At 46.8% G+C, this 142,397-nt stretch overlaps 6 protein-coding genes, 2 non-coding genes and 2 pseudogenes across 8 annotated transcripts; 3 read left to right on the top strand and 7 right to left on the bottom strand.

Moving 5' to 3' along the window:
* LOC119951558 overlaps nt 1-13,326 on the bottom strand; it is a 66,350-nt pseudogene extending 53,024 nt beyond the window's left edge.
* An 8,526-nt stretch (nt 13,327-21,852) lies between these two features.
* LOC119951557 (gastrula zinc finger protein XlCGF8.2DB-like) lies at nt 21,853-22,949 on the bottom strand. The gene is made up of 2 exons (XM_038774747.1): nt 22,924-22,949; nt 21,853-22,844 (listed from the first exon to the last, which is right to left on the bottom strand). The coding sequence occupies exons 1-2, from the start codon at nt 22,947-22,949 to the stop codon at nt 22,142-22,144; spliced, it is 729 nt and encodes a 242-aa protein (XP_038630675.1). The 3' UTR covers nt 21,853-22,141.
* Nucleotides 22,950-27,067: 4,118 nt separating this feature from the next.
* LOC119951555 (zinc finger protein 664-like) lies at nt 27,068-30,378 on the top strand (the record flags this gene model as incomplete). Its single annotated transcript, XM_038774746.1, has 3 exons — nt 27,068-27,124; nt 29,809-29,940; nt 30,097-30,378. Coding segments are annotated over exons 1-3 (471 nt in total), but the record flags the coding sequence as incomplete, so codon positions are not given.
* A 15,338-nt stretch (nt 30,379-45,716) lies between these two features.
* Nucleotides 45,717-52,002, bottom strand: LOC119951355 (gastrula zinc finger protein XlCGF26.1-like). Its single transcript, XM_038774489.1, has 2 exons — nt 51,426-52,002; nt 45,717-48,345 (listed from the first exon to the last, which is right to left on the bottom strand). The coding sequence occupies exon 2, from the start codon at nt 47,988-47,990 to the stop codon at nt 46,380-46,382; it is 1,611 nt and encodes a 536-aa protein (XP_038630417.1). The 5' UTR covers nt 47,991-48,345; nt 51,426-52,002; the 3' UTR covers nt 45,717-46,379.
* Nucleotides 52,003-57,551: 5,549 nt separating this feature from the next.
* Nucleotides 57,552-59,242, top strand: LOC119951364 (zinc finger protein 112-like). Its single transcript, XM_038774507.1, has one exon. It carries the CDS (start codon nt 57,606-57,608, stop codon nt 58,572-58,574), a length of 969 nt encoding a protein of 322 aa, XP_038630435.1. The 5' UTR covers nt 57,552-57,605; the 3' UTR covers nt 58,575-59,242.
* A 16,568-nt stretch (nt 59,243-75,810) lies between these two features.
* LOC119951383 (zinc finger protein 214-like) lies at nt 75,811-77,390 on the bottom strand (the record flags this gene model as incomplete). The annotated part of the gene is made up of 1 exon (XM_038774528.1): nt 75,811-77,390. A coding segment is annotated over one exon (678 nt), but the record flags the coding sequence as incomplete, so codon positions are not given.
* Nucleotides 77,391-82,612: 5,222 nt separating this feature from the next.
* Nucleotides 82,613-82,684, bottom strand: trnae-uuc. Its single transcript has one exon. It is a non-coding gene; the product is annotated as a tRNA-Glu (tRNA).
* Nucleotides 82,685-83,874: 1,190 nt separating this feature from the next.
* trnae-uuc lies at nt 83,875-83,946 on the bottom strand. Its single transcript has one exon. It is a non-coding gene; the product is annotated as a tRNA-Glu (tRNA).
* Nucleotides 83,947-109,274: 25,328 nt separating this feature from the next.
* On the top strand, nt 109,275-121,043 carry LOC119951554 (gastrula zinc finger protein xLCGF3.1-like). Its single transcript, XM_038774745.1, has 3 exons — nt 109,275-109,365; nt 112,443-113,728; nt 120,968-121,043. Exons 2-3 carry the CDS (start codon nt 112,800-112,802, stop codon nt 121,041-121,043), a joined length of 1,005 nt encoding a protein of 334 aa, XP_038630673.1. The 5' UTR covers nt 109,275-109,365; nt 112,443-112,799.
* LOC119951379 lies at nt 119,672-124,879 on the bottom strand (annotated as a pseudogene).
* Between the last annotated feature and the right edge of the window lie 17,518 nt (nt 124,880-142,397).

The following is a 142,397-nucleotide window of genomic DNA, read 5'->3' as shown; positions in this document are numbered from 1 at the left end:
GTTTACGGGGAGAGGGTGGAGGTGTGGCCTTAAGTGGGGTGCTCTTTCCAGGAGCCGGTGCAGACTCGATGGGCCAAATGGTCTCCTTCTGCACTGTAAATTCTATGACTCACACATTATAAATTGCATGGAGATGCATTCCATAATCAGCCTATGCCAGTTTTGGATAGAGGGAGAACTGACTGGTCTGCTTCTGTATTGAGCCAGATGAATGTTGGCTCCATCCTAACCCAATCCCTTATGAACCAAAAATGAGAGGCCAATTGATGAAGCCTGATTTTTGGGAGACCCAACCCTCCCTTAGCTCCTGGTGATTGGAGCTTAACAAACTTGAGGTGAGGTTTCTTTTTGTTCCAGGTGGAGTTATAGATGTTTACAGCTTGGAACCAGGCCCTTCGGCCCAGCTTGTCCATGCCGCCCAGTTTCTATCACTAAGCTAGTCCCACTTGCCAGCATTTAGCCCATATCCCTCTATACCCACCCTGCCCATGTAACTGTCTAACTGCTTTTTAAAGGACAAAATTGTACCCGCCTCTACCACTGCCTCTGGCAGCCGTTCCAGATGTTCACCACCCTCTGTGTGAAGAAATTTCCCCTCTGGTCTCTTTTGTATCTCTCTTCTCTCACCTTAAACCTATGCCCTCTAGTTCTAGACTCCTCTACCTCAGGGAAAAGATGTTGACTATATACCTTATCTATGCTTCTCATTATTTTATAGACCTCTATAAGATCACACCGAAGCCTCCTACACTCCAGGGAAAAAGTCCCAGCCCACCCAGCCTCTCCTTATAACTCAGACCATCAAGTCCTGGCAGCACCATGGTAAATCTCTTCTGCACTCTTTCTAGTTTAACAATATCCTTCCCATAATCGGGTGACCAGAACTGAACACAGTATTCCATGTGCTGTCTTACCAATGTCTTGTACAACTTCAACAAGACATCCCGACTCCTGTATTCAATATTTATTTTTTTAATTTAGAGTACTCAATTATTTTTTTTTACAATTAAGGGGCAATTTAGCATGGCCAATCCACCTAACCTGCACATCTTTATGTTGCAGGGGTAAAACCCACGCAGACATGGGGAGAATGTGCAAACTCCACACTGTATTTTTATGCTCAACATTCATTGAGACTAAAGATATTAATCCTTTCTGAATTACTCTATCCTATAACTTCTGAACTAGTTGGCCACTCTAAGTTCTTCTATCCCTTAGACTCCATTGCTGATACCAGATGGGAACTAATCTATTTCAAACTATATTTCAAGTTATGATAGGATCCCAAATCTACAAGAAAGAATTCTAACTCACTTACCACTCAATGTCCTTTAAGGGTCTGGATCTGCTGAGGATGTATAGGTGAGTCTTCTGGGTAAACCACTATTTCAGGTTTAGATTTGAAATAAACCACTATTTCAGGTTTTAATTTATAATCACACTTACTTTTATTTGCTTTAACAAAATCTTAACAAATTACTTTGTATTTAAAAGTCTCTTTTACTTGATCAGACTTCAGGAGCTCTCTGAACGATTTTTCTTCTGTCTTGATAGCTTGTGGTTGTTCTTATTCTTCGGTCTTCCGATTCCCATGGAGCGATGAGCTGATTCGAATTGAATCGAAGAATACTCCCAGTACTGACATCATCTTACCAAGCTGGAAACAAATTAACTCTACAGGGAATCCCCTTCATCCAAACAACATTCCATTAGCCCACGCCTTTTATGATGCTTTAATTATACCTCTGGCTCTGAAACTTATTTGTCCTTCAAAATTTTTTTTAGAGTAACCAACTCTTTTTTTTCAATTAAGGGACAATTTAGTGTGGCCAATTCACCGACTCTGCACATCGTTTTACATTGTGGGGGTGAGACCCATGCTGGCACAGGGAGAATGTGCAGACTCGACATGGAGTGTGACCCGGGGCCAGGATTGAACCCAGGTCCTCGGTGCTAAGGGGCAGCAATGCTAACCACTGTGCTACCCTACTGCCCCCCAGCAACTAATTTAAAGTCAATGTGGTGAAGCTTTGGAATTCTCTACTCCAGAGGACTGTGGAGCCTCCGTCATCAAGTATTTTATGGCCAAGATTGATAGTTTCTCGATATTGAAGATATCGAAGGATATGGGGGAATAGTGTGGGAAAATGGTGCTGAGGTAGATCGGCCAATGATCTCATTGAATGGTCGAGTAGGCTTGATGGGCTGAATGGCCAACTGCAGCTCCTATTTGTTATGGTCTCTGTGATCAGGACAGGAAGCAGTGAGCATGGATCTGTCAATCAGCCTGAATCAGCACCTTCAGGAGAATTGGGAGGGTGAATATTAGATACAGCAGAGTGAGAATGCAGGGAGAGTGTGTGGGATGGAGATTTACAGATTTGGGGAATGAGAGAGGAAAGAATGTTCCTTAGATATTAAAATAATCTGTTCTGAATTTCTATCCTGTACTGACTGTGATGTCTTTTGTAAACCCCTTTTACAGGATGTTAAAAGGAGAGGATTTACAGACAGAAATCTCAAACATCACGTCTGGATCTGACAGAGTCACTCGGTTCATCGACCATTAAATCTATGAGAAATGTTTGCCCGACCTGTTGACTTCAACAAAGTTTAAACGTCAGTGTGACTGGAAAAGCACCGAGACACACACACCCGAGTGAGAGTGTTCCAGAGCACTGACTGTGGAAAGAGCTTTAACCAGTTACACAGCCTGAAAACACATCACACCATTCACAGCGGGGAGAGACCGTACACGTGTTCTGTGTGTGGACGAGGCTTCAACGGATTGTCTGACCTGGAGAGACACGAGGAGACACAAAATCTGGAGAAACGATGGAAATGTGGGGACTGTGGGAAGGGATACAGAGTCCCATCTGTGCTGGAAGTTCACCGACGCAGTCACACTGGGGAGAGGCCATTCACCTGCTCTCAGTGTGCGAAGGGATTCACTCGCTTATCCAGTCTGCAGACACACCGCCGCCTTCACACTGGGGAGAGGCCGTTCACCTGCTCTCAGTGTGGGAAGGGATTCACTGAGTTACCCGACCTCGGGAAACACCAGCGAATTCACACTGGGGAGAGGCCATTCACCTGCTCTCATTGTGGGATGGGATTCACTGAGTTATCCAATCTGAGGAAACACCAGCGAGTTCACACCGGTGAGAGGCCATTCATTTGCTCTCAGTGTGGAAAGGGATTCACTGCGTTATTCAGCCTGAAGTCACACCAGCGAATTCACACTGGAGAGAGACCGTTCACCTGCTCCCAGTGTGGGAAGGGATTCACTCAGTCTAGCAGCCTGCAGACACATCAGCGAGTTCACACTGGGGAGAGGCCATTCACCTGCTCTCAGTGTGGGAAGGGATTCTGTGTTTCCTCGTCCCTGCTGAGACACCAACAAGTTCACAATTGATCACAGTGATGGATTCTGCGGTTATTGTTTCTGCTTCAATTACATCCAGGGCTGCATTTCGTTCTCTCTTCTCTTTCTCTCTCAGGGAATCTGAGACAAGAAAAGTGATGCAACCGCGGCGAACAAGAAAAGATTCCATTAGATCAAAGGAAGAGGCTCATAAAGTGGCAAAAATAGTAGTGAGCCTGAGGACTGGGAACTTGTTTTAGAATTCAGCAAAGGAGGACCAATAAACTGATCAAGAGAAAATAGAATAGAGAGCAAACTGGCGAGAAACATAAAAACTGACTGGAAAAGCTTCTACAGGAATGTGAAAAGGAAAAGATTAGCAAAGGCCAATGTGGGTCCATTCCAGGCAGAGACAGGAGAGTTTATAATGGGGAATAAGGAAATGGCAGAGAAACTAACTGTCTTCACGGATGAAGATACAGAAATTGTCCAAAAACTACTCTAGAGAACGAAGGGTCCAGTGAGCACGAGGATTAGTATTAGTGAAAATGTAGTATCGGTTCAAAGTTAATAAATTCCCAAAAGCTAATGCTCTACATCCCAGAGTGTTGAAAGAGGCGGCTGTAGAGATTGTGGATACATTGGTGATCATCTTTCAAAATTCTATAGATTCTGGAATGGTTCCTGCAGATTGGAAGGTGGTAAATGTAACCCCACTATTTAGGGAGGGAGAGAGAAAACGGGGGACCACAGACCCATTAGCCTGACATCAGTAGGCGGGAAAATGCTACGATCTTTTATAAAGGATGTGATAACATACGAATTAGGAGCAGGGGTAGGCCACTCGGCCCCTCGAGCCTGCTCCACTATTCAATAAATTCACGGCTGATCTGACTTTAACCTCAACTCCACCCTCCCACTGATCCCCTGATAGCCTTTCACCTAAGGGGACATAAATTTAAGGTGAATGGTGGAAGATATAGGGGAGATGTCAGAGGTAGGTTCTTTACCCAGAGAATAGTGGGGGCATGGAATGGACTGCCTGTGGAAGTAGTTGAGTCGGAAACATTAGGGACCTTCAAGCTGCTATTGGATAGGTACATGGATTACGGTAGAATGATGGGGTGTAGATTAATTTGTTCTGAATCTAGGACAAAAGTTCGGCACAACATCGTGGGCCAAAGGGTCTGTTCTGTGCTGTATTTTTCTATGTTCTATGTTGTTACTTGGAAGAATTTATCCAGCACTACCTTAAAAATATTCAAAGTCTCTGCTTCCACTGCCCTTTGAGGAAGAGAGTTCCAAAGACTCTCAACCCTTGGAGAGAAAAAGTTCTCCTCTGCCTTAAATGGGCAAGTTATTACTTTTAAAGTGACTGCAATTTCTAGATTTTCCCACAAGAGGAAATATCCTTTCCACATCCACCCGGTCAAGGCCCCTCAGGATCAAGTCACCTAAATTGATTAAGCTTCAATCAAGTCACCTAAATTTCACCGGACACAAGTCCAGCCTTTAATGAGAGCAATACTGTACACAGTGCTCCAGATGTGGTCTCACCAATGTCCTGCATAACTGAAGCATAACCTCCCTACTTTTGTATTCAATTCCCCTCACAATAAACAATAACATTCTATTAGCTTTCCTAATTACTTGCTGTACTTGTATACTCGCCTTTTGTGATTCATGCTCTTGGACACCCAGATCCCTCTGAATCTCAGAGCTCTGCAATCTCTCACCATTTAGATAATAAGCTTTTTTATTCTTTTTGCCAAAATGGATAATGTTTTCCCAAATAATACTCGATTGGGGAGATCTTTTCACTATTCACTTAACCTATCTGTATCCCTTTGTAACCTCCTTATGTCCTCTTCACAATTTACTTTCCTACCTATCTTTGTATCATTGGAACATAGGAGCAGGAGTTGGCCATTCAGCCCGTCGAGCCTGCTCCACCATTCAATACGATCATGGCTGATCATCCACTTCAATGCCTTTTCCCCCACACTATCCCCATATCCCTGTGTTATTGGTAGTTAGAAACCTGTCAGTCTCTGCTTTAAACACACTCAATGACTGAGCTCCCACAGCCCTCTAGGGTAGAGAATTCCAAAGATTCACAACCCTCTGAGTAAAGAAATGTCTCCTCCGAGACCGGCCCTAAGTGGCTTCCCCCTTATTTTGAAATTGTGTCCCCTGGTTCCAGACTCTCCAACCAGGGGAAACATCTCACCTGCATCTGCCTGTCTATTCCTTTCAGTATCTTAGAAGTTTTGGTGAGATCACCTCTCATTCTTCAAAACTCTAGTGAATACAGGCCCAGTTTCCCTAATTTCTATTCATAGGACAGTCCTGCCATCCCCTGTGGTCTGTGGTTCCCTGTTTCCTCTCTCCCTCCTTAAATAGTGGGCTTACATTTACCACCTTGCAATCTATAGAATTGTGAAAGATGATCACCAATGTATCCACTATCTCTCCAGCCGCCTCTTTCAACACTCTGGGATGTAGAGCATCAGCTTTTGGAGATTTCTGAATTATTTCTTTATTGCCACTTTTACTGAGGTACAGTGAAAAGTATTGTTCTACGTACAGTCCAGACAGATCATTCCTTACATGGAAAAAATACCATTTATTAACTTTCAACCACACTAATTTCTCCAGTACTAGTTTTTCACGATTACCAATCTCTTTCAGTTCCTCATTCTCACCAGTCCCTTGGTGTTCTCATGTTTGGGGGAAATTTCTGTATCTTCCTCCGTGAAGACAGACACACATTGTTTAGTTTCTCTGCCATTTCCTTATTCCCCATTATAAACTCTCCTGTCTCTGCCTGGAATGGACCCACATTGGTCTTTGCTAATCTTTTCCTTTTCACATTCCTAGAGGAGCTTTTCCTGTCGGTTTTTATGTTTCTCGCCTGTTTGCTCACATATTCTATTTTCTCTTTCTTTATCAGTCTCTTGGTTTGGTTTTCAGCAAAGGAGGACCAAGTTCCCAATCCTCAGGCTTACTACGATTTTGGCCACTTTATGAACCTCTTCCTTTGATCTAATGCAATCTTTAACTTTGCTTATTAGCCACGGTTGCAAAACTTCTGTTGGATTTTTGTTTATTAAGGGAGTCTATATTTTATGTAAATATGTAACAATTCCTCAAATACTTGTGATTGCCTGTCTATCATCATAGCTTTTATTGTATTTTCCCAATCTAGCACAGACAACTGTGAATACAGGCCCAGTTTCCCCAATGTCTCACCATAGGATAGTCCTCTGGTAAAATGTGCAGTGGCCTGTATTTTAGGCTCGATAAAATCAGACACTTTAAATTAAAAATTGGCCATTTTAAATGGAGCCACAGCAGCTCCAGCAACCAGCCTGAATACACTGAACTCCGACAAGCTGCCAGCACATGTCTGGAGCTGCTCTGCTCTATCAATCACCAATCAAGAGATAATTGGCTCTATTCATCGATTGATTGTTTTGAATAGACAAAGTTACATAACAAACAATGCACCGGGAAATGGACTCCGGTGGACAGATTCCCGGTGTCCTGCTGAGTGGCCATTAGTAACTCCATTGGGTGGTGCCACACCCACCCTGTGACCTCATCGGCTGGGGTCAGAGAACATTCTGGAAGGACACAGAAAGGGTATAATGATCGAACCCTCGGACCGCCCAGCAGTGAAGACTCCACGCAGAGGTAATCGAGACGACTGACCAGAGACGGAAAGAAGCAGCGGCGAGACCCATCTTCTCGGAAGAGGACCCAGAGGAGATTGAGATACAGAATCGAACCCGCAGCTCGAATGAGTCCATCGGCTCGGGTACTATTGAGAATCTTGGGCCTGTAATTAGTGGGATAATTTAAGGGTAACTGTTTTACTGCTTGTGGAATAAAGTTATGTGATTTATACACTCGGTTGTCCTTTGTTTACCTAGAATTGTGGAAGATGATCACCAATGTATCCGCAATCTCTATAGCAACCTCTTTCAACTCTCTGGGATGTAGAATATCAAGCCCTGGGGACTTATCAATATTCAATCCCATTAATTTTTCCAATGCAGCATCTTCGTCATCCTTAATTCCTCATTCTCCCTTGGATCTCTAATTCTGGAGATTTCTTTGGCTGAATTCTCCATTCCTGAGACTAAGTGTTGATGCCGGGGCAGGATTTGCGAGTTCTATGATGACAAAACTGGCGCCGCACCTGGTCCGATTCAATGACTGGCACCGGCACCACATGGAACACAATCCATTCCAATGAGAAACGGTGCCGGATTTGCTGGATTCACGATTGATGCCCAGGAGGCTGACAAGCTGCAGAAACACACTTCACTCCACACCCACCATCCCAGCCAACTAGGTGGCAGTGAGGAGAGTGGCACCCCGCTTTACAGACACCGGGCTTCAGACCCTGCTGGACGCCGTGGAGGAGAGGTGGGCAACCCTGTACCGCGGCCCGGGAAGGAGGCTGCCAGCTGCCACCGTTCATTGTGCCTGGGTGCAGGTGGCAGAGGCTGTACCCTCCGTGCGCAACACCGTCCGGACAGGCCAACAGTGCTGTAAACAACTGTACAACCTCCTCAGGGTGGCCAGGGTAAATAGGCAGCTCTGTGCCTCTGGCACCAAACCCGTCCCATGCTGTTTCTTAGCTCCACCCAGATTCCACATTGTGTATTCCTGATCTGAGATCCTCCCTTATTAATGTACTGATGCCGTCCCTTATTATCAGTGCAACACCACCTCCTTTTCCTTTTTTGCCTGCATCATCAGCAAACTCAACAATCATACCTTCAGACCCATCATCCAAGTCATTGATATAAATTGTAAAAGATTGGCTCCCCAGCACTGATCCCTGTGACACACCATTTGTTACATCTTGCCAACCTGAAAATTACCTATTTATGCTAGTCTCAGATTTCTGCTCACTAGCCAATCTTTCACCGTGAAAGATAGTTCAACAGTTAACAGCTACCAAATTGGGAAAGGAAAAGAACTGAACCCTCGGGAATGAATAATCACTTTGCACTGATACTTTAAAGGTGTAGGTTTCCTACAAAAGTAATATTTAGTTAATGTTGCTTCTCGTTTGTTGCAGTAAAAGTTATAAAACCTTATGTCCTGTCATGTGATCCTTTAATTTGTTGACTGGGGATTTGATTTTTGTTTTGAAGTTACTGATCTTTACAGAGATCCCAATCCACATGTTTTGACTTCCATTTGAGCCTCGGGCACCTTTCTGTCTCGTTATTGATCGTGTCAATGACAGCGAGGCAACTGAGCTGAGGGCTGAATGTAGCTGAGAAGAACAGGGCCTGTGCCTCAGTTGGGAATCTGCCATGGGTGTCACACTAATAGAGGAATGACTGGGAAATCAATGGATGGTGATAATCAGCGCTGATGGTGTCTCGAACCCGGGGTTCAGTGCTCCTGTGTCCAAAGTGGGGAGTCACGGGAACAGGCTACAGAGGAACCAAAGAGAAACATTTGGGTCCCAAATATTGTGAACATCCTTTCATGGTTATTCTTATCCTCTGGTTGTCTTTGATCTGCAAGTAATGTTCCGATATTTTTAAATAAAACCATGTTCAATTTGATTAATAAACTTGTTTCATTGAAAATATTTGATTTTTGTTATTTTTCTGCTTAAATTCATTCACTTTGGGGAAAGTGGTGAAAGAGGTTCACAGGCTCATTAAGCAAAAGTGAGTCTCTTAAGCTAATTGGCAAAGGAGCCAGAGGGGCAGAGGAGATTTTAGTTTTCTTTTGGGACAATGTTTGAAAATCGGGATTGACTAATTTATTGAATCTTTTTCAGGAAGTCAATAAAGGGGAACCTGTAGATGTTGTTTATCTAGGTTTCCAGAAGGTATTCCCCAGGATGCCACATCAAAGGTTATTACACATAGTAAGAGCTCATGGTGGGAGGGGAGGGGGGGGGGGAGCAGCAACATTTCAGCATGGATAGAGGGTTGGTTAGCTAACAGGAAGCAGAGAAGGGGCCTAATTGGGTTCCGTTTGGGTTGGTAAGATGTGACAAGTTGAGTGTCACAAGGATCAGTGCTGGGCCCTCAACTATTTAAAATCTATATTAATGAGTTGGATGATGGGATTGAATGTATGGCAGTTAAATTTTCTGATGACACAAAGATCGTTCAGAAAGTAATTTGTGAAGGGGTCTGCAAAGGACAACAAACAGATTAAGTGAGTGGGAACACATTGACAGAGCATAACGTGGGAAAATGTGGATGTGCCCACTTTAGCAAAAAGGGTTAAATAAAACGGAACAAGGGCAGCACGGTGGCACAGTGGTTAGCATTGCTGCCTTCGGCGCTGAGGACCCGGGTTCGAATCCCGGCCCTGGGTCACTGTCTGTGTGGAGTTTGCACATTCTTCCCGTGTCTGCGTGGGTTTCACCCCCACAACCCAAAGATGTGCTAGATAGGTAGATTGGCCACTCTAAATTGCCCCTTAATTGGAAAAAATGAATTGGGTACTCTAAATTTAAAAATAAATAAATAAATAAAACGGAACATTATTTAATTGGAGAGAGATTGCCGAACTCCGAGGTGCAGAGGGATCTGGATGTCCTGATAGAGGAACCTCAAGAAGTTAGTTTGCAGGTACAGTAAGTGATCAGGAAGGATAATGGAATATTGTCATTTGTTGCAAAGGGACTGGAATATAAAAGTCGGGATGTTTTGCTGCAGTTGCACAGGGCCTTGGTAAGACCATATTTAGAGCACTGTGTACAGATTGGGTCTTCTGATTTCAGAAATGAGATAGTTGCATTAGAAGCAGTTCAGAGGAGGTTGACTCTCCGGATTCCTGGAATGAGGGGGTTATCCTCTGAGGAAAGGTTTGACAGGTTGGGACTATATCCATTGCAGTTTAGAACAATGAGAGATGATCTTATTGAAACACGTGAAATCCTGAGTGGAATTGACAGAGAGAATGCGGAGAGGATGTTTCCCCTTGTAGCAAAGACTCGAACTACATTTAAAAGGGGTTCCCATTGAAGACGCAGATGAGGATATTTCTTTCCCCTGAGGTCTATGGGTCTGTGAATCTCTCTTCCCCAGGGAGTGGTGGAGTCAGGGTCATTGATGGACCACCAGATGGACAACCAGCCTCACTGAAGTTCACAACATGAGAGTTTTAAATGGATTTATCCGGAACCCTCAGGAGGAGTCCAACAGGTGAGAGAAAACTCAGAGCTCTGGTTTCACAGTTGCCTCATCAGAACAGAGATGACAACTTGCCAACAGCTCCCAGGTTGTGCAGAAAGAGGAAGGTATTTGGTCACAAGCCCTCAGCTGAGAGAGAATCTGCTTTAGCTTCCAGTGGAACGTTCACAGGCTGGCTGGAAGCATTTTAAATCACCAGGCAGAGAGGTAATAGAGAGAGTCCAGACTTGCTGTGTGCTGCCTTCTAGGTCTAAATAGAAGTGAATTAAAATGGGAATTGCTTCTTCTCCCAACGTTCCCTTCAGAAGTTTCTGAACGGTTCCACCAATCAGAATGAAGAATGGGGTAAATCTCAGAATTTTAGAAGAGCTGATTGACTGCTAGCCAAGTCCATCAAAATTACATCACGGGACCCTACCATACAGCACAGAGGGGAATCCCTTTGGCCAGTTCAACTAACAGCTTGCAGCCGGGGGGTTGCCAAAGTCTGTTGTTCAAACCCAGAATCTGCAATGGTGCAGCATCCAGCAAGACAGTAATAGGGAGACGTGGATTAGACAAGGATTTAAAAAAGATTCCTTGCACATGGACCAATTACAAAGCCTGTCATTGAACCATCTGTACCCGCCCAAGCCACGTCAAACTCTCAAACAATTGTCTTCCCCATGCTCCGTCCCCGGTACAGGGAGTCAGCATTCCCATGCCAAGCAGTGAAAACATGGTGGCCTTGACACCCAGGTGTTGTCTAGCATTCCAGGCACTCTTGTTTTCTCTGTCCTCTGGGAGCTGTTTTTTCCCCTGTTCCCACACAGCAAGTGGTCTGTTCTCAGCTCTGCTCGATTTCTGCTGGAGTTTGGTCCCTTTTACACCTTTCAGGTCAATAAAACATTTGGTCAGTGAAGACCCAAACCACAATTTCCCATCCTGTCACCTGTCAACCATCCTTACCCAGAGCGTAATCACAACAGGAATAAAAACAGGAGAAGTGTAACAATCAAATTCAAAATAAATCCACAGCCAGTCATAGAATTTAATTTATGTTCGCTAATTAGCAAGAAAACCTGAAGTAGGGAGTCCCCAGGAATCTGACAGGTTTTGGGTAAGAGATGTGGGGGGAGACATGTGAGGGGGAATATTTTGATGCAGGTAATGATCTGGATCTCGCTGCCTGTGAGGTGGGTGGAAATGAAGACAATGGAGGATTTCAAACAGAAATTGGATTGACATTGAAGGAACTAAATTGCAGGGCTACAGGGATACAACAGGACACTGGGACTGACCGGTTTGTTCCAGAGCCAACAGGGAATTGATGGGCTGTATGGCCTCCTTCCAGAGCCAGGGTTAGACTACACTGGGAGCTCTGTCAACATTTGTCATCTCCGTTTAGAAAAAGGAAATAGAGGCACTGGAGAAGGTGCAACAAAGATTCACAAGATTAATCCCAGAAGTGTGAGAATTTCACCCTCAGAAAAGGTTGGGGTTGCATTTCTCCAGAAAAGAGAAGACTGAAGGGTGACCTGATGGACGTCTTTAAGATGATGAAGGAGTTCAATAATCCAATAGGAATTTAATGAGAAACCTCTTTGCCCAGCGAGTGGTGAGAATGTGGAACTCACTCCCACAGTGAGTGGTTGAGGTGAACAGCATGAATACATTGAAAGGGAAGCTAGATACATACATGAGGGAGAAAGGAATAGAAGGATATGCTGATGGGGTGAGATGAAGAGGGGTGGGTGGAGGCTCATGTGGAGCATAAATACTGACAGAGACCAATTGAGCCGACTGGCCTGGCCTTGTGCTGTAGACTCAATGGAACAGAGACAAATGTATTTATTTTCGATCTACTTGTAGTGGTAGGAAAAACATTATTTACTATCCAGGATAAAACAAAAGTCCTTCATCAGCTTTTGTGGATCATTTCAGTGGAAATGTGCTCTCCCAGGCTCAAAGAGCATCAGCCCACTGGAAGCAAAGTCATGGGCAGTCCAGCAGAAAGAAACCCTCTGACCCTCCCACTTCACCATGGATCAGAATCAACACGGTTCAGTACTGGATGTGATTAACAGCAGAATCTAACCCCCGTCATTACTTGTGAATTCGTTGGTGTCTCAGCAGGTTGCATGACTGAGTGAATCCTTTCCCACACTCAGAGCAGGTGAATTACCTCTTTCCAGTATGGACTCGCTGGTGTATTAACAGGGCAGATGAATCACTGAATCTCTTCCCACAGTCAAGACAGGTGAACGGCCTCTCCCCGGTGTGAACTCGCTCATGTCTCTGCAATGTGGATGATGTTCGAAAGCTCTTTGTGCAGTAAGAGCAGCCAAACGGTCTCTCCTCAGTGTGAATGCGCTGGTGGATCATTAGAGCCCGAGAGCTTTTGAAACCACTCCCACAGTCAGAGCATTTAAAGGGTCTCTCATTGGTGTGAGTGACATTGTGTTGCAGCAAGTGGGATAACCGAGTGAATCCCTTCCCACACTCAGAGCAGGTGAACGGCCTTTCCCCAGTGTGAACTCGCTGGTGTCTCATCAAGTCGGATGATGTTCTAAACCTCTTTGTGCAGTGAGGGCAGCTGAATGGTCTCTCCTCAGTGTGAATGCGCTGGTGGATCATCAGTACACGAGAGCTTTTGAAACTACTCCCGCAGTCAGAGCATTTAAAGGGTCTCTCACTGGTGTGAGTTACATGGTGTTGCAGCAGGTGAGATAACTGAGTGAATCCCATCCCACACTGAGAGCAGGTGAATGGCCTCTCCCTGGTGTGTACTCTCTGATGTGTCTGCAGGTGGGCTAACCGAGTGAATCCATCCCACACTCACAACAGATGAATGGCCTCTCTCCAGTGTGACTGAGTATGTGCCTTTCCAGCTCGTACAGCGCTGTGAATCCCTTTCCACAGTCCCCACATTTCCATGGTTTTTCCATGGTGCGGGTGTTCTTGTGTTTCTCCAGGTTTGACGATCATGTGCACACAGAATACTGGTACATTCTCTCCTCGCTGTAAATTATGCAACGTGTTTTCAGTCTGTGAAACCGGTTAAAGCTCTTTCCACAGTCCATGCACTGGAACACTCTCATTCGGGTATGTGTGTGTCTTGGTGCTTTTCCAGTCACACTGATTTTTAAAATCTTTTGAAGCAGACAAGATAGAGAAACATTTCTCCTTCTAGATTCAAAGGCCGATGATATTCAGGCCCCGATGAATTGAGAGACTCTTAAAGTGACGATTCATTTGAGATTTCTGTCTCCAAAACCTCCTCTTCTGATATCCTGTAAAATAAGTTTACAAAAGCTATCACTATCAATTGAGAATAGAAATTCAGAACAGACAATTCTAGTTTCCATGGAACATTCTTTCCTCTCTCATTCCCCAAAACACTAAATCTCCATCCCACACACTCTCCCTCCATTCTCACTCTGCTGTATCTAATATTCACCCTCCCAATTCTCCTGGAGGTGCTGATTCAGGCTGATTGACAGATCCCGGCTCACTGCTTCCTGTCCTGGACACAGAGACCTGAAAATCTTCATGCAGCTGCCAGACAGATATACATCTATCGTGTTTAATTTGTAGACTTCTGTTCTCTTCAGTTGCTGCAAGTCACCAATTGAAGATCAGAATGAGAAAAGAAATGGAAAGGGGGAGGAAAGAAAGTGTTTTACTCACAGATGTTGGAGACAGGAGGAAGATTTAGTTTATGTGAAGGTCAATCTTCAGTCGCATAAAGCCTGCTCTCTGATTGGAAGGCCAAAATCCTTCCGGTCTTGCAGGTGCTCCCGGATAGAACACCATCGGAACCGACCGCATCCACGGCGCCACCACCGGAGCGGCGAAAGTCAGCACGGACTATCAGACCACCACAAAGACTGAACTTATAATTTAAAAACACTTCATCCCCGACAGGACTATGTGTTTTTTTAAACAGGGGGTGAATGTGATGATCGGAATACCTTTCCCCTTTAAGAGGCTTGGAACCCTGGGAGACTCCGCCTCTGGCCACGCCCCCTGGGAAACAGTATTTAAGATGAGACTCCATTTTGCGAGCACACTTCTCTTGGATGCTGCCATTGTGCACTGCTTATTAAAGCCTTTGATTCCTGACATAACTTTGATTACTGACCTAACTTTCATGTCGTAATTGAGAGTGCCATTGGTCATCACCCCAGCAGGAAGGTCAGGGGGGGGCTTTGTAATGCACATGCGCAGTTTACCCTCTCCTTGGACATGCGCAGTCCCGGTCCACCCGCCCGTGCGGCGGATAGAGCGGTTTCCCCACCGCGGGGCGTTCTGGGTGCTCCAGCCGCCATTACTGATCTGGAGCCCAGTCTCCAAACTCCTGGTGAGTGGGATGAAAAGTGGGGTGGGGGCGCAGTGACTCCACCTGACACATAGTCACTGGCAAAACAGTTTTTTAACTTCAGGTGATATATTGGGGAGGGCAATAGGTGAGTGTGAAACTGAACCCGAGAATCAGCCCTTTCAGGGGAGGAGAACTGTGGGAAAAACAGGGGGAGGAATGTTAAAATCAATAGGGAGGAGGGACAGAGATTTATAGTTTGAGAGAGACAATGATTCTGCTGATGTTGTTGCTGTTCAGGACCAAACCATATTTATTCTGAAGATTGGGGCATATTGTCGCTGATGTTAGAGCCCCCTGTAACTGGGCTGGAATGTAATGTTCTGGATTTCGGTCAAATTAACCAGATTTGGATTGAACAACCTGTGTCGTGTCCTTGATATGGGATCAGTTGGGCTGCTGATTTGCTGGATGATTGGTGTATCTTTAAGAGCATTTTTTGTGATCTCTCCTCAGTCATTCAGGGTCTCGCAGCTGAAATTATTTTGCAATGAAATAGTTAATGTATCCTCGGTGAGTCTTCAGGGATAACGAGGTGCAAGTATTCTCTATACTATCAGACCGCTCCTTTTGTTCGAGGGCATCTCTCTGAAACAGACATGGATTCAGTCATGTTTGTGTCTTTGTGCAATGACCATGTCTCCATACAGGTTGAGTTTGTTGTACCTCAACATGACACATAATCTTATCAAAACTTCACAGGACTGTTGTCCCAAAAGCTTAGCTTATACTGTATCTCCCTTTATGCCCATGATATGTCAGGCAGCATCTCGGATTTTAAGCATGGGGCTGGATTCTCCACTGTCGGGATTCTCCGTTGCACCGGCAGTGCACTGATGCCTGGGAATTTCCCAACGGTAAGGGGGCTGCCCACAATGGGAAATCTCATTGGCCGGCTGGCAGGACGGAGAATCCTGCTGCCGGCGGGGGCGCCGCACCATAAAACTGGTGCAGCGGGACAGAGAATCCCACCCATGGTTTTCCTTTTAAGGTTTTAGAGGTAATTGATCAAAATATTACCAAGAAAAAGGCAACTTATTCATCTCATCTACACTTCCCTGAATCTCACTGGAATATCGGTGGACACCAGATTGATACATTCCAGTTAACTACACCCAAGGTGAGTTATTCTAATTCCTTTCTGTCCAGGACAATCAAACATTCCCCTCTGATCCCAGGTATTAAACAAACAGATTATGTTATTCTTTATTGTCGATGTCAGGCTGGGGTTGTTCACCTTGGAACAGAGGGGGATATGGGGAGATTTGATAGAGGTGGACAAGGTTATGATAGAGTTAGGTCAGGTGGATAAAGAAAAGCTGTTCCCATTAGCTGATGGAACAAGGATGAAGGGGACACAGATTTCAGGTTTTGGGTAAGTGTTTCAGGGGGGTGTGAGGGAGAACATTTTTACACAGTGAGTGGTAATGACCTGGAACTCACTATCCACAAGTCGGAGGAATTGGAGATAACGACCAATTTCAAAATGAAATTGATGGGCGCTGGAAGGAAACAAGCTTGCAAGGGAACAGGGACATTGCGGGGGAATGGGACTGACTGGATTGTTCTACAGAGTCAGCATGGACTCGAGTTACTGAATGGACCTTTTTGAAGGTAACATTGTGACATTGAACCCGAATCTGTGCAGCTGTTGATCAAAACAAACAACTTCTTCATCAAATATTTCTGACTCTTGACCAATGGGAAAAATGTTACCAGCTTCCCCACAACAAATTGAGCCAATCAACTTGGAGCCTCTTCGAACAATGAACTAAAACTTGTATCAAACAGGGTGTCCTGGAATAGCTGGTACTCTGACCCCTTCCTGACCTTAACACCAGGTTCTATTTATTCTTAAAGCTACATTACAATATTTGACACTTAAAGAGACATGCCACTGAAGGCATTTCATCACCGAGCTTACGTACAGGACAATTTATTAATTACACCAACGTGTTAATGAAGTGATAGCTAACTGATACTGATAAAGTGGCTGACTTCAAACTGTTCTAAATATAATCACTTCTCGTTTTAGTGACTACAATGTACTGACATCACCAAACCTAAACACGTAGAGCTTCCATAGTCATCGATCCCCAAACAGGCCGAATGTGCCCTACACCCAAAGTGGGGAGGAACAGGGTACAGAGGAGCCAAAGAGAAATCGTTTGGGTCCAGAACATTGTGAACATCCTTTTACTCTGATTGTCTTTGATCCTCAAGACATTTTTTGCTTTTTTTAAACCATGTTCTGTTTCATTAATAAACTTGTATCAGGAAACATATTTGATTTTTTTGGACTTTTCATGATTAGATTGATGCACTTCAGGGAAAGTGGGTGAGAGGGGTTGACAGGCTCTTTAACAGAAAGTAAGTCCCTCTGAGGTATTGGCACAGGAGCCAGAGGGGGAGATGAGATTTTATTTTATTTTTTGACACAGTGAGTTGTTCTGATCTGCCTGCAAGCAGATTCAATAGTATATTTCCAAAGGATAAACACTTGAAATGGAAGAATTTGCAGGGCTATGGGGAAAGAGCAGAGCAGTTGAATGAATCAGTGAGTCCTTTCAAAGGGATAGCAGGGGCACAATGGGCCAAATGGTCTCCTCCTGCAGCCTGTGAATCTGAGCCTCCTGCTTTTGTGCAGGTTAAAAGGGACAGATTTCCCAGTCAGTCCTCCAGCACCTTCCTGTCTCTCGATTAATGCGATGCCCATGGCAGTTTCCCAACTGGGGCACAGGCCCCATTATTCTCAGCTAAATTCAGCCCCCAGCTCTGTCTCCTGCCTGTCATTGACACGAACAACAGAGACAGAAAGGTCCCCGAGACTCAAACAGGGAGTCAAAACTTGTGGCTCCAAACATTAGTCAGTTAAATCCATGTTATTTATACTGGGGTTTTTATTATTAGATTTAGGCACTGGAGGCAAAGTGTGAGAGTTTTAAAGGTTAACTTTCCCTTTCGAACTTTGCATTGTCGATAGTGTCAGCCGTGGCTCAGTGGGCAGCTCTCTCATCTCTCGGTCAGAAGGTTGTGAATTCAAATCCCAATCCAGGGACCTGAGGACAAAAATCACATCCAACATTCCTGGTCCCAGCACTGAGGCAGTGCTGCACTGTCAGAACAGCCTTCTTTCAAATAAGATGTGAAACTGAGGCCCTGTCTGCCCCTCTCAGGTGGGTGTAAAAGTTCCCACAGCCACTATTTTGAAGAAGAGCAGGGGAGTTATCCTTGGTGTCCTGGTCAATATTTATTCCTCAATCAAAAAGACTAAAACAGATCATCTGCTCATTATCACATTGCTGTGTGTGGGATCTTGCTGTGTGTAAATTGGCTGCTGCGTTTCCTAAATTACAACAGTGACTACACTTCAAAAGTATTTCATTGGCTGTAAAGCACTTTGGAACGTCCTGTGGTTGCAAAAGGCGCAATACAAATGCAAGTTTTAAATCTGAAGATTTCTGTTATCTGATCTTGTTATCTGGAATTTAATTGATTTCAGCTACCCCCAACTTACCAATTAATAAATTCACTTTGGTTCAGACAAGACTTTAACCAATTTAGGCAAAGGCAGAATTCTCTGGATAGTAAATTTAAAAAGAAGTTAATTGAATGAAAAAGGTTTACTGAACTTTAAGACATTGACTTTTCCAACTTCATGCGGGTGATCAGTCTGTAGAAGCGTAACCCTCTGTGGCTCCTTCTTTGACAGTAATTCTTGTGGAATTCAGCCTTGGGAGTCTGGCACCTTCTTTGACTGTAATTTCCTTGGAACTCGGCCTCGGGAATCTTCAGTACTTGGCCAGCAAGGAAGAACTTCGGAAACTCTACTTTTATCCCCAAAGAGACCATTACCTCACTTGGGCCTGTTGTAACTTGACAATTGGTCAGTTTGGTCACTGGATTAATTTAATTGGATCCCAATTATGGACACCACCTTCTCTCATTATCTCAGACAGGAATACAATAGAACTGTATCATACTATCCCTTTATGAGCAGCATGGTAGCACAGTGTGTAGCACTGTTGCTTCACAGCTCCAGGGTCCCAGGTTTGATTCCCGGCTTGGGTCATTGTCTGTGTGGAGTCTGTACGTTCTCCCTGTGTCTGCGTGGGTTTCCTCCGGGTGCTCCGGTTTCCTCACACAAGTCCCGAAAGATTTGCTGTTAGATGAATTAGGCATTCTGAATTCTCCGTCTGTGTATCCGAACAGGCGCTAGAGTGTGGCAACTAGGGGCTTTCACAGTAACTTCATTGCAGTGTTAATGTATGCCTACTTGTGACAGTAAAGATTATTATTAAAGATTATTATTTGATTCTATACAATCCCGTATTCATACAGTTTCAAATGTTTAGGCTAATCAGAGCTTGAAGGTCTTTCTTGCCAGTACATTTATCCTCATTGTACTTTCTTTACACAGCAAATAAGCGTTTACATTTTTATAGCAAATGCAATTCAGTCTTTTACTATAACCAATGCATTATTGATTCATTAACTGTAACTCAATTAAGGTTCATTACTTATTCAGTCATCTATTATTGACAGGTCGCTAATACAGTAAATTTTTTATTAATATATTTGGTTAATACAAGATACACAGGTTCACAGAGACAGTGTTGTGGAAGAGAATCTCTTTGTTCAATCCAATCAAAGTTAGTAATAAACAATGAGTCTTAGACTTGGACCAGACTTTGGCAATAAATTATGCCCTGCAGTTTTACAAAATTCTGGAACAATTTGTTACTTTAAACAATCTCCGCTATTTCAGCAGTTTCTGGAAACGTCTTGGTTTATACAGTATTAATTTTTAAAATAAAGGTCCAGTCACATGTTAGAGTTTAACATGGCTTCTTTGATTTTGTTGGTTATAACAGTGAAGATGGACGAGTGATTGATTTAAAAGTAAATATTGTTATCATAGCATCCCTACAGTGCAGGCCATTCGGCCGATCAAGTCTGCATGAGCCTCCGAAAGAGCAACCTACCTGGGCCCACACCCGCACCCTTTCCCTGTAACACCACCAAACCTTTTGGACAATAAGGGGCAATTTAGTATAGCCAATCAACTGAATCTGTGCATCTTTGGACTGTGGGAGGAAACCAGAGCACCCGGAGGAAACCCACACAGACATGCGCAGAACAAAGACCACACCGTCAGTCATCTCAGGTCGAAATGAACCCAGGTCCTTGCCACTTGGAGGCAGTAGTGCTAACAACTATGCCACCTGAGGCATCACCTACTAAGGCATATCTACAGTGTCCAACATTACAACAGTGACGACTGTTCAAGAGTACAACATTGCCTGTAAAAAGCTTTAGGAGATCCTGTGGTCATGAAAGGTGCTATGGAAATTAGAAATAGTCCCTAAACGTGGATATATCACACTCAGCACACACGCGAAAATCATTAATAAAGACTGAGTCTTAATTTTGTGTAACAATCATGTCTTTCACTCCATGTTAAATACATTGTGAACATTCAAACAATATTTTGTGAAATTATTTGATTTAAAACAGAATGAGTTGTTGTTATTTGGGATTCACTGCCTGACAAAGGTGCAGGAAGTAAATTCAACTGTAACTGTCAAAAGGGAACTGGACAGATTCTGTCGGAAAAGAGCGAGCTAGGAACAATGGGTGGAATGGTCTCCTTCTATGCTCTTTGAGCCTCATTTGAGTTTGAAGGAAGTGGGGAATACCTGGATCCCACTTCCCATGAAGGGGGAGGCGGGGTAGAAGCAGAGATGATGGAATGGCTCCAAAGGAAAATTGGATGGACACGAGGGAAATAAACCAACAGGATATGGGGATAGAATGGGAAATGGTTTGATCTACAGAGGTCTGCACGTTCCGTATCTTTGGAATTCTCTACCCCAGAGGGCTGTGGGAGCTCAGTCATTGAGTGTGTTCAAAGCAGAGACTGACAGGTTTTTAAATCCCAATAACACAAAGGGATATGGGGATAGTGTGGGGAAAAAGACATTGAAGTGGATGATCAGCCATGATCGTACTGAATGGTGGAGCAGGCTCGACGGGCTGAATGGCCAACTCCTGCTCCTATGTTCCAATGATACAAAGATAGGTAGGAAAGTAAAATTCGAAGTGGCTATAAGGAGGTTACAAAGTGATATAGATAGGTGAAGTGAGTGGGAAAAGATCTGCCAAATGGAGAATAATGTGGAAAAATGTCAAATTGCCCATTTTGGCAGGAAGAATATAAAAGCTTATTATCGAAATGGTGAGAGATTGCAGAGCTCTGAGACTCAGAGGGATCTGGGTGCCCAAGAGCATGAATCACAAAAGGTGAGTATACAGGTACAGCAAGTAATTAGGAAAGCTAATAGAATGTTATTGTTTATTGTGAGGGGAATTGAATACAAAAGTAAGGAGGTTATACTTCATTTATACAGGACATTATTGATACTAGACCTGGAGTGCTGGTCCTCCTTAGCTGAATTCAAAAACAAGTTCCCAATCCTCAGGTTTACTACTATTTTGGTCACTTTATGAGCCTCTTCCTTTGATCAAATGGAATCTTCAACTTTTCTTGTTAGCCAGGGTTGGCTTTTCCTGTTGGATTTTTGTTTGGTAAAGGAGTCTTCATTTGATGTCGATATGTAATAATTCCTTAAAGGTTAGCGATTGCCTGTCTTTCGTAAATGTAAGTTCCCTATCTGCCATAGGTAGTTCCTGACAACCAGATAAATTAAACAAAAGAACTATATAACCACCACAGCTCATCTTCATGACAATGTGGCACGCTTTCGGAATTTCCAAACAGAAATAAGAACAAAATATCTTTTAACTTTCAAACTTCCTTTCACTCTGTGATCCTTGTGAAATTTGAAACCAGGTAATCACAACAAGGAACAAAGAGCATCTACCCACTGGAGGCAAAGTCATGAGACCGGCCTGTCCAGCAGAAAAAAACACTGATCATCCCCATTGATCAACTGTCAGAATGACCAAAATGCTGTCCTGGGTGTAATTGAAGCAGAAACAGTAACAGCTGAATCCATCACTGTAATCACCTGTGAACTTGTTGGAGTTTAAGCAGGTGCGATGAATCATGGATCCCCTTCCCACATTTGAGAGCAGGTGAACAGCCTCTCCCCAGTGTGAACTCACTGGTATCTGTGCAGGTGGGATAAATCACTGAATGCATTCCGCTACTCAGAGGTGGCGCATGGTGTGAACTCGTTGGTGTGTCCTCAGGTTGCCTAACCGAGTGAATCATTTCCCACACTCAGAGCAGGTGAATGGCCTCTCCCCAGTGTGAACTCGCTGGTGTGCCTGCAGGGTGGATGAATGTCTGAATCCCTTCTCACACTGAGAGCAGGTGAACGGCCTCTCCCCAGTGTGAATCTGCTGATGTCTCTGTAGGGTGGATGAATGTCTAAATCCTTTCCCACACTGAGAGCAGGTGAACGGTTTCACCCCAGTATGAATTCGTTGATGTGTCTGCAGGTTTGATAAATGAGTGAATCCCATCCTACACTGAGAGCAGGTGAATGGCCTCTCCCCAGTGTGAACTCGCTGATGTGCCTGCAAATGGGATAAATGAGTGAATCCCTTCTCACACTGAGAGCAAGTGAACGGTTTCGCCCCAGTGTGAATTCTCTGGTGTAACTTCAGGCTGGATAACTGAGTGAATCCCTTTCCACATTGAGAGCAGGTGAATGGTCTCTCTCCAGTGTGAACTCGCTGATGTGACTTAAGGCTGGATAACTGAATGAATCCTTTCCCACACTGAGGGCAGGTGAATGACCTCTCTCCACTGCGAATTCGCTGATGCGACTTCAGGCTAAATAATTCAGTGAATCCCTTCCCACACTGAGAGCAGGTAAACGGCCTCTCCCCATTGTGAACTCGCTGGTGTATCTGCAGGCTGGATAATTCAGTGAATCCCTTCTCACACAGAGCAGGTGAACGGCCTCTCCCCAGTATGAACGCGTCGATGAATTTCCAGCCTAGATGGGAATCTGTATCCCTTCCCACAGTCCCAACATTTCCACGGTTTCTCCATGTTTTGTGTCTCCATGTATATCTCCAGGTCAGACAATCCGTTGAAGCCTCGTCCACACACAGAACACGTGTACGGTCTCTCCCCGCTGTGAATGGTGTGATGTCTTTTTCAGGCTGTGTAACTGGTTAAAGCTCTTTCCACAGTCAGTGCTCTGGAACACTCTCACTCAGGTGTGTGTGTCTCAGCTTTTCCAGGCACACTGATGCTTCAAATATTCTGAAGTAGACAGAACAAACAAATATTTCTACTGATAGATTCAAAGAATCGTGATATTCAGATCCCAAGGAATTGAGTGACTATTAGATCGAGACGTGAAATTTGAGATTTCTGTCTGTAATTCCTCCTCTTCTAATATCCTGTAAAAGGAATGTGCAAAAATGATCACTGTCAGTACAGGACAAAATTAGGAATAGCCAATTCAAGCTTCTATGGAACATTCTTCCCTCTCTCATTAACCAAAAGCTGTCAATCTCCATCCATCCCACACCTTCTCTCCACTCTCTGCTGTATCTAATATTTACCCTCCCAATTATCTTGAAGGTGCTGATTCAGGCTGATTGACAGATCCATTCAGCCCATTGAGAATACTCAACTAAATATTCAATGGGATCATTGGCCGACCTACCTCAGCACTATTTCCCCACACTATCGCCCATGTCCCTTGATATCCTCAATATGTAGAAACCTATCAATGTTTGTCTTCAAATGGGCGGCATGGTGGCACAGCGGTTAGCACTGCTGCCTCAAGGCACTGAGGATCCGGGTTTGATCCCTGCTCCGGGTCATTATCCGTGTGGAGTTTGCATATTCTCCCCATGTCTGCGTGGGTCTCACCCCGACAACCCAAAGATGTGCAGCGTAGGTGGATTGGCCACGCTAAAGTGCCCCTCATTTGGAAAAACAAAAGAATTGGGTACTCTATATTTAAACAAAAGAGAAAACCAAAACCTGTCTTGAAAATACTTGATGAGTGAGGCTCCACAACCTCTGGGGTAAAGAATTCCAAAGCTTCACCACATCTTCGAGTGAACAAATCCCTCCACATCTCGGTTTTCTCTCCATTCTCTTGCCTGTTCCCAGAATCCTCGACTCCTTCGTCAATCAGAAATCTGTCTGGGAGCGGATTATGTGAAGCGGATACGGGAGTAACTACTTCCCCGCAGATTCTGGCACCACTCTCCTACAATCATTCATTGCAATCATTCACTTCCACAACTTGAAAGATCGGCAGAAATCCTGGAGACAGGTCAGGTGAGGTGAGACCTGGCTCCATGAGGGAGTGAGAATTGTCTTTATCCAGGACTTTTCTGCAGCCACGCAAATGATGCATCGAGACTTCGATGAAGTTGAAAGAGAACTCAAGGCTGCCAGAGTGAATTATGTCATGCTTTGATAATAATAATAATAATAATCTTTTATTGTCATAAGTAGGCTTATACATTAACACTGCAATTAAGTTATTGTTTAAAGCCCCTTATCATCGCATTCTGGCACCTGTTCGGGCACACAGAGGGAGAATTCAGAATGTCCAAATTACCCAATAGCACGTCTTTCGGGACTTGTGGGTGGAAACCGGAGCACTCGGAGGAAACCCACGCAGACATGGGGAGAACGTGCAGACTCCACACAGACAGTGACCCAAGCCAGGATTCGAACCTGGGACCCTGGCGCTGTGAAGCCATAGTGCTAACCACTATGCTACCGTGCTGCCCAATCCAGAAAACTGTATCCAACCAGTCTTTCGATAATCCAACTACTGCCATGGCCTTTGTTAAATCCATGAAGGGCAAGGATTTGGAGGGATGGTTTGCAGCTCGGACTAACTCAAGCTCTAATCCGGACTCTTTCCCTATCATGGCGTTGTTGTCTGAATTTGTTATCTTTTGTAATACAGTAATAATCCCTTACTGCCACAAGTAGGCTTCAATGAAGTGACTGAAAAGCCCCTAGTCTTTTATCCTGTTGAAGGGAGTTATTATTTTGTGATCGAATGTCTTCTTCTTCTCCTCATATTATCTTATTCCAGTTATGGTAAATGTGCTGTGTGCTGATTGGCCCTCATCTTTCTTCTATTATCCGTGTGTTAATCATGGCAGAACTGAGAGGCGCCATTGCCGAAGGGTGGGTGGTGGTGGATGCAGGTCTTCACAGGTGGGTCTAAAATGTGGGAGGGACATTCGATCCCCATTCCCTTGTTGGCCCTTCTTTTCTTCTTTCCATTTTGGAGAAGGTATCCTGAGGGTAATGACAGTCTGGCTGTGGGGTTAATCCTCCGGGTCCTCAGTCTTATTGAGGAATGTCCCCTTGGATCTCTTGTGGTCGTGATTATTTTGTATTTTTGTTATTATGGGATTTTTTCGGGCAGCACGGTGGCCTAGTGGTTAGCACAAACGCCTCACGGCGCTGAGGTCCCAGGTTCGATCCCGGCTCTGGGTCACTGTCCGTGTGGAGTTTGCATATTCTCCCCGTGTCTGTGTGGGTTTCGCCCCCACAACCCAAAAATGTGCAGAGTAGGTGGATTGGCCACGCTAAATTGCCCCTTAATTGGAAAAAATAATTGGGTAATCTAAATTTATAAAAAAAAAAAATTATGGGAGGGTTTCTGTGTTGTTGACTTTATCCTACTCTGGTACAGACGGGGCTTTTATCTGTGAAATTAGCAGTTTGGGGAAACTTTGGTGCCTCTGGTGTAAAGTGAGTTGTAGGAGGGGGTAATGACACAGCCCGATTGTGGCGTGAAAATCTGTTCCTGTTCTCTTTGTCGTCTAATTAATGGCGGCAGTAATCTTCACATTTTCTCAGGGAATGTACGGGGCATCTATCACCCCATCAGAAGAAAATATATCCTCTCCTTTCTTGAGAAAGTTGATAGGGCTTTATTGTTGGAAACTCATCTGGATGATGAGGAACACTTTAAATTGATGTTGGATTGGGTGGAGCCATTTTCTTCCCCTCCATTTCATTAAGTAGCAGGGGTGTTGTAATCCTTATCTATAAAATTATCCCTTTTAAGGTTGAAACTTCCTCCATGTTCAAAGGTGGTAGATATGTGATCATTTGAGGTTCGGTGCATGGAGATGTTGCAACAATGAATATTAATGGATTCCCAAATTACTCCCCAGAGTTCATTACAAAGGCTTTTGTGGATTTTGAGAGTTAGCTTTTGTGGTTGGTGACTTCAACTGCCACTTAAATCCTCCGGTACATAAGCTCCCGGTTACCAGGAACCACCACCCCACACCCCTTTCTCCTCCCCCTACCATATATTTGTCCGATATGAATTTACTTTCCCCTTAAATGTCAGCCATCTCCTGGGGAAAGCAGCCCTTTAATTGTGAACATTAGGAAATAGACCATCCTTTTAGCCAGACAAATAAATGTGTCAAGCTGGGGAGTAAAGGATGTCACTGTCTTTCAGACAGCCAGAAAGAGAGACCTGGGCCAACCTTTCCAGAGTCTGCACCCTCCCTGGATTCACTTCCTTTCCCTTCAGTTGCTGCAAGTGACCAATTGAAGGTAAGAATGAGAAAATAAATGGAAAGGGGGAGAAAAGTGTTTTACTCACAGATATTGGAGTCAGGAGGACGTTTCAGTCAGTGTGAAGCTCAATCTTCATTCACAAAGCCCGCGCTCTGATTGGCTGGAAGACCAATACCCTGTCTTGAACATGCGCAGTCCCAGACCGGGGGAGAGGCGGGGAACACCGAGCGGCTTCTCGGTCTGGTCGGAGCCGTCAGTCGGTTGCCGGGAATCCTTGTTTCGAGGAGGTGCAGGGCGAGGGGGTAAAAAGAGTGGGTGTGGAGTTCCCGATTCCGGACACCGGACCTGCGCACTGGAATCCAGTGACGTCACCGCGATTCCTCTTGGCTGTTTCAGGCCTTGCTACATTGTGACGTCACAGAGGCGGTCCCAGAACGGATGGTCTTTTTTGGGACACACTGCGGATTGGCCATCAGCTCAGTGCGTCCGGCGGTGAAACCCCGCCCACACCTACGTGAGCCTGGTTATCTCTCTCCACCCCCCCCCCCCCCCCCCAGTCCTATTAATGGCATTTGGACATTGACCAATGGGAACCTACGTAGGACCGGAGGTCATTTGGGCTTCCAGCAAACCAGGGTCCGGCCTTTGTGACAATGGCTGCCGGGAGCTTCCTCCACTGTCTGTCCAGCAAAGCTGCTGCTCCTCTGGCTGTGAGTGAAGATTGAACTTCACACAGACTGAAACTTCCTCTATCCTTTGTAAGCGAAACACTTTCTTTTCTCTCCATTAAAATTATGTGCTTATTCTGGCTTTCAATTTTTGACTTGTTTAAATCCTCAGGCCCAGATGAGATGTGGGCACCACGGTAGCACAAGTGGGTAGCACTGTGACTATCCAAAGACGTGCAGGTTCGGTGGATTGGACATGCTAAATTGTCCAAAAACGGTTAGGAGGGGTTATTGGGGTTCCAGGGATGGGGTGTAAATGGGGGCTTAAGTTGGTGCAGACTCGATAGACCAAATGGCCTCCTTTTGCACTGTATGTTCTATGTGTCCCAGGCTGCTGTGGGAAGCAAGAGAGGAGATTGCAGAGGCTCTGACAATAATTTTCAAATCTTCTTTGGTCACAGGAACGGTGCCAGAGGACTGGAGGACAGATAATGTGGTTCCATTGTTCAAGAAGGGAAGCAAGGGAAAACAACAGGAAATTACAGACTAGTTAATCTATCTTCAGTGGTTAGTCTGAGGATAAATCTCTTCATTTTTTTCAACGGATGCAGTGAGATCTTAAATTATCAGCTGAAGTCATTATCAGGAATGTCACATTGAATAACAAAGCAAGTGAGATTGTGAGGACCAAGCAGGCTCACCTGCCACATTAAAGGTCAGTGAAAATGGTGGGTCACAAAGGTCAGTCAGCGAAGATCACAAAGGTCGGCCGATATGGGGCGCAAAGGATGGCCGGTTGGTAAAAATGGGTCCTGGGCAAAAAGGTTTGAAAAACACTGCAATACCCTGTCCCTTCGAGTCCGTTCCTTGGAGACTAGGCCGCAAGCCCCCAAGGTAAGGTTTTATACTCACATCTCCGATACTCTGCCTCTTCAAGTCCGTTCCCTGGAGATCGGCTGCAAGCCCCCGATGTAAGGTTTTATGCTCACATCTCCGATACTCTAGCTCTTCAAGTCCGTTCCCTGGAGACTAGGGCCCAAGTCCCCGAGGTAAGGTTTTATACTCACATCTCCGATACTCTGCCTCTTCGAGTCCGTTCCCTGGAGATCGGCTGCAAGTCCCCGAGGTAAGGTTTTATACTCACATCTCTGATACTCTGCCTCTTCAAGTCCGTTCCCCGGAGATCGGCTGCAAGCCCCCGAGGTAAGGTTTTATACTCACATCTCCGATACTCTGCCTCTTCAAGTCCGTTCCCTGGAGATAGGCTGCAAGCCCCCCGAGGTAAGGTTTTATACTCACAATTCTGACATTTTGCTCATCCGAGTCCCCTTGGACACTAGGCTGCAAATCCCCGAGGGAAGGTTTTTATACTCACAGCTCCGATACTACACTCCTCCGTGTCTTCTCCCTGGAGACAGGCCCACAAATCCCCAAGGCAAGGAATAAATCTTCCGCCCTCGAAGTGAGGGCAGCACTGTAGCACAAGTGGATAGCACTGTGGCTTCACAGCGCCAGGGTCCCAGGTTCGATTCCCGGCTGGGTCACTGGCTGTGCGGAGTCTGTACATTCTCCCCATGTCTGTGTGGCTTTCCTCTGGGTGCTCCAGTTTCCTCCCACAATCCAAAGACGTGCAGGTTAGGTGGATTGGCCATGCTAAATTGCCCTTAGTGACCAAAAAATGTTAGGAGGGGTTATTGGGTTACAGGGATAGGGTGGAAGTGAGGGCTTAAGTGGGTCGGTGCAGACCCGATGGGCCGAATGGCCTCCTTCTGCACTGCATGTTCTATGTTCTAAGTCCACTCCCTGGTGAGCAGGCCGCGAATCCCCAGGGAAAAGATTTTTACTCGGCTCCAAAAATCCAGACCTCTCAGTTCTCACCCTGGAAACTAGGAAAGGTCTTTATATTTACTACTATGATGCTCCACCTCTTCAAATCCTCTCCCTGGAGACTAGGCCTCAAATCCCTGAGGTCAGGGTTTTGTACTTACTGCTCCAGCACTCCGCCCTCCAAGTCCACACCCTGGAGGCTAGGTATGGCGAAATAGGTATTAGAGACTAGGTATTGGGAAATGGGAGAAAAAAAAATGTTCTCTAGAAATGAGAATTCTCTGTTCTGAATTTCTATCCTGTACTGACTGTGAAGTCTTCTGTAAACTCCTTTTACAGGATATTAGCAGAGGAGGAATTACAGACAGAAATCTCAAATGTAATATCTCGATCTGACAGAGTCACCAGATTCCTTGGGATCTGAATATCAACGGCCTTTGAATCGAGAAGGGGAAGGAAAAATGTTTGTCCGATCTGTCGGCAACAAAAGATTTTAAATATAATTGTGACTGGAAAAGCACCAAGACACACACACCCGAGTGAGAGTGTTCCAGAGCACTGACTGTGGAAAGAGCTTTAACCAGTCACACAGCCTGAAAAAACATCACACCATTCACAGCGGGGAGAGACCGTACACGTGTACTGTGTATGGACGAGGCTTCAACTGATATTCTGACCTGAAGAGATTCGAGGAGACACATAACATGGAGAAACCGTGGATATGTGGGGATTGTGGGAAGGGATTCAGTGCCCCATCTCAACTGGAGATTCATCGACGCATTCACACAGGGGAGAGGCCGTTCACCTGCTCTGTATGTGAGAAGGGATTCACTCAGTTATCCCACCTACTTACACATCAGCGAGTTCACAGTGGGGAGAAGCCATTCACCTGCTCTCAGTGTGGGAAGGGATTCAGTGATCCATCCGGCCTGCGGTCACACCAGCGCGTTCACACTGGGGAGAGGCCATTCAGCTGCTTTCAGTGCGAGAAGAGATTCAGTGATTCATCCACCTTGCGGACACACCGCCGGGTTCACACAAGGGAGACGCCATTTAGCTGCTCTCAGTGTGGGAAGGGATTCACTCATTTATCCTATCTGAATGCACACCAGCTAGTTCACTCTGGGGTGAGGCCATTCACCTGCTCTCAGTGTCAGAAGGAATTCACTCAGTTATCCCACCTACAGACACACCAGCGGGTTCACACTGGGGAGAAGCCGTTCACCTGCTCTCAATGTGGGAAGGGATTCAGTCAATTATCCAGCCTGCAGACACACCAGAGGGTTCACACTGGGGAGAAGCCGTTCACCTGCTCTCAATGTGGCAAGGGATTCAGTCAGTTATCCAGCCTGCAGAGACACCAGCGAGTTCACACTGGGGAGAGGCCATTCACCTGCTCTCAGTGTGGAAACAAATTCACTGAGTTATCCAGCCTGCAGACACACCAGCGAGTTCACACTGGGGAGAGGCCGTTCACCTGCTCTCGATGTGGGAAGGGATTCACTACATTATCCAGCCTGCGGAGACACCAGCGAGTTCACACCGGGGAGAGTTAGCTCAGTTGGCTGGATAGCTGGTTTGTGATGCATAGCGACTCTGACATCAGGGGTTCAACTCCCGTACCGGCTGAGGTTATCCATGAAGGCCCCACCTTCTCAGCATTGCCCCTCGCCTGTGGTGTGGTGACCCTCAGATACAATCACCACCAGTCAGCTCACTCTCTCAAAGGGGAAAGCAGTCTCTGGGACTTTGGCGACTCTTATTTCACACAAATACAACAAACATAGATTCCTTTAAGGAGCAAAAATCCAACAGGAAAAGTGATACAACCGTGACTAACAAGAAAAGTTAAAAGTTCCATTCGATCAAAGGAAGGGCCTCATAAAGTGGCCAAAATAGTGTTAACCCTGAGGATTGGGAACGTGTTTTAGAATTCAGCAAAGAGGACCAAGAAACTGATCAAGAGAAAATAGAATATGAGAGCAAACTGGCGAGAAACATAAAAAATGACTGGAAAAGCTCCTATAGGAATGTGACAAGGAAAAGATTAGCAAAGACCAATGTGGGTCCATTCCAGGCAGAGACAGGAGAGTTTATAATGGGGAATAAGGAAATGGCAGAGAAACTAAACAATGTGTGTCTGTCTTCACAGACACTTTTTCAGATAAAAATATGAGAATTGCTGTACAGCAACTTAATATGTGTCAGAATCTAACACTGTTTCAAGAAAAGTTGCATAGAAGCCCTAATAATGAATAAACCATTGTTCTACAAATACATCTCGTAATGAAAAAGTATCGGAGCCTTAGCAACACAAACATTTACAAATAGTAGCAAAGCCTTAGCAACAAGCAAGGTTAATGCAGAACTCCTTATCTTCAGAGGATTGGTACATGTGGCGGGAGCATGCAGACATTTAATTAATTTGATAGACATGAATGAATCTTAAGTAATGACCAATGCCTGGATAACAAATCATGCTCCAAGTGACAGAGTTTTTTGAATAAATCAGGAAGCCTCAGCTGAGAATTTGAAACCAATCAGGGGTTAGACCATTGATAAGAATTTCTTTAAGAATAATGTTTCTTGATTAAAGTTTGTTCTGTATTCATGCTTTAAGAAATTCTGAACCATCTATTGATTTCCTAATATTGCCTTATATTTTTGTTTAACTCTCTTTATTATGTTTTGATGTATTATTTGATGTGAATTTTGATTTATTTCAATGTAAGAGAATCAAGGTGGATAATTAGCAATAAAGTTGTATTTTTAGACACCTCCAATCAACCAAATCTTGGGCTCATTTTTGAAGATAAAACAAGAAATCTTATCACTCATATCGTTGCCAAAATAAGTGGAACCCCGAGGTTTGGGAACTTGTTTTAGAAGAAACTCATGAAGAAAAATAGAATATGAGAGCAGACTGTCTAGAAACATAAAAAACGACTGATAAAGCTCCTATAGGAATGTGAAAAGGAAAAGATTAGCAAAGACCAATGTGGGTCCATTCCAGGCAGAGACAGGAGAGTTTATAATGGGGAATAAGGAAATGGCAGAGAAACTAAACAATGTGTGTCTGTCTTCACAGAGGAAGATACAGAAATTGTCCCAAAAACACGAGAGAACCACGAAGCTCAGAGTGCACAGGAGGCCATTCTGCCCAACCGGCTCATGCAGCTGCTACTTTTTATGGTCCCAGTGTCCTGCAGAAGAAGCGGCAACCCTGGATCTGTCAAATGGCCTGAATCAGCACCTTCAGGAGAATTGGGAGGGTGAATATTAGATACAGCAGAGTGAGAATGGAGGGAGAGTGTGTGGGATGGAGATTTACAGATTTTGGGGATGAGAGAGGAAAGAATGTTCCAGAGAAACTACAACTGTCTGTTCTGAGTTTCTATCCTGTACTGACAGTGATGTATTTTGTAAATACATCACACCATTGACAGCGAGGAGAGACCGTACATGTGTTCTCTGTGTGGGTAAGGCTTCAATTGTCTCATCTAGGGAGACACAAGGAGACCCAAAACATGGAGAAACAGTGGAAATGCCGGGACTGTGGGAAGGGATTCAAAGCCCCATCTGCACTGGAAGCTCATCGGCGCATTCACACTGGGAGAGGCCATTCAGCTGCTCTCAGTGTGGGAAAGGATTCAGTCAGTCATTCACTCTGCAAACACCAGAGGGTTCAGACTGGGGAGAGGCCATTGAACTGCTCTCAGTGTGGGAAGAGATTCAATCAATCAGCCAGCCTGACGTCCCACCAGCTACTTCACACAGAGGAGAAGCCGTTCACCTGCTCTTAGTGTGGGAAAGGATTCAGACATTTATCCACCCTGCGGAGACATCATCCAGTTCACCCTGGAGAGTGAGCATTCACCTGCTCTCAATGTGGGAAGTGATTGTCAGTCATTCACCCTGCAAACACACCAGAGGGTTCACACTGAGGAGAGGCCATTCAGCTGCACTCTGTGGGAAGAGATTCTGTGTTTCCTTCTACCTGCTGAGTCACCAACAAGGTCACAAGGGATTACAGGGGTTGGATTCTGCTGTTATTGTTTCTGCTCTCAATTACACCCGGAACAGCATTGTGTTCATTCTGTCAGTTGGTCAATGGGGAGGGTCGGAGGGTTTATTTCTGCTGGACTGGCCGGTCTCACGACTTTGCCTCCAGTGGCCTGATGCTCTTGAGCGTTGTGGCAAATACTTGGCTTCAAATTTCACAAGGATCACAGAGTGAAAGGGTGTTTGGCAGGTAGATGACGTATAGTTCCTGTTTCTGTTTGGAACCCCAAAGCATGCAGTTCAGATGAAGATAGGCTATGGTGGTTACATGGTTCTGTCTCAGAAGGAACCTGTCAAGCTATGAAGGGCAAGTTGATTGGGAACTTACAATAAAATGTGTAATGATACACAGGCAATCACATTTAAGGAATGATCACATATTTACATAAAATATAGATTCATTTAAGAAACAAAAATCCAACAGGAAAAGTGACGCAACCGTGGTGAACAAGAAAAATTAAAGATTCCATTAGGTCAAAGGAAGAGTCTCATTGATAGATTACAGATTTATTGCTTCACTAATTTATTGGTAACCTTTAAGAATTAATGCAGTATAATTCTTCAATTCAGTATACATACAGACAGAAAATGGAATATCCACAAGGCAAAGTCATTGTTTCAGATAAAAATATGAGAATTGCTGTACAGCAACTTAATATGTGTCAGAATCTAACACTGTTTCAAGAAAAGTTGCATAGAAGCCCTCATAATGAATAAACCATTGTTCTACAAATACATCTCGTAATGAAAAAGTATCGGAGCCTTAGCAACACAAACATTTACAAATAGTAGCAAAGCCTTAGCAACAAGCAAGGTTAATGCAGAACACCTTATCTTCAGAGGATTGGTGCACGTGGCGGGAGCATGTAGACATTTAATTAATTTGACAGACATGAATGAATCTTAAGTAATGACCAATGCCTGGATAACAAATCATGCTCCAAGTGACAGAGTTTTTTGAATAAATCAGGAAACCTCAGCTGAGAATTTGAAACCAATAAGGGGTTAGACCATTGATAAGAATTTCTTTAAGAATAAAGTTTCTTGATTAAAGTTTGTTCTGTATTCATGCTTTAAGACATTCTGAACCATCTATTGATTTCCTAATATTGCCTTATATTTTTGTTTAACTCTCTTTATTATATTTTGATGTATAATTTGATGTGAATTTTGATTTATTTTAATGTAAGAGAATCAAGGTGGATAATTAGCAATAAAGTTGTATTTTTAGACACCTCCAATCAACCAAATCTTGGGCTCATTTTTGAAGATAAAATAAGAGATCTTATCACTCATATCGTTGCCAAAATAAGTGGAACCCCGAGGTTTGGGAACTTGTTTTAGAAGAAACTCATGAAGAGAAAATAGAATATGAGAGCAGACTGTCTAGAAACATAAAAAACGACTGATAAAGCTCCTATAGGAATGTGAAAAGGAAAAGATTAGCAAAGACCAATGTGGGTCCATTCCAGGGAGAGACAGGAGAGTTTATAATGGGGAATAAGGAAATGGCAGAGAAACTAAACAATGTGTGTCTGTCTTCACAGAGGAAGATACAGAAATTGTCCTAAAAACACCAGAGAACCAAGGGACCAGTGAGCACGAGGAACTGAAAGAGATTCGTATTAGTGAAAAAGCAGTACTGGAGAAATTAATGTGATTGAAAGTTAATAAATCCCCAAAAGCTGATGCTCTACATCCCAGAGTGTTGAAAGAGGCGGCTGAAGAGATAGTGGATACATTGGTGATCATCTTTCAAAATTCTATAGATTCTGGAATGGCCATTCAGCCCGTCAAGCCTGCTCCACCATTTAATACGATCATGGCTGATCATCAACTTCAATGCCTTTTTCCCCACACTATCCCCATATCCCTTTGTGTTATTGGTATTTAGAAATCTGTCAGTCTCTGCTTTAAACACGCTCAATGACTGAGCTCCCACAGCCCTCTGTGGTACAGAATTCCAAAGATTCACAAACCTCTGAGTAAAGAAATGTCTCCTCCGAGACCCGTCCTAAGTGGCTTCACCCTTATTTTCAACTTGTGTCCCCTGGTTCCAGACTCCCCAACCCGGGGAAACATCTCACCTGCACCCAGCTGTCTATTCCTTTGTGGATTTTGTAAGTTTCAATGAAATCCCCTCTCATTCCTTGAAACTCCAGAGAAAAGAGGCCTAGTTTCCCCAATCTCTCTTCACAGGACATTCCTGTCAAACCCGGAACAAGTCTGGTGAAACTTTGTTGCTGTTCCTCTGTGGCAATACCTTTCCTGAGGTAAGGGGAGTAAAACTGCACACATTACTCCAGCTGTGGTCTGAGAATTTCATAATGATCAATGTCAAGGCCACTGGACGGTATTCATTGAGGCACGTTGCCTGGTTCTTCTTTGGCCCTGGTATGATGGTGGTCTTCTTGAAGCAGGTGGGAACCTCAGAACGGAGTAGGGAGAGGTTGAGGATGTCCGCGAACACACCAACCAATTGGTCAGCGCAGGATCTGGGTGCATGGCAGGGACTCCGTCAGGACCTGTCGCTTTCGAAGGGTTCACTTTCAAGAAGGCCAATCTGACTTTGGAGGCTGTGATGGTGGGTATGGGTGTGTCCAAGGCTCCGGGGCAGTTTGTTGGTTTCCTGCCCGAAATAAGCATAGAATGCATTGAGTTCGTTGGGGAGGGCTGCGCTATTGCTGAAGATTCTACTCGGCTTTACTTTGCACCCATTATGTTGTTTAAGCCTTGCCACAACCAACGAGAGTCCATGTCGTTCACCTGTGATTCCAGCTTAGTCTGGTATTGTCTCTTGTAGTCCGTGATGGCTTTGTGGAGGTCATACCTCGATCTTTTGATTAGGTCAGGGTCGCCTGTCTTGACCTCCTCAGACGTGGCCTTCTATAGGGAGTGAATTTCCCGATTAAACCATGGTTTCTGGTTGGGTAACGTACATACTACCTTTTTTGACATACAATCTTCTGCACATTTTTTGATGAAGTCTGTGATGGTGCTGGAAAAATTGTTTTGGTTGGCTGCTGAGTTCTTGAATACGGACCAGTCCACTGACTCCAAGCAGCCTCGGACCAGCATTACACAACCTTCTTAAACGGATTCTCTGCTTAAGTTTGTGCTTGTATGCCGAGAGAAGGAGCGCCATCTTGTGGTCCGAATTTCCAAAGTGCAGTCAGGAGATGGATTAGAAGCGTCCTTGATATTTGTGTAGCAGTGGTCAAGGATGTTGGGGCCCCTGTTTGGACAGGAGATGTGTTGGTGGAATTTTGGCTGTACACTCTGGAGGTTGGCCTGGTTAAAGTCCCCGGCCACGATGAACAAGGCCTCCGGGTATTCTGCTTCATTGTTATTTATAGCAGTTACAATTCATCAAGCGCCTTCTTCACTTCCGCCTGGGGTGGGATGTAGACCACTGTGATGATGGTAGAAGTGAACTCCGTCAAAGGTAGTTTGGAAGGTACTTTAGAGTCGGATATTCCAGGTCTGGGGAGCAGTAGTTCGCCAGGGTCATCACATCCGAGCACCAGGACGAGTTGATGTGAAGACAAATCCCTCCACCCACTCCAGGTTCAATCCTGGATGTGATTAACAGCAGGAATAGCAGCAGAGTGCAACATGTCCTCACTTGTGAACTCTGTGGTGTCTCAGCATGTTGGATGACTGAGTGAATCCCTTCCCGCAGTGAGAGCAGGTGACTGGCCTCTTTCCAGTGAGGACTCGCTGGTGTGTCAACAGGGCATAGAACATAGAACAGTACAGCACAGAACAGGCCCTTCGGCCCTCGATGTTGTGCCGAGCAATGATCACCCTACTCAAACCCACGTATCCACCCTGTACCCGTAACCCAACAACCTCCCCCTTAACCTTACTTTTTAGGACACTACGGGCAATTTAGCATGGCCAATCCACCTAACCCGCACATCTTTGGACTGTGGGAGGAAACCGGAGCACCCGGAGGAAACCCACGCACACACGGGGAGGACGTGCAGACTCCGCACAGACAGTGACCCAGCCGGGAATCGAACCTGGGACCCTGGAGCTGTGAAGCATTTATGCTAACCACCATGCTACCGTGCTGCCCGGGCAGATTGTTGTTGAAAACTCACCACTATTCTTAGAATTCCACCTATACCAAAAAGGGCCGACATTCTAAATGATGAACAGGGATTCTCACTCCCTGACTCTGATGTAGGCTTCGGTGGGTGCTATTTAGGTCAAACTATGTTTTCAAGTTATCCCCTGGTATACCCCATACCTTCACAGAAGATTTAATCTACTTACCACTTAGTAGCATCGATCTTGGGTCCCGCATTGCTAAGTAAGTAAAGTAGACTTAGGAATAACCACTGGTTTCAGGTTCAAACTTTAAAATTATTTTATTATTATATTTTTTCTTTTAAAAGATGCAATCACTGTCTTTACAGAAAAGTAAAAAGATCTTGCTTCTGGATCCTTCTGGTTGGTTCAAGGGACCTTCAGGCCCAACTTGACAATCAATCTTCTTTTTAAAATCTGGTCTTCTTTAGATGTATTCACTGTTCTGCTCGGTTGCTATGTTCTATCTTTCCCATGTACCGAGCCGTGAGAGCTGGCTCTGCTGGCTGTCTCTGAGCTGACTCTGCCTCCTCTTTAAATTCTGGTCTTCCTTGGATGTATTAGCTGTTTTAGCTCGGCTGCTTTGCTCTGTCCCATGACCGAGCTGACTGTAAGCTGACTCTGCTTCTCTTGTACCTTCTCTGCCTCTCTGCCCCTTTCTCAGGTTTATGTATGTTTCTGACAGTTATTAAGTTTTTATGACTTTATTGTAAAGTAACTTTTATTTCACTTGGATTGTAAAAGGTACCTTTAATCTGAATTTTTCTTTTTTTTAAAAATAATTTTAAATCAAATTTTCACACAAAAGAAAACAGTAACAGAAAATTCAAAGAACAAACCCCCCCCCCTCCCCCCATATATACAAAAATGAAATGAAATGAATGAAAATCGCTTATTGTCGCGAGTAGGCTTCAATGAAGTTACTGTGAAAAGCCCCTAGTCGCCACATTCCGACGCCTGTCCGGGGAGGCTGGTACGAGAAGCAATAAATAAACGCCCGACGTTGGCAAAGATTTAACCCAAAACAACCCCCCCCCCCCCGGGCCGGGTTGCTGCTGCTGCTGACCTTTTGTTTTTACCGTTCTGCCAGGAGATCTAGGAATGGTTGCCATCTCCTGAAAAACCCTGCACTGACCCCCTTAGGGCAAATTTCACCTTCTCCAATTTAATAAACCCCGCCATATCGTTGACCCAGGCCTCCACGCTTGGGGAGCGCACATCCTTCCACTGAAGAAGAATCCTCCGCCGGGCTACTAGGGACGCAAAGGCCGGAACACCGGCCTCTTTCGCCTCCTGCACTCCCGGCTCCACTGCAACCCCAAATATTGCGAGTCCCCAGCCTGGATTGACCCTGGATCCTACCACCCTCGATACCGTCCTTGCTACACCCTTCCAAAACTCCCCTTGCGCTGGGCATGCCCAGAACAGAAAGCCTTTGACAAGGTGCTACACAAAACGTTGCTGCATAAGATAAAGATGCATGGCATTAAGGGTAAAGTAGTAGCATGGATAGAGGATTGGTTAATTAATAGAAAGCAAAGAGTGGGGATTAATGGGTGTTTCTCTGGTTGGCAATCAGTAGCTAGTGGTGTCCCTCAGGGATCCGTGTTGGGCCGACAATTGTTCACAATTTACATAGATGATTTAGAGTTGGGGACCAAGGGCAATGTGTCCAAGTTTGCAGATTACACTAAAATGAGTGGTAAAGCGAAAAGTGCAGAGGATACTGGAAGTCTGCAGAGGGATTTGGATAGAACATAGAACATAGAACAGTACAGCACAGAACAGGCCCTTCGGCCCTCAATGTTGTGCCGAGCCATGATCACCCTATTCAAACCCACGTATCCACCCTATACCCGTAACCCAACAACCCCCCCTTAACCTTACTTTTTATTAGGACACTACGGGCAATTTAGCATGGCCAATCCACCTAACCCGCACATCTTTGGACTGTGGGAGGAAACCGGAGCACCCGGAGGAAACCCACGCACACAGGGGGAGGACGTGCAGACTCCACACAGACAGTGACCCAGCCGGGAATCGAACCTGGGACCCTGGAGCTGTGAAGCATTTATGCTAACCACCATGCTACCCTGCTGCCCATAGGTTAGGTGAATGGGCTAGGGTCTGGCAGATGGAATACAATGTTGACAAATGTGAGGTTATCCATTTTGGTAGGAATAACAGCAAACGGGATTATTATTTAAACGATAAAATATTAAAGCATGCCGCTGTGCAGAGAGACTTGGGTGTGCTAGTGCATGAGTCACAGAAGGTTGGTTTACACGTGCAACAGGTGATTAAGAAGGCAAATGGAATTTTGTTCTTCATTGCTAGAGGGATGGAGTTTAAGACTAGGGAGGTTATGTTGCAATTGTATAAGGTGTTAGTGAGGCCACACCTGAAGTATTGTGTTCAGCTTTGGGCTCCTTACTTGAGAAAGGACGTACTGGCACTGGAGGGTGTGCAGAGGAGATTCACTAGGTTAATCCCAGAGCTGAAGGGGTTGGATTATGAGGAGAGGTTGAGTAGACTGGGACTGTACTCATTGGAATTTAGAAGGATGAGGGGGGATCTTATAGAAACATTTAAAATTATGAAGGGAATAGATAGGATAGATGCGGGCAGGTTGTTTCCACTGGCGGGTGAAAGCAGAACTAGGGGACATAGCCTCAAAATAAGGGGAAGTAGATTTAGGAGCGAGTTTAGGAGGAACTTCTTCACCCAAAGGGTTGTGAATCTATGGAATTCCTTGCCCCGGTGAAGCAGTTGAGGCTCCTTCATTACATGTTTTTAAGGTAAAGATAGATAGTTTTTTGAAGAATAAAGGGATTAAGGGTTATGGTATTCGGGCCGGAAAGTGGAGCTGAGTCCACAAAAGATCAGCCATGATCTCATTGAATGGCGGAGCAGGCTCGAGGGGCCAGATGGCCTACTCCTGCTCCTAGTTCTTATGTTCTAACATGTGGACATGGTTTGCTGGGCCCCAGAGCACCTAACACACCTGTCCTCACTCCCAAAAAACTGACTCATCCTTGTCCCAGTCATATGAGTCCTATGCAGCACCTTAAACTGTATAAGGCTAAGCCTCGCACATGAAGAGGAGGAGTTCACCCTTTCCAGGGCATCCGCCCACTTCCCCTCCTCAATCTCCTCACCCAGCTCCTCCTCCCATTTACCTTTCAGCTCCTCCACCGAGGCCTCGTCTACCTCCTGCATCACCTGGTACGCTTCCGAGATCCTCCCCTCTCCATCCCATACCCCCGAGAGCACCCTGTCCTAGACCCCAGGCGGCGGCAGCAGGGGGAACCCCGCCACCTGACAAATGCCCTTACTTGCATGTACCTAATGGTGTTCCCCGGGGGGAGCCCAAACTTCCCTTCCAGCTCACCCAGGCTCGTAAACTTCCCATCTATTCCCGTACCAGCCTCCCCGGACAGGCGCCGGAATGTGGCGACTAGGGGCTTTTCACAGTAACTTCATTGAAGCCTACTCGTGACAATAAGCGATTTATTATTTATATGAACAGGTCCCCCAGCCTCCTGACACCTGCCCTGTGCCAACTCAGGAACCCGCCATCAATTCTCGCCAGAACAAACCGGTGGTTCCCCCATATCGGGGACCCCATCGAGGCCCCCACCTCCCCCCTGTGCAGCCTCCATTGCCCCCAAATTTTGAGGGTCGCTGCCATCACCGGGCTCGTGGTATACCTTGTTGGAGGGAGCGGCAGCGGCGCCGTTACCAGCGCTCCCAGGCTCGTGCCCACACAGGATGCCATCTCCATCCTCGTCCATGCTGCCCCCTCCCCGTCCATTACCCACTTACGCACCATCGCTGCGTTGGCAGCCCAATAATACCCACAGAGGCTGGGCAGCGCCAGCCCCCCCTATCACTGCCCCGCTCCAGAAACACCCTTCTCACCCTCGGGGTCCCGTGCGCCCACACAAATCCCGTAATGCTCCTGTTAACCCGCCTGAAAAAGGCCTTTGGGATAAGGATGGGAAGGCACTGGAACAGGAACAGAAACCTCGGGAGCACCGTCATCTTGACTGACTGCACCCTACCCGTCAGAGACAGCGGCAGCATGTCCCACCTCTTAAACTCCTCCTCCATTTGCTCCACCAGCCTTGTGAGGTTAAGCTTAAGCAAGGCCCCCCAGCTCCTGGCCACCTAAACCCCAAGTACCTGAAGCTCCTCTCCGTCCTTTTCAGTGGGAGCCTCCCAATCCCCCCCCCCCCCCCCCCCCCCACTCCCGGTCCCGCGAGTGTATCACAAACAGCTTGCTTTTCCCAAAGATAAGCTTATACCCTGAGAAATCCCCAAATTCCCGGAGAATCCCCATCACCACCGGCATTCCCCACACCGGGTTCGCCACACACAAGAGGTCGATCGTGTAGAGCGACTCTCGGTGCTCCTCCCCACCCCGGACCAGCCCCCTCCAATCCCCTGACTCCCTCAGCGCCATAGCCAGGGGTTCAATTGCCAGCGCAAAAAGTAGGGGGGACAGGGGACACCCCTGCCTCGTCCCTCGGTGTAGTCGAAAATACCCCGACCTCTTCTTATTCGTGGCCACACTCGCCATCGGGGCCTCATACAACAGCCTCACCCAACTGACAAACCCCTCCCCAAACCCGAACCTTTCCAGCGCCTCCCACAAGTACCTCCACTCGACCCGATCAAAGGCCTTCTCCGCATCTAGCACCACCACTATCTCTGCCTCCCCTTCCACCGCCGGCATCATTATAACGTTCAAGACCCTCCGTATATTAGTGTTCAGCTGCCTCCCCTTCACAAACCCCGTTTGATCCTCGTGGATAACCTGCGGCACACAATCCTCTATCCTCGCGGCTAAGATCTTTGCCAACAACTTGGCGTCTACATTTAAGAGTGAGATCGGCCTGTATGACCCACACTGCAGGAGATCCCTGTCTCGCTTAAGAATCAAGGAGATCAGCGCCCGAGACATCGTCAGGAGCAAAGACCCCCCACTCCCTTGCCTCGTTAAAAGTCCTAACCAACAGGGGGCCCAGCAGGTCTGCATACGTCTTGTAAAATTCAACCGGGAACCCATCCGGCCCCGGCTCCTTCCCCGACTGCATGTTCCCTATCCCTTTGACCAGCCCCTCAAGCTCAACTGGCGCCCCCAGACCCTCCACCCTCGGGAATCTCAGCCGGTCTAAAAAGCGCCCCATCCCCCCTTCTCCGCCGGAGGTTCAGACCGATATAGTCTCTCATAAAAGTCCTGAAGACCCCATTAATGTCTACCCCACTCCGCACCACATTTCCTCCCTGATCCTTAACAGCACCAATCTCCCTAGCTACATCCCGCTTACGGAGCTGGTGTGCCAGCATCCTACTCGCCTTCTCCCCATACTCGTACACCGCACCCTGAGCCTTTCTCCATTGAGCCTCCGCCTTTCTGGTGGTCAACAAGTCGAACTCAGCACGAAGGCTGCGCCGCTCCCTCAGCAATCCCTCCTCCGGGGCCTCCGCGTACCCCCTGTCCACCCTCACCATCTCCCCCACCAATCCCTCCCTTTCTCTCTGCTCCTCTCTCTCTCTGTGGGCCCGAATGGAGATCAACTCTCCCCGAACCACCACCTTCAGCGCCTCCCAGACCATCCCCACTCGGACCTCCCCATTATCGTTGGCCTCTAGATACCTCTCGATACATCCTCGAACCCGCCCCCTCACATCCTCGTCCGCCAGCAGCCCCACCTCCAAGCACCACAACGGGGGCTGGTCCCTCTCCTCCCCCAGCTCGAGGTCCACTCAATGCGGGGCATGGTCCGAAATGGCTATCGCAGAGTACTTAGCGTCTACTACCCCCGCAATCAGCGCCCTACTCAAAACGAAAAAAATGGATCCGGGAGTAGGCCTTATGCACATGGGAGAAGTATGAAAATTCACTGGCCCTTGGCCTCGCGAATCTCCATGGATCCACCCCTCCCATCTGGTCCATAAATCCCCTCAACACCTTAGCCGCCGCAGGCCTCCTACCCGTCCTGGAACTGGATCGATCCAGTGGCGGATCCAAACCGTGTTGAAATCCCCCCCATTACCAGGCCCCCGCCTCCAAATCTGGAATCCGGCCCAACATGCGCCACATGAAACCTGCATCATCCCAATTTGGGGCGTATACATTGACCAGCACCACCCGCTCCCCTTGCAGCTTGCCACTCACCATCACATACCTCCCACCACTATCTGCCACCACACTCGACGCCTCAAACGACACCCTCTTCCCCACCACCCTCCGGTTTTTTGCATCCAGCCCCGAATGAAACACTTGGCCCACCCACCCCTTCCTCAACCTGACCTGATCCGCCACCTTCAGGTGCGTCTCCTGTAGCATGGCCACGTCCGCCTTCAGCCCCCTCAAATGCACGAACACGCGGGACCGTTTAACCGGCCCATTCAGTCCCCTCACATTCCAGGTGATCAGCCGGATCGGAGGGCCACCTGCCCCCCTCCCCCGTCGACTAGCGATCACCCTTCCGTAATCCGCCACGTGCCCGCCCCCCCCACTCAGCCCGTTTCCCAGGGCGACAGACCCCCATCCCGACCCCCTCTACACACTCCAGCTCCTTCTTGGCCATTCCAGCAGCAACCCGGTATCCCCTCCCTCTTCCATCCCATCACCTCCCCACCGCCCCCCCCCCCCCCAAAGCTAGGGACCCCCTAGCTGCGTAACCCCAGTCATTGTACTTCCGTAAGTCAGCTGACTCCTGCTGACCCCGGCTATTCCCGCCAACCCAATTACTCTCCCCAGTGACACACACCCATTCCCCCAATGCCGACCCTGCCCCCTGCGTCTCCAGCGCAGGAGAAAAGCCCGCGCCCCCATCCCAAGCCCCGCCCCCGACCCAAAACGCGGGAAGACAGGCACATGACCCAACAGGGCCGCGAGCCCCACCCAAACCCGCAACCAGTGAAATAATAAAAGTCCCAACATGATATGATAAAACACCCAAGTAAACAGATAACAGTCCTGAAAAGCAGACAAGAAAAAACAGAACAGCAAAAAAAACATCGTCCAATAGAACCAAAAAGAAAAAAGCGAAAGGATATCAAGGAGGACAAAGCCTCCGGGCTGTGTACAATGTTCCCCAGCCCCCAGTTCAAGTCCAGCTTCTCTGCCTGGACAAATGTCCAGACCTCCTCCGGGGAGTCAAAGTAAAGTTGGCGGTCTTTATAGGTGACCCACAGGCGTGCCGGCTGCAACAGGCCAAACTTGACCCCCTTCTTGTGGAGCACTACCTTCGCCCGGTTAAACCCAGCTCTTTTCTTTGCCACCTCTGCACTCCAGTCCTGGTAGATCCTGATCTCCGTATTCTCCCACTTGCTGCTCCTCTCCCTCTTCGCCCAACGAAGCACACATTCACGGTCGACCAAGTGTTGAAAGCGGACCAGCACCGCCCTGGGCGGCTCGTTCGGCCTGGACTTCCGCAGCAGCACCCGATGGGCACCCTCCAGCTCCAGGGGTCCCCGGAACGACCCCGCACCCATCAGCGAGTTTAGTATCAGGACCACGTAGGCCCCCAAATCCGAACCTTCCAGCCCCTCCGGGAGGCCCAAAATCCGCAGATTCATCCAGCGGGAGCGGTTCTCTATCTCCTCCATCCTTGCCAACCATTTTTTTTGAAGCACCTCGTGCGACTCCACCTTCACCGCCAGGCCCATGAGTTCGTCCTCGTTCTCCGAAGCCTTCTGCTGCAGCTCCCGAATCTCCGCAGCCTGAGCCGTCTGAGTCGCCCCGAGCCTGTCCAGCGATGCCCTCAACGGCTCCAGGATCTCAGCCTTTAGTTCCAGGAAGGAGCGCAGCAGCAGCTCCTGCTGCTCCCTCACCCACTGCTGCCACGCTGCCGGTTCCCCACCCGCCGCCATCTTGTCCTTTCTGCCTCGCACCTTCTTCTGCTGCAAAGTTGATTTTCTGGTCGCTCCACTCTAGTCCAGCCCATCCACCGGCCGCTGAGCACAGTGGCTGCGTTCCCACCCGGGGAAAAGCCGAATCAGTGCCGTTGCGGGCCCTTAAAAGAGCCCGAAAGTCCAAAAATAGCGGGAGCTACCGAACGTGCGGCTTAGCTCCGCATCGCTGCAACCGGAGGTCTAATCTGAATTTTTCCAACATGACTTAGTATTCATTTTGGGCACGGCCTCAGCCCACAGATCTGATTACATTGTGTCCTTCGTGATGTTCAAAATGCTTTGAATATCAAGAGGGGTGTGAATTTTGGTTCCTGTCATTTCTATAGTTTTATTATCGAATTGTGTCCCCAGCACATAATTTTGACTTTGATTTGGGTCTAGTTTGTGTTCTTGTAGACAGGTTGTCTCCAGTTTTTTTAATTGACCTGATGTCAGCAGAGCTTCACATCGATATATTTGTCTCCCTAGTCATTCTTTTCTATCTGCTGATTTTACTTCAATGAAGGTGTGAATCATTGCTTTTAGCGTAATGCTAAAAATCTACTTGGTTATAACTTGAAAGGTTTACATTTATCACCTAACTCAACTGAAACCCTCATCCATGCTTTTCCAGATGCTTACTAAGATGGTTAATTTCAATGAAGGTGTGAGCCATTGTTTTTAGCTACATACAAAAATCCTGTTTGTTTGCTAAGCCTGCTTGGGAGAAGGAATCTGCATTTTATAATCATGCTCTTTGCAGCTGCTGTTAACCATTCATGGGATCTTTCCCTGTATCCTCTCATGTTTCTCTCAGACCAGATATTGCCAGACTTCCATGTTTCAAATGACACATCTTTCCTAATTTTCAATTACAAGATGAAACACGGAATCTCCTCACACAATCAGAGCAGGTGAATCAAGTGTGAATTCGCTGGTGTCTCCACAGTGTGGATGATGTTTGAAAAGTCTTTGTGCAGTGAGAGCAATTGAACAGTTTCTCCTCAGTGTGAATGCACTGGTGGGACATCATTACCTGAGAGCTTTTAAACCCACACCCACTGTCAGAGCATTTAAAGTGTCTCTCATTGGTGTGAGTGACATTGTGGCTCAGCAAGTGATGATCGAGTAAATCTTTTCCCAGTTGGAGAGGTGAATGGGCTCTCCCCGGTGTGACCTCGCTCGTGTTTCATCAGGTTGGATGAGGTTCTAAAGCTCTTTGTGCAGTGAGAGCAGCTGAACGGTCTCTCCTCAGAGTGAATGCGCTGGTGGGACATTAGTAGCTGAGAGCTTTTGAAACCCCTCCTGCAGTCAGAGCATTTAAAGGGCCTGCTCGCGGTGTGAGTGACATTGTGTTTCCGCAGGCTGGATAATTCAGTGAATCCCATATCACACACAGTGCAGATCAATGGTTCTCCCCGGTGTGAACTCGCTGGTGTGTCTGCAGGTGGTGTAGCTGAGTGAATCTCTTATCACACACAGTGCAGCTGAATGGCCTCTCCCCAGTGTGAACTCGTTCGTGTCTCCGCAGGTTGCCAATGTCAGTGAATCCCTTTTCACACTGAGAGCAGGTGAAAGGCCTCTCTCCAGTGTGAACTTGCTGGTGTCTCTGCAGTTTGGATAACCAAGTGAATCCCTTCCCACAGTCAGAGCAGGTGAACGGCCTCTCCCCAGTGTGAACTTGCTGGTGTCCCTGCAGGCTGGATAACTGAGTGAATCCCTTCCCACAGTCAGAGCAGATGAACGGCCTCTCCCCAGTGTGAACTCGTTCGTGTCTCCGCAGGTTGCCAATGTCAGTGAATCCCTTTTCACACTGAGAGCAGGTGAAAGGCCTCTTCCCAGTGTGAACTCGTTCGTGTTTCCGCAGGTTGCCAATCTCACTGAATCCCTTTTCACACTGAGAGCAGGTGAAAGGCCTCTCTCCAGTGTGAACTCTCTGGTGGCTCTGCAGTTTGGATAACCGAGTGAATCCCTTCCCACAGTCAGAGCAGGTGAACGGCCTCTCCCCAGTGTGAACTTGCTGGTGTCCCTGCAGGCTGGATAACTGAGTGAATCCCTTCCCACAATCAGAGCAGGTGAAAGGCCTCTCCCCAGTGTGAACTTGCTGGTGTCCCTGCAGGCTGGATAACTGAGTGAATCCCTTCCCACAGTCAGAGCAGGTGAAAGGCCTCTCCCCAGTGTGAACTCGTTCGTGTCTCCGCAGGCTGCCAATCTCACTGAATCCTTTTTCACACTGAGAGCAGGCGAATGGCCATTCTCCGGTGTGAACTCTCTGGTGGCTCTGCAGTTTGGATAACCGAGTGAATCCCTTCCCACAGTCAGAGCAGGTGAACGGCCTCTCCCCAGTGTGAACTCGTTCGTGTCTCCGCAAGTTGCCAATGTCAGTGAATCCCTTTTCACACTGAGAGCAGGTGAAAGGCCTCTCCCCAGTGTGAACTCTCTGGTGGCTCTGCAGTTTGGATAACCGAGTGAATCCCTTCCCACAGTCAGAGCAGGTGAACGGCCTCTCCCCAGTGTGAACTTGCTGGTGTCCCTGCAGGCTGGATAACTGAGTGAATCCCTTCCCACAGTCAGAGCAGATGAACGGCCTCTCCCCAGTGTGAACTCGTTCGTGTCTCCGCAGGTTGCCAATGTCAGTGAATCCCTTTTCACACTGAGAGCAGGTGAAAGGCCTCTCCCCAGTGTGAACTCTCTGGTGGCTCTGCAGTTTGGATAACCGAGTGAATCCCTTCCCACAGTCAGAGCAGATGAATGGCCTCTCTCCGGTGTGAAGTCGCTGGTGACCCTGCAGGCTGGATAACTGAGTGAATCCTTTCCCACAGTCAGAGCAGGTGAAAGGCCTCTCCCCAGTGTGAACACGTTCGTGTCTCCGCAGGCTGCCTATGTCAGTGAATCCCTTTTCACACTGAGAGCAGGTAAAAGGCCTCTCTCCAGTGTGACTGCGTTGATGCGTTTCCAGCAGGCATGGGAATGTGAATCCCTTCCCACAATCCTCACATTTCCATGGTTTCTCCATGGTCCGGGTGATTTTGTGTATCACCGCGTTGAACAGTCAGTTGAAGCCTCGTCCACACACAGAACACCTATACAGTCTCTCCCTGCTCTGAATGGTGTAGTATTTTTTCAGGCTGTGTCACTGGTTATAGCTCTTTCCACAGTCAGTGCTGTGTAACAGTCTCACACGGGTGTGTGTGTCTCAGTGCTATTCCAGACACACTGATGTTTAAAATCTCTTGAAGCAGACAGAATAGACAAACTTTTCTCCTTCTAGATTCAAAGGCCGATGATCCCAAGAATTGAATGACTCAGTCAGTTCTTGACGTGATATTTAGTTTGAGATATAGGCCTCAAACTCCTCTCGTTCGAACTTCCTGCAAACAGATTTTACAATAGTAATCATTGTCAGTACAGGATAGAAACACAGAACAGACAATTCTAGTTTCTATCGAACATTCTTTCCTCTCTCTCTTTCCCTAAAATGCTCTAAATCTCAATCCCACAGACTCTCCCTCCATTCTCACTCTGCTGTATCTAATATTCACCGTCCCAATTCTCCTGAAGGTGCTGATTCAGGCTGATTGACAGATCCCTGCTCACTGCTTCCTGTCCTGGACACAGAGACCTGAAAATCTTCATGCAGGCTGACAGACAGATATATGTCGAGATTACTGGATGAAAAATGTGTGTAATATACAGACTGTATTCACTTACTTTCCCTCCCAATTTTCCTGAAGGTGCTGATCAACAAATCTAAACTCACTAAAACCTGTACAAGAGGAGAGAATCTCCATATAAGGACATTTACTGATTAGAGATGGGGAAATCTGTGGAAGAATTTTATTTAGTCATGGAGTGGACATGACAGGGAACTCACTGCCCACAAGGGTTGTGGAAGTCCAGATAATCAATAATTTAAAATAAAATAGGATGGTCACTTGAAGAAAATAAACTTGCAGGGAACAGGGATATCGAGGGGGAATGGGACTGACTGGATTACTGTGCAGAGAGTCAGCATAGACATAGACATAGAAGACATAGAACAGTACAGCACAGAACAGGCCCTTCGGCCCTCGATGTTGTGCCGAGCAATGATCACCCTACTTAAACCCACGTAACCCGTATACCCGTAACCCAACAATCCCCCCATTAACCTTACACTACGGGCAATTTAGTATGGCCAATCCACCTAACCCGCACATCTTTGGACTGTGGGAGGAAACCGGAGCACCCGGAGGAAACCCACGCACACACGGGGAGGACGTGCAGACTCCACACAGACAGTGACCCAGCCGGGATTCGAACCTGGGACCCTGGAGCTGTGAAGCATTGATGCTAACCACCATGCTACCGTGAGACCCCAATTGACTTGAGATACCAAATGGATTCTGTCAGTGCTGCAATGACTGTATGACTGGAAATATATAATGTGGGTACAGTACTATATAACAAAACTAGAACTAATAATACATGTATTTTATTACAGAACCATCAATAATATATAATTCATACCATATAACAACACTAGACATGTCTCTGTCCGATATTAAATTTTTAAAAATTAATTTACGGGATGTGGACAATGCTGGTTAGGCCAGCATTTATTGCCCATCCCCAGTTACCCTTCCAAAGTAGTGGTGAGTTGCCTTCTTAAAACGCTGCAATCCTTGAGGTGTAGGTACATCCCCTGTGCTTTTTTAAAATGTTTTTATAAATGTAAAGGACCCAATTCATTTTTTCCAATTAAGGGGCAATTTAGCATGGCCAATCCACCTACCCTGCACATCTTTGGGTTTGAGAGCGAAACCCACGCAAACACAGGGAGAATGTGCAAGCTCCACACGGACAGTGACCCAGAGCCGGGATTGAGCCTGGGACCTCGGCGCCGTGAGGCAGCAGCGCTAACCACTGCTCCACCATGCTGCCCTACATCCCCTGTGCTGTTAGGGAGGGAATTCCAGGAGGTTGCCCCAGGGACAGTGAAGGAACGGCAATATATTTCCAAGTCAGGGTGGTGTGTAACTTGGAAGCGAACCTCCAAGTGGTGAGGTTCCCAGGTATCTGCTGCTCTTGTCCTTCTAGATGGTAGTGGTTGTGGGTATGGAAGGTGCTGTCTGAGGAACATTTATGAGTTACTGCAGTGTATCTTGGAGATGGTATACACGGCTGCTACTGTTTGTCGGTGGTGGAAGGTTTGAATGTTTGTGGAAGGGGGTGCAATCAATCAGGCTGCTTTGACCTGGATACAGCCAAGCTTCTTGCGTGTTGTTGGAGCTGCACTCATCCAGCAAAGTGGAGCGTATTCCATTACACTCCTGACTTGTGCTTGTAGATGTCTGGTGGACAGGCTTTGGGGCATCAGGTGGTGTGTTACTTGCCGTAGGATTCCTAGCCCTTGATCTGTCCTGGTAGCTACAGTATTAATATGGCCAGTCCTGTTCAGTTTCTGATCAATGGTAACCCCCACGAAGTTGATTGTGCGGGTTTCAGCGATGGGAATGCCACTGAATGTCAAGGGGTGGTGGTTAGATCCTCTCTTGTCGGAGATGGTCATTGCCTGGCACTTGTGTAGCACGAATGTAACTTGCCACTTATCAGCCCAAGTCTGGATATTGTCCAGGTCTTACTGAATTTGGACATGGACTGCTTCATTATCTGAGAAGTTGAGAATGGTGCTGAACATGTTTGCAGATGTCTGCAAACATCACTTCTCACCTGATGATGGAAGGGAGATCATTGATGAAGCAGCTGAAGATGGTTGGTCCTAGGATACTGCCCTGAGGATCTCCTGCAGTGATGTCCTGCAGCTGAGATAATTGACCTCCAATCACCACAACCATCTTCCTTTGTGCCAGGTATGACTCCAACCAGCGTAGAGTTATCCCCTAATTCCCACTGACTCCAGTTTAGCTGGGGTTCCTTAATTCCATACTCTGTCAAATGCTGCCTTGATGTCAAGGGGAGTCACTCTTACCTCCCTTCTGGCATTCAGCTCTTTCGTCCAAGGTTGTAATGAGGTCAGGAGCTGAGTGACTCTGGTGAAATCCAAACTGAGCATCCGGGAGCAGGCTATTGCAGAATAAGTGCCACTTAATTGGACCTTTGATGACTCCTTCCATCACTATGCTGATGATAGAGAGTATTTCGACGGGGAAGTAATTGGCTGGGTTGGATTTGGCTTGTTTACTGACCCCTTAAATGTCAGCCATCTCCTGGAGAAACCAGCCCTTTAATTGTGAACATTAGGAAAGAGACCATTTTAGCCAGACAAATAAATGTGTCAAGCTGAGGGAGCAAAGGATGTCAATGTCTTTAAGAGAGTGAGATCTGGGCCAGCCTTTACTGCTCCCTCCCTGGATTCACTTCCTTTCCCTTCAGTTGCTGCAAGTCATCAATTGAAGGTGAGAATCAGAAAAGAAATGTAAAAAGGGAGAAAAGAAAGTGTTTAACTCACAGATGTTGGAGACAGGAGGACGGGTTTAGTCTGTGTGCAGCTCAAGCTGATTCAGGGTTGGAGGAACAACAGCTTTACTCGGCACAAACCTCCATCTCCAGCTTCCGCATTGAGACAATGGGGGAGCTCTGATTGGCGGAGGGAAGATTCCTTCCGGTTCTCCTACTTCCAATTGGTCACAACTCAGCAGTGTCACCGGAGGTGAGCTCCTTCTGCACATGCGCAGAGTCCCCTCTCCCTGAGACATGCGCAGTCCCGGGTCGAGGGAGGGAATCCTCGATAGCCGGAACTGTCAGCCGGTTGCCAGGAAACCTTGTCTCGTGGATGCGTCGGGGAGGGGGAAAAATTTACGGGGACGGGGCTCCGTATTCGCGCGCGGGGCGGGTGCGCTCAAATGCAGTGACGTCACTGTGGAAGGGATTGATTACTATTGGTTGATTTAGAGGACTAGCTGCTTTGTGATGTCACAATGTGGAGGTTGGACAATGAGTTTCAGACTAAAACTTCCTCCTCTGGGCAACATCTGGGAGCAAATCAATGTCTCCCCCTTTCAGAAGGTCATAAGATATAGGAGCAGAATTCGACCATTCGACCCATCGACTCTACTCTGACATTCAATCATGGCTGATCTCATCCTGGCCTCAACTACACTGTCCTGAGAGTTCTCCATAACCCTTCAACCCGATTAAAAATCTGTCTAATTCCTCCCTAAATTTACTCACTGTCCCAGCTTCACCAAACTCTGGGGTAGTTAATTCCACAGATTCACAGCCCTTTGAAGAAGCAGCTCCTCCTCAACTCTGTTCTGAATTGGGCAGCACTGTGACCCAGTGGTTAGCACTGCTGTCTACAGCGCTGAGGACCTGGGTTCGATCCCAGTCCCGTGTCACTGTGTGGAATTTGCACTTTCTCCCCGTGTGTGTAGGTTTCCACCCCACAACCCAAAGATGTGTAGAGTAGGTGGATTGGTCACACTAAATTGCCCCTTAATTGGCAAAAAAATAATTGGATACACTAAATTTATTTTAAAATTAAAACTGTTTTAAATTTGTTACCGCTTATCGTAAGACTATTGCCTCTCATTCTGGAATGCCCCACAAGATGCACCAGCCTCTCCAAGTCTACTTATACTTTCCGTTTCTTTTCTCATTCTGAGGGGACTTTGGTGACTTGCAGCAACTGAAGAGAAAGGAAGTGAATCCAGTCTGTATGTTCCACACATTTTGAGTTCAGTAATATAGACATATTTCTGTCTGGCAGTCTGCATGGAGATTTGCAGGCCTCTCCAACACGGCTGAGGCGAGGGGGGGAATTCGGGCGCGATAGCGGCAACCGTCCAGGACTGGCACACCGCTGCAAAGTGGCCTTTCTTGCCACAAGCTTTGCAGGTCGAGGTGCGGGCTGGGCAGCGCTGGCGGGGATGCTTCTGCTGACCACAGAAGTAGCAGCGGGGACCCCCAGGGTGCGTGGTGCGGCGAGCAGCGCAGGTGTACTGTGCGGGGGCAGCTGCTGGGGGTGGGGCGGTTGCGGGGTCCACGAGGGGTAGGACGGGTGGGCCAAGGGAGCCAGTTGCGGGGTCCACGAGGGGTAGGAGGGGTGGGCCGAGTGGCTAGCGGGGTAGGATCGCGCACCAAGGGAGGCAGCCGTCATTGATAGCGCCAGAGTCTTTGTAGCCGCGAGATCGAGAGCGGCCCCTTCCAGCAGACGTTGCCGGATGGGGTCCGATGCAAGACCCGTAACAAAGGCATCCCGCATGAGTAGGTCGGAATGTTCTGTGGCTGTGAGGGCCTGGCAGTCGCAGTCTCGTATTAGAGGTATAAGGGCCCTCCAAAAGTCCTCAATTGACTCACACGGCTGTTGGACGCGAGTAGAGAGTAGATGTCTCTTGAGCAGTTCCATGGCCCGGGCGTAGTCAGGCGCATCTCGAATTAGCGGAAACACGCTGGAGCTGAGTCTTGACTAAAGAAGCTGTCATTTCTGAGCCTCTGAAGTTGGAGGGTCCACTGAAGAGATGTCGGCCTCGAAAACTGCAAGCCAGTGAACAAAGTCTCTCCTGGCGTGTGGCGACTGCGGATCCAGCTGCAGGCGGTCAGGTTTAATCCTGATGTCTATGGTGTAAGGAAAATCTCACTGTAATAAATTGTGGCTCTAACAATTGTACTCAAAGACTCGAGTGAAGTACAAAAGAGGCGTTATTACAGTGAGATGTCATTCCTCCGGCGGCAGCTGTAGAATGGCATCTCAGTGAAGCTTACGAATATTTATACAACTCCCTATGGGCGGAGCTAGCCGGCAGGGGCTTACCGGAGAAACCTGTAATACAGGTACAGCCATACATCCCCCTACTGCAAACACACATATATACAGTGGTTGGATCACCACATGCTGCCCGGCTCAACGCTTTTTCATCAACAATGATTCAGCCTCTGCAGGAAATTGAGAAAAGAGGCAGCATTGCTCTTTGGCCACACAAGATAGTACTGGTTAGATTCAATGTCTTTATCCAGAAGGTGTGGAACTTCCTGCCACAGGGACTGGTTGAGGAAAACAGCATGAATGCACTTAGCAAGTTGCAGACACAAGAGAGAAAGGAATAGAAAGACCTGCTGACAGAGAGAAGCGATAGGCTCATGGGGAATATATACACTGACACTGGGTACAATGACCTGTTTTTGTGCTGTCTATTGAGTTTCATTCTACTTTGATTCTTTTTACAGGGTATTTTCCAAGATGTGTTTTGTGAGAGATGAAGTCACTATAGCCAATAAGTGTGAGCTGTTTTCAAGTTGTTTCCTTTACGTCCTGTACTTTGCCACTAACTTGCCGACAAAACAGCCTGGCCAGCTATAACTGTACTGTGTATAAATGTATGTTATTATAACTACTCCTTCAGATGCTTCAGTTTGCTGAAGCATTCACCTGCATGCTTGTAATAAAGAATCCCAAACTTTCGCCAACTCTGGACTCCAAGTGACATTTGTCCCACAACAACCTGGTGTTAGGAACAAGATCCACTGACGGCTCTGATTAAAGGAAAGTCCCCGTGGACAGTGTATTATTTGTTTTATACCACCTGTGTTTAATTCAGTCTGACTGACCACTGGGACCTCCAAAGAACCTCAGCGATCCATTTCTGGTCTGTTTCTTTGATCTCTATTCGATGCAATTTCAATAACTGGACCATTTCACACAGGGAATTGTCAGTTTTATACCAAGGATATGTTTGAGGCGATGCTGAAGTCCCCGTGACTGTGAGGGTTTTGTTGCTGCCGACAAATGAGGAGATAAAGCCGTACGGGAGGCTAAACAGAAAGAGTTTGGCAGTAGAAGAGAGTTTGGCGTGAGTTCAGAGGTCCCTGATGGGGCTCAGCCAGCATCATCACATCAATGGATCTGCACAGAAAAGGCCCAACCGGATGGAACTTACAAGTCCAAGGCGAAGTTAGTGGCTGAGGGATTTGAAAAACCCTTAGGAGACAAGAGGTCAGAGTGGACCCACCCACAGTGGGAAAGGTCAATTTGACATTTCTTTGGTCCTTTTCACAACATTTTCTTGGGAATGTAAGTCAAGAAACATAAAAGCTGCAGTTGTGCTGGGGAATCACTTCCCGAGGGCAGGGTTTCTGCAACGTCCTAAAAATGAGCCAGATGTAAATGGAAGTCTTTGGAAGTTAAATAAGTGTGTCTATGTTTTGAACAATGTTTCCGAGTGTATGGTGCTTCTCAGTTCGATCCGTTTTGTACAAGTCGGGTTGTCTCCACCTGAAGGCAGAAGCTGCCGTGTTTTATTGGTACCATGGCAGGAAACTCTCAGGCATCTTTATGATGCATGCATGTTGATGGCTGCCTATGTGGTGGTGCGAGTGAGTTCCAAAACAATGTTACTGACAGCAACAGAACAACATTTAAGGTTGGAGCCAGGCTTCTGGGACCTTTAAATAGATTGGATTGGAAATCAGGCAGTGTGGGATCTGATTGACTAGGGAAACCAGTCCTTTAACTGTGAACATGAAGAAAGAGACCATCCTTTTAGTCAGACAAATAAATGTGTCAAGCTGAGGGAGCAAAGGATGTCAATGTCTTTGAGAGAGACCTGGGCCAAGATTTCCAGAGTCTGCACCCTCCCTGGATTCACTTCCTTTCCCTTCAGTTGCTGCAAGTAACCAATTGAAGGTCAAAATGAGAAAAGAAATGGAAAGGGGGAGAAAAGAAAGTGTTTTACTCCCAGATGGTGGAGACAGGAGGGACTTTGTCTGTGTGAAGCTCAATCTTCAGTCACACAAAACTTGCCGTCTGATTGGCTGAACTCCCAGAGTTCTTCCGGTCCCCCAAATGTTTCCATTGGTCAATACGTCCGCTGGCAGGTCCGGGGGCGGGCTCTCTCCTGCACATGCGCAGCTTCCCTTCTCCCTTGGACATGAGCAGTACCGGGTCGCTGGCGGGCGGGAGATCACTGAGCGGCTTCTCGCTCTGGCCGGAGCTGTCAGCCGGTTGCCTGGAAACCTTGTCTGGAGGTGGTGTCGGGTGAGGAGGAAGAATGAGCGGCGCCGAACCTGCGCACTGGAACCAGGAGACGTCACCTCTGAGAAGCTGATTTCTATTGGTTGATTCAGGCAGGGGTCCATTGTGACGACATAAAACGGAAGTTGGACTAAAACGTCCTCCTGTCTCCAACATCTGTGAGTAAAACACTCCCCCCCCCCCCCCCCCCCGTTTCCATTTCTTTTCTCGTTCTGACCTTCAATTGGTCACTTGCAGCAACTGAAGGGAAAGGAAGTGAATCCAGGTCTCTCTCTTAAAGACATTGACATCCTTTGCTCCCTCAGCTTGACACATTTATTTGTCTGGCTAAAAGGGTGGTCTCTTTCCTAATGTTCACAATTTAAGGCCTAGTTTTCGCAAGAGATGGCCGACATTTAAGGGAACAGTAAGTTAATATAGGACAGAGATATGTCTTATGTCCTTACATGATATAGATTAGATATATTGTTTGTAGTTCTGTACTAAATTACATTTAATATTATTTCTAGTTTTGTAACATAGTACTGTAATTAGATTTATTGTCACATGTTCCGAGGTATCGTGAAAAGTATTGTTCTCCGTACAGTGCAGCCAGCTCATTCCATACATGAAAAACATAGATCATAAGATAAATACACAATTTAAATACATAGACATTGGGTGAAGCATTCGGAGTGTAGTGCTGCATAGTGGTTAAGATTCATGGAGAGTTCAGTTCATAGAGTCATTCAGGTGTCTGGTAACAGTAGGGAAGAAGCTGTTTTTGAATCTATAAGTTCGTGTTCTCAGACTTTTGTATCTTTTGCCCAATGGAAGAGATTGGAAGAGAGAATGACCAGGGTGGGATTGTTAGGTGTGACGTCGCTCGTGTTTGATCAGGTTGGATGAGGTTCTAAAGCTCTTTGTGCAGTGAGAGCAGCTGAACGGTCTCTCCTCAGAGTGAATGCGCTGGTGGGACATCAGTAACTGGGAACTTTTGAAACCCTTCCTGCAGTCAGAGCATTTAAAGGGCCCGTTCTTGGTGTGAGTGACATTGTGGTTCAGCAGGCTGGATAATTGAGCAAATCCCTTATCACACACAGAGCAGATGAATGGCCTCTCCCCGGTGTGAACGCTCTATAGGGGCTGGTTTAGCTCACTGGGCTAAATCGCTGGCTTTTAAAGCAGGCCAGCAGCACGGTTCGATTCCCGTACCAGCCTCCCCGGACAGGCGCCGGAATGTGGCGACTAGGGACTTTTCACAGTAACTTCATTGAAGCCTACTCGTGACAATAAACGATTTTCATTTTTTCATTATGTTCTTATGTAACTTCTATGATTCTGTACTGACAGTGATGATTCCTTTTCCAGGATAATAGAAGAGGAGGAATTACAGACAGAAATCTCAAAAATCACGTCTGAGATCTGTCAGATTCACTGGATTCGTTGGGGCCTGAATATTATTGGCCTTTGAATCTAGAAGGAGAAATGTTTGTCCGATCTGTTAGCTTCAAAAAATTTTAAACATCAGTGTGACTGGAAAAGCACCGAGACACACACACACCCGAGTGAGAGTGTTCCAGAGCACTGACTGTGGAAAGAGCTTGAACCAGTTACACAGTGAATAAGACTTCAACAGTGTGATTGTCCGACCTGGGCAGACACGAGGAGACCCAAAGCATGGAGAAACCGTGGAAATGTGGGGACTGCGGGAAGGGATACAGAGCCCCTTCTCTGTTGGAGATTCATCAACGCATTCACACTGGGGAGAGTCCATTCACCTGCTCTGTGTGTGGGAAGGGATTCAGTCGTGCATGCACCCTGCAGAGACATCAGCGAGTTCACACTGGGGAGAAGCCATTCACCTGCTCTCAGTGTGGGAAGGGATTCAGACATTCATCAACCCTGCAGAGACATCAGCGAGTTCACACTGGGGAGAAGCCATTCACCTGCTTTCAGTGTGGGAAGAGATTCATTCAGTCATACACTCTGCGAACACATGAGAGAATTCACACTGGCGAGAGGCCATTCAACTGCTCTCAGTGTGGGAAGGGATTCTCTCAGTTATCGCACCTGCAATCACACCAGCGAGTTAACAGTGGGGAGAGGCATTTAACCTGCCGTCAGTGTGGGAAGGAATTCACTCAGTTATCCCACCTGCAGTTACACCAGAAAATTTGCCCTCGGAAGAAGCCATTCATCTGCTCTCAGTGTGGGAAGGGATTCACTCGGTTATCCCACCTTCAGAGTCACCAGCGAGTTCACACTGGGGAGAGGCCGTTCACCTGCTCTCAGTGTGGGGAAGGATTCAGTGATTCATCCACCCTACGGAAACATCAGAGAGTCCACACTGGAGAGAGACCATTCTCCTGCTTTCAGTGTGGGAAGGCATTCAGTGATTCATTTAACCGGAAGAAACATCAGCGACTTCACACTGGGGAGAGGCCATTCACCTGCTCTCAGTGTGCGAAGGGATTCACTGTGTTATCCAAACTGAAGTCACACCAGCGAGTTCACACCAGGGAGAAGCCATTCACCTGCTCTGTGTGTGGGAAGGGATTCAGACAGTCATCCAACCTGCTGAGACATCAGCGAGTTCACACTGGGGAGAGGCCATTCACCTGCTCTGTGTGGGACAGGATTTTATGATTCATGGCGCCTGCTGAGACACCAACAATTTCACAAGTGATTACAGGGGTTGGATTCTGCTGTTATTGTTTCTGTTCTCAAATCCATTCAGGATTATATTTCATTGATTCTATCAGTTGGCCAATGGGGATGGTCGGATGGTTTCTTTTTGCTGGACTGCTGGTCTCACAATTTGCCTCCAGTAGGCTGATGCTCTTTGAGCTTTGTTGCAATTACTTGGTTTCAAATTTCACAAGGATCAAAGCATGAAAGGGTGTTTGGAAGTTAGAACTCGTTTCTTTCCCATTTCTGTTTGGAGTACCCCAATGCATGCCACGTTGCCATGAAGATGGGCTCTGGTGGTTACATGGTTTTTAAAAATATCTGGGTGTTTCTGACAGAAGGAAACTGTTGAGGTATGAGGAGCAAGTTGTCTGTGTGGATTGGTAAATTAGAATAAAAGGTATGATGATAGACAGGCAATCACTAGCTGTTTAGGAATTGTTATGTATTTATATAAAATAAAGATTATTTTGAGCAACAATAATCCAACAGGAAAGATGATGCAACTGTGGCTACAAGAAAAGCTAAAGATTCCATTAGATCAAAGGAAGAGCCTCATAAAGTGGCCAAACTATTAGCCTGAGGATTGGGAACATTTTTTAGAATTCAGCAAAGAAGGACCAAGAGACTGATAAAGAGAAAATGGAATATGAGAGCAAATGGGCAACATAAAAACTGACTGGAAAAGCTTCTATAGGAATGTGGAAAGGAAATGATTAGCAAAGACCAATGTGGGTCCATTCCAGGCAGAGACAGGAGAGTTTATAATGGGGAATAAGGAAATGGCAGAGAAACTAAACAATGTGTGTCTGTCTTCACGGAGGAAGATACAGAAATTGTCCCACAAACACGAGGGAACCAAGGGACGAGTGACCACTAGAAACTGACCGAGATTAGTATCAGTGAAAAAGTAGTCCTGGAGAAATTAATGTTGTTGAAAGTTAATAAACTGGGGCTTGTTTAGCACAGTGGGCTAAACAGCTGGCTTGAAATGCAATAGCAGCAGCGCAGGCTCTATTCCCGTACCAGCCTCCCCGAGCAGCCGCCCGAATGTGGCGACGTGGGACTTCTCACAGTAACTTCATTGAAGCCGACTTGTGACAATAAGCGATTATTATTATTATATTTCCAAAAGCTGATGCTCTACATTCCAGAGTGTTGAAAGAGGTGGTTGTAGAGATAGTGGATACATTGGCGATCATCTTTCAAAATTCTATAGATTAGAACATAGAACAGTACAGCACAGAACAGGCCCTTCGGCCCTCGATGTTGTGCCGAGCAATGATCACCCCACTTAAACCCACGTAACCCGTATACCCGTAACCCAACAATCCCCCCATTAACCTTACACTACGGGCAATTTAGCATGGCCAATCCACCTAACCCGCACATCTTTGGACTGTGGGAGGAAACCGGAGCACCCGGAGGATACCCACGCACACACGGGGAGGACGTGCAGACTCCACACAGACAGTGACCCAGCCGGGAATCGAACCTGGGACCCTGGAGCTGTGAAGCATTGATGCTAACCACCATGCTACCGTGAGGCCTAATGATTCTGGAATGATTCCTGCAGATTGGAAGGTGGTAAATGTAACCCCACTATTTAAGGAGGGAGAGAGAAAATGGGGAACCACAGACCCATTAGCCTGACATCAGTCGGAGGGAAAATGCTACAATCTATTATAAAGCATTTGATAACATAGAAATTAGGAGCAGGAGTAGGCCACTCGGCCCCTCGAGCCTGCTCCACCATTCAATAAGTTGACGGCTCATCTGATTGTAACCTCAACTCCACACAGGCCCCTTAGAAAATACATCTTGGGAGCTAGTTGTAGGAAACAAGGAATTAGCAGAGGATCTAAAGAGATATTTTACATCAGTCTTTACTGTGGAAGATATTTGAATATCCCACTAATACAAAAGAATACAAGGCAGGAATTAAATCCCACCACTAGAGAAGCAGTCTTGGACAAACTAATGGGGCTAAAGGCAGATAAATCCCCTGGACCTGATTGCTTGCATCCTAGATCCTAAAAGAAATAACTACAGAGAAAGTGGACGCGTTAATTGTAATGTTCCAAAAATCCTTGGATTCTGGTGAAGTTACTGGAGGTATGGGAAACTGCCAATGTCGCACCGCTAGTCAAAAAGGAAGTGAGGGGAAAAAGCTGGAAACTATAGACCAATCATAATAACATTTATTATTGTAAAAATGTTGAACTCAATTAGTAATGAAGCAATACCAACACTTTTGGAAAATCATAATAAAATCAAGCAGAGTCAGCATGGCTTCATACAAAGGAAATAATGTCTGACTAATTTAGCAGAATTCTTCGAGGATGTCGCAACTAAAGTGGATAGAGGAGAACCAATAGATGAGTTGTATTTGGATTTCTAGACAGTGTTCAACAAGGTACCTCATAACATATCAGGTCACAAGATAAGGGCAGCACGGTAGCATTGTGGGTAGCACAATTGCTTCACAGCTCCAGGATCCCAGGTTCGATTCCCGGCCTGGGTCACTGTCTGTGCGGAGTTTGCAAGTTCTCCCCGTGTGTGCGTGGGTTTCCTCCGGGTGCTCCGATTTCCACCAAAGATGTGCGGGTTAGGTGGATTGGCCATGCTAAATTGTCCTTGGTGTCCAAAATTGCCCTTAGTGTTGGGAGGGGTTACTGGGTAATGGGGATAGGGTGGAGGTGTGGGCTTGGGTAGGGTGCTCTTTCTAAGAGCCGGTGCAGACTCGATGGGCCGAATGGCCTCTTTCTGCACTGTAAATTCTATGATTCTATAAGAACCCATGAAGTTGGAGGTAGTATATTGACATGGATAGAGAATTGGCTAATGAGCAGGAAACAGTGAGTGGGGATAAGGGTTCTTTTTCAGGTTGGTGACCTGTAACCAGTGAGGTTCCACAGGGATCAGTGCTGGGATCACAACTGTGTACAATTTATATTAATGACGGACTTCCGGTGGCGGCGATGTCCGAGTGAGCCGCACATTCGGTGGGCTCTCACTCCGGCGGGACTGAACAGCTGTTTCCCCGCGATAGCGGGACCACGGAGGCGGCAGAAAGGCTGCCGGGAACAGAAGAGGAGAGCGGGCTGCAGAAAATGAAAGTGTGGGAGGCCAGCAGGTGAGGAAGAAAGAGAGAGAGACGGAGGCAAGGAGGAAGCTGACCTGAAGGGTAAGATGGCGGACCCACGGACCTTCCTTCCTCCAGGACAAAGGGAAAAAAAAGTTTGGAGTTGCTGAGGAGGGACAGCTTGGACCCACTTCAGATGCCCAGGAGGGGGTAAAAATTTAAGGTGCTGGGCAAAGGAAAGCGGCAGCGAAGGCGCTGAGGAGCGGGCTGCGGTACATGGAACAGCGGGATTCCAGAAGGCAGAAGAAGAAGGAGAAAAAGGGACAGAGACAAGGACCTGAAGAAAATTACCTGGGACCTAAGATGGCGGACACACGGACCCCGGACTCAGCAATCCAGTTGGCGCTGGATAACATGCTCCAGGTAATGAAGTCCAGTTTTGAAGCGCTGAAGCGGGACAGCTTGGACCCAATCCAGAAAGCGGTGGATCAGCTGAACCAGAGGATGGACGCCCAGGATGTTAAAGTTAAGGACCTGGGAGAGGCGGTGGAGGAGCAAGCGGATGCGCAAACGGTTGCAGCGGTAGAAGTGGACGGCCTGAAAGAGCGGCAGAGAAGACTGCTGGACAGAGTGGAGGAGCTGGAGAATAGAATCCGCAGGAACAATCTGAGGATGGTCGGCCTCCCGGAGGGGGCGGAGGGAGCTGATGCTGCAGCGTTTGTAGCAGACCTGCTGAAGCAGCTGATGGGAGCCGAAGCCTTTCCACGACCGTTGGAGCTGGAGGGGGCACACAGAGTGCAGGCAAGGCAGGGGCGGCCGGGTGGACCCCCCGCCCGATGGTGATTAGGTTCCACAGGTTCGTGGACAAGGAGCGGGTGCTGCAGTGGGCAAAGAGCGCCAGGAGCAGCACGTGGAACAACAGTGTTCTCCGCATTTATCAGGATCTAAGCCAGGAGGTGGCTCGGCGGCGAGCAGCCTTTAAGAATGTCAAGGAGGTGCTGTTCAAGAAGCACGTGAAGTTTGGTCTGCTGTTCCCAGCCCGGCTATGGGTCACGCACCAGGGTCAACACCACTACTTCTCCAAGCCCGAAGAAGCAATGGATTTTGTGAGGGACCTGGGGCTGGTCCCGAAAGGAGGCCCCAAGGACGCGAGTTAGGGCCCGAGGATTTCTGTGGGAAGGAACGCCGAATGTGCCTGGACCGCTGCTCAACGGTTTGCTGGGCCAAAGGGGCCAAGCGGAACATTTGAGACTCTTTCCTTTGTTCATGGACATTTATGTGCTTTTTCTCTTTTTTCTGTGGTTTTTTCCCTTTTTATGTTTTTTTTTTTTTTTTCCTGTTTGGGCTTTTTGTGCAGCTCGTGGAAGACACTGGAACCGGCTTGCCCCAGTGGGGGGGGGGGGGGAGGAGGACGGGGGAACAAGGGGAATGGGACAGGAAGGCGCCGGAGTGTTGAGTCACCGGGCTAGCAGATTGGCTAGTCAAGGAAGTCAGATGGGGGGGGAAGTAACAGCCAGTAGATGGCGGGGGTGGGGGTATCGGGGGATGGGGTTAGGGGAGGGGGGGGTTGTTCTGCTGACGGGAGAGGGACTTGAAATAGGCACTGGAAAGGAGGTCGAGGGTGGAGGCAGCCAAAGGGCGGGCCAGGAATGGCGCGACGCACGGGTCAGGGGCCGGCCCGAGAAAGGTTATGGCTGACCGGCGGGGTGGGGGGGTGGGATGTGCCCCCCGACCAGGCTGATCACCTGGAACGTCAAGGGACTGAATGGGCCGGTTAAGAGGGCGCGGGTGTTCGCGCACTTGCGGGCCCTGAGGGCGGAGGTAATTATGTTGCAGGAGACACATCTGAAAGTGTCAGACCAGACCAGGCTAAGGAAGGGCTGGATTAGCCAGGTCTTCCACTCGGACTTGGACTCGAAGTCCAGAGGGGTGGCAATCATGATCAACAAGCGCGTGCAATTTGAGGCAGAGGGCATATCTGCAGACAGGGGGGGCAGATACCTGATGGTACGGGGCAGACTGGAGGGGAGAAGGGTGGTGCTGGTGAATATATATGCCCCGAACTGGGATGACGTGGACTTTATTAAAAGAGTGCTGGGGAAGATCCTGGACTTGGATTCTCGCAAGCTAATAATGGGAGGGGACTTTAACATGGTCCTTGACCCGACTTTGGATCGGTCGGGTCCCAGAACGGGTAGACTCTCAGCAATGGCAAGGGAGCTGAAAGGGTTTATGGGGCAAATGGGGGCAGTGGACCCCTGGAGAGAGGGACAGCCAACAGGAAGGGGCTACTCGTTTTACTCGCACGTCCATAAAGTATATTCCAGGATAGATTTCTTTGTAATAAGCAGGGACTGTATGGGGGAGGTAAAGAACACGGAATACTCAGCAATTACCATTTCAGACCATGCCCCGCATTGGGTGGACCTGCAGTTCGGGGGAGCGAGTTATCAACGCCCGCAATGGAGGCTAGATGTGGGACTGCTGTCGGAGGAGGGGATCTGCGAGAGGCTTCGGAAATGTATAAAAAATTACCTGCAGGTGAATGACACTGGGGAGGTCTCAGCGGCGACCGTGTGGGAGGCGCTAAAGGCAGTAGTTCGGGGGGAGCTGATTTCAATTGGGGCCCACAAAGCCAAGGCAGACCGGGCAGAGATGGATAGATTGGTCAGGGAAATGGGCCGGATAGATGAAGAGCACGCGGAGTCCCCGGGGGAGGTTTTACTCAGGGAAAGGCGGAGGCTACAGGCGGAACTGGGGGCACTATCCACGAGCAGGGCCGTGGAACAGCTTAGGAAGGCGAGGGGAGTGGTGTACGAGTATGGGGAAAAGGCTAGCAGACTGTTAGCGCAGCAACTCAGGAGGAGGGAGGCGGCCAGGGAAATAGGTAGAGTGAGGGACGAGGGGGGGCGCAAAGTGGAGGATCCGGCAGAATTGAATAGGGTATTCCGGGACTTCTATCGTAAGCTGTATACTTCGGAGCCGCCGGAAGAACCGGAGGGGATGAAAAGGTTTCTGGACGGGTTAACATTCCCAACAGTTGGGGGGGGGCAAGTGGAAGAGCTGGGCGCCCCGATTAGAGTAGAGGAGGTATTGGGGGGCCTAAAGGCCATGCAGTCGGGGAAGTCCCCGGGGCCAGATGGATACCCAGTAGAGTTTTATAGGAAGTTCTCTGAGCTGGTGGGCCCGGTCTTGGCGAGGGTTTTCAATGAGGCAAGGGACAGAGGGACCCTGCCGCCGACAATGTCACAAGCCACCATATCTCTGATATTGAAGCGGGGTAAAGACCCGGAGGTGTGCGGGTCCTACAGGCCAATCTCCCTGATTAATGTAGACGCCAAGCTCCTGGCAAAGGTACTGGCGGGGAGAATGGAGGACTGTGTACCGGAGGTGATTGGGGAGGATCAAACTGGGTTCGTTAAAGGTCGGCAGCTGGCGGCCAATCTGAGGAGATTGCTCAACGTGATAATGATGCCCCCGGCGGGTAGAGAGGTGGAGGTAGTGGTGGCAATGGACGCCGAGAAGGCCTTTGACCGGGTAGAGTGGGACTATCTATGGGAGGTGCTCGGACGGTTTGGGTTCGGGGAGGGATTGGTGGATTGGATCAAATTATTATATCAGGCCCCGAGGGCCAGCGTCAGGACTAACAGAGAAGTGTCGGAGTACTTTAGGTTGTACCGAGGGACCAGGCAGGGCTGCCCGCTCTCCCCGCTGCTGTTTGCGCTGGCCATAGAGCCGATGGCGCTGAGAGCCGCAGAGGGTTGGAAGGGGATGGTGAGGGGCGGGGTTGAACACAGGGTTTCTCTTTATGCAGACGACCTGCTCCTGTACGTGTCGGACCCAGTGGCCGGGATGGGAACTATACTGGGAATGCTGAGGGAGTTCGGCCAGTTCTCAGGATACAAATTAAATACGGTCAAGAGTGAAATGTTTGTGGTCCAGGCAAGGGGCCAGGAGAACAGATTGAGAGGGCTACCGTTTAGGCTGGTTGAGGAAAATTTCCGGTATTTGGGAATCCAGGTGGCACGAGACTGGGGCAGGCTGCATAAGTTAAATTTGGCCAGGGTGGTGGAGCAAATGAAGGGAGAGTTTCGGAGATGGGACGCACTCCCGCTGTCGCTGGCAGGGAGGGTGCAGACTGTAAAGATGACAATCCTCCCTCGATTTTTGTTTATTTTTCAGTGCCTCCCGATCTTTATCCCACAGTCCTTCTTCAAAAGAGTTAACGGGCTGATCATGAGCTTTGTCTGGGCGGGAAAGTCTCCGCGGGTAAAGAAGGCGATGTTGGAGAGGAACCGCAGCGAGGGAGGGCTGGCTTTGCCGAGTCTGGTCAATTATTACTGGGCGGCCAACATCGCTATGATAAGGAAGTGGATGGTGGGTACGGGGTCTATTTGGGAGCGGGTGGAGGCGGCTTCGTGCAGGGGCTCCAGTTTGGAAGCCCTGGTCACGGCTCCTCTACCGCTGCCGCCAGCCAAGTACACCACCAGCCCGGTAGTGGTGGCGACCCTGCGGATATGGGGCCAGTGGAGGAGGCATGTGGGGGAGATGGGGGCGTCTGTCTGGGCGCCAATCTGCGACAACCATCGGTTTGCCCCCGGCAGTATGGATGGGGGGTTCCGAGTATGGCGGCAAGCAGGGGCGGGAAGGGTGGGTGATATGTTCCTGGAAGGGAGCTTCGCGAGTTTGAGGAGCTTGGAGGAGAAATTTGGGGTGGTAAGGGGAAATGATTTTAGATACCTACAGTTGCGGGACTTTGTTCGTAGACAGGTCCCATCTTTCCCGCGCCTCCCGCCAATGGGGATCCTAGACAGAATAGTCTCTGGGAGGGATGAAGGGGAGGGTAGAGTCTCGGGTATTTATAAGGTGCTCATGAGGGAGGAAGGGTCCCAGACAGAGGAACTGAAACTTAAATGGGAGGAGGAGCTAGGCGGGGAAATGGAGGATGGGCTGTGGGCAGAGGCCCTGAGTAGGGTAAACTCGACCGCGACATGTGCTAGGCTCGGGCTGATCCAATTTAAGGTCGTTCACCGGGCCCATATGACGGTGGCTCGGATGAGCAAATTTTTCGGGATAGAGGACAAATGCGCTAGGTGCGCGGGAGGACCAGCGAACCATGTTCACATGTTTTGGGCATGCCCTGAGCTGAGGGGGTACTGGGAGGGATTTGCGGGGGTCATGTCCCAGGTGCTAAAAACAAGGGTGGTGATGAGCCCAGGGGTGGCAATTTTTGGGGTTTCGGAAGACCCGGGCGTCCAGGGGGAGAAAGAGGCCGATGTGCTGGCCTTTGCTTCCCTGATAGCCCGGCGACGAATATTATTGGCGTGGAGGGACTCAAAGCCCCCGAAGACGGAGTGGTGGCTTGCGGACATGTCGAGTTTCCTGGGGATGGAAAAAATCAAGTTCGCCTTGAGGGGTTCTGTGCAGGGGTTCACCCGGAGGTGGCAACCATTTATTGACTTCTTTGCGGGAGAGTGAGCATCAGCAGGGGGGGGGGGGGGGGGGGGGGGGGGGTTAGAGTAGAGTAGGAGGGAAAATATGGCGGGTAGTACCGGTGGGAGGGGAGCGGGCTTGTGCAATATGTTACGGTGGAAGTATTGAAAGAACGTGGATGTTTGCACATTTTTGCCTTTTTTGCTTCCTTTCTGATGATGTCTGTAACTGTTTATAAAGCCAAAAACTACCTCAATAAAATTGTTTATTAAAAAAAAAAAATTTATATTAATGACTTGGAGGAAGGAAGTGAATGTACTGTAGCCAAATTTGCAGACGATATAAAAATAGGTGGAAAGGCAAGTTGCAAGAGGGATACAGTTTGTAACAAGATATTGATAGGTTACGTAAGTGGGCAAAAAGGTGGAAAATGGAGAATAATGTGAAAAAATGTGAAGTTCATTTTGAGAGGGAGAACAAAAGAACAGTATTATTTAAATGGCGAAAAGTTGCAGAAAGCTGCAACACAAAGGGACTCGGGGGAACTTGTGCAGGAAACACAGGAAGCTAGCAGACAGGTGCAGCAGGTAATCAGGAAGCTAATAGAATGTTGGCCCTGATTCCAAGGGGGTTGGAGTATAAGAGTCGGGAAGTCTTGCTGCAGCTGTACAAGGTGCTGGTGACACCACATCTGGAGAACTGGGCAGCTTTGGTCCCTTTTTTTCATAAAAGATGTTACTTCATTGGCGGTGGCTCAGAGAAGGTTCATGAGGCTGATCCCAGGTATGGAGAGATTGTCTGAGGAGCAAAGGTTAAACAGGTTGGGGTCCACTCATTGGAATTTAGAACAATGATGTGATCTCATTGAAACAGACAGGATTCTTAAGGAGCTTCACAGGGTAAATGCTGAGAGGATGTTTCTCCTCATGGGAGAATCTAGGCCCAGAAGGCATCGTCTCAGAATAAAGAGATGTCAATTTAAGATTAAGGTGAGAAGGAAATTCTTCTCTTGAGGATTGAGAGTCTTTGGAACTGTGAGAGTTGAGGGGACAGAGTCCTTGTGTATATTTAAGGCTGAGATAGATTCTTGATCAGTGAGGGAACCAGTGATTATGGGGAAAGGGCAGGAAAGTGAACGCAATAAATGTTGGATAGCTGTGATTCTATTGAAAGTTGGAGCAGACTCGAAGGGCTGAACGGCCGACAGCTGTTCCTATTTCTTATTGTCTTATTTGGGTCTTATTCCTGCTGGACCCCCCCCCCCAAAAAAAACTTTTCACCCCCTTTAAAATATTCACAGACTCTGCTTTCACTGCCCTTTGAGGAAGAGTTCTGAAGTTTCACAAACCTCTCAGAGAAGAAAAGCTCTCCTTTACCTTAAATAGGAAACCGTAAGAAGTCTGACAACACCAGGTTAAAGTCCAATAGGTTTGTTCGAATCACGAGCTTTCAGAGCACAGCTCCTTCCTCAGGTGGGGAAAGCTCTTTCTTTTAAAGTGACTCCAATTCCTAAATTTCCCACAAGAGGAAACATCCTTCCCACATCCACCCTGTCAAGGCCCCTCAGGATCTTATACGGTTCAATCAAGACACCTAAACTCCATCGGACACAAGCCCAGCCTGTCCAATCATTCCTCATAAGACCAGCCTCCAATTCCAGGTAAGAGTCCAGTAAACCTTCTCTGAACTGCTTCCAACACATTGACTTCATTCCTTAAATGAGAGCAATACTGTACACAGTGCTCCAGATGTGGTCTCACCAATGTCCTGTATAACTGAAGCATAACCTCCCTCCTTTTGTATTCAATTCTCCTCACAATAAACAATAACATTCTATTAGCTTTCCTAATTACTTGCTGTACCTGTATAATCGCCTTTTCTGATTCATGCTCTTGGACACCCAGATCCCTCCGAGTCTCAGAGCTCTGCAATATCTCACCATTTAGATAATAAACTTTTTTATTGTTCCTGCCAAAGTTGACAATTACACATTTACTTTCCTATCTATCTTTGTAACATTGCAACATAGGAGCAGGAGTTGGTCATTCAGCCCATCAAGCCTGCTCCACCATTCAATACGATCATGGCTGATCATCCACTTCAATGCCGTTTTCCCCACACTATCCCCATATCCCTTTGTGTTATTGGGATTTAGAAATCTGTCAGTCTCTGCTTTAAACACACTCAATGACTGAGCTCCCACAGCCCCCTGGGGTAGAGAATTCCAAAGATTCACAACTTGTAGATTTCTACAGATCAAACGATTGCCCTGTCCTATTCCCGTATCCCTGTCAGTTTATTTCCCTCAAAAGCCCATCCAATTTCCTTTTGGAAACATTCCATCATCTCCGCTTCTACCCCCTGGTAGGAAGTGGATTTCAGGTATTTCCCAAATACGGCCAAACTCTGGTTCAAGTCTAACATTTTCTTCAAATGTGAACGAGAATCAGAATACAGAAGGAGGCCATTCAGCCCACCATTCCCATGCTAGCTCTTCAAATGAACAATCAATTTGGTCCCATCACCCTGCAAGTTTATATTCCCACCAAATCTGTCCAGTTCCCTTTTGAAAGTTACAGTTGAATTTGCAGCACGGTGGCGCAGTGGGTTAGCCCTGCTGCCTCACGGTGCCGAGGTCCCAGGTTCCATCCCGGCTCTGGGTCACTGTCCCTGTGGAGTTTGCACATTCTCCCCGTGTCTGCGTGGGTTTCGCCCCCACAAACCAAAAGATGTGTAGGGTAGGTGGATTGAATATGCTAAATTGCCTCTTAATTAGAAAAAAATAATTGGGTACTCTAAATTTATTTTAAAAAAGAAAAAAAAAGAATTTACTTCCTGCACCTTTGTCAAGCAGTGAATCCCAAATCACAACAACTCGTTCTGTTTTAAATACTTTCATGGTAGGCTGTTTGGATTTTCACAGGGGATTTGCAATGGAAAGAAAGACATGGTTGTTGCACAAAATCAAGACTCAGTCCATAGTGATGATCTTTGTGAGTGGACCGACTGTGATATATCCAAGGTTGGGGGCTAGTTCTAAAAATAAATTACATTTATTTGACTGGCACAGTGGGGTTGGCCCTGTTGCCTCACAGCACCAGAGGCCCATGTTCGATTCTGGCCATGGTCACTGTCCGTGTGTGGCTTGTACGTTCTACCCATGTCTGTGTGGGTTTCCTCCGAGTGCTCTGGTTTCCTAACACAGTCCTAAGATGTATGGGTTAGGAGGATTTGTCCTGATACATTGCCCCCCAGTGTCCAGGGATGTGCAGGTTAGGTTATGGGGTTACGGGTGAGTGGATATGGGTAGAGTGCCCTTTGGAAGAGTCGGTACCGACTCGATGGGCTGAATGGCCTCCTTCTGCACTCAAGGGATTCTATATCTATTTCTATAACACCTTTCGTGACCACACAATCTCCTAAAGCTTTTTACAGCCTTTGAAGTACTTTTGAAGTGTAGTCACTGTTGTAATGTCAGAAAGTCTGGGCATGTCTCATTAATAATATTTAGTTTTAAAAATCAATCACTCATCATCTTCACTGTTATAAGTAACAAAGTTAACGAAGCCTTGTTAAACTCTGAATCCTGACTGGACCTTTATTTTAAAAATTCATTCTAGATAAACCAAACTGTTTCTAGAAACTGATGAATGAGGCAAAATTGTTTAAAGTCACAAATTGTTCCAGAATTTTGTGAAGCTACAGGGTATCATCCTGCCAAAGCCTGGCTCAAGTCTAAGACTCATTGTTCAATCCAATCAAAGTTAGTAAGAAAGAAAGTGATTGTCTTCCATAAAACAGTATTTTTCAACCAGTGGATATTGTATTAACCAAATGTATTAATTAAAGATTACAGTATTAATTAGCTACCAGTCAGTACCAGATGACTGATTAAGTAATGAGCCTTAATTGCGTTACAATTAAATAATCAATAATGAATCAGTAGTTACAGAAAGAGTCTGAGTTTTATTTGCTATAAAAATGTAAAAGCTTAATTGCTGTGTATGTAAAGAATGTGCAATGAGGATAAATGTACTGGCAAGAGAGACCTTCAAGCTCTGATTAGCCTCAACATTTGAAACTGTCTGAATAAGGGATTGTAGAGAATCAGATAAAGGGATAGTATGAAACAGTTCTATTGTATTCCTGTCTGAGATAATGAGAGAAGGTCGTGTCAGTAATTGGGATCCAATTAAATTAATCTAGTGACCAAATTGACCAATCGTCATGTTACAACAGGCCCAACTCTGATGTGAGGTAATGGTCACTTTGGGGATAAAAGTAGAGGTTCTGAAGGTCTTCCTTGCTGGCCAAGTACTGAAGATTCCCAAGGTCGAGTTCCAAGGAAATTACTGCCAAAGAAGGAGCCAGACTCCCGAGGCTGAATTCCACAAGAATTACTGTCAAAGAAGGAGCCAGAGAGGGTTACACTGCTACAGACTGATCACCCACATGAAGTTGGAAAAGTCAATGTCTTAAAGTTTCTTTGAATAAACTTTTTAAATTTAATGTCAAGAGACTTCTGTCTTTGCGTTAATTGCCTTGTCTGAACCAAAGTGAGTTTATTAAATGGTAACTTGGGAGTGGCTGAAATCAATAAAGTTCCAGATAACAAGATCAGAAAACATAAATTAAAAATGCATTTCTATAGTGCCTTTCACAGCCACAGAACGTCCCAAAGGGCTTTACAGCCAATGAAGTACCTTTGAAGTGCAGTCACTGTTGTAATAATGTAGGAAATGCAGCAGCCAATTTCCACACAGCAAGATCTCACAAACAGCAATGTGATAATGAGCACATGATGTGTTTTTAGTGATGTTGATTGAAGGATAAATATTGACCATGACACCGGGGATAACTCTTCTTCAAAATAGTGGCTGTGGGAAGTTTTACACCCACCTGAGAGGGGCAGACAGGGCCTCAGTTTAACATCTTCTTTGAAAGAAGGCTGTTCTGACAGGGCAGCACTCCCTCAATGCTGGGACCAGGAATGTTGGAACTGGTTTTTGTCCACAGGTCCCTGACTGGGTCTTAACTTTCTGATTCAGAGGTGAGAGAGCTGCCGACTGAGCCATGGTGCATACTAGCTAGAAAGGAAAAGTTATACTATAAAACCCTCTATCCTTTGCCTCCCATGCCTAAATCTAATAATTAAAACAGTATAAATAACATATTTGACTTACAATTGTTGAAGCGTTGATTTAGAGCCACAAGTTTTGACTTTCCACTTTCTCCTCGAGCATCTGTCTGTCTCTATTGTTCGTGTCAATGACAGCCAGACGACGAAGCTGAGGCTGTATTTAGCTGAGAATAACGGGGCCTGGGCCCCAGTTGGGAAACTGCCATGGGCGTCGCACTAATAGAGAGACAGGAGGACTGACTGGGAAATGGGCCTCCAACCAATTGATACATCGGTCACTATTCCGATTCCAGACCAGAGGCTGGGATACTGGACCAAACCCCCAAACGTTTCAGCTTATTTGTCAGACTGCGGATAGAATGATTTGCTCCAGGAGTGATCGCATGAAGAAATAGAGCTTGGTTATTTTTTAAATAAAACTTTATTGTGGCTACAATATTAAACATTTTAACTTCAGCCCCAAAAACAACAGCTTACAATCACCCATTTAAACATCACTACTCAATCTCCCATTAAACAACAGGAAAAGAAAGATACAGCTCTCAATCTATCTTTCTGTGGGAGAATTGTGGACCCAGAATTCAACTCCTCTCTCCAAACCTTTCTGCAAAAACTGCTCTCTAAACATTTTTAAAATGTCTTTCTGCCTTCCTTGGTTCTACCCAGCAATGACCTCATCTCCCCAAGCTGGAAAACAAATGATCTCTGCCGGCTGCAAAGAACATTCATTCCACAAGTACTTTCCCAGTCAAACCACAGTCCATTAGCCCAGACTGAAAAACACATTCCTTTAACAATTTCACCTTCTGGCTACTAAAAACACCCAGGTCCTGCAAAACAGGATCCTTCTGTAAAATAAAAAAAGGACCACTGCAATGGAATCACACTCTAACCCCCACACTTTTTACCTTTACATTGCCCAATACACTTATAATCGAATTTTCCTAAAATCTTCCAATCATCATACACCACCCCCCCCCCCCCGCCCTTTTAAAAAAATGAACCAGCTATTTACGCTTTGTTTTTCTAAAAACATTTTTCATTTGAAACATTTCTTATGATTACATGCAACTTATACTCTGTAATATAATTTTACATGTTTCAACAGTCAAACATACATGCGAGTGTAGTGAGTATAGTCCATTTTAGTCTTCTCACATGCCACAGTCACAAGCATAAATTTACCAACTCCTAGATTTCCAAAGACCGGGGTGGCCTCCAAGATTACACAAGAAAAGCTTCAACAATTCAGTGATATGTAGTTGCCTGGCTCTGACTGCAGAATTCTTCACTTGATGGTAAGACAGGTTGCTATCGATGCTGCAGCATTCATCATCTGTTCTTCACATTTCTCAGCTGCTTTGTATTCCGTGTCTGTTGAGGAGAGCCAAAAATAATTGGCAACAGATGCAGATGAGATGTTTCCCCTGGTTGGGGAGTCTGGAACCAGGGGACACAATTTCAAAATAAGGGAGAAGCCACTTAGGGACGGTCTCCGAGGAGACATTTCTTTACTCAGAGGGTTGTGTTGTGAATCTTTGGAATTCTCTACCCCAGAGGGCTGTGGAAGCTCAGTCACTGAGTGCGTTTAAAGTAGAGACTCACAGATTTCGAAATACCAATAACACAAAGGGATATGGGGACAGTGTGGGGGAAAAGGCATTGAAGTGGATGATCAGCCACGATTGTATTGAATGGTGGAGCAGGCTTGACGGGCTGAATGGCTAAGTCCTGCTCCTATGTTCCAATTTTACAAAGATAGGAAGGAAAGTAAATTGTGAAGAGGACATAAGGAGAGTAAAGTGATATAGGTAGGTTAAGTGAGTGGGGAAAAAATCTGTCAAATGGAGATTCATGTGGGAAAAGGTGTAATTATCCATCTGGGTAGAAAGAATAAAACATGCTTATTATCTAAACTGTGAGAGATTGCAGAGCTCTGAGACTCAGATGGATCTGGGTGTCCAAGAGCCTGAATCACAAAAGGTGAGTATACAGGTACAGCAAGTAATTAGGAAAGCTAAGAGAATGTTATTGTTTATTGTGAGGGGAATTGAATACAAAAGGAGGGAGGTTATGCTTCAGTTATACAGGACATTGGTGAGACCACATCTGGAGCACTATGTACAGTATTGCTCCATTTAAGGAATGATGTCAATGTGTTGGAAGCAGTTCAGAGAAGGTTTACTGGACTCATACCTGGAATTGGAGGCTGGTCTTATGAGGAATGATTGGACAGGCTGGGCTTGTGTCCGATGGAGTTTAGGTGACTTGATTGAACCGTATAAGATCCTGAGGGGCCTCGACAGGCTGGATGTGGAAAGGATGATTCCACTTCTGGGAGAATCTAGAAATTGGAGTCACTTGAAAAATAATAACTTGTCCATTTAAGGCAGAGGAGAACTTTTTTCTCTCAGAGGGTTGGGAGTCTTTGGAACTCTCTTCCTCAAAGGGCAGTGGAAACAGAGTCTTTGAATATTTTGAAGGCAGAGCTGATAGATTATTGGGAAGCAAGGGGGTGAAAGGTTGTTGGGTAGTCGGCGAGAATGTGGGTTTGAGGTTACAATCAGATCAGCCGTGAACATATTGAATGGTGGAGCAGGCTCGAGGGGCCGAGTGGCCTACTCCTGTTCCTAATTTGTATGTTATCACATCCTTTATAATAGATTGTAGCAATTTTCCTCCTACTGATGTCAGGCTAATGGGTCTGTGGTTCACCGTTTTCTCTCTGCCCCCTTAAATAGTGGGGTTACATTTACCACCTTCCAATCTACAGGAACCATTCCAGAATCTACAGGATACTCAAAGATGATCACCAATGTATCCACTATCTCTACAGCCGCCTCTTTCAACACTCTGGGATGTAGCCCATCAGCTTTTGGGGATTTGTTAACTTTCAACCACATTATTCTCCAGTACTACTTTTTCACTAATACGAATCTCTTTCAGTTCCTCGTGCTCACTGGTCCCTTGGTTCTCTGGTGTTTCATAGAATTTACACTGCAGAAGAAGGCCATTCAGCCCATCGGGTCTGCACCGGCTCTTGAAAAGAGCACCCTACCCAAGCCTGCACCTCCACCATATCCCCACAACACAGCAACCCCACCCAACACTAAGGGCAATTTTGGGCACTAAGGGCAATTTATCATGGCCAATCCACCTAACCTGCACATCTTTGGACTGTGGGAGGAAACTGGAGCACCCGGAGGAAACCCACGCACACATGGCGAGGATGTGCAGACTCCGCACAGTGACCCAAGCCGGAATCGAACCTGGGACCCTGGAGCTGTGAAGCGATTGTCCTATCCACAATGCTACAGTGCGTTTTTAGGACAATTTCTGTATCTTCCTCCGTGAAGACAGACACACATTGTTTAGTTTCTCTGTAATTTCCTTATTCCCCATTATAAACTCTCCTGTCTCTGTCTGGAATGGACCCACATTGGTCTTTACTAATCTTTTCCTTTTCACATCCCTATCAGAGCTTTTCCAGTCGGTTTTTATGTTTCTCCCCAGTTTGCTCTCGTGTTCTATTTTTTAAAATCAGTTTCTTGGTTCTCCTTTGCTGAATTCCAAACAAGTTCCCAATCCTCAGGCTTATTTCTATTTTGGTCACTTCAAGAGCCGCTTCCTTTGATCTAATGGGATCTTGAACTTTGATTTCTGTTCCTTAAAGGAATCTATATTTGTTGTATTCTGTAAAATGAAAGTCACTAAAGTCCCAAAGGACCATAGGCTGCTCTCCCCTTTGAGAGAGAGAGTGCTTACTGGTGATGACTTAACTTGAGGGTCACCACACTTTTGGTGAGGGGCAACGTTGAGAAGGCAGGGCCTTCATGGATAACCTCTCTGTATGGGAATTGAACCTATGCTGTTGGCGTCACTCCACATCATGAACCAGCCAACAGATCTAACTGACCACCTGGTAAATATGTAATATTTCCTTTAATATTAGCTAGTCCCTGTTTCCCATCAGTGTCCCTATCCACTTCAAACAACTTGCCCCTCATACCTCATAGTTTTCTTCTCTGAGGAACACCCAAATAAATCAAACAGAAAAAAAACATATAACCACCACAGCCCATCTCCATGGCAAGGTGGCATGCTTTGGAGGATCCAAATAGAAATGGGAACTAAATATCTTCAAACTTACAAACACTCTTTCGCTCTGTGATTCTCGCGACATTTAGAACCAGGCAATTGCAACAAGTCTCAAAGACACTGGAGGCAACGTCGTGAGACCAGCCAGTTCAGTAGAAAGAAACCATCTGATCATCCCCATTGATCAACTGTCAGAATGAACAAAATGCAGTCCTGGGTGTAATTGAGAGCAGAAACAATAACAGAATCCAACTCCTGTAATCAATTGTGAACTTGTTGGTATCTCAACAGGTGCAATGAATCACATATTTCCTTCCCAGGCTGAGAGCACGAGTGGCCTCTATCCAGTGTGAAGTCGTTGGTGTGTCCACAGGCTGGATGAGTGAATAAATCCTTTCCCACACTGAGAGCAGGTGAACGACCTCTCCCCAGTGTGAACTCGCTGATGTGACTGCAGGGTGTCTGACCGAGTGAATCTCTTCCCACACTGAGAGCAGGTGTATGGCCTCTCCCCAGTGTGAACTCGCTGGTGTTTCTTCAATATGGATAGCTCAGTAAATCCCTTCCCACAAGCAGAGCAGGTGAATGGCCTCTCTCCGCTGTGACTCCGGTGGTGTTTCACTAGTACGTATGAAACACGGAATCCCTTCCCACACTGAGAGCAGGTGAACGGCCTCTCCCCAGTGTGAACTCGCTGATGTTTCTTCAGGCTGGATAACTCAGTGAATCCCTTCCCACACTGAGAGCAGGTGAATGGCTTCTCGCCAGTGTGAACCCGTTGGTGGCTCTTCAGCTGGGATATCTGAGTGAATCTCTTCCCACACTGAGAGCAGGTGAACAATCGCTCCCCAGTGTGAATTAGCTGATGATTCCGCAAGTTGGATGAATCACTGAATCCCTTCCCACATTGAGGGCAGGTGAATGGCTTCTCGCCGGTGTGAATTCGCTGGTGTGCCCGCAGGTTGGATAACACAGCAAATCCCTTCCCACACACAGAGCAGGTGAATGGCCTCTCCCCAGTGTGAATGCGTCGATGAGCTTCCAGCACAGATGGGGATCTGAATCCCTTCCCACAGTCCCCACATTTCCACGGTTTCTCCATGTTTTGGATCTCCTTGTGTCTCTCCAGGTCGGACAATCAGTTGAGTCTTGTCCACACACAGAACACGTGTACGGTCTCTCTCCGCTGTTAATCGTGTGATGTTTTTTTCAGGCTGTGTAACTGGTTAAAGCTCTTTGCACAGTCAGTGTTCTGGAACACTCTCACTCAGGTGTGTGTGTCTCGGTGCTTTTCCAGTCACACTGATGATTAAAATATTTTGAAGCCGACAGAACAGATAAACATTTCTCCTTCTAGATTCAAAGGCCAATGATATTCAGGTCCCAAGGAATAGAGTGACTCCGTCACATCGAGAATTACGTTTGAGTTTTCGGTCTGTAATTCCTCCTCTTCTAATATCCTATAAAAAGAGTTTACAAAATGAGTTTACAAAAGTGCAGGATAGAATTTCAGAATGGACAACTCTCGTTTCTATGGAACATTTTTTCCTCTCTCATTCCCCAATGCCTAGTCTCCAAACACTACCCCATATGTCGTCTTCAGGGAGTGGATTCGGAGGGGCGGAGAATCAGAGCTGTGAGCATTGGGAAAGAGACCATCCTTTTAGCCAGACAAAGAAATGTGTCAAGCTGAGGGAGCAAAGGATGTCAATGTCTTTAAGAGAGAGAGACCTGGGCCAAGGTTTGCAGAGTCAGCACCCTCCCTGATTCACTTCCTTTCCCTTCAGTTGCTGCAAGTGATCAACTGAAGGTGAGAATGAGAAAAGAAATGGAAAGGGGGAGAAAAGAAAGTGTTTTACTCACAGATGTTGGAGACAGGAGGTGTGATGCTCAAGCTCATTCAGAGTGAGGAGCAGCAGCTTTGCTGGGCAGGAATGAGCAGGTCAACAAGCGCAATTTCCAAACTCCGCAGGCATACAATGATGGAACTCTGATTGGCTGGCGGAGAAGAGTCCTTCCGGTCCTCCCAGTTTGCCATTGGTCAATACCTCGACATGTGGGTCAAGGGGGCGGGAACTCCCTGCACATGCGCACCTACCCCGTCCTTTGAACATGCGCAGTACCGGACCTTGGGGGAGATCACTGAGCGGCTTCTCGCTCTGGCGGGAGCCGTCAGCCGGTTGCCTGGAAACCTTGTCTGGAGGAGGTGACGGGGGAGGGGGAACAATGGGGACGGGACTGCGCTCTGGAACCCGCAGACGTCACCGTGGAGCAGAGTGATTTGTTATTGGTTGATTCAGCAGGGCTCTATTGTGACGTCACAATTCGGAGCTTGGACAATGAGTTTCAGACCAAAATTTCCTCCTCATCTGGGAGCTCAGTGTTTCCCCCTTTCCATTTCCTTTCTCATTCTGGGGGGACATTGGGGACTTACAGCAACTGAAGGGAAAGGAAGTGAATCCAGGGAGGGTGCAGACTCTGGAAAGCTTGGCCCAGGTCTCTCTCTCCCTTAGAGACATTGACATCCTTTGCTTCCTCAGCTTGACACATTTATTTGTCTGGCTAAAAGAATGGTCTCTTTCCTAATGTTCACATTAAAGGGGTTAAGCCATTTATTATTATTTCTTGTCTTCTGATATAGTTCTGTGAATAAGTTCTCTATTTTGTTACAGCACAGAAGGAGTCCATTCAGTCACTTGAATCCATGCCGACTCTGCAGAACAATTCAGGCTGTCCCATTTCCCCTCGATATCACAATACCTCTGCAAGTTTATTTCCTTCAGGTGCCCTTCTACGTTCAATTTCAAATAATCTTATCATCGCAACTTGCACCACTAGGTAGTGAGTTCCAAGTCATCAGCACTCACAGCTGAAATAAAGTTCTCCCACACTGCCCCATATGCCTAATCATGGGTGAATATTAGATACTGCAGAGTGAGAATGGAGGGAGAGTGTGTGGGATGGAAATTTATAGCTTTAGGGGAATGAGGGAAGAAAAATATTCCATCAAAACTAGAAATGCCTTCTGAATTTCTATTTTATTTGACAGTATGATATTTATAATCTTCTTTTACAGTATATTAGAAAGTGAGAATTTACAGACAGTAATCTGAAAGTAAATGTTGCATCTGAGTCTGACAGTCACTTGATTCCTTGTGACCTGAATATCATCAGACTTTGAATCCAGAAGTAGAAATGTTTGTCTGTCTCAAGAGATTTTAAAGCACCAAGACACACACACCTGGGTAATTGCGTTTCAAGGAACTGATTGGAAAAAGCATCAACCAATTACTTTGTTTTATAAATTTAGAATACCCAATTATTTTGTCCAATTAAGGAGCAATTTAGTGCAGCTAATCCACCTAACCTGCACATCTTTGGGTTGTAGGGGTGAGACCCACGCAGGCATGTGGAGAATGTGCAACTCCACACAGACAGGGGGCCGGGATCGAACCAGTGCTAACCACTGCACCACCGTGCCGCCCTGGTGTTACCCACTTACACAGCCTGAAAAAACATCGCACCATTCAGAGTGGAGAGAAATCCTGCATGTTTTTGCTGTGGACAAGGCTTCAACTGATTATGAAAACTGGTGAGTCCCAAGGATGCCAGCACCATGGAGGAACCCTGAAAATGTGGGCACTGTGGGAAAGGATTCAGATCCCCATCTGTGCTGGAAACTCATCAATGTTGTCACACTGGGGAGAGGCCACTCACCTGCTCTGTGTGTGGGAAGGGATTCACTCAGTCATCCCACCTGCTGACACATCAAAGGGCTCACACTGGGGAGAAGCCATTCACCTGCTCTGCATGTGGACAGGGATTCACTGAATCATTCAGCCAGATAATGAGCAATAAAAGCTGGCCCAACACCACCCAGATTTTCGCTGCTTCATAATCTCTCTTCCTTTGCAGCCAATCACAGTCCATTTCTTCCTGCCTCTGTGTTTATTGTTGACCTGCTGCACTTGTAACTTTTCCAGCTCTGACGTGAAACGACAAAGGTCGCTTAACTCTTTGAGGCAGAGCTCTTTTCTATGAAATTGTGATTCAGCTTCGTTGAACGGTTCGGTGGATAACAATAAATCATAATTCCCTGACCGAGAATCGAACCCGGGCCGCAGCGGTGAGAGCGCCGAATATAAACCACTAGACCACCAGGGAAACTGACAAGTAGAATTTTAACCCGGCTGACATTATATCAGCTCTCACGTGAAACTACAAATGTCACTTAACTGATTCTAGCAGAGCTCTTTTCTGTGAAACTGTGATACAGCTTCATAGAACAGTACAGCACAGAACAGGCCCTTCGGCCCTCAATGTTGTGCCGAGCCATGATCACCCTACTCAAACCCACGTATCCACCCTATACCGGTAACTGAACAACCTCCCCCTTAACCCTACTTTTAACACTACGGGCAATTTAGCATGGCCAATCCACCTAACCCGCACATCTTTGGACTGTGGGAGGAAACCGGAGCACCCGGAGGAAACCCACGCACACAGGGGGAGGACGTGCAGACTCCACACAGACAGTGACCCAGCCGGGAATCGAACCTGGGACCCTGGAGCTGTGAAGCATTGATGCTAACCACCATGCTACCCTGCTGCCCCAAACATCTTCTGTTGTATTCAGCTCCTGTGACCTCAATGGACTGAATAATTTCAGTTTGATGTTTTCTTGTCATCACACCCAAGATTTGGACCCAGATCTGGGAGATAATTTTGTCTGGGCGAGCAATAAAAGCTGGCCCAACACCACCCAGATTTCCGCTGCTTCATAATCTCTCTTCCTTTGCAGCCAATCGCTGTCCATTTCTTCCTGCCTCTGTGTTTATTGTTGACCTGCTACACTTGCAACCTTTCCAGCTCTGACTTGAAACGACAAATTTTGCTTAAGTATTTAAGGGAGAGCTCTTTTCTGTGAAACTGTGATACAGCTTCGTTGAACAGTTTGGTGGACAACAATAATTCATCATTCCCTGGCCGGTAATCGAACCCACGCCGCGGCGGTGAAAATGCCGAAACCTAACCACCAGACCGCCATAAAACTGACGAGCAAAATTTAAACCGCCTGACAGTATATGATTCACCTTTTATTTTCATGTCCGAGTTTTCATTAGAAATATACAAAATTACATGTTTAGAATGAACACAAGTGACATCTTCAGCCAATCACAACACCGATTGCTGTTTACTGAAACATGAAATCGACAGTGAGACGAAACAGCCCAACAAGCTGCTCATGTGTCACTTCCAATTTACAAAACCCACCAACCTTCTCACTGTGGCTCCTGTGAAACTTACAACGCAACATCCGGGGGACATTATCAGTAATTAGTAAGAACTCATTTCAATTGTTAAATGCATTGGTTTTCGCAATTACGTTTTGATCAAAATTTGAATAGTTCCCAATTTCTGTTGATCTTTTACCGAAGTGAAACTATCACGTTTGCTGAACATACACAAACTCCCCTGTTTTATACTGTGCAGAACATTAAAACTTACTCATCTGTAACTATGAGGCAAAGCTTCCTCGTTCCAATTTGTTGTTAAACATTAGCACAATACGTCATCTCACAGCTTGTGACATTTACACTTCCAGGAGGTATGAATGAGATTAATTCTTGCCCGGCTCCACAGTGGGTGAGTGAGGGGCAAGCAGCCGGATTTTACCCAAACTCTCCATTCACTCGCTGCCAGCAGAACGCGGAGACTGCAGCTTCAATCTGCTGGTTACTGCCCATCCCGGGGACACTCCAACCAGGAGCAAACCTCCCAATACACCGAGCACAGGCTCAGAAACATGCAGGTAGCTTATATTCAGCTCACTTAACCTCCCATTTCCACAATTCCTCAGTGAGCGGCACTACCTTTGAGCTTCTTCTGTTTCATTCAGCTCCTGTGACCTCAATAGACTGAATAATTTCAGTTAGAAGTTTTCCTGTCATCACACCCAAGATTTGGAACCAGATCTGGGAGGTAATTTTGTTTGTGTGAGCAATAAAATCTGGCTCAACATCGGCCAGATTTCTGCTGCTTCATAATCTCTCTTCGTTTGCAGCCAATCACTGCCCATTTCTTCCTGCCTCTGTGTTTATTGTTGACCTGTGCATTTGTAACTTTGCCAGCTCTCATGCGAAACTACAAATGTCAATTATCTGATTCTAGCAGAGCTCCTTTCTGTGAAACTGCAATACAGCTTTGTTGAACAGTTTTGTGGACAACAAAAATTGATCATTCCCTGACCGGGAATCGAACCCGGGCCGTGGCGGTGAAAGCGCCGAATCCTAATCACTAGACCACCAGGGAAACTGACACGCGAAAGTTATACCGCCTGACACTATATCATTCACCTTTTATATTCATGTCCGAGTTTTCATTAGAAATATACAAACTTCCATGTTTAGAATGAACATAAGAGAAATCTTCAGCCGATCAGAACACCGATTGTCGTTTGCTGGAACATGAAATCGACAGTGAGACGAAACAGCCCAACAAGCTGCTCTGTGTCACTTCCAATTTACAAAACCCACCAACCTTCTCACTGTGGCTCCTGTGAAACTTACAACGCAACATCCGGCGGACATTATCAGTAATTAGTAAGAACTAATTTCAATTGTTAAATACATTGTTTTTCGCAATTACGTTTTCATCAAAATTTGAATAGTTCCCAATTTTGGTTGATCTTTTACCGAAGTGAAACTATCACGTTTGCTGAACACACACAAACTCCCCTGTTTCATACTGTGCAGAACATTAAAACGTACTCATCTGTAACTATGAGGCAAAGCTTCCTCGTTCCAATTTGTTGTTAAACATTAGCACAATACGTCATCTCACAGCCTTGTGAAATTTACACTTCCACAAGTTTTGAATGAGATTAATTCTTGCCCGGCTCCACAGTGGGTGAGTGAGGGGCAAGCAGCCGGATTTTACCCAAACTCTCCATTCACTCGCTGCCAGCAGAACGTGGAGACTGCAGCTTCAATCTGCTGGTTACTGCCCATCCCGGGGACACTCCAACCAGGAGCAAACCTCCCAATACACTGAGCACAGGCTCAGAAACATGCAGGTAGCTTATATTCAGCTCACTTAACCTCCCATTTCCACAATTCCTCAGTGAGTGGCACTGCCTTTGAGCTTCTTCTGTTTTATTCAGCTCCTGTGACCTCAATGGACTGAATAATTTCAGTTAGAAGTTTTCTTGTCATCACACCCAAGATTTGGAACCAGTCTGGGAGATAATTTTGTTTGTGTGAGCAATAAAAGCTGGCTCAACACCGGCCAGATTTCTGCTGCTTCATAATCTCTCTTTGTTTGCAGCCAATCACGGCCCATTTCTTCCTGCCTCTATGTTTATTGTTGACCTATGCACTTGTAACTTTGCCAGCTCTCACGCGAAACTGCAAATGTCAATTAACTGATTCTAGCAGAGCTCCTTTCTGTGAAACTGCGATACAGCTTCGTTGAACAGTTTTGTGGACAACAAAAATTTATCATTCCCTGACCGGGAATCGAACCCGGGCCACGGCGATGAAAACGCCGAATCCTAACCACTAGACCACCAGGGAAGCTGACACGCAAAAGTTATACCGCCTGACACTATATCATTCACCTTTTATATTCATGTCCGAGTTTTCATTAGAAATATACAAACTTCCATGTTTAGAATGAACATAAGAGAAATCTTCAGCCGATCAGAACACCGATTGTCGTTTGCTGGAACATGAAATCGACAGTGAGACGAAACAGCCCAACAAGCTGCTCATGTGTCACTTCCAATTTACAAAATCCACCAACCTTCTCACTGTGGCTCCTGTGAAACTTACAACGCAACATCCGGCGGACATTATCAGTAATTAGTAAGAACTCATTTCAATTGTTAAATACATTGTTTTTTGCAATTACGTTTTGATCACAATTTGCATAGTTCCCAATTTTTGTTGATCTTTTACCGAAGTGAAACTATCACGTTTGCTGAACATACACAAACTCCCCTGTTTCATACTGTGCAGAACATTAAAACGTACTCATCTGTAACTATGAGGCAAAGCTTCCTCGTTCCAATTTGTTGTTAAACATTAGCACAATACGTCATCTCACAGCTTGTGAAATTTACACTTCCACAAGTTTTGAATGAGATTAATTCTTGCCCGGCTCCACAGTGGGTGAGTGAGGGGCAAGCAGCAGGATTTTACCCAAACTCTCCATTCACTCGCTGCCAGCAGAACGTGGAGACTGCAGCTTCAATCTGCTGGTTACTGCCCATCCCGGGGACACTCCAACCAGGAGCAAACCTCCCAATACACCGAGCACAGGCTCAGAAACATGCAGGTAGCTTTTATTCAGCTCACTTAACCTCCCAGCAACATTTCCACAATTCCTCAGAGAGTGGCACTACCTTTGAGCTTCTTCTGTTTTATTCAGCTCCTGTGACCTCAATGGACTGAATAATTTCAGTTAGAAGTTTTCTTGTCATCACACCCAAGATTTGGAACCAGATCTGGGAGATAATTTTGTTTGTGTGAGCAATAAAAGCTGGCTCAACACCAGCCAGATTTCTGCTGCTTCACAATCTCGCTTCCTTTGCACCAATCACAGCCCATTTCTTCCTGCCTCTGTGTTTATTGTTGACCTGTGCACTTGTAACTTTGCCAGCTCTCACGCGAAATAACAAATGTCAATTACCTGATTCCAGCAGAGCTCCTTTCTGTGAAACTGCGATACAGCTTCGTTGAACAGTTTTGTGGACAACAATAATGTATCATTCCCTGACCGGGAATCTAACCCGGGCCACGGCTGTGAGAGCGTCGAATCCTAACCACTAGACCACCAGGGAAACTGACACGCAAAAGCTATACCGCCTGACACTATATCATTCACCTTTTATATTCATGTCCGAGCTTTCATTTGAAATATAAAAACTTCCATGTTTAGAATGAACATAAGAGAAATCTTCAGCCAATCAGAACACCGATTGTCGTTTGCTGGAACATGAAATCGACAGTGAGACGAAACAGCCCAACAAGCTGCTCATGTGTCACTTCCAATTTACAAAACCCACCAACCTTCTCACTGTGGCTCCTGTGAAACTTACAACGCAACATCCGGTGGACATTATCAGTAATTAGTAAGAACTCATTTCAATTGGTAAATACATTGTTTTTCGCAATTACGTTTTGATCAAAATTTGAATAGTTCCCAATTTTGGTTGATCTTTTACCTAAGTGAAACTATCGCGTTTGCTGAACACACACAAACTCCCCTGTTTCAGGGGCCACATTTGGTAAGCACACAGCCGCTGGGGAAAAAACAATAAGACGATAGCAAACATACAATTCCTCACCAGTTACACAGAGACTAACATCAGTTCAAAAGAAAAACATCAGCACCCTGCATTGCCCCCAAACAAGGAGCAGCCACAAACACAGGTCATCCTGCTGGAGCAGCTGTTGCTTCAGGATGCGGAAGTGGAGGGAAGAATTTGGGATATATATACAAGTGGCTGGGGGAGCAGAGAGGCGAGTCGGTGGTGAAGATCAAGGAGAAATGGGAAGCAGAGTTGGGAGGGGAGATCAATTGGGGAGAATGGAATGAGGCACTGCATAGGATAAACGGGACCCCCTCTTGTGCAAGGTTGTGCCTGAACAGTTTAAGGTGGTGCACAGGGTGCATATGACTCAGGCGAGAATGAGTGGCTTCTTCCAGGGGGTAGCAGATCGGTGTGAGAGGTGTGGGTGGGGGCCAGCGAATTAGGTGTACATGTTTTGTGATTGCAAAAAATTGGGAAGATTCTGGGCAGGAGAGTTCGCGGTCTTAGCCAAGATTGTGGAGGAGGAGGTGGACCGGGACCCTTTGGTGGCAATATTTTGGGTTTCATGCAGATGTCGAAAGTCGATGTTGTGGCGTTCACCTCTCTGATTGCACGGCAGCAAATTTTGCTGAAGTGGTGGTCGGCATGGCCATTGGGGATGGCGGCTTGGTTGTGTGACCCGTATGACTTCCTGTGGTTAGAAAATATAAAGTATGAGTTAAGGGGCTCTTCAGCGGGCTTTGAGGAAAGGTGGGGGATGTTTGTGACTATGTGTGAGGGGCTGTTTGTCGTGGGGTGGGGGGTGGGGGGGTGGGTGAAAATGGGGGGAAATCTGTACACATTGTATAGTTGATTGCTGGGAAGTATGTTTCCCGGGGTGTTTATTTGCTGTAACCTGCGTTGATCCATGTTTGTAATAAAATATATTAAAAACAAACAAACACAGGAGTCACCAGTAGGTTATGAGATACCCTGATAAGACCTCTGAATTACACAGTCAATTGGGCCCCTGCCTTGCCTCTCCCACAGTACCCAATCCTGGTCTCCCGACCCCGTCTAGTTCAAAGACTGCAAGATTGAGCTCTCCTCCACCTTCAGCCCGGCAGCATGCCAACCAAAATCCACCCCTTACAGCAGGCTACTGCTGCCCTTCATCAAACCGGTAGCAGGAATGTACAACCTTGGATAGGTTCTGGCTGCAAAGTTAGAAAAAGGCAGTCACCATACAAAACACCAGGTCTGGAAACAGAGTTACAGCCAAAACAACAGAAACTCAGAGAAACACAACCTGCAGACAAGTTTTACATCTTGAATTGTTCAATAATTCTTCCGTATACATAAAAACAAAATACAAAACACCAACATAAAACAGTAAATAGGTAAAATACCGCAAAATCACTGTCATTTCACCATTGCAAAGAAACAGACGAAACCTGGTCCATGAACAGTCCGCACACCACAATAACCGTAAATCACAAAGAGACAGCACCGTGCCATTCTACGGGCTTCAATACACTACAATACACGACAGTGTAGTTGTAAAAATGGATAACTGGAGCATCACAGTGACATGAGGGAACCAATTACAGAATAAACAAATACATAGTGAACAGGGCCCTCACATTCGGTGTCCCTCGCACTCGGCATGATGTTGATCTGCCACAATCAGTGTGTACTCGCCCTCAGTATGGCTTTGCGCTCGATGTGCGCTCGTGCAAGGTATGGCTTCGTGCTCAGTGTGCCCTCACGCTCGGTGTACATTTGCCTTCGCATTGGTGTGCACTCACACTCGCAATCCTCCCTCTTGCATTCCTCCTGCTTTCCACCCAATTCTCCTTCCCTGAAGGTGCTGACTCTGGGGTTCAGTTTCACTCTCACCTATTGCTCTCCCCAATGTCACCCAGTGCCTAAATGTTTCCACATGAAGTTAAAAAAAATTTTGCTAAGGGGGGGGGTGTCACAATCAAATCCAGTGACTGCCGACATGTACTTTGTGTCAGGGTGGGGTGAGTGCGCTCCCCACCCAACTTTTCATCCCAATCCCATGGGTTTGGTGACTGGTCCCCGGATGAGTAATGGCGTCCGTAGCTCCCAGGCTCCCCCACGCTGGGGAAACCGCTCTATCCGCCGCGCGGGCGGGCGGCCCGGGACTGCGCATGTCCATGGGTGGGGAATGGTGGGGGAAGGGGGGTAGATGAGCACATGCGGGAAAGAGCCCGCTTCCTGACCTCCCGGCTGAGATGTTGACAAATAAAAAAAGTTTGAGAACGGGAGGTACTCTGGTTCTCCAGCCAATCAGAGCGCGGGCTTTGTGTGAGTGATAATTGAGCGTCACACAGACTAAACCTTCCTCCTGTTTTCAACCTCTGTGAGTAAAACACTTTCTTTTCTTCCCTTTCCATTTATTGTCTCATTCTGACCTCAACTGAAGGGAAAGGAAGTGAATCCAGGGAGGGTGCAGACTCTGGAAAGCTTGGCCCAGGTCTCTCTCTCTCTCTTAAACATCATGGCTCTCTCTCTCTCTCCACATCATGGCTCTCTCTTAAAGACATTGATATCCTTTGGTCCCTCAGCTTGACACACGAAAAAATGAAATGGAAATCGCTTATTGTCACAAGTAGGCTTCAAATGAAGTTACTGTAATGTCGCCACATTCCAGTACCTGTTCGGGGAGGCTGGTACAGGAATTGAACCGAGCAGCTGGCCTGCCTCAGTCTGCTTTCAAAGCCAGCGATTGGGCCCTGTGCTAAATCAGCCCCACATTTATTTGTCTGGCTAAAAGGATGGTCTCTTTCCTAATGTTCACAGATAAGGGGCTGGATTCCCCTGGAGATGGCTGACATTTAAGGGGACAGTAAGTTAATATGGGCGAGATATGCCCAGTGTTGTTATATGGTACAGATTAGATGTATTATTTTTGGTTCTGTAATAAGGTATATTAACTAATATTTCTAGTCTTGTAATATAATACTAAAGCTATGTACATATTTCCAGACATAGAGCCATTATGGCACAGAACAAATCAATTTAATAGCTTGTCCATTCCGACTCTGTACAGCTAAACAACCAGTCCCTGTTCCCCTGAAAGTTTATTTCCTTCATGTACCCATTTAATTTCATTTTAAAATTCTTAATCATCTCTGCTACCACCAACTTCAGAGGCAGGAGGTTCGAGAGCTCTTCCTCCAAAATAAAGTTCTTCCTTGAAGCAACCCCATGCAGTCTTGAACACCCCCCTCCCCCCACCACCCCCTCCCCCCACCACCCCCTCCACCTCCCCCCACCACCCCCTCCACCTCCCCCCACCACCGCCACACACTCCCCCCCACCACCACCACACAAACATCTCTAAATATCTAATAAAATCATACAGTTCTGTACATTACCCAAAATTTTAGTCCAGTAATATAGACATATCATAGAATCATAGAATTTACAGTGCAGAAGGAGGCAATTCAGCCCATTGAGTCTGCACCAGTCCTTGGAAAGAGCACCCTACCCAAGCCCGCACCTCCACCCTCCCTGTAACCCAGTAACCCCACCCAACCTTTTTGAACACTAAGGCCAATTTAACATGGCCAATCCACCTAACCTGCACTTCTTTGGACTGTGGTAGGAAACCGGAGCACCTGGAGGAAACCTACGCAGACACGGGAAGAATGTGCAGACTCCGCATAGACAGTGACCCAAGCCAGGAATCGAACCTGGGACCCTGGAGCTGTGAAGCAACTGTGCTAACCACTATGCTATCATAGCTGCAGAAAGACTTTCAGGAGAATTGTGAGGGTGAATATTAGATACAGCAGTGTGAGAATGGAGGGTGAGTGTGTGGGATGGAGATTTGCAGTTTTTGAGGAATGAAAGAGGACTGAATATTCCAGCGAAACTAGAATTGTCTGTTCTTAATTTCTATACTGTGCTGACAGTGATGGCTTTTGTAAACTCATTTTACAGGACATCAGAAAGTGAGGATTTGCAGACAGAAATCTCAAATTAAATCTCAGATGAAGATCTGACAGTCACTTGATTCATCAGGACATGATTATCATCGGCCTTTCAATCAAGAAGGAAAAATAATTTTACTGTTCTGTCTTCTTCAAAAGGCTTTAAACATCAGTCTGAGCTGAAAATCTACCAAGACCCAGGCATCTGAGTGAGAGTGTTCCAGTTCACTGACTGTGGAAAGAGCTTTAACCAGTTACACAGCCTGAAAACACATCACACTATTCACAGCGGGGAGAAACCGTACTCACGTTCAGTGTGGATAACTCAGCTGATCATCGAACCTGGAGAGCCACCATGAAGAAACCGTGGAAATGTGGGGACTGTGGGAAGGGATTCTGCTCCCCATCGGTGCTGGAAACACATCGACGTGTTCACACTGGGGAGAGAACATTCATTTGGGCAGCACGGTAGCATGGTGGTTAGCATAAATGCTTCACAGCTCCAGGGTCCCAGGTTCGATTCCGGCTTGGGTCACTGTCTGTGCGGAGTCTGCACGTCCTCCCAGTGTGTGCGTGGGTTTCCTTCGGGTGCTCCGGTTTCCTCCCACAGTCCAAAGATGTGTGGGTTAGGTGGATTGGCCATGCTAAATTGCCCGTATCTATGTTCTATCTGTTCTGAGTGTGGTTAGGGATTCAGTCATTCACCCCAACTGCTGACACACCAGCGAGTTCACTCTGGGGAGAGACCGTTCACCTGCTCTGTGAGGGAAGAGATTCTCTCAATTAACCAACCTGCTGACACACCAGAGAGTTCACTCCGGGGAGAGGCCGTTCACCTGCAGTGTGTGTGGGAGGGGATTCACTTAGCCATCCATCCTGCTGAGACATCAGTGGGTTCACACAGGTGAGAAGCCATTGACCTGCCCTCTGTGTGGTAAGGGATTCAGTCATTCATCCCAACTGCTGAGATACCAGCGAGTTCACACTGGCGAGAGACCATTCAGCTGCTCTCTGCACACAGAGGTTTAGAACATCATCTACACTGAAATGAAAATCACCTATTGTCACTGTAGTTACTGTGAAAAGCCCCTAGTCGCCACATTCCGGCGCCTGTTCAGGAGGTTGGTACGGGAATTGAACTGTGCTGCTGGCCTGCCTTGGTCTGCTTTAAAAGCCAGTGATTTAGCCAGTGTGCTGAACCGAGTTCACACCGGAGAGATGCCATTCACCTGCTCTCAGTGTGGAAAGGGATTCACTCAGTTATCCAGCCTGCTGAGACACCAACGAGTTCTCAAGTCATTGAAGGAGTTGGATTCTGCTACAGTTGCTGCTGTTAATCACATCCAGGACGGAACCATGTTCATTCTGACACTTGGTGAAGTGGGAGGGTCGGAGGGTTTCTTTCTGCTGGACTGGCCGGTCTCAAGACTTTGCTTCCAGTGGGCTGTTGCTCTTTGAGCCTGGGAGAGCACATTTCCACTGAAATGATCCACAAAGGCTGAGGAAGGACATTTATTTTATCCTTGACAGTAAATAGTGTTCCGTCACCACAGACAAATTTAACATAGATACAGAAAGAACTGGAAAAATTGAGCAGGTCCGGCAGCATCTGTGGAAAGAGAAGGAGAGGGCATGAAATGAAATGAAAATCGCTTATTGTCACGAGTAGGCTTCAAAATGAAGTTACTCTGAAAAGCCCCTAGTCGCCACATTCCAGCGCCTGTTGGGGGAGGCTGTTACAGGAATCGAACCGTGCTGCTGGCCTGCTTGGTCTGTTTTCAAAGCCAGCGATTTAGCCCTGTGCTAAACAGCCCCTGTTTCAAAGTGTTATTTGTGGCAGGTTTGTTGTGAATTTCTCCCTGACTCTGTCGGCAAGTTCTCCGCCGCAATTTGACCACATTTTGTCACTTTTCTGGGCCCTGGGGAATTCTCCCCGGTCAAGCCCACACTGAGAATCATCTTCATCACTGGGGAGCTGAAGTCGCCGTCCTGACTGGCTTCTCACAGATCGGCCCACCATTTGGAAAGGGTGCCCCAATTTCTATAAGTCAGCTTGAGGCTCCCCCACCCACGAGCAATCTCACTCCTCACACACATGGCGTTATCCCACAACTCCCCATGGGCTATGGGGTCACTGATGACCCCCCCTTTCTCAGGGCTTCCCATGTCTGTGTGGACCAGTACTGAACGGCGCCTGGCTGGGGTTTCCCTGGTGAGGCCGGTAGATGCCAGGAGCTGATAGATCCTGGGTTTTAAACCCAGTTAAGTGTTCGAGGCTTAATCCCACCCATTGTGGGTGAGATCCTGATCACGACGCTGTGCGAGACCGGGTTAGATCTAATGAGGTGTATCACCTGCCTGGAAGCCTGGGGGAAGCTACATCTACCGGCTGCACGGTGCTCCTGTTCGGGCGCAACACAGCTAGTAGATCGTACCCAGAGTTTTTTTTTTCAAATATATTTATTCAAATTTTCAACGATTTTCAACCAAACACTCCAAACAGAAAAAGAGGTAAAGCACAAAACAAGCAAAAATTATACATGGTATTTCCAACAAAATACAATAACCACCATTTAACAAATAAAGACACCAGCAAGGAAAACGCTCCACTCTAACCTAAACAAAAGCCCCCCCCCCCCCGGATGCAGCTGCTGTTGACCTACACCAAACGTTCCGCTAGAAAGTCTAGGAACGGTTGCCACCGTCTGAAGAACCCCTGAACAGACACCGTCGCAAGGCAAACTTTATCCTTTCCAGCTTGATGAACCCAGCCATATCATTAATCCAAGCTTCCAAGCTTGGGGGCTTCGCATCCCTCCACATTAGTAGGATCCTCCGCCGGGCTACCAGGGACACAAAGGCCAGAACACCGGCCTCTTTCGGCTCCTGCACTCCCGGCTCGTCCCATACCCCGAATAATGCTATTGCCCAGATCGGCTTGACCCGGGTGTTCACCACTTTGGACACAGTCTTCGCAAAGCCCCTCCAGAACACCTCCAGCGCTGGGCACGTCCAGAGTGTATGGGTGTGATTTGCTGGGCTCCCCGAGCACCTCACACACCTGTCCTCCACCCCAAAAAACCTACTCATCCTCGCCCCCGTCATATGCACCCTATGAACAACTTTGAACTGTATTAGGCTGAGCCTGGCACAAGAGGAGGAGGAATTAACCCGACTCAGGGCATCAGCCCACAGATCCTCATCCAGCTCCTCCCCGAGCTCCTCCTCCCACTTGCCCTTTAATTCCTCCACCGAGGCCTCCTCCACTTCCTGAAGTTCCTTATAGGTTGCCTTCTCCAACCCATACGCCCGAAATCACCCTGTCCTGAATCCTTCGTGCTGGGAGCAGCGGAAGTACCCTCACCTGCTGGCTCACAAACGCCCTCACTTGCATGTACCTAAATGCATTCCTGGGAAGTAACCCAAATTTCTCCTCTAGCGCCCCTAGGCTGCACAAAGGCCCATCGATGAATAGGTCCCCCATTTTTAAAATCCCTGCCCGATACCAGCTCAGAAATCCCCCATCCATCCTACCCGGGACAAACCTGTGGTTCCCTCATATCGGGGACCAGACCGAGGCCCTCACCTTGCCCCTATGTCGCCTCCACTGCTCCCTGATCTTCAGAGATGCCACCACCACCGGACTCGTGGTGTACCTTGCCGGCTGGAGCAGCAACGGTGCAGTCACCAGTGCCCCCAGACTCGTACCCACACAAGACACCACCTCTAGCCTCTTCCACGACGCCCTCTCCCCCTCCATCACCCACTTACGGATCATCCCCAAATCAGCTGCCCAATAATAGCCACATAGATTCGGCAGCGTCAGCCCCCCTCTGTCTCTGCTACGCCCCAAAAACGCCGTCTTCACCCTCGGAGTCTTATTCGCCCATACGAATCCCATGATGCTCCTGCTTACCCATTTAGAAAAAGCCTTGGGGATTAGGATGGGCAGGCACTGGAACACAAACAGGAGCCTCGGGAGGACCGTCATCTTGACCGACTGCACCCTACCCGCCAGGGAGAGCGGCAACAAATCCCATCTCTTGAAATCCTCCTCTATCTGTTCCACCAATCGTGTCAAATTGAGCTGATGCTGGATCCCCCAGCTCCTAGCTACCTGGATCCCCAGCTATCGACAGCTCCTCATTTGGTTCCAACTTCGATCTCCTCTGCAGACACAACAGCAGCTGAGGTATTTTTACCGTTGACATATTGTGCCTGATCTCCACCGGGGATAATTTCTTCAATTTCGACAGTATTCACTTCATCAATTTTTGCGACAGAAACGGAGCGAACTGCTCCATGTATTTTACCATTTGCCCAACAATATATAATCCACGTAGTCACGATCATTGTTCTGAGTGCCTGGGTATAATGTTCACGCTTAGCAATCGTTTTCTGTCTGAGCAATTGGCAGGTAGAACACCAAATCAATGGGAAAGATTCTGTCAACAGTGAGTTAAACTGGGTAACTATGGAAATGGGTGATGCGGGATGACGTAAACAAACATGGTGGGTACCGTGACAACACGGAACTCTGTCACAATAGCATCATACCCGACAGTGTGATGTCACAGGGACCACAATTCCCCAATTTAGAGAATCAAGTCAGGAAGCAAAGAACAAGGGGCAGAATTCTCTGTTTGAGAGGCTAAGTGTAGACACCAGGACTGAATGGGAGGGGTTCCCCGGTCCTGATGGGGGCGTGACTGCCGGAGCCATTTAGGACATGCTAATGTGACAGCATTCCCACCACTTGGCACTAGTGCAATTCCAAAGCAGGCCCCGAGATTCACGGATACAGAGCTCAAGCTTTTACTGGATGCCATGGAGGAGAGGTGGGGCACGCTGTTCCCAGAAGTGGGAAGGAGGTTGTCACCCACAGACGTCAACCGGGCCTCGGCGGAGGTGGCAGAGGCCATGATTGGATCATGGTCAGTAACTCGGGACCGAGTGGTCAGTGTCTATCTATATTTTCCAGCTATGGACACAGTGGGTGGGATTTTCTGCTCCCCCCGCGGGTGTTTTGCGGTGGCCGAGGCTGCACACCATTGGCCTTCCAATCCCTTCCAATGTTAATTATGTACAGCATACTGTTAGTCGAGATCACTGGTATAGGAAATAATTGACTGTTACAGCTTTTAAAGACTGTAGTTAGTATTTAAGGGGATTTCCTATCTCTTGGCGGGATTAGAACTAGACATACCTCATCACAATGCAGAGCACCTTCATTGTCTGATGATGATTTAGAGGTGTTTTTGTAAAAAGATCGTCAAGGAGGGTTCCCTATTTTGGGACTGTAAAAACCCTCCCACAAGAGGTAATGGACAAAGCAGCATATGGTTGCTGAGGAAGAAAGAGTTTGTTGGATGTGAAAAACACCTGGAATGCAACATCAGACAAGAAGATTCTCTGCATTGTGATGAGGGATGTCTTGCGATATAGTTCCAAGTCAGGATGGTGTGTGGCTTGGAGGGGAACTTGCAGGCAGTGGTGCCCCCAGGCATTTACTGCCCTTTTCCTTCCAAGTGGCAGAGGTTGGGGGTTTGGAAGATGCTGTTGAAGAAACCTGGCCGAGTTGCTGCAGTGCATCTTGTATGTGGCACACACCGCTCCAACTGTATGTCGATTGTAGAGGGAGCGAATATTCAAGGTGGTGAATGAAGTGCCAATCAAGTGGACTACTTTGTCCTAGATGGTGTCAAGCTTTTTGAGTGTTGATGGAGCAGCACTCATCCAAGCAAGTGGAGAGTATTCCATCGCACTCCGGGCTGATGTGTAGGGTGGATATTTTGCATCTCATTCTTCTGTGCTTCTCAAATATCCAATACCTCAGCTTTATGACTCAGATTCCACAAAAGATATGCATTGCAGGATGAAAAAAGGTAAGCCTGAAAACAACCCTGTCTGAATCCATTCTTTTAAAAAAAAATCTTTTTATTGGCATTTCTCATATTTATAAAGAGTTGTATATACTCATCACATTTTTATTTCCCGTGCTAATTTACTTTATTTTACAGAGAGGTTTATTTTGTCCTTCGTGTAACTGACCCGATGTACATTTTGCTGCCCTCTGGATCGGTCTATAGTTCCTCCCCCTTCCCCGTTGTCCACCCGCCCCCCCCCCCCCCCCCCGCCTTCCTCCCCCCTTTGGATCAGCTGTGTTCTTCTTTTATTTTACCTCCCCTCTCCTCTCTTGTGGTTTCCCCACCTTCCTTCAGTCTCCCCCCTCCCCATTCTGACAAACTTCCCCTTTGACTTGCACCTGAAATCAATAGAGGCAGTCGGCCAGGGTGAAGCTTAACGTCTTTCCCACGTTGCTGGTCAGAATCATCCTATTCCTGTTCTCCTTGTTCCACTCACTATCCCGTCTGAAGGTGTTTGGTAAAAGAATCAGAGGTGACATGAAGAAAAAATGGATCTGGATTGGCTGAAAGAGTGGTGGAAGCAGATTTAATAATAAATCTCAGGAGGGGGGAATTGGATAAATACTTGTGTTGGAAAGAAATGACTGTTGGGAAGGATCAGGGCAGTCGGACATGAGTCGGTCTTTCAAGGAGCCTGCCCAGGCACAATGGGCCGAATGGCCTCCTTCCTGGTGTATCAGAGACACACAAGTACACACACACACACTCCCATTGCCATGTCACACACACACACACACTCCTATTGCCATGTCACACACACACTCCCATTGCCATGTCACACACACACTCACTCCCATTGCCATGTCACACACACACTCCCATTGCCATGTCACACACACACCCCCATTGCCATGTCACACACACACTCCCATTGCCATGTCACACACACACACACACACTCCTATTGCCATGTCACACACACACCCCCATTGCCATGTCACACACACACTCCCATTGCCATGTCACACACACACTCCCATTGCCATGTCACACACACACTCCCATTGCCATGTCACACACACACTCCCATTGCCATGTCACACACACACACACCCATTGCCATGTCACACACACACTCCCATTGCCATGTCACACACACACTCCCATTGCCATGTCACACACACACACACACTCCCATTGCCATGTCACACACACACACACCCATTGCCATGTCACACACACACTCCCATTGCCATGTCACACACACACTCCCATTGCCATGTCACACACACACACACACTCCCATTGCCATGTCACACACACACACACCCATTGCCATGTCACACACACACTCCCATTGCCATGTCACACACACACTCCCATTGCCATGTCACACACACACACACACTCCCATTGCCATGTCACACACACACACCCATTGCCATGTCACACACACACTCCCATTGCCATGTCACACACACACTCACATTGCCATGTCACACACACACTCCCATTGCCATGTCACACACACACTCCCATTGCCATGTCACACACACACACACACACTCCCATTGCCATGTCACACACACACTCCCATTGCCATGTCACACACACACACACACACATTCCCATTGCCATGTCACACACACACACTCCCATTGCCATGTCACACACACACACACACACATTCCCATTGCCATGTCACACACACACTCCCATTGCCATGTCACACACACACACACACTCCCATTGCCATGTCACACACACACACACACCCCCATTGCCATGTCACACACACACTCCCATTGCCATGTCACACACACACACACACACACACTCCCATTGCCATGTCACACACACACACACACACACTCCCATTGCCATGTCACACACACACTCCCATTGCCATGTCACACACACACTCCCATTGCCATGTCACACACACACTCCCATTGCCATGTCACACACACACTCCCATTGCCATGTCACACACACACTCCCATTGCCATGTCACACACACACACACCCATTGCCATGTCACACACACACACACACTCCTATTGCCATGTAATTAGCTATGGAGCATTAGTTTGAAAGTGTTTTGTTGCAGTTATCATGCAAACATGTCTTCCTCTTTTTAAGCTATTACAGTGAACCCCAAAATTAATGATCGCACCTCACAGCACCCTGTATCATTCACTCCTTCTCTATCACCAGCGGATTTACATCCATCCCCAAAGTCAGTTTGAGGATGATGCACTGGGCTTTGCACGGAACATGAATGAGAGAACTAGATGGTGGTGGCGGCAGAGAATAAGTAGGAGCCTGGACTGGCACCTTTGCTCAGCTGCAGAGTGCAAATAATGTTTCCCAAAGTCATTAGATTATGTGACAGACAACCTGCTGGATCTTGTGGGTGGTGCATGAGTCCATTGCCTATATTTGTGTAGTTTACAGAACTGATCTACAATGAAGCGTACAGTTACTTCAGGATATCTCTATAGAACTCTTGGTGTCAGATGTCTGAGTTATACTAAAAGTCGTGAGTGTTTAGACTGCTGCTTATTGGGTCCTGGGCTCCAGCATGACACAGTCTCTTCTGTCTGGTTTCAACATGCAAGAGCCATTAGTAGTTGTTTATTGCCCTTCTGGCCACCCAGAAGACAACCCTTACACATCAGTAAATAGGCACAACTGTGGTCGGCATTCCCCAGAGAATACACATCTGGCCACTCAACTCTACCCTCCCCCAGAATGACATAACATGTGCCGGAAAGTTAGATATTGTACCATCGGGCAGAGCATCACCAGTTTCAGAGCTAGCCCTTGACCTGGCACGTTGAGGTACAAGGCTATGTCATCCCTGGAACCATTCCCTTGTACCCAACAGCCAAACATCATGGATGAGAAACATGGTTACTTGCGAATGGGTTTTATGCAGGTGTGGGACAACAAGAGCATCAAACCTCCCCAATGTTTGACACCCGGCTATTTAAAATCCCTGACCTCATTAACAACCCGGCGAAACACGACTCAAATATCAGTGCTCAGCATGTTTAACCAAAATTTGAAAGAGCATATGGAATTTACCTCCTTGTGATAAATGGTTTTGGAAAAACCATTCGGCAAGTGCCTTTTAAAACCAAATTAAAAACGATGATAACCCATTGAAAATCTCCAAGCATTCAGATGTGACAAACTCAAAGTGTTGTCATTTTCAGTTTTACAACCAGCAGCAGCAACATTTGTAGCAGTTTGAGTCTTACTGGCATAACTTTGAGCTCTTAGCAATGTTATCAAGCAAGAAGCTGCACTAGCATATAACTGTGATCACAACAGCAATGCTTCTTGTCAGTCTCAGGGAGTTGCCCATAATCTTATTGGATCCGACAATGAGGAACCAATGCAGGCTGATGAAGACACCGACAGCAAAGATTCACAAATGCATGGAAAAGAGAGCATTTAAGTCGGGGAAGTCAACAAACAAGCTCGATCTTATCAGATTTTGTATATTGTGACCTAACTTGAAAGTTTGTACCCTAATATATGTCTGTCAAGAAATGAAAAGACAGTCATTGAGTCTGATGTCCATGTCTTGTGTAATCATTACAACCTTAACTTTTCTATGATTGCTCAAGAGCTATACATCTTCAAAGACCTACTTCCCAAAGTAGGTCACAAAAGTTGGAGATTGTCCATCTAATTGTGCAAAATGGACAATGTGCTGCAGATATTGATGTATCAGGCTAAAGATGGATTGAATAAGAGTTTATCAAGCTTTTCGGGCAGGTCAGTTAACTCAAAGTTTTAAACTTATTTATGTCCTGTGTTTGATTTGATGTTTAATTGCAATAACAACTACCATTGCAGAAGGCGCTATTAGCAATGCTATTGTGAAAAAGAAGTTAAGGTCAGCCATAGCAGACAAATGGCAATCAAATCTTTTGAGGCAAATTTTATCTTAAAAAAAACAAATGGATGGGTCTGGGTTGAGTGGGATGTGGAAATTTAAAATATCTCAAACCCAAACCAAACCACCTCAAATATACCCATTTTCGGTTTTAATAGATGCATCCTCTGTTCTCACCACGTTTTGGACAGCAAAATTCTGCCCTCAAGGCAAAATCTATCGGCGGGTGGGATGTGAGGAAGAACCTTTTTTTTCACAACGAGTCATAATGACCTGGAACTCTCTGCTCAGCAATGCGGCAGAAGTGGAAACAACAAATAACTTCAACAGGATTTTGGATCAGTATTTAAGGGAACATTGGGACTTATTGGATTGTTCCACAAAGACCCAGCAAGGATTTGATGGGCTGAATAACTTCTTGCTGTGCGATTATGACTCTTTAACTCTGTGAAAGTTAACCAATCTGTTCTAGGAGGTGAGTTACTCATTTTTATTTATTAATGAGGCTGCAGACTCATATTCTGGCTCCATTTAAAATTTAAACTTGGCCAAATAAGTTTATCGGGCCTTGAAAAGCCACCAGCTAAAAGTAGGCGAGGACTGCTTTGCCCTTCCAGTACACCTCATGGGCCTTGAGGAGCCGGAGTGCTTTCTCCCAAACCCCCAGATAACCTGTTTCTCTCACCTTGTGACTGGGCCCCTGCCGCAACAGAACCTCCTTAGCAGGAAGCTCCCATGGTATGACCACCCCTACCTACATGATCACTGACCCTCCTTTCTCAATCACTGACCCCTTTTTGATGATCACCACCACACATCCCCACCACCTTCCCATCTCTGTCACCGATCTGTCTTTAACCCTCTGCAATCACCCCAACTCCCAAAGTTATGCCCCAGACACCCCCATCAAACCCCTCACAATCTCTACCCCAGCAGTACAAACCCTACCTGCTCCTGGGACACAATGTCTGCTGAAACCAGCCCTGTTCAACAGGGTTCGATTCCCGCTTGGGTTACTGTCTGTGCGGAGTCTGCATGTTCCCCTGAGTCTGTGTCGGTTTCCTACGGACACTCCCGTTCCCTCCCTCAAGTCCCGGAAGGTAGGGAAGTTAAAGCGGTGGTTGCGATGGACGCGGAAAAAGCCTTCGACCGGGTCGAGTGGGATTACTTATGGGAGGTGCTGGAGCAGTTCGGGTTTGAAAGGGGCTTTGTTGTCTGGGTTAGGTTGCTGTACCGGGCTCCGGTAGCTAGTGTATTGACAAACAGGATGACTTCAGAATATTTCAGGCTGCACCGGGGGACGAGACCGGGATGTCCCCTCGCCCCACTGCTGTTTGCGCTGGCGATAGAACTACTTGCAATTGCTCTGAGGGCCTCAAGCGGCTGGAAGGGGCTGATCGGGGGGGGGGGGGGGGGGGGGGGGGGGGGAGCACAGAGTCTCGCTGTATGCGGATGACCTACTGCTGTATGTCTCAGACCCAATGGAGGGGATGGAGGAAATTATGGGAATCTTAGGGGAATTCGGCCTGTTTTCGGGGTACAAGCTTAATATGGGGAAGAGCGAGTTGTTTGTGGTTCAGGCAGGAGGTCAGGCAGGCGACTGGGGGAACTCCCATTTAGAGTGGTAGGGGACAGTTTTAGGTACTTGGGTATTCAAGTGGCGAGGGATTGGGACAGGCTACACAAATTGAACCTGGCACGGTTGGTGGACCGGATGAAGGAGGATTTCCGGAGATGGGACACGCTCACGTTGTCTCTGGTGGGTAGGGTGGTCGGTAAAAATGATGGTCCTCCCGATGGTTCCTTTTTGTTTTCCAGTGCCTCCCCATCTTCATCCTTTTATAAGCGGATCATTAAGATTATCGTGGGCTTTGTGTGGGAGGGCAAGCCCCCGCGAGTGAAGAGGGCAATGCTCGAGCGGAGTCGGGGGGATGGTGGGCTGGGGCTGCCGAATTTCAGCAATTACAACTGGGTGGCTAAACTATCCATGGTGAGGAGGTGGGTGGTGGGGGTGAGCCTGTGTGGGTGCGCATGGAGGCGGCTTCATTTAAGGGCACAAGTCTGGGGGCGCTAGTAACGGCGCCCTTCCGTTCCCGCCGGCGCGGTACTCCATCAGGCCAGTGGTGGTGGCGGCTCTGAGAGTCTGGGGGCAGTGGAGGAGACATGTGGGAGCAGAGGGGGCATCGGTGTGGTCCCCAATCTGCGACAACAATCGGTTTTCCCCAGGGTGGACGGACGGGGGGTTCTGAATTTGGCGGAGAGAGGGGATTGAGAGGACGGGGGACTTGTTCTTGGAGGTAGCTTCCCGAGTATGAGGGCGGCTGGAGGAGAAGTTTGCATTGGCGGGGGAAATGACTTCCGATATTTACAGGTACGGGACTTTTTGCGGAAGCAGGTACCAACCTTCCCACTCCTGCCACTAAGGTGGATTCAGGATAGGGTGGTCTCTAGAGGATGGATAGGGGAGGGGAGCGTCTCAGACACATATAAAGAGCGTATGGGTTCGGAGGAGATGCAAACCGAGGAGCTGAAGCAAAAGTGGGAGGAGGAGCTGGGGGGTGAGATAGAGGAGGGCCTCTGGGTGGACGCATTAGGAAGGGTCAATTGTACTGCAACATGTGCCAGGCTTGGCCTTATCCAATTGAAGGTTGTTCATCGGGCTCACATGACAGTGGCCTGGATGGGGTGGAGGACAGGTGTGCGAAATGCGCCGGGGGGCCAGCGAATCATGTCCATATGTTCTGGGCATGTCTAAACTGAGGGGATTTTGGCAGGGGTTTGCAGATGCCATGTCCACAGTATTAAATATGAGGGTGGCAATGAGTACAGAGGTGGTGATTTTTGGGGTGTCGCAGGATCCGGGAATCCAGGAGGAGAGAGAGGCGGATGTTCTGGCCTTTGCTTCCCTGGTAGCCCGGAAGCAGATATTGTTGGCATGGAGGGACTCAAATCCCCCAAAATCAGAGACCTGGCTTTCAGACATGGTTGGCTTTCTCTGCCTGGAGAAAATTAAGTTCGCCATGAGAGGGTCTCTGCTGGTGTTCGCCCGGAGGTGGCAACCATTCATCGATTTCCTCGCAGAGAACTAATCGTCAGGGGAGGGAGGGGGTTAGGTTCGCGTAGGTTAGGGGGGTAAGTAATAGCAAGACCTGTGGGAGAGGAAGGTGGAATTTGCACTATGTTTATATTTTTCTTGTTATGTATATTGTTGATTTTGTTGTTGAAATGCCAAAGAAATACCTCAATAAAACGTTTATTAAAAAAAGAAATTTTTTCACTTTGTATTCAATGTGAGTTGTCAAGTCTTTGACATCTTCTGGATTATGCACAAAAGCTTGTTGAAAGGGTTAATGTTCCTGCAGAAACAAAAATGGGTGTATAGTGGGTGGATAACTTGGAATGATGCCATTTGCATCTTTAATTGTTTTTTATATATGTCACTCAAATGGACTGGGAGTAAAAGTTGGATTGCTGCCAAATTCCCGTTTTCAAGTGTCTTAGAACGATGTGTTCTCCCCATGGATTTGCTTTTAATCAGAGTTAATTTCCTTAAAACAGCTTCCACATTGTCTGAAGTTTTAATTTTCAAGCTAATTTAAAACATTTATTTTAAAATATCAAACACAACAACCCATTGAATATATGACTGAACCAATCTTGTGCTCAATGAACTTGGTTTTCTGTAGATAAATTTGTCGATTCTGTTGAAGGAAACACAGCTGGCAAGATTTGTTAGTTTCTTAAAATTAATAAAGCAACATTCAAAATAATGACAGTTTTCCCAAATTAACAGTTCTTGGCAACTTTTAGCGATACGTGACTTGGGGCATATCCCTGTAGCCAGGAGGCAGGCCTTCATCGGAGGAGACCAGTTTGTAATCGTGAAATCTGAAACTCGCAAAATGGCCGTCTTCAACACGAGAAATGAATTTCATATCTCTTCTGGACAGATTTGTCGGTAACGGAGGAGGAGAGGCGGTTTCGGACTGAGGTCTGGGTAGGATCAAGTTTAAAGCTGCAGGCACTTCTGGTTTTAAACCAGTGACAAAATGGGTTTTTGATAGATCTTTTAAATGGTTTAAAACCCAGGCTTTTTTCTTCATCACTTCAACTCCAAGCTGTTTGGTGCTTAATGGGTTAATTTGTATTACACTTTGTTTGCCATGAGGCTCGTTGCTTAACCGAACAGGTTTTTCTTGTTTAAAAATCTCACAGCCTATTAAAGCTGCCATGAGAGGCTTTCGGATCGGAGCCAGCAGCATTTCATGGTCGGTTTCAGAGTAAGAAAACGGTTCGTTCTGGGGTAAAAGTGTCCTTGGCAGATTGTTCATTTTGCCAGACTCCCCCTGTGGAACTTCGATCAGTGTATTCATTGTTTTCATGTCAGTAGCAGCTTGCAATAATGTAGGATTTGGTTTAGATATCACTGGTATATCTTGGGCCTTAGTTAAAATCATTTCAACTCTTCCCGTTGGTGGCGCTGTTTGCTTTGGAGAGTTCAGCTGATTTATTAAAGACAGATTTGAAGGCTTTTGAGCTGTTAATTTGTCTGTCAGTAATTTGTTATGACATTTCATGGTGTCCATGTCACTTTCCAAAATACATTTTTCCTCAAGTAACTGGCAATTTTGACTTTTCAGACCATCATTTTCTGATATTAACTGTTGAAGTTTGGATTCTGAGTCAGTATCTTTCTTTTGGAGTTCATCAATTTGAAATGATTGTGGTTGAACTTTAAAAGTTTCATTTTCCAATAATGTTTTAATCTGATCACATTGTTCAAGTTTAGATTTTGCATCTCGTAATTCTCCAACAACTGTTGCTAGTTGGTCTTTAGTGAACTTAAGGTCATGATTGAATTTAGTTTTTGCGATTGTCTCTTGATGTTTTTGGAGCTGTGCCATTGCTGCAAAAGACCATTTCATACGGTTTCCTCTATTTAAGCGTGTGGTTTTCCCCCTGCCGTCTTGATATTATCAAGGGACCACTGTCCTTTGGGAATATCATATTTTGATTCAATCTTTCTTGCAACTTCAGACAGTCCAAATTATCTACAAATCAAAGAGCTAAGATCACCAAATATATCGTCAATAGAGACATCCGGTACAGCGCGACCTCCCTTGGACTTTGTGGGAAGTAGTTCTCTACCATTTGAAGGTCCTGAATCTATTTTAGGAGTCATGTCCGCCATAAACTCAGCCTTACATCCAATTTTTTGGTCGCCAACTATGTTTGTGTATCTGTGTACACGAGCGAGACTATTCTTTCAGTCCCGTTTTATTTTAGTTTCAACGACCAGCACCCGATTGAATTAACAGTCTGTAAAAAGGTCCTTTCTAGGGATCGAAGCACTGCTTGAGGTGGCTTTAAGACTTTTAATGGGTGAAAAATATATTTCTTACCGCAATCTAGCCGTTTTTCTTTGGGTCTTCCGTCCTTCTGGTCTTTCTTCAGTCTTCTGATTTCTTCCTGGCTGGCTACCCCCTTTTGCCAAACTATGCCAGCTGCAGAGATCTACCATATGGATTTAGTGGCACTTGCAACACTAAAAGTCAGTAGAAATTTGAGTTAAACCTTCTCGGGTGCAAACAAGAATTGTTTATTGCTTCTATTTGTTTACAATTGAGAATCACTTAAATCTTATTTCCTAATAAGTCCAGCTGGCAAAAAGGACTTAAAGAGAAGCAACTGGCACACAATTTAACTTTCAAATAATATAGAAATGGTTTCTTGCTTACGGCAAAACAGCTTGCATTTACTTCAAGAGTTAGAGTGGAAAAGGGAAAATATAGAGACAGCGAATAGTTTAGATTAAAGTATAGATGATTAATGAATAAAGATGGCCGTATGGACCCTCACGGTTATACAAAATCATATCAGTCTTTAGCCATCTATCTACATCCCTGTGTAAGCCCAATTGGTTTAGGTTAGAATCAAATTAGTTTGATTTGACGGTTAGCTGTCAATCTTCAATGTGCAACATTAGCTTTAAATGTTTCATATCTGAATACTTGTGTATGTTATGGAATGTGATTCTGTGCTATTATCACAACCAGTTTAAACTAGACTTCTGCTGACTTCGCTATTTTCCACATTGTGGACATTAGTGCCTTAATGTTGCTGTGGTGCCTGCCCTGTCCTTGGAATGATATCTGGTATAGCTTGTGTTTTAATGTCACACTGTCTTGCAAATGTATTTGTCAGAACAATGGAGCTCAGTAAAAGTGCTGTTTTAATCTATAATGGAATTATGCTGTGTCATGCTGTATTGTGTCTCTGTTCTGTTGAAGCTATATGTTTTGAGATGACCTGAGGTTACAAGTGTTGAAATCCTTAATTGAAAATGGGTATTTAAAACTGGGGCTTAATATTTACGCTAAATAGCTATCTTTTACCGATCGGGTGTATTAGAAAATAGTTGGTTTCTAGAGAAGCCATGTTAAGCTCTAACATATGACGAGATCTTTATTTCAGAAATTAATACTGTATAAACGTGAATGCTGCGACGCTGCTGATTGAGCATTGTAAAATGTACTAGATGCTGTGGTACGAAGAGGCAACAGTTCAGCTCCTTTTCCACCAGCACACCTTTAATGGTTCAAACTCACTCTGCACAGAACTCTACAGATCATCGCAAGCTCCAGAGTCCACCTGAAGCCCCTTTACATATCAGTGTCAATCATTGAACACTTAACATAAATGAGACAATCATTGAACACGTAACATAAATGAGACAACTAATTGCAATGTCTCTTAACCCATTACTTAACAAGCATTAATTGTTGAAACAAATAAATTCTTCAATAATTTTGACAAGAAAGAGAACATTAAATTGTGCCAATGTCTGGCTCAACAAGGCTGTTTATTGAATCCAATCAAGATGAGTAAGAAGTAAAGCTATTGTCTTTCCAAAACTGTCTTTTTGAACCAGTTTACCATGGATAAAACAGATTACTGTTTTATTTAGCCACCAATCAGTAACAGATGATTGATCCTTAATTCAGTTACAATGAATGAATCAATAATGAATCAGTAGTTCTTGTAAAAGACTGATTTTTATTTGCTGTAAAAATGTAAAAGCAGGGCAGCAGAGTGGCACAGTGGTTAGCACTGCTGCCTCATGGTGCCGAGGTCCCAGGTTCAATCCCAGCTCTGGGTCACTGTCCGTGTGCAGTTTGCACATTTTCCCCATGTTCGTGTGGGTTTCGCTCCCACAACCCTAAGATGTGCAGGGTAGGTGGATTGGCCACGCTAAATTGCCCCTTTATTGGAAAAAAATTAATTGGGTACTCTAAATTAATTAAAAAGCTTAATTGCTGTATATGTAAAGAATGTTTTGTGCTGCATGGTGGTGCAGTGGTTAGCACTGCTGCCTCACGGCGCCGAGAACCCGGGTTAGATCCCGGCCCAGGGTCACTGTCCATGTGGAATTTACACATTCTACCCATGTCTGCGTGGGTCACACCGCCATAGTCCAAAAATATTGTGCAGGATAGGTGGATTGGCCACGCAAAATTGCCCTTAATTGGAGAAAACTAGTTGGGTAGTCTAAATTTATACATTTTTTAAAAAGGGCTGTGTAATGAAGATAAATGTACTGGCAAGAGAGACCTTCAAGGTCAGATTAAACTCATCATTTGATGTTGTAAAATAAGGGATTCTTTCAAAGCAGATAAAAGGATAGTATGAAACAGTTCTATTGTGTTCCTGCCTAAGTTAATGAGAGAAGGTGGTGTCAGTAATTGGGGATCCAATTCAATTAATCTGGTGACCAAATTGACCAATTGTCATGTTATGAGGTAATGGTCACTTTGGGGATAAAAGTAGAGGTTCTGAACGTCTTCCTTGCTGGCCAAGTACTGAAGACTCCTGAGGCCGAGTTCCAAGGAAATTATTGTCAAAGAAGGAGCCAGACTCCCGAGGCTGAATTCCACAAGAATTACTGTCAAAGATGGAGCCAGAGAGGGTTACGCTTCCACAGACTGATCACCCGCATGAAGTTGGAAAAGTCAATGCCTTAAAGTTCAGTAAACCTTTTTCTTTTCATAAACCTATTTTTGAATTTACTATCCAGAGAATTCTGCCTTTGTCTTAATTGATTCAAGTGCTGTCCAACCTAAAATGAATTTATTAAATGGATTCCTATGGGCAGCACGGTAGCATGGTGGTTAGCATAAATGCTTCACAGCTCCAGGGTCCCAGGTTCGATTCCCGGCTGGGTCACTGTCTGTGTGGAGTCTGCACGTCCTCCCCATGTGTGTGGGTTTCCTCCGGGTGCTCCTCCTGTTTCCTCCCACAGTCCAAAGATGTGCTGGTTAGGTGGATTGGCCATGCTAAATTGCCCGTAGTGTCCTAAAATGTAAGGTTAAGAGGGGGGGGGGGGGTTGTTGGGTTACGGGTATAGGGTGGATAGTGGGTTTGAGTAGGGTGATTGTGGCTCGGCACAACATCGAGGGCCGAAGGGCCTGTTCTGTGCTGTACTGTTCTATGTTCTATGTAAGTTGGAGGTAGCTGAAATCAATTACATTCTCAATTACAAGATCAGTATCTTCAATTGAAAACCTTGCATTTCTATCGCACCTTTCACAACCACAGGGCATCCCAAAGTGCTTCACAGCCAATTAAGTACTTTTGAAGTGTCATCACTTTTGTAATGTAGGAAATGCGGCAATCAGTTTACACACAGCAATGTGATAATGATCAGATGATCTGTTTTTAGTGATGTTGACTGAGGGATAAATATTGACCAGGACACTGGGGTAACTCCCCTGCTCTTCTTCAAAATAATGGCTGTGGGATCTTTAACATCCACTTGATAGGGACAGACAGGGCCTCAGTTTAACATCTTATTTGAAAGAAGGCTGTTCTGACAGTGCAGCACTCCCTCAGTGCTGCGAGGAGGACTGGGACTTGAACCCATAATCTTCAGGTTCATAGGTGCGAGAACTGCCCACTGAGCCACGGCTGACACTATAAACAATATAAAGTTAGAAAGTGAAAGTTACCCTTTAAAAGCCCCACCCTTTGCCTCCAGTGCCTAAATTTAATAATAAAAACCCCAGTATAAATAACACGGATTTGACTGACAAATGTTGAGGTGTTGGTTTCAAGTCACAAGTTTTGACTTCCCATTTGAGCCTCGGGCACCTTTCTGTGTCTCTATTGCTCATGTCAATGACAGTCAGCGACGGAGCTGAGGGCTGAATTTAATGAGAATAACCCTCCAGTTAGCAAACTTCCATGAACGTCACACAATTTATGTAAAGGGCTAAATTCAGATTTCGAGAAGACAGATTTTAATTGGTAATGGGTTGAAGGGCAATGGAGAACTGGCAGTACGGTGGAATTAAATCCAGGATGAGTACAGCCATGACAGAATGGCAGAGCAGACTCGATGGGCTAAATGGCCTAATTCTGCTCCTTTTTCTTATGACCTTCTGAAAGGGGGAGACATTGATTTGCTCCCAGATGTTGCCCAGAGGAGGAAGTTTTAGTCTGAAACTCATTGTCCAACCTCCACATTGTGACATCACAAAGGAGCTCGTCCTCTAAATCAGCCAATAGGAATAAATCCATTCCGCGGTGACGTCACTACATTTGTGTGCGAGTACACAGAAGACCCGTCCCCACCCTTGGTATCCTCTCCCCCAGCACATCGTCATGACGGTTTCCAGGCAACCGGTTGACATCTCGGCCAGAGCGAGAAGCCCCACCCCGCAACCCAGGACTGCGAATGTCTCAGGGATAGGGGAATCTGCGCATGTGCAGGGGAGCTCAATCCCGCGGTGCCCAATGGGAAGATTGGAGGACCGGAAGGACTCTGCTCCTCCGCCAATCAGAGCTCCCCCATTGTCTCTATGCGGAAGCTGGACATGGAGGTTTGTGCCGAGCAAAGCTGTTGTTCCTCCAACCCTGAATGAGCTTGAGCTGCACACAGACTCCTGTCTTCAACATCTGTGAGTAAAGCACTTTCTTTTCTCCCCCTTTCCATTTCTTTTCTCATTCTGACCTTCAATTGGTCACTTGCAGCAACTGAAGGGAAAAGAAGTGAATCCAGAGAGGGTGCAGACTCTGGAAAGCTTGGTTCAGGTCTCTCTCTCTCTCTTAAAGACATTGACATCCTTTGCTCCCTCAGCTTGACACATTTATTTGTCTGGCTAAAAGGATGGTCTCTTTCCTAATGTTCACAATTAAAGGGCTGGTTTCCCCAGGAGATGGCTGACATTTAAGGGGACAGTAAACAGGGCAAATCCAACTCAGGCAATTACTTCTCTGTAGGTCTACTGTCCATCATCAGAAAAGTGATGGAAGGAGTCATGAAAGTTGCTATTAAGTGGCACTTATTCTGCAATAACCTGCTCCTGGACGCTCAGTTTGGGTTCCGCCAGGGTCACTCAGCCCCTGACCTCATTACAGCCTTAGTTCAAACTTGGACGAAAGAGCTGAATGCCAGCAGTGAGATGCGAGTGACTGCCCTTGACATCAAGGCAGCATTTGACCGAGTATGGCATCAAGGAGCCGCAGCTAAACTAGAGTCAATGGGAATCGGGGGATAACTCTCCACTGGTTGGAGTCATACCTGACACAAAGGAAGATGGTTGTGTTGATTGGAGGTCAATCATCTCAGCTCCAGGACATCACTGCACGAGTTCCTCAGGGCAGTATCCTAGTCCCAACCATCTTCAGCTGCTTCATCAATGATCTCCCTTCCATCATAAGGTGAGAAGTGGTGATGTTTGCGGATGACTGCACAATGTTCAGCACCATTCTCGACTCCTCAGATAATGAAGCAGTCCATGTCCAAATTCGCTAAGACCTGGACAATGTCCAGGCTTGGCCTAATAAGTGGCAAGTTATATTTGTGCTACACGAGTGCCAGGCAATGACCATCTCCTACAAGAGAAGATCTAACCAACACCCCTTCACATTCAGTGGCACTGCCATCGCTGAATCCCCCACAACCAACATCCTGGGGGTTACCATTGATCAAAAACTGAACTGGACTAGCCATGTTAATACTGTAGCTACCAGGGTAGGTCAAATTCTGGGAATCCTACAGCGATTAGCACACCACCTGATGCCCCAAAGCTTGTCCACCAGACATCGACAAGCACAAGTCAGGAATGTATGGAATACACTCCACTTTGCTGGATGAGTGCAGCTCCAACAACACTCAAGAAGCTCGACAGTATCCAGGACAAAGCAGCCTGATTGATTGCGCCGCCTTCCACAAACATTCAAACCTTCCACCACCGACAAATAGTAGCAGCTGTGTATACCATCTACCAGATACACTGCAGTAACTCACAAAGGTTCCTCAGACAGCACCGTCCAAACCCACAGCCACTACTATCTAGAAGGACAAGAGCAGCAGATACCTGGGAACCTCACCACCTGGAGGTTCGCATCCAAGTTACACACCACTGTGACTTGGAAATATCTTGTCGTTCCTTCACTGTCCCTGGGGCAACATCCTGGAATACCCTCCCTAACAGCACAGGGGATGTAGGGCAGCATGGTGGGGCAGTGGTTAGAACATAGAACAGTACAGCACAGAACAGGCCCTTCGGCCCTCAATGTTGTGCCGAGCCATGATCACCCTACTCAAACCCACGTATCCACCCTATACCCGTAACCCAACAACCCCCCCCTTAACCTTACTTTTTTATTAGGACACTACGGGCAATTTAGCATGGCCAATCCACCTAACCCGCACATCTTTGGACTGTGGGAGGAAACCGGAGCACCCGGAGGAAACCCACGCACACAGGGGGAGGACGTGCAGACTCCACACAGACAGTGACCCAGCCGGGAATCGAACCTGGGACCCTGGAGCTGTGAAGCATTTATGCTAACCACCATGCTACCCTGCTGCCTCACGGTGCCGAGGTCTCAGGTTCGATTCTGGCTCTGGGTTACTGTCCGTGTGTAGTTTGCACATTCTCCCCGTGTTTGCGTGGGTTTCACCCCCACACCCCAAAGATGTGCAGGGTAGGTGGATTGGCCATGCTAAATTGCCCCTTAATTGGAAAACATTAATTGGGTACTTTAAATTTATAAAAAACAAATTTAAAAAAAAAAACAGCACAGGGGATGTACCTACACCTCAAGGACTGCAGCAGTTCAAAAGGCAACTCACCACTACTTCGGAAGGGTAACTGGGGATGGGCAATAAATGCTGGCCTAACCAGCATTGTCCACATCCCGTAAATTAATTTTTAAAAATTTAATATCGGACAGAGATATGTCTAGTGTTGTTATATGGTATGAATTATATATTATTGATGGTTCTGTAATAAAATACATGTATTATTAGTTCTAGTTTTGTAATATAGTACTGTACCCACATTATATATTTCCAGTCATACAGTCATTGCAGCACTGACAGAATCCATTTGGTATCTCAAGTCAATGCTGACTCTCTGTACAGTAATCCAGTCAGTCCCATTCCCCATCGATATCCCTGTTCCCCTGCAAGTTTATTTTCTTCAAGTGACCATCCTATTTTATTTTAAATTATTGATCATCTGGACTTCCACATCCCTTGTGGGCAGTGAGTTCCCTGTCATGTCCACTCCATGACTAAATAAAATTCTTCCTCAGAATTTCCCTATCTCTGATCAGTAAATGTCCTTATATGGAGATTCTCTCCTCTTGTACAGGTTTTAGTGAGTTTAGATTTGTTGATCAGCACCTTCTGGAAAATTGGGAGGGAAAGAAAGTGAATACAGTCTGTATATTACACACATTTTTCATTCAGTAATATAGACATATATCTGTCTGGCAGCTGCATGAAGATTTTCAGGTCTCTGTGAGCTTGGATCTGTCAATCAGCCTGAATCAGCACCTTCAGGAGAATTGGGAGGGTGAATATTAGACATAGCAGAGTGAGAATGGAGGGAGAGTGTGTGGGATGGAGATTTAGTGTTTTGGGGAATGAGAGAGGAAAGAACGTTAGATAGAAACTAGAATTGTCTGTTCTGAGTTTCTATCCTGTACTGACAATGATTACTATTGTAAAATCTGTTTGCAGGAAGTTCGAACAAGAGGAGTTTGAGGCCGATATCTCAAACTAAATATCACGTCAAGAACTGGATGAGTCACTCAATTCTTGGGATCATCGGCCTTTGAATCTACAAGGAAAAAAGTTTGTCTGTTCTGTCTGCTTCAAGAGATTTTAAACATCAGTGTGACTGGAAAAGCACCGAGACACACACACACCCGAGTGAGAGTGTTCAAGAGCACTGACTGTGGAAAAAGCTTTAACCAGTTACACAGCCTGAAAAAATACTACACCAGTCACAGCAGGAAGAGACTGTATAGGTGTTCTGTGTGTGGACGAGGCTTCAGCTCATTGTCCAACGTGGTGCGACGCAAGATCACCTGGACCATGGAGAAACCATGGAAATGTGAGGACTGTGGGAAGGGATTCAAAGGCCCGTACGGGCTGGAAAGGCATCAACGTAGTCACAATGGAGAGAGGCCGTTCACCTGCTCTGTGTGTGGGAAGGGATTCATAGCCCCGCACGAGCTGGAAAGACATCAACGTAGTCACACTGGAGAGAGGCCGTTCACCTGCTCTCAGTGTGAAAAGGGATTCACTGACATTGGCAGCCTGCGTAGACACGAACGAGGTCACACTGGGGAGAGGCCGTTCACTTGCTCTGACTGTGGGAAGGGATTCACTCGGTTATCCCACCTGCAGACACACCAGCGTGTTCACACTGGGGAGAGGCCTTTCACCTGCACTCAGTGTGAAAAGGGATTCACTGACATTGGCAACCTGCGGAAACATGAACGAGTTCACACTGGAGAGAGGCCTTACACCTGCTCTCAGTGTGAAAAGGGATTCACTGACGTTAGCAGCCTGCGGAGACACGAACGAGTTCACACTGGGGAGAGGCCATTCACCTGCTCTCAGTGTGAAAAGGGATTCAGTGACATTGGCAGCCTGCGGAAACACGAACGAGTTCACACCGGGGAGAGGCCATTCATCTGCACTGTGTGTAATAAGGGATTCACTCAGTTACACCACCTGCAGAACCACAAGCGAATTCACACCGGGGAGAAGCCGTTCATCTGCACTGTGTGTGATAAGGGATTCACTCGGTTATCCCACCTGCAGACACACCAGCGAGTTCACACTGGGGAGAGGCCATTCACCTGCTCTCAGTGTGAAAAGGGATTCACTGACATTGGCAGCTTGCGGAAACACGAACGAGTTCACACCGGGGAGAGGCCATTCATCTGCACTGTGTGTGATAAGGGATTCACTCGGTTATCACTTCTGCAGACACACCAGCGAGTTCACACTGGGGAGAAGCCATTCATCTGCATTGTGTGTGATAAGGGATTCACTCAGTTACCCCACCTGCAGACACACCAGCGAGTTCACACCGGGGAGAAGCCGTTCATCTGCACTGTGTGTGATATGGGATTCACTCAATTATCCAGCCTGCTGAAACACTGTCACTCACACCAAGAGCAGGCCCTTTAAATGCTCTGACTGGAGGAGGGGTTTCAAAAGTTCTCAGCTACTGATGTCCCACCAGTGCGTTCACTCTGAGGAGAGACCGTTCAGCTCCTCTCACTGCAGAAAGAGCTTTAGAACCTCCTCCAACCTGATGGAACACGAGCGAGGTCACACCGGGGAGAGCCCGATCACCTCTCCAACTGGGAAAAGATTCACTCGGTCATCACTTGCTGAAACACAATGTCACTCACAGCAATGAGAGACCCTTTAAATACTCTGACTGTGGGAGTGGGTTTAAAAGCTCTCAGGTACTGATGGAACACCAGCGCATTCACATTGTGGAGAAACTATTCAGCTGCTCTCACTGTACCAAGAGGTTTAGAACGTCATCCACGTTGCGGAGACACCACTGAGTTTACACTTGATTTATCTGCTCTGATTGTGGGAGTAGATTTTGTGATTCATCTGCCCTGTTGACACACCAGCGAGTTCACACTGGAAAGAAGCCATTCACCTACTCTCACTGTGGGGAAGGATTCACTCAGTCATCCAACATGCTGAGACACCAAAGGGTTCACAAGTGATGACTGGTTGGATTCTGCTGTTATTCCTGCTGTTAATCACATCCAGGACTGAACCTGGAGTGGGTGGAGGGATTTGTCTTCTCATCAACTCCTCCTGGTGCTCGGACGTGGCGACCCTGGCGAACTACTGTTCCCCGGACCTGGAATACCCGACTGTGAAGTACCGTCCATACTACCTTCCACGGAGTTCACTTCTGCCATCATCACAGTGGTCTACATCCCACCCCAGGCGGAAGTGAAGAAGGCGCTTGATTAATTGTAGCCGCTATAAATAACAATGAAGCAGAATACCCGGAGGCCTTGTTCATCGTGGCCGGGGACTTTAACCAGGCCAACCTCAAGAGTGTACTGCCAAAATTCCACCAACACATCTCCGTCCCAACAGGGACCCCAACATCCTTGATCACTGCCACACAAACATCAAGGACACTTCTCGATCCATCCCGATTGCACTTCGGAAAATAGGACCACAAGACGGTGCTCCTCCTCCTGGTATACAGGCAGAAACTTAAGCGGGAGAATCCATTTAAGAAGGTCGTAGAAATGCTGGTCTGAGGCTACAGAAGTGCTCCTACGCGACTGCTTGGAGTCAGTGGACTGGTCCATATTCAAGAATTCGGCAGCCAACCTAAACGAGTTTGCCAGCACCATCACAGACTTCATCAGCAAGTGTGTCGAAGATTGTGTGTCAAAGAAGGTACGTTACCCAACCAGAAACCATGGTTTAATCGGAAGATTCACTCCCTACAGAAGGCCACATCTGAGGAGTTTGAGAGGCGATCCTGACCTAGACAAAAAAAATCTAGGTACGACCTCTGCAAAGCCAACAGGGATGCCAAGAGACAATCGCAGACTAAGCTAAAATCATGGACTCTCATCAATTGTGGCAAGGCTTAAACAACATAATGACCTAAAAAATCAAAGCCGAGTAGAATCTATGGTAACAGCGCAGCCCTCCCCGATGAACTCAATTCATTCGATGCTTATTTCAAGCAGGAAACCAACAAACCTTTGTCATCTGCCCCAGCAGCCTTGGGCACACCCATACCCACCTTCACAGCCTCCAAAGTCAGATTGGCCTTCTTGAAAGTGAACCCTGGGAAAGTGATGGGTCCTGATGAGATCCCTGGTCGTACACCCAGATCCTGCACAGACCAACTGGCAGGTGTGTTTCCGGACATCCTCATCCTGTCCCTACTCCGTTCTGAGATTCCCACTTGTTTCAAGAAGACAACCATCATACCGGTGTCAAAGAAGAATCAGATAATGTGCTTCAATGACTACCATCCGATGATTATGGGCAGCAGGGTAGCATGGTGGTTAGCATCAATGCTTCACAGCTCCAGGGTCCCAGGTTCGATTCCCGGCTGGGGCACTGTCTGTGTGGAGTCTGCACGTCCTCCCCGTGTGTGCGTGGGTTTCCTCCGGGTGCTCCGGTTTCCTCCATCAGTCCAAAGATGTGCGGGTTAGGTGGATTGGCCAGGCTAAATTGCCCTTAGTGTCCTAAAAAATAATGTTAATGGGGGTTGTTGGGTTACTGGTATAGGGTGGATGCGTGGGCTTGGGTAGGGTGATCATTGCTCGGCACAACTTTGAGGGCCGAAGGGCCTGTTCTGTGCTGTACTGTTCTGTGCTGTACTGTTCTAATTATGAAGTGCTTCGAGATGCTGGACACATCAACCCCATACTCCCAGCATTCCTTCATCCACTGCAATTCGTGTACTGCCACAACCAGTCCACAGCAGACACCATCTCCCTGGCCCTATACTCTCCCCTGGATCATCTCGACAAGGACTCCTACGTCCAACTCCTATTCATTGACTACAGCTCCACCTTCAACACCATAATCCCAGCCAAGTTCATATCAAAACTCCAAAATCCTGGGCTTGGCTCCTCCCTCTGCAACAGGATCCTCGACTTCCTGGTACATAGGCCACAATCAGTAAGGATAAACAACAACACCTCCTTCATGATAGTCCTCAATATCGGGGCCCCACAAGGCTGCGTACTTAGCCCCCTATTACAGTCATTATAAACACTTTGGCTCCCGCTCCATCTACAAATTTGCTGATGACACGACCGTAATAGGTTGGATATCAAACAACGATGAGTCAAGACTACAGGAGGGAGATAGAGAACCTAGTGGCATGGTGTAATGACAACAATTTCTCACTCAATGTCAGCAAAACTAAGGAGCTGGTCATTGACATCAGGAAGCAAAGTATCGTACCCACCCCTGTCTGCATGAATGGGGCCGAGGTGGAGATGGTTAGCAGCTTCAAATTCCGAGGTGTGCACATCACCAACATTCTGTCCTGGTCCACCCATATCGACACTACGACCAAGAAACATATACTTCCTCAGGATACTACGGAACTTCAGCATGTCCACATTGATTGCCACATGGGTGGCATGGGAGCACAGTGGTTAGCATTGTTGCTTCACAGCGCCAGGGTCGCAGGTTCGATTCCCGGCTTGGGTCACTATCTGTGCGGAGCATGCATGTTCTCCCCGTGTCTGCGTGGGTTTCCTCCGGGTGCTCCGGTTTCCTCGCACAAATCTCAAAAGACGTGCTTGTTAGGTGAATTGGACATTCTGAATTCTCCCTCAGTGAACCCGAACAGGCGCCAGAGTGTGGTGACTGGGGGATTCTCACAGTAACTTCATTGCAGTGTTAATGTAAGCCTACTTGTGACAATTATAAAGATTATTATCATTGACTTTTCCCAATTTTTACAGATGCACCATGGAAAACATCTTATCTGGCTGCATGACAGCTTGTGTTATGGGCCAGGGTTTAGAAAACTCCAAAGTATATCATGGAGATCACCTGACCTACAACTGTTTCTTGGTTTTGGTTACGATGAGCACAAGGGCCGGCCTTTCAGGTGTTATTCAACAGAGGCCTCAAGCACTTTTAATCAAAACAAGCTTTATTCTATGAATTTAGTTAACATTTTTATAAACACACACAGTAAACACTTTTATAAATTACAAATTACCCCACACAGCTACAGTAATCTATGTATAACCCTTAATAAATTCCCCCCTTTAACTGTTCCAATTTAATAACAAGATCCCATAAACCAGTACCTCCTTTTCAAAGGTGTGGCCCAGCACACAGCACTCAAGACCTGGTTTGGATGCTCGTTTCCTTTCCAAAACAGCAGGTTTGAATTCCTTCCAGAAAGCAATTATTTCTTTTCAAGTTAGCAAGCAGCCTGGAAACAGCTTTTGAAATGAAGATCGAGAGACGGGCCAAAATACTCCTCTTTCTGAGTACAGCAGCCAAAAATGTGAAAACGAAAGCAAAAAACTCAGAGCCACAAAACAGCCCCAAACCAAAGCGAAAGTAAAACCAACTCCCAGAGCCACAGCCCAGCTCCACCCACACAATGACATCACTGAAGCCATGTGATGAGACAAAAACATTTCTTAAAGGGACACTCCCATGACACTTGGTCTGGCAGCTGCTCAGCCCAAGACTGTAAGAAACTACAGAGAGTTGTGAACACAGCCCAGTCCCTCACACAAACCCGCCTCTCATCCATTGACTCTGTCCACACCTCCCGCTGCTTTGGGAAAGCGGGCAGCAAAATCAAAGACCCCTCCCACCGAGGTTATTCTCTTTTCCAATCTCTTCAATTGGGCAGGAGGTACAAATGTCTGAGAACAGCAATAACAGATTCAAAACAGCTTATTTCCCGCTGTTACCAGACTCCTGAATGACCCTCTTATGGACTGAACTGATCTCTCCATACATCTTCTCTACTGAGTAGCACTACACTCCGTATGCTTCATCCGATGTCTATGTATTTATATTGTGTATTTATCATATGTCCTTTGTTTTTTCATGTATATAATAATCTGTCTGTATTATACACAGAACAATACGTTTCACTATACCTCGGTGCACGTGAATAAATGTAATCAAATCAAACTTTGCTCATTCTGACACTCGATGAAGTGGGAGGGTCGGAGGGTTTCTTTCTGCTGGACTGGCCGGTCTCATCACTTTGCTTCCAGTGGGCTGTTGCTCTTTGAGCCTGGGAGAGCACATTTCCACTGAAATGATCCACACAGGCTGAAGTACATTTATTTTATCCTGGATAGTGAATAGTGTTTTCCCCCCACTACAGGTGGATCTAAAAGAAACCAGATGGGTTTTTACAACTGTCGACAATGCTTTCATGGTCATCGATTACTTTTAATTCCAGATTTTTAATTAATTTAAATTTCACCATCTGCTGAACCTGGATCCCTATTGCATTACCCTGGGTCTCTGGTCTGGCTATTTTCCCAGATGTGTTTTGTGAGAGATGAAGTCACTATAGCCGATAAGTGAGCTGTTTTCGAGTTGTTTCCTTTACGTCCTGTACTTTCCCACTAACTTGCAGACAAAACAGCTGTAACTACTGTGTATAAATGTGTGTTATTGTTACTACTCCTTGAGATGCTTCGGTTCGCTGAAGCATTCCCCTGTATGCTTGTAATAAAGATTCCCAAACTTGAACCAACTCTGGACTCCGAGACACATTTGTCCCACAACAACCTGGTGTCAGGAACAGGATCCACTGACAGCTCTGATTAAAGGAAAGTCCCCGTGGACAGCAGATACCGGGGTGACACAGGCAAGGCCGGATAGAAGTTTTGATGTCTTCAAGCTGAGTTCTGTAATGAAATGTCCAATGGTCGAGGACATTTAACGGGCGAACAAAATATTAAAAAATACAAGGTGGAGAAATGTGCGCTGAAATTTCCATCTTTGGGTGAGCTGAAGAATATAAAATATATTGTTTTTAGTGATGCCTCACTTGCATGAACATGTCAGTGTCAATACACTCAGTGATGTTTAAACATCTCAGCAGGAGAGCAGACAAACATTTCTCCTTCTAGATTTGAAGGTTGATGATATTCAGTTCCCATGAATTGAGTGATTGTCAGATCTTGACATGATGTATGGTGTGAAATTTCTCTCTGTAAATCCTCCCCTTCTAATATCCTGTAAAATTAGTTTACAAAAGCCATCACTGTTAGTGCAGGTTACACAAACGGAATGTGAAATTCGATCCTATTGTAAGATCTGGGTTTGGCTCCAATCTCAATTGTAATCCTCAAATCAATTACGCGTCAGAATAAGTTGTGAAAGTTACCTAAAAAATACTGAAGCTACTGACTAGTTACAGACCATTCCTGATACAAGAATTTTGTCACAGAATTTATTAAGTTAATTGTAATAAGTACAAAATCACAATAATTAACAAAGGCAGTGGATCAGTCCGTTCACTCTGAGTCACCAGCTCTTGACTTCTGGGTGACTGTGGCGATGTCTCTTGTTCTGTTGACTGAAGTCGATCCTCTTCCTTCATGTTGTGTTGTGAACCGAGCTCCAGAGAATTGTAGCTCATTAACCCTTTCTATTCAGGGTCGGTAGCAACCTGTAGTTCTGATTGGCCCAAGAAGCCCATGATCAGTCTCTGATTGGTTAAATGGGACACAATCAATATCTGATTGCTCTCTGAAGGACGTTGGTCATCCTGTCGATGTAATTTCCCCTTAACTCCTGATTGGTTACCCTGGATCTCGGTCAGTTGTGGTAACATAATTTTCTTTGTGGCTGTTCCCTGCTGTTTTATTAAGTTTCTAGCTTTTGCACTAAGACAACAAGGCAACACAGGTAATTTGAATGTCTACGTACTTGTAATAAGAGGATATGTGGTGTCACTTCCTCATGATTGATGTTCGTCAGGCTCATCGTCCTAACTGATACATCTCAGGTGTTATGTGTAACTTCTTAGTGACTGCTGATGCAAGTTACTTCAATACAAATACTAAAAGTATAAGAGATACACAAACATAAACTAATACAACAATTACGACAGAATACGAAAAAATAAACCCATAAAGGTGATTGGTGTTCTGAAGTTCATGTAGCAAGATATACATTACAAAATACCATTTTCTGAAATGAAAGTCACAAACTACATAACTACAACACCATTACAGAAACTAATAATAATAACAACAGTCGCTTATTGTCACAAGTCGGCTTCAATGAAGTTACTGTGAAAAGCCCCTCGTCGCCACATTCTGTCGCCTGTTTGGGGAGGCCGGTACGGGAATTGAACCCGCGCTGCTGGCATTGTTTTGCATTACAAGCCAGCTAATTAGCCCACTGTGCTAAACCAGCCCCCCATACCATTGGGAAAATCTGTGTATACTTTGAAGGAAAGTGACTATTTTGCTTTTAAGTTAAGTGAATACAATTTGAGACATTTCTCCAGCACTGACACACACAATTAAACTACAAGAAACATCACATGCATCCCCTAATCCTGTCAGAAAATGTAACAGAAATTCTCATTCAGCATTAGTCCTGTGGCCTAAGACAATATGGCACAAGTCACTTGCCAAGGAGGAGTGCACCTGAGCTCGAGACTCACATAGTGCAATACCGTATTGAGTGAATTGATTCATACACTTTGGTTTCATTATATTCAGTTATCACAGAATCAATGACAAACAAGGACTTCCCTATGATCACTGTTACCTAGATGTTCCATCAAATGTTTATTGACAGGGTGGATATGGAAAGGACGTTTCCTCTGGTGGGAGAATCTAGAAATTAGAGTCACTTTAATAGTAATAACTTGCCCATTTAAGCTAAAGGAGAACATTTTTTCTCAAAGGGTTGAGAGTCTGTTCCTCAAAGGGCAGTGGAAGCAGAGTGTTTGAATATTTTAAAGGTAGAATTGGATAGATTCTTGTTAAGCAAGGGGATGAAGGGTTATTGGGGGGTCAGTGGGAATAAGACCATGAGGAATAGGAACAGGAGTCGGCTGTTCGGCCCTTCGGGTCTGCCCCGCCATTCAATCCCGGGTGATCCAACATTCCTCATGTCCACTTTCTGGCCCTTTCCCCATAGTGCTTTATTCTTTCACTGATCAAGAATCTATCTCCACCTTAAATATACTCACGGACGCTCTCCCCACAGTTTGAAAAACCCACAACACACAGAGAAGAAATTCCTCCTCATCTCAGTCTTAAATTGGTACCGGTTTATTCTGAGACCATGCCCTCTGGTCCGAGACCCTCCCATGAGGGGAAACATCCTCTTAGCATTTACCCTGTGAAGCTCCTTAAGAATCCTGTCTGTTTCAATGAGATCACCTCTCATTGTTCTAACTTCCAATGAGTAGAGACCCAACCTGTTTAACCTTTGCTCCAAAGACAATCCCTCCATACCTGGGATCAACACAGTGAACCTTCACTAAATAGCCTCCAATGAAATAATATATTTCCTGAAATAAGGGGATCAAAACTGCTCTCAGTTCTCCAGATGTGGTGTCACCAGCACCTTGTCCAGCTGCAGCAAGACTTCCCGATTCTTATACTCCAACCCCCTTGGAATCAGGGCCAACATTCCATTAGCTTCCTGATTACCTGCTGCACCTGGCTGCCAGCTTCCTGTGTTTCCTGCACAAGTTCCCCCGAGTCCCTTTGTGCTGCAGCTTTCTGCAGCTTTTCTCCATTTAAATAATACTGTTCTTTTGTTCTCCCTTCCAAAATGAACAACTTCACATTTTCTCACATTATACTCCATTTGCAAACGTTTTGTCCAGTTACTTAACCTATTAATGTCTCTTTGCAAACTGTTTGTATCCACCTCACAATTTCCACCTATTTTTGTGTTGTCTGCAAATTTGGGCAGTAAGTTTGCTTCCTTCCTCCAAGTCATTAATATAAATTGTACACAGTTGCGGTCCCAGCACTGATCCCTGTGGAACCCCACTGGTTACATGTCACCAACCTGAAAGAGAACCCCTTCTCCCCACTCACTGTTTCCTGCTCATTAGCCAATTCTCTATCCATGTCAATATACTACCTCCAACTCCATGGGCTCTTATGCTCACCTTTTTGTGAGGACCTTGTCAAAGGCCTTCTGGAAGTTTAAATACAACACATCTACTGGTCCCCCTCTATCCACTCTGGTTGAGACTTCCTCTAAAAACTAGCCCTTTCATGAAACCATGCTGACTCTACTTGATCAGATTATAATTTGCTAAATATGCTATTACTGCCTTAATTGCCTCCCTCCCTTTTTGAATAGGGGTGTTACATTGGCAGTTATCCAATCCTCCAGGATTTCTCCAGAAACCAAGGATTTTGGAAAATTACAATCAATGCACCCACTGTCTCTGCAGCCATTTCTCTTAGGATCCTAGGAAGCAAACTACCAGGGCCAGTGGATTTATCTGCCTTTAGCCCCATTAGTTTGTCTAATGCTACTTCTCCAGTGATGGTATTTAATTCCTCCCCCCTGTTCTTTAGTATCATTGGGATGTTGAAAGGCTCTTGCAACCAGATTTATTTTTAAACGGGCCTGTGTGGAGTTGAGGTTACAATCAGTTCAGCCGTGAACTTATTGAATGGTGGAGCAGGCTCAAGGGGCCGAGTGGCCTACTCCTGCTCCTAATTCGTATATTATCACATCCTTTATAATAGATTGGAGAATTTTCCCTCCTACTGATGTCAGGCTAATGGGTCTGTGGTTACCCGTTTTCTCTCTCCCTCCTTAAATAGTGAGGTTACATTTATCACCTTCCAATCTGCAGGAAGCATTCCAGAATCTATAGAATTTTGAAAGATGATCACCAATGTATCCACTATCTCTACAGCCGCCTCTTTCAACACTCTGGGATGTAGAGCAGCAGCTTTTGGGGACTTATTAATACATAATTTTCAGCCACATTAATTTCTCCAGTGGTACTTTTTGCACTAATACGAATCTCTTTCAGTCCCTCGTGCTCACTGGTCCCTTGGTTCTCCAGTGTTTTTGGGGCAATTTCTGTTTCTTCCTCCGTGAGGACAGATACACATTGTTTAGTTTCTCTGCCATTTCCTTATTCCCCATTATAAACTCTCCTGTATCTGCCTGGAATGGACCCACATTGGTCTTTGCTGATCTTTTCCTTTTCACATTCCTGTTGAGCTTTTCCAGTTAGTTTTTATGTTTCTCGCCAGTTTGCTCTCATATTCTATTTTCTCTTGATCAGTTTATTGATCCTTCTTTGCTAAATTGGAAAACAAGTTGCCAATCCTTAAGCTTACACTTACTTTTGCCACTTTATGAGCCTCTTCCTTTGATCTAATCGATTTTTAATTTTCTTGTTCGCCACGGTTGCATCACTTTTCCTGTCTCAGATTCCCTGAGAGAGAAAGAGAAGAGAGAACGAAATGCAGTCCTGATGTAATTGAAGCAGAAATAATAACAGCAGATTTCATCACTGTAATCACTTGTGAACTTGTTGGTGTCTTTGCAGGGACGAGGAAACACAGAATCCCTTCCTACACTGAGAGGTGAACGGCCTCTCCCCAGTGTGAACTCGCTGGTGTCTCCGCAGGTTGGATAAGTAAGTAAATCCCTTCTCACACTGACAGCAAGTGAACGGCTTTTCCCCCAGTGTGAACTCGCTGGTGTGTCTGCAGGCTGGATAACTGAGTGAATCCCTTCTCACACTGAGAGCAGGTGAATGGCTTCTCCCCAGTGTGAACTCGCTGGTGTATCTGCAGGCTGGATAACTGAGTGAATCCCTTCCCACACTGAGAGCAGGTGAACGGCCTCTCCCCAGTGTGAACTCGTTGGTGTATCCGCAGGTTGGATAACCGAGCGAATCCCTTCCCACACTGAGAGCAGGTGAATGGCTTCTCCCCAGTGTGAACTCGCTGGTGTGACTGCAGGCTGGATAACTGACTGAATTCCTTCTCACACTGAGAGCAGGTGAACGGCCTCTCCCCCGTGTGAACTCGCTGGTGTGTCTTCAGGCTGGGTAAGTGAGTGAATCCCTTCCCACACTGAGAGCAGGTGAACGGTCTCTCCCCAGTGTGAACTCGTTGGTGTATCCGCAGGCTGGATAACCGAGCGAATCCCTTCCCACACTGAGAGCAGGTGAACGGCCTCTCCCCAGTGTGAACTCGTTGGTGTATCCGCAGGTTGGATAACCGAGTGAATCCCTTCCCACATTTAGAGCAGGTGAACGGCCTCTCCCCAGTGTGAACCCGTTGGTGTATCCGCAGGTTGGATAACCGAGCGAATCCCTTCCCACACTGAGAGCAGGTGAACGGCCTCTCCCCAGTGTGACTGCGCAGATGAGCTTCCAGCTGAGATGGAGCCCTGTATCCCTTCCCACAGTCCCCACATTTCCACGGTTTCTCCAGGGTGGGGGTGTCCTTGTGTCTCTCCAGGTTTGACGATCAGTTGAAGTCTTGTCCACACACAGAACACGTGTAAGGTCTCTCCCCGCTGCGAATGGTGGGATGATTTTTCAGGCTGTGTAACTGGTTAAAGCTCTTCCCACAGTCAGTGCTCTGGAACACTCTCACTCGGGTGTGTGTCTCTCGATGCTTTTCCAGTCACACTGATGTTTAAAATCTTTTGAAGCAGACAGAACAGACAAACATTTCTCCTTCTCGAATCAAAGTCTGATGATATTCAGTTCGAAGGAACTGAGAGACTCAGTCAGATTGAGAGGTGACGGTTGAAATTTCTGTCTGTAATTCCCCCTCTTCTAATATCCTGTGAAAACAATTTATAATAGACATCGCTGTCAGTACAGGATAGAAATTCAGAACAGACAATTCGAGATTCTCTGGAACATTCTTTCCTCTCTCATTCCCCAAAAGGTGTAAATCTCCATCCCACACACTCTCCCTCCATTCACTGTATCTAATATTCACCCTCCCAATTCTTCTGAAGGTGCTGATTCAGGCTGATTGACAGATCCCTGCTCACTGCTTCCTGTCCTGGACACAGAGATCATAACAAATACGAGCTGCAGTTGGCCATTCAGCCCATCGAGCCTGTTCTATTCTGTGGGATCATTGGCCGATCTATGTCAGCGACATTCTCCGTGTTATTGACCAGAAGCTGAGTGTGCTGACTCAATATCTGTGAGCTCATGAGGCCGAGCCGTAAAACACCATGAAGGGGTTCAATGATCGGAGGAGAGAATCCTGAACACTGAGCAAGATGCCTCCTCGGCGGAGGCAAGAATTAAATGCTTGAGTGGCGTGGGGAGGTCCTGGAGAACTTGGAGAACCGAGGGTCAGAGAAAGAACATCCGAGTCGTCGGCCTGCCAGAAGGTGTGGAGGGTAAGGCTCCCGTTAGGTTCTTCGAGGACCGGCTGCCACGTTTTCTCAAGCTGGATGTGAAGCCTGGGTGAAGTTCGAAGGGAACTCAAGGCAGCGGGAATGAATTATGTCACACTTTATCCTGTGACCCGAAGATTGTACCTGACAAGTCCGTCTAGTCTTTCAATAATCCAACTACTGCCTTGGCCTTTGTTAAATCCATGAAGGGCAAGGATTTGGAGGGATGGTTTGCAGCTCAGACTAACTCAGGCTCTAATCTGGACTCTTTCCCAATCATGGTGTTGTTGTCTGAATATTTTATCTTTTATCCTGTTGAAAGGAGTTGTTATTCTGTGAGCACCGATTGAATGTCTTCTTCTCCTTGAGTGTTACAGGGACTCGTATTATCTTATCTCAGTTATGGTAGATATACCGTTTGCTTATTATCCATCATCTTTCTTCTATTATCTGAGCGTTAATCATGGCAGAACCGAGTGGTGCCATTGCCGAAGGGTGGGTGGTGGTGGATGCAGGTCTTCATGGGTGGGTCCAAAATGTGGGAGGGACATTCACTCCCCATTCCCTTGTTGGCCCTTCTTTTCTTCTCATTTTGGAGAAGGTATTTTGAGGGTAACGACAGTCTGGCCATGGGGTTAATCCTCAGGGTTCTCAGTCTTATTGAGGAATGTCCCCTTGGATCTATTGTGGTGGTGATTCTTTTGTATTTTTGTTATTATAGGACGGTTTATGTGTTGTTGACTTTATTGTACTCTGGTACAGACGGGGCTTTTATCCGTGAAAGGAGCAGTTTGGGGAAACTTTGGTGCCTCTGGTGTAAAGTGAGTTGGAGGAGGGGGTAATGGCGCACACCTGATTGTGGTGTGAAAATCTGTTCCTGTTCTCTCTGTCGCCTAACTAATGGCGGCAGTTAATCTTCAAATTTTCTCAGGGAATGTACCCTATCACCCTATCAGAAGGAAAATGATTGTCTCCTTTCTTAAGGAGAAAGTCGACATAGCTTTATTCCAGGAAACGCATCTAGATTAAACTCAACTGGGGTCGAAACGGTAGCACGGTAGTTCGCACTACTGCCTCACAACTCCAGGGACCCAGGTTCAATTCCAGCCTCGGGTGACTGGCTGTGTGGAGTTTTCACATTCGCCAAGTGTCTGTGTGGGTTCCCTACGGGATCTCCGGTTTCCTCCCACAGTCCAAAAATGTGCAGATTAGGTGGATTTGGCATGCTAAATTGCACCCGTGGGGCGGAGATTTAAACTTCTTTCCAGCCCTACATGAATGTCATACTAGAATCGATGACTTTTTGTGCCAAGTAGGAATTCACTTCCTTTCCCTTCAGTTGCTCCAAGTAACCAATTGAAGGTGAGAATGAGAAAAGAAATGGAAAGGGGGAGAATGGAAATGGAAATGGAAATGGAAATGGAAAGGGGCCTCACGGTAGCATGGTGGTTAGCATCAATGCTTCACAGCTCCAGGGTCCCAGGTTCGATTCCCGGTTGGGTCACTGTCTGTGTGGAGTCTGCACGTCCTCCCTGTGTGTGCGTGGGTTTCCTCCGGGTGCTCCGGTTTCCTCCCACAGTCCAAAGATGTGCGGGTTAGGTGGATTGGCCATGCTAAATTGCCCGTAGTGTAAGGTGAATGGGGGGATTGTTGGGTTACGGGTATACGGGTTACGTGGGTTTAAGTAGGGTGATCATTGCTCGGCACAACATCGAGGGCCGAAGGGCCTGTTCTGTGCTGTACTGTTCTATTCTATAAAAGAAAGTGTTTTACTCACAGAGGTTGGAGACAGGAGGAACTTGTGAAGTTCAATCCAGCAGTCACACAAAGCCCGCGCTGATTAGCTGGAGGACCAGAGTCCTTCCGGTCCTCCAACTCTTCCCATTGGTCAATAGCTCAGAAAAAAGGTCAGGAGGCGGGCTATCCGCTGCACATGAGCAGCTTCCCCTCCTTTGGACATGCGCAGTCGTAGGCAAGGGGAGATCGTCGATTGGCTTCTCGCTCTGGCCGTCAGCCGGTTGCCTGGAAACCTTGTCTCGAGGAGGTTCTGTTGTCGGGTTTTTTTCTGCCTTGTTCGTGGGGCGGGAGTAACAACGGGTGGGGGCGGTGAGCGCCGGGCCTGCGCACAGGAACCCGGTGACGACAACGCGGAATACAGTAATTCCTATTGGCTGATTCAGGCAGGGCTCCATTGTGATGTCACAGCGGAAGTGAAGGAAAAAAAACTCCTGAATCCAACATCTGTGAGTAAAACACTTTCTTTTCTCCCCCTTTCCATTTCTTTTCTCATTCTCACCTTCAGTTGGTCACTTGCAGCAACTGAAGGGAAAGGAAGTGAATCCAGGAAGGGTGCAGACTCTGCAAAGCTTGGCCCAGGTCTCTCTCTCTCTTAAAGACATTGACATCCTTTGCTCCCTCAGCTTGACACATTTATTTGTCTGGCTAAAAGGATGGTCTCTTTCCTAATGTTCACAATTAAAGGGCTGGTTTCCCCAACAGATGGTTGACATTTAAGGGACAGTAAATTAATATCAGACAGAGATATGACTGGTATTTTTAAATGGTACAGATTAGATATATTTATGGTTCTGTAATAAAATACATTTATTATTATTTCTGGTTGTGTAATATTGTCCTGTCGCTATTTCCAGTCACCTCTTCCCACAGAGGGTTGTTCGTCTATTGATTTCTCATCACAGGAACCAGTGGAGTCGGCGAGGGGAGGGGGGTTTCACTGAATATATTCAAGGATGAGTTGGACAGATTTTTAATTTTTTTAATATTTCCTTTTTTTACTATTTTTTAAAACAATGAATGCAACAGAGTAACAGAAAAAATGGTGGAAAATGGGCACAGAGCGGAACAAGAGATATTGCCAGCAAAATACAAGCAACATATTGCAGAATTAATTTGCAGCAGGATATTTTAGGGACCAGAGCCGCTATATGAAATGCCAAATCAATTGAACAACCAGTTAACAGGTTAACATAGTGAGTGGGGAAAGAGGGTAAGATTATATAAAAACAGAAGGATAACAATGCACACCCCAAAATATTACAAAACAGACTAACAGCATCGTCAAATTAAAATAACATAGATGACACAGAATCTCTATAGTGCAGAAGGAGGCCATTCACTTCTTCAAGTCTGCACTGACCCTTAGAAAAAGCATTCACCGAGGCACACTCCCCACCCTCTCCCCATAATCCGGTGCATTGATCATCGTCAACCCACCTAACACCTTTGGGCACTAAGGGGCAATTTAGTAGGACCAATCCACGTAACCTGCACATCTTTGGGCTGTGGGAGGAAACCGGCGCAGACACAGAAAGAATGCGCATCTCCACACAGACAGCCACTCAAGGAATCAAACCTGGGTCCCTGGCTCTGTGTGGCAGCAGTTCTAACCACTGTGCCTCACTGTGCCCTACTCTGGGCCCAGTTGAATTGAATTCATCGATGGAAAGCCCTGGAGGAGCAAGTCAGTCAAATTGGAGCACATGTATTTGAGATAGGGGTCTCATAATTTAACAAATGCATCAGACATAGAATGAAGTACAGGCATTAAAAATCCCAATGGGATACATTCCGTAATTAGCCTATGCCAGTTTTGGATAGAGGGAGAACTGACTGGCCTGCTTCCGTATCGAGCCTGATGGATGTTGGGCCTATCCTGACCAAATTCTGTATGAACCTAAGATGTGAGGCCAATTGATAAAGCCAGATATTCGGGAGATCCAACCCTCCCTTAGCTCCTGGTGATTAGAGCTTAACAAACTTGAGGTGAGGTTTATTTTTGTTCCAGATAAATGTACTAATCATTCCATTAATTTCCTTAATGACTCTGGTTGAGAGCAGTATAGGCAGCATCTGCAGAGGGTACAACAGTCTGGGTAATACATGCATTTTAATGAAGGCGATCCTCCCTCACCATGAAATCAGAAGAGCCGACCACCGGGTAAGGTCCCACCTAATAGTCACCATCAGTTGTGGAATGTTAGCCCCATATAGCTGTCTTTTTTTTTATAAATGTTTTTATTCAGTTTTCATATTTTATATTGAACAAATTACAAATTGTTAGGAGAAAGAAAAAAAAAACAAACACGCAAAAATTAACATACATATTTACAGGTAAGCATCTTCGTAGTAGTAACTGCGCCCCTCCCCCCCCCCCCCCCCCCCCCCCTCAACATGTTTATTTAGTTTGGTTTTGGGCCTTAGCTAGCCATCGAACCCCCGTAACGAACCTGTAGCCCCCCCCCCCTCCCGCTACCTTCCCCCGACTATTCTTCCTCTTGTACATTGGCCACAAATAGGTCCCGGAACAGTTGCATGAATGGCTCCCACGTTCTGTGGAAGCCGTCGTCCGACCCTCGGATGGCAAATTTGATTTTCTCCATTTGGAGAGATTCCGAGAGGTCGGACAGCCAGTCCGCAGCTCTGGGCGGTGCTGCTGACCGCCAGCCAAACAGGATTCTACGGCGGGCGATCAGGGAGGCAAAGGCAAGGGCATCCGCCCTCCTCCCCAGGAATAGATCTGGCTGTTCTGAAACCCCGAAGACCGCCACTATCGGGCATGGCTCCACCCTCACTCCCACCACTTTGGACATTACCTCGAAGAAGGCTGTCCAGTACTCCACGAGTCTGGGGCAAGACCAGAACATGTGGGCGTGGTTGGCCGGGCCTCTTTGGCACCGTTCACATCTGTCTTCCACCTCCGGGAAGAACCTACTCATACGGGTTCTTGTTAAGTGGGCTCTATGTACCACTTTTAGTTGCGTCAGGCTGAGCCTTGCGCACGTGGAGGTGGAGTTGACCCTATGCAGTGCTTCGCTCCAGAGTCCCCACCCGATCTCCATCCCCAGGTCGTCCCCCCATTTCCTCCTTGTTGCGTCCAGTACGGTGTCGTCCCTATCTACCAGTTGGTCATACATGTCACTACAGTTCCCTTTCTCTAGGATACTTGCGTCCAGTAGGTCTTCCAGTAGTGTCTGTCGTGGCGGTTGTGGGTACGTCCTTGTCTCCTTTCGTAGGAAGTTTTTGAGCTGCAGGTACCGTAGCTCGTTCCCCCCAGCTAGCTGAAATTTCTCTGTCAGTTCGTCCAGTGTTGCGATCCTGTCGTCCGTGTATAGGTCCCTGACTGTCAGTGTCCCCCCGTCCTGCCTCCACCTTTTGAAGGTGGCGTCGGTCAGTGCTGGTTTGAACCTATGGTTGTTGCAGATGGGAGCCCTGTTCGACATTTTGGTCAGGCCAAGTTGCTGCCGCAGTTGGTTCCAGGATTGGAGGGTGGCTGTCACCACTGGGCTGCTGGAGTGTTTTTTGGGTGGGGATGGGAGTGCTGCCGTGGCGAGGGCCCGGAGGGAGGTTCCCATGCAGGAGGCCTCCTCCGCATGCACCCACTCAGCTTCTGGCTCCTGGATCCATCCCCTTACTCGCTCGGCTGTTGCTGCCCAGTGGTAGAATTGTAGATTCGGGAGGGCTAACCCTCCCCTGGTTTTTGTTTTTTGTAAGACCTTCTTTGGGATCCTAGCATTTTTACCCCCCCATACGAACGCCATGATGAGTTTGTCCAGCGCTTTGAAAAAGGCCTTGGGGATGTAGATCGGAATGGATCTAAACAGGAAGAGGAACCTGGGCAGTACGTTCATTTTGATCGTCTGAACTCTCCCCGCGAGGGAGAGCGGGAGTGTGTTCCATCTTTGCAGGTCCTTTTTAACTTCCTCCGTCAGGCTGGTGAGGTTCCATTTGTGGATCCCTTTCCAGTCATGGGCTATTTGGATCCCCAGGTAGCGGAATTTATGTCGGGCTTGTTTGAACGGCAGCCCCTTTAGTGCTGCCCCCCCCCCCCCCCCCCCCCCCCCCCCCCTTGCGGGTGTACTGGGAAGATCTCACTTTTGCTCATGTTGAGTTTGTAGCCCGAGAAGGCTCCAAACTCTTTCAGGAGCGCGATGATTCCGTCCATGCTGCTTTGTGGGTCCGAGATATAGAGGAGCAGATCATCCGCATAGAGTGAGACTCTGTGCTCTCTACCTCCCCTTCGGATCCCCCTCCAATTTTTTGCTGCCCTGAGCGCGATTGCTAGCGGTTCAATTGCTAGTGCGAACAGCAGCGGGGACAGTGGGCATCCTTGTCTGGTGCCCCTGTGCAGCTGGAAGCCATATAGCTGTCTGAAAGGGGGGGTCATTGACATTCCCAGATATTTAAATCCCAAGAGGAGAGCATCTGATTGGGAACTTAGCAAGAGGAGGGGGCTTACCCTTCAACACCCCCTCCCCCCACCAGCATGGCCTCTGATTGAGTAAAATTCATCTTCTAACCAGAGAAGTCACTAAATCTATCCACAATCGGGTGCAGCTGGTTAAGATGAACATTTTGCTGTGGTTTTTATTTTTATCTCAGTGCCGAATGGTCTTTTTGCCAAAATTGTTCTTTCTGGGGGTGGATAGCTTGGTTTAATCATTTGTTTGGGCAGATAAGGTGGCAAGGATTAGGAAGGCGGTGATTCAGAGAGGGCGACAGTCAGGGGGCTGGGCCCTGCTGAACCGGTTATACTATTATTGGGCGGCAAACACAGAGTAGGTGTGAGGTTGGAGCAGGGAGACGGAGGCTTTGTAGGCTTACATTAAAGGGTAGGTGGGGTTAATAGGTTACAGGGATAGGGTGGAGACATGGGCTTATGTCGGGTGCTCTTTCAAAGAGCCGGTGCAGACTCGATGGGCTGAATGGCCTCCTTCTGCACCGTAGGGATTCTATGTTCTAAAATCTCAAGGAGCTGGTTACCATCAACTGCTCGGTGGGAAGGAAGGGAGTGAGGTGCAGAGGTTGGTTCGGGAGTTGGGGGTGGGTTTAGGGGTTTTGTGTTGGTTTTACTTCGTAATGTTATGTGTTGTAAATGTTAAAATCTGAATGAAAATACTTTTTAAAAATCTATCCACTACTCCAGGAAACACTGGGTTCAACACAAACTGCAGCCGTCATCTGCACACAGAGTGATCTTGTGCTGCCTCACCCCGCCCCCCAGTCCTAACATCAGAGGATCCAATCTAATATCCTCTGGCAAGGCTCAATGGCCAACGCAAACAGCCAGGTGGACAGAGGGCAGCCCTGCCTCGTCCCTCTCTGAAGCTCAAATTTCAACACCCTTAAACCATTGGTGAGCACCGCCTGCTGCCGGTCTGTGATGTAACAATTGAATCCACTCAATATAATCCTCACCCAACCCGAAGCCTCGCAGCGGATACACCAGATAATTCCACTCAACTCGAGCAAAAGCTTTCTCTGCATCGAAGGAGATCAGCAGCCCATCCAATGGATATTTCTTTTTTTTTAAATTTAGAGTACCCAATTATTTTTTTGAATTAAGGGGCAATTTAGTGTGGCCAATCCGCCTATCCTGCACATCTTTGGGTTTTGGGGGTGAAACCCACGCAGACACGGGGAGAATGTGCAAACTCCACACAGGCAGTGACCCAGGGCCGGGATTCGAACCCGGTCAGATACGGTCTGATCATGAGAGGGGGAACTTCATAACTGTTTAAAGGATCCATTGACTGACAGATCATAGAATTATTTATTTTTTTAGAATTATAGAATTTACAGTGCAGAAGGAGACCATTCGGCCCATCGAGTCTGCACCGGCTCTTGGAAAGAGCACCCTACCCAAGGTCAACATCCACCCTATCCCCATAACCCCACCCAACACTAAGGGCTATTTTGGACACTAAGGGCAATTTATCATGGCCAATCCACCTAACCTGCACATCTTTGGACTGTGGGAGGAAACCGGAGCACCTGGAGGAAACCCACACACACATGGGGAGGATGTGCAGACTCCGCACAGACAGTAACCCAAGCCGGAATCGAACCTGGGACCCTGGAGCTATGAAGCAATTGCGCTATCCACAATGCTACCGTGCTGCCGTCAATCCCAGAACTGGGAAAATGACAGGCATGGCAAGGGAACTGGGAACGTTCATGGAGCAGACGGGGGCAGTGGATCCCTGGCGGTTCATGGAGCAGACGGGGGCAGTGGATCCCTGGCGGTTCATGCAGCAGATGGGGGCAGTGGATCCCTGGCGATTCTTACACCTGGATGAGAAGGAATTCTCGTTCTTCTCACCAGTACACAAGGTCTACCCTCGCATCGGCTTCTTTGTTGTGGGGAAATCGGTGCTTCCAGAAATAGTCAGAGCGGAATAATCCATGATTGTAATCTCAGACCACGATCCACATTACATAGATGTGAGGTTGGAGACGGGCCAAGCCCAATGCCCCACATGGAGATTGGACACGACCCTCTTGGCCGACAAGGTCTTCTGCCAGAAAACATCACCGGCCATCGGCAAGTACATCACTAACAACCAGAACGGGGAAGTCTCACCTTCCACCTTCTGGGAGGCACTGAAAGCTGTGATTAGGGGAGAAATAATCGCCAAAAGGCTGGTAGAGACAGGGAAGAGAGAGCGGTTAGGCAGCAACTGATCAACTCCATTCTGGAGGTTGACAGACGATACTCCGACCAGGGAGCTTCTGCTGGAGAGGAAGAAGCTGCAAAAGAACTTTCACCTGCTATCCACCAGGAAGGCAGTGCACTAGCTCCGCCAGACACGGGGGATCTTTTATGAGCACGGAGAGGGCTAGCCGCCTACGGCTCACCAGCTGAGAAAGAAGGCAGCCACGAGGGAAATAGCCCAGGTAAAGGATAACAGAGGCAGACTGGTATAATAATAATCTTTATTATTGTCACACGTAGGCTGACATTAACACTGCAATGAAGTTACTGTGAAAATTCTCCAGTCACCACACTCCAGCGCCTGTTCGGGTACAGAGGGAGAACTCAGAATGTCCAATTCACCTAACAGTATGTCTTTCAGGACTTGTGGGAGGAAACCGGAGCTCCCGGATCGAAACCCACGCAGACGTGGGGAGAACGTGCAGACTCCACACTGACAGTGACCCAAACCGGGAATCGAACCTGCGACCCTGGCGCTGTGAAGCAAAAATGCTGACCACTGTGCAACGTGCTGCCCAACAATAGCCATCCCGTAGCCCAACCAAAAAAGGTCTACCAAGCATTTGAGGCCTTCTACCGGGGACTGTACACCTCCGAGAGACCCCCCCCCCCCCCCCCCCCCCCCCAGAGAGAGAGTTCAGAATCTTCTTGGGCTACAAACCCAACCTGCCAACCTGGGCAAAAACAAAGATTTCCTGGTGAGGGGGAGGGGCAGAGCTGGAGGGCCTCCCAGTTAAAATAGCCCAAAACAAATTCCGCTACCTGGAGATCCAGGTTTCCCACGAGTGGACACGGATCCACAAGTGGAAGCTGACCAGTCTGGCAGAGGAAGTCAGAAACGACCTACAGAGATGGGATGGACTCCTGCTTTCCCTGGCGGGGAGGATGCAGATGATCAAGATGAACGTACTGCCCAGGTTCCTCTTCCTGTTTAGATCCTTACCAATCTACACCCCCAAGGCCTTTTTCCATTCAATAGATGAAATGAAATGAAAATCGCTTATTGTCACGAGTAGGCTTCAATGAAGTTACTGTGAAAAGCCTCTAGTCGCCACATTCCGGCGCCTGTTCGGGGAGGCTGTTACGGGAATCGAACCGTGCTGCTGGCCTGCATGGTCTGCTTTCAAAGCCAGCGATTTAGCACAGTGTGCTAGATAAGATGATTATGGCGTTTGTGCGGAGGAGCAAGAACCCAGGAATCCCTAAAATAGTACTACAATGGAGAAGAAACAGGTGGTCCTCCCCCTCCCGAACTTGCAATACTATCACTGGGCAGCCACAGCGGAGTAAGGGGATGGGTAAAGGACCCAGACACGGAATGGGTGATGATGGACGAGTCCTCATGTAGAGGAACGACCCTCCGGGCCCTCGTCATGGCAGCACTCCCATCCCTGGCAGCAAAACACTCCAGTCCAGTGGTGGTAGTGACCCTGAGAACCTAGAACCAGATGTGGCAGCATTTTAGCCTGACCGATGTGTCCATCATGGCCCCTATCTGCGTGGACCCGTGTTTGGGTCCTTTACCCATCCCCTTACTCTGCTGTGGCTGCCCAGTAGCAGTATTGCAAGTTCGGGTAGGCCGGGCCTCCCATGTATCTTCTCCATTGTAGTGCTGTTTTAGGGATTCCTGGGTTCTTGCTCCTCCGCACAAATGCCATAATCATCTTATCTACGGCCCCCATCTGTGGCGACCATAGGTTTGCACCAGCCATTCTCAACGCAACCTTCAAGAGGTGGAGACAGGACGGGGGAACACTGATGGTCAGGGACTTTTACACGGGAAATAGACTAGCGACCTTAGAGGAGCTGACGGAGAGACTGGACCAACCAAACAGGGATGAGCTCCAGGTCAAAAACTTTCTCCACAAGGAGACACCATCATACCCAGGAACCCTGAGAAGCACAATGCAAGAGGAGTTACTGGGCACAGACAGTCTGGGGAAGGGAAACTGTGGGGACCTGTACGGACAACTTTTAATAAGGATGCACTCCTTACTTGACTAAACCCAGGAAAAATGGGAGGAAGAGCGAGGGACGGGAATAGGGTGGGGACTCTGGAGCGAAGCACTGAACGGGACCAACTCCACCTTCTCCTACACAAGGCTGAGCTTCATGCAGCTGAATGTTGTGCACAGAGCACACCTGACAAGAACCCGAATGAGCAGGTTCTTCCCGGACATGGAGGACAAATGTGAACGGTGCCAGTGGGGCCTGGCAAACCATGCCCACATGTTCTGGGTATGCCCCAGACTTGTCGAATTCTGCACAGCCTATTTAGAGGCAATGTCCATGGCTATGAGGGTGGAGCCGTGCCCACAAATGGCAGTCTTCTAGATATCGAACCAGCCGGAACTATTCATGGGGAAGAGGACGGACCCCCTTGCCTTTGCTTCTCTAATCGGCCGCTGGAGAATCCTGCTCGGCTGGTGATTAGCAGCACCACCCACAGCTACAGACTGGCTGGCAGCACCACCCACAGCTACAGACTGGCTGGCAGCACCACCCACAGCTACAGACTGGCTGGCAGCACCACCCACAGCTACAGACTGGCAGCACCACCCACAGCTACAGACTGGCTGGCAGCACCACCCACAGCTACAGACTGGCTGGCAGCACCACCCACAGCTACAGACTGGCTGCCACCCACAGCTACAGACTGACTGGCAGCACCACCCACAACTACAGACTGGCTGGCAGCACCACCCACAGCTACAGACTGGCTGGCAGCACCACCCACAGCTACAGACTGGCTGGCAGCACCACCCACAGCTACAGACTGGCTGGCAGCACCACCCACAGCTACAGTCTGGCTGGCAGCACCACCCACAGCTACAGACTGGCTGGCAGCACCACCCACAGCTACAGACTGGCAGCACCACCCACAGCTACAGACTGGCTGGCAGCACCACCCACAGCTACAGACTGGCTGCCACCCACAGCTACAGACTGGCTGCCACCCACAGCTACAGACTGGCTGGCAGCACCACCCACAGCTACAGACTGGCTGGCAGCACCACCCACAGCTACAGACTGGCTGCCACCCACAGCTACAGACTGGCAGCACCACCCACAGCTACAGACTGGCTGACAGACCGATCGGAATTTCTCCACCTGGAGAAGAACAAGTTCACCGTCCGAGGGTCAGAGGATGGTTCCCACAAAGTGTGGAGGCCATTCACCAACTTGTTCCTGTTTGAAGCCAGTGGCCAATAGAACACTGGGGGGGGAGGTGGGCGTACGGGAGCCAACGGGATCACATGGAGCAGGCGGGAAAGGGGGGGAGGGGCTAATGGGACAAGGAGGGAGAACCAGAAATCAACCGACACAGAGACCAGAGAGCCCAGAACAGAAACACAAGAAGAGGAACCCCCCCCAAGGGAAGGTTTAAAACAGGACAGGGAGTGTGCAGGGTGGAAGGGGGGGGAGGCCCATCAATGGGGGGGAAGGGAGGGCACCGTCCACTTGTAAATAACAGAGAACTCCCATTGTACAGTAAAGGGCCCAGGAAAGGACCCAGAAACGACGAGTGAAGGGGGCGGAGGGAAGGGAGATGGGGGGACCAGCAGAAAGGAAATTGAGATGCACATTGTAATCGGCAGGGTTACCCTGACTGCCTGGATAGTGTATAATAAGCATCGCCACAACCCTGCGACTCGATGAAAAAAACTGCCCCATCCAATCCCGCTTCAATTTAAAGTGTTCCTCATCATCCAGATGGGTTTCCTGTAATAAAGCCATGTCGACTTTATCCTTAAGAAAGGAGAGGATCTTTTTCCTTCTGATAGGATGATGGATGCCCCGTACATTCCCTGAGAAAATTTGCAGATTAACTGCCGCCGTTAGTTAGGCGACAGAGAGAACAGGAACAGATTTTCACACCACAATCGGGCGTGCGCCATTACCCCCTCCTCCAACTCTCTTTACACCAGAGGCACCAAAGTTTCCCCAAACTGTTCCTTTTATGGATAAAAGCCCCGACTGTACCAGAGTAGGATAAAGTCAACAACACATAAACCCTCCCATAATAACAAAAATACAGAAGAATCCCCACCACAATAGATCCAAGGGGACATTCCTCAATAAGACTGAGGACCCGGAGGATTAACCCCACGGCCAGACTGTCGTTACCCTCAGGATACCTTCTCCAAAATGAGGGGAAGAAAAGTAACTTTTGTAAATTGTTTTTACAGGAAATTAGAAGAGGAGGAATTACAGACAGAAATCTCAAACGTCACGTCTCAATCTGACTGAGTCTCTCAATTCCTTGGAACTGAATATCACCGGACTTTGAATCTAGAAGGAGAAATGTTTGTCTTTTCTGTCAGCTTCAAAACATCAGTGTGACTGGAAAAGCACCGAGACACACACACCCGAGTGGGAGTGTTCCAGAGCACTGACTGTGGAAAGAGCTTTAACCAGTTACACAGACTGAAAAAGACATCACACCATTCACAGCGGGGAGAGACTGTACACGTGTTCTGTGTGTGGACGAGGCTTCAACTGATCGACAAACCTGGAGAGACACGAGGACACCCCCACCCTGGAGAAACGGTGGAAATGTGGGTACTGTGGGAAGGGATTCAGGGTTCCATCTTCACTAGAAGCTCATCGACGCATTCACACTGGGGAGAGGCCGTTCACTTGCTCTGTGTGTGGGAAGGGATTCATTCAGTTATCCGCCCTGCAGAAACACCAGCGAGTTCACACCGGGGAGAGGCCGTTCACCTGCTCTCATTGTGAGAAGGGATTCATTCAATCATCCCACCTGCGGACACACCAGCGAGTTCACACCGGGGAGAGGCCGTTCACTTGCTCTGTGTGTGAGAAGGGATTCATTCAATCATCCGACCTGCGCACACACCAGCAGGTTCACACTGGGGAGAGGCCATTCATCTGCTCTGAGTGTGAAAAGGGATTCACTACTTTAAGGAGACTGCGGAGACACCAGCTAGCTCACACTGGGGAGAAGCCGTTCACCTGCTCTCAGTGTGAGAAGGGATTCAGTCAATCATCTGATATGCGGACACACCAGCGAGTTCACACAGGGGAGAGGCCGTTCATCTGCTCTCAGTGTGAGAAGGGATTCGCTCAGTTATCCGCCCTGCAGTCACACCAGCGAGTTCACACTGGGACGAGGCCGTTCACCTGCTCTCAGTGTGAGAAGGGATTCACTACTTCATCGAGCCTGCGGAGACACCAGCGAGTTCACACTGGGGAGAAGCCATTCACCTGTTCTCAGTGTGAGAAGGGATTCACTCAATCATCCGAACTGCGGATACACCAGCGAGTTCACAGTGGGGAGAAGCCGTTCACCTGCTCTCAGTGTGGGAAGGGATTCACTCGGTTCTCCCACCTGCAGAGACACCAGCGAGTTCACACAGGGGAGAAGCCGTTAACCTGCTCAGTGAGAGAAGGGATTCAGATATCCATACGCCCTGTAGGAACACTAGCGAGTTCACACTTGGAAGAAGCCATTCACCTGCTCTGACCAGGGGAGACATTCAATGATCCGGAGACACTAGCGAGTTAATTCTGGGAAGAGACCATTCATCTGCTCTCAATGTGGGGAGGAGTTTTGTGATTCATCACACCTGTTGTGACTCCAACAAGTTCACAATAAATTCCAGATGTTGGCTCCGTTGTTATTGTTTCTGCTCTCACTGACATCCAGGACTGCATTTTGTTCATCCTGACATCTGGTGAATGGTGATGATTGGAGGGTTTCTTTCTGCTGGACTGGCCGGTCTAACACCTCTGCCTCCGGTGGGCTGTCCATTTTTGAGCCTCGTTGCGATTACCTGGTTCCAAGTTTGACGAGGAGCACAGAATGAATAGGTGTTTGCATGTTGGAAGATATTTAGTTCCCAAAGCAGCCATGTTGCCATGAAGATGGGCTATGGTGGTTACATGGTTCTTTTGTCTCATTTATCTGGGTGTTTCTCGCATCTTTGTATCATTGGAACATGGGAGCAGGCGTTGGCCATTCAGCCCATCGAGCCTGCTCCACCATTCAATACAATCATGGCTGATCATCCTCTTCAATACTTTTTCCCCACACTATCCCCATATCCCTTTGTGTTATTGGGATTTAGAAATCTGTCAGTCTCTGCTTTAAACACACTCAATGACTGAGCTTCCACAGCCCTCTGGGATAGAGAATTCCAAAGATTCACAACTTGTAGATTTCTATTGATCAAATGATTGCCCTGTTCTATTCCCGTATTCCCTGTCCGTTTATCTCCCTCAAAAGCCCATCCAATTTCCTTTTGGAAACATTCCATCATCTCCGCTTCTACCCCCTGGTAGGAAGTGGATTTCAGGTATTTCCCAAATACTGCCAAACTCTGGTTCAAGTCTAAGATTTTCTTCAAATGTAAACAGGAATCAAAGGGCAAAGAAGGAGGCCATTAAGCCCACCATTCCCATGCTAGCTCTTTGAATGAACAATCTAATTGGTCCCATCACCCTGCAAGTTTATTTTCCTGCAGAATCTGTCCAGTTCCCTTTTGAAAGTTACAGTAGAATTTACTTCCTGCACCTTTGTCAGGCAGTGAATCCCAAATCACAACAAGTCATTCTGTTTTAAATCAAATACTTTCATGAGATACTGTGTTTGGATTTTCACAGGGTATTTGAAATGAAGTGAAAGACATGGTTGTAACATAAAATCAAGTCTCAGTCTTTATGAGTGATCTTGGTGAGTGGACCGAGTGTGATATATCCAAGTTTGGGGACTAGTTCTAAAAATAAATTACATTTATTTGAGCGGCACAATGACATAGCAGTTAGCACTGTTGCCTCACAGCACCAGGGATCCATGTTCAATTCTGGCCTTGGTCACTGTCTGTGTGGGGTTTGTACATTCTCCCCGTGTCTGTGTGGGTTTCCACTGAGTGCCCTGGTTTCCTCCCATAGTCCTAAGATGTATGGGTTAGGAGGATTTGTCCTGATAAATTCCCCCCCCCCAGTGTCCACGGATGTGCAGGTTAGGTTATGGGGTTACGGGTGAGTGGATATGGATAGAGTGCTCTTTTGAAGGGTCAGTGCTGACTCGATGGGCTGAATGGCCTCTTTCTGCACTCAAGGGATTCTATATCTATTTCTATAACACCTTTCATGACCACACAATCTCCTAAAGCTTTTTACAGCCTTTGAAGTACTTTTGAAGTGTAGTCACTGTTGTAATGTCGGAAATTCTCGGTATGTCTCATTAATAATATTTCTTTAGAAAAATCAATCACTCGTCATCTTCACCGTTATAAGTAACAAGGTTAAGGAAGCCATGTTAAACTCTGAAACGTGACTGGACCTTTATTTTAAAAATTCATTCTGTATAAACCAAACTTTCTAGAAACTGCTGAAAGAGGTGAAATTATTTAAAGTAACAAATCGTTCCAAAATTTTGGAAAGCTACAGGGTATCATATCCTGCCAAAGTCCGGCTCAAGTCTAAGACTCATTGTTCAATCCAATCAAAGTCAGTAAGAAAGTGATTGTCTTCCATAAAACAATCTTTTTCAACCAGTGGATATTGTATTAACCAAATATATTAATTAAATATTACTGTATTAATGAGCTCCCAGTCAGTAACAGATGGCTGAATAAATAATGAGCCTTAATTGTGACAATTAAATAATCAACAATGAATCAGTAGTTACAATAAGAGACTGAGTTTTATTTGCTGTAAAAATGTAAAAGCTTAATTGTTGTGTATGTAAACAATGTGATGAGGATAAATGTTCTGGCAAGAGAGACCTTCAAGCTCTGATTAGCCTCAACATTTGAAACTGTATAAATAAGGGATTCTGCAGAATCAGATAAAGGGATAATATGAAACAGTTCTATTGTATTCCTGTCTGAGATAACGAGAGACGGTGGTGTCAGTAATTGGGGATCCAATTAAATTAATCCAGTGACCAAATTGACCAATTGTCATGTTACAACAGGCCCAACTCTAACGTGAGGTAATGGTCACTTTGGGGATAAAAGCAGAGGTTCTGAAGGTCTTCCTTGCTGGCCAAGTACTGAAGATTCCCGAGGCCGAGTTCCAAGGAAATTACTGCCAAAGAAGGAGCCAGACTCCCGAGGCTGAATTCCACAAGAATTACTGTCAAAGAAGGAGCCAGAGAGGGTTACGCTACTACAGACTGATCACCCACATGAAGTTGGAAAAGTCAATGTCTTAAAGTTTCTTTGAATAAACTTTTAAGATAATTCTGTCTTTGTCTTAATTGCCTTGTCTGAACCAAAGTGAATTTATTAAATGGTAAG

The sequence above is a fragment of the Scyliorhinus canicula genome, chromosome 17 (assembly GCF_902713615.1).
Source record: "Scyliorhinus canicula chromosome 17, sScyCan1.1, whole genome shotgun sequence".
NCBI lineage: Eukaryota > Metazoa > Chordata > Chondrichthyes > Carcharhiniformes > Scyliorhinidae > Scyliorhinus > Scyliorhinus canicula.
The sequence above is the reverse complement of the archived record's forward strand: the minus strand, read 5'-3'. Positions and strand labels throughout refer to the sequence as shown.

What these genes read in the sequence shown, in the direction of transcription:
- LOC119951557 (XM_038774747.1), bottom strand. Translation starts at nt 22,949, where the DNA reads ATGGAGACACAAAACATGGAGAAACC. An exon ending in ACACAAAACATGGAGAAACC is followed by an intron (nt 22,845 to 22,923) that starts GTGGAAATGTTG and finishes CATACTGGGGAG; the next exon opens with AGGCCGTTCACCTGCTCTGT.
- LOC119951355 (XM_038774489.1), bottom strand. Translation starts at nt 47,990, where the DNA reads ATGGAGAAACCATGGAAATGTGAGGATTGTGGGAAGGGATTCACATTC.
- LOC119951364 (XM_038774507.1), top strand. Translation starts at nt 57,606, where the DNA reads ATGGAGAAACCGTGGAAATGTGGGGACTGCGGGAAGGGATACAGAGCC.
- LOC119951554 (XM_038774745.1), top strand. Translation starts at nt 112,800, where the DNA reads ATGGAGAAACCATGGAAATGTGAGGACTGTGGGAAGGGATTCAAAGGC. An exon ending in CAGCGAGTTCACACTGGGGA is followed by an intron (nt 113,729 to 120,967) that starts GAAGCCATTCAT and finishes CATTATATTCAG; the next exon opens with TTATCACAGAATCAATGACA.